The sequence below is a fragment of the Trichomycterus rosablanca genome, chromosome 6 (assembly GCF_030014385.1).
Source record: "Trichomycterus rosablanca isolate fTriRos1 chromosome 6, fTriRos1.hap1, whole genome shotgun sequence".
NCBI classification, from domain to species: Eukaryota; Metazoa; Chordata; class Actinopteri; order Siluriformes; family Trichomycteridae; genus Trichomycterus; species Trichomycterus rosablanca.
The window spans coordinates 37506487-37626136 of record NC_085993.1 but is presented as its reverse complement, the minus strand read 5'-3'; the positions used below and the strand labels follow the sequence as shown (position 1 = coordinate 37626136).

At 40.4% G+C, this 119650-nt stretch overlaps 1 protein-coding gene across 1 annotated transcript; it reads right to left on the bottom strand.

The window, feature by feature from the left end:
• Positions 1-12531: 12531 nt before the first annotated feature.
• cacng2a (calcium channel, voltage-dependent, gamma subunit 2a) lies at positions 12532-117297 on the bottom strand. The gene is made up of 4 exons (XM_062997788.1): positions 116990-117297; positions 38252-38335; positions 20292-20432; positions 12532-13841 (listed from the first exon to the last, which is right to left on the bottom strand). Exons 1-4 carry the CDS (start codon positions 117198-117200, stop codon positions 13279-13281), a joined length of 999 nt encoding a protein of 332 aa, XP_062853858.1. The 5' UTR covers positions 117201-117297; the 3' UTR covers positions 12532-13278.
• Positions 117298-119650: the final 2353 nt, after the last annotated feature.

Below are 119650 nucleotides of genomic sequence, written 5' to 3'. Positions count from 1 at the left end.
GAGTGTAGAAACAAGGAGGTGGTTTTAATGTTGATCGATTGATCAGTTGACGAGTGCAATGCGAATCAGCACTGTGTACGGAGAGACACACCCTGACAGCACTCTTTTCCCCGTCTCTGTGCAGGTGCCAACAATCAGCCAGCAGAGGTCATAATTGCATTAGTTATGAGAGAGTTCCTGTCCCGTTTTAATATCCCACCCCTATCTGAACAACAGTCCAATCATTGTTCACGTGGCTGTTTTGTTTGATTTATTTAATAAACTGTTAGGTGGCGCTCAGGTGGTGCAGAGGTAAGACACACTAGCACACCAGAGCTGACATTTCGGACTCGTCGTTTCGAATCTCAGCTCTGCTATCCGGCAGTTACAATTATGACCTCTGCTAGCTGATTGATGTTGCCTGCACAGAGACAAGGGATAATGAGGAACAGCGTGTGGCTCTCTGTACAAAAAGCTGATCCACATATGAACTTGCCTCTTGCAGGTGAAAAGATGCAGTCGGCTACTGCACACGTGTCAGAGGGGGCGTGTGTCAGTCTCAGCTCTCCTCAACCAGGGTGGAGATCAACATCAGTAGAAAGGAAGCATGATGCAATTGGGTAATTGGATACGCTGAAGTCGGGAGAAAAAAGGGGAGAACATGCATAAACGAAAAAGTAATAATAAAAAAAACCTATTTAACTAACTAAATTGTCATTTGTCAATTTGTCAATTGTCAGTTTATTTACCGTTGACTTCGGGTGGCGCAGTGGTTAAACACCAAGGCCTCTTGAACTCTTGATTGGCACATGTTGGTGCACAAGTACATTCACGTCATTTTCACATGACTTTCAGTACTGTGACACTATACAATCTAAGCAACTGAGGGTTAAAGATCTTGATGAGGGGCCCTACAGTGGCAACCTGGCAGCGGCAGTGCTTAAACCAGTGGCTTTTTCATTACTAGTCCAGTACATTAACCACCAGGCTACAACTGCCGTACTTAAATTGCCACTAAGTGTAAGTGAGTATTTGAGGGTGTGATTGGCACCCTGTGCAGGGTGTAATTCCTGTCATTTAGTCAAGTGGCATTAAACACACCACATCCTCAACCCAGAATTAAACAGTTGGTGCAAATAAACGAAATGATATTGTTTAAACATAGATGCTAGATCCTTATAAAACACACTTTGTGGTGTGGACCATCACTGCAGCACCTTCTCCTTCTTCTGTTTGCTAGAAGAGAATGGACTGCAGCAACGGTCTGCTATTACAAGAGCATTAATATTCCACACACACACTTGGCACACACAGACTTAATAGCCTTACTGCATATTTAGCTCCTCATGGCCAACAGAGGGGGCAAGAGTTTACCAATGAGTGCAGGCTTTGCTTCAGGAACATTGTGTCCACGTTTAGCATTGATCTCTAGTGTAAGGGCCAGAAAAGGTCTTTTTAAATCGTTTTTTCTGTCTAGTAGTAGTAATTCAAGCCTCCAGTTTACCAAAAACCTAAAAAAAAAAATCAAGTAGGTGACCAAAAGTATGTGGACAATCATGGTTTTACAATGAAGTTGCCTCTCCCCACTTTTTTTTTTTAGCTAGGAGAAAAGTGTAAACTGTTGCTGCAATGTTGGAAGCATATTGGTTTTAGACACCTGTTAGGGTGAAATAAAGAGGTGCATCCATACACTCACTGTCCATTTTATCAGCTCTACTTATCATATAGAAGCACTTTGTAGTTCTACAATTACTAACTGTAGTCCACTTTTTACCCCCCTTTTACCCTGTTCTTCAATGGTCAGAACCCCCACAGGACCACTACAGAGCAGGTATTATTTGGTTGGGGGATCATTCTCAGCACTGCAGTGACACTGACATGGTGGTGGTGTTTTAGTGTGTGTTGCGCTGATATGAGTGGATCAGACAGAGCAGTGCTGCTGGAGTTTTTAAACACCTCACTGTCACTGCTGGACTGAGAATAGTTCACCAATCAAAAATATCCAGCCAACAGCGCTCCATGGGCAGCGTCCTGTGACCACTGATGAAGGTCTAGAAGATGACCAACTCAAACAGCAGCAATAGATGAGCGATCGTCTCTGACTTTACATCTACAAGGTGGACCAACTAGGTAGGAGTGTCTAATAGAGTGGACAGTGAGTGGACACGGTATTTAAAAACTCCAGCTAATACAGATACATGTGGATGCTTTTAGAGTGGATTTGGCAGTCATTCCACACAAACGCATATTTGGCTCATATTCGCACTTTGATGACGTCTTACTGCACTGCTCAAGCCAAGCTCTGACAGCGCTGAGTTAAAGGAAAATGTTGAGATTAGGGAAATGACTTTTAAACTTGTGTTATAGCTAGGGGTGCTGAGAAATTGTAAGAATCAACTTTTGGTTATCATTAAAAAAAAAAAAAGCCTAATGTGACTTGGTGAAGGAATACAGTATTCCAAGATAAAGCATCTCCATGATAAAGAAGCATAAGAAAACAATAAAGAAGTAAAGCTAAAGTGCAGGTTTTATTTTTATTTATTTGTAACTAATTTCAGTTGTGTTTCAGTGTTTTTTATTATTATATTTGTGTTATTTTCAGTGTATATGTGTCAAACCAACCCCATTATTTTACATTAGCCTAAAATATATGCAGTTTCACTGGACCATGGAACGCATTAACAGGTTTCCCATACATCCTTATGGGAAAAAAACATTGAAACTCAACGCCTTTTAAACTCGACGGCACTCCCAGAACCAATAGATGTTGAGTTTCAAGGTACCACTGTATATTCATTCAGTCATTCATTCCTTCTGATCAGGGTGGCAACTTGGCTGCAAAAAAACACCCAGATCTTGAGTAGGGTGTAGCCACTTCTTTACACACTTATTTACATTTACTCACTTATATTAAGTTTTAGAAAAAATTTGAGCTGCCAATCCATCTTCTGCACGTTTTTGAAAGGTGAGAGAAACTAAGACCATTCAGTTCTTATCACTGCATCTTCATAACGTTTGAATAAGAACTTCAACCAGGCCACTACAACTTGTAATATGAGGATTCTTCAAAAAGTTAAGTCTTACCTAAAGATATTGCCTTAAAGGGCTGTTCTTAAGTCAAAATGTTCGTTAGTTAAACCTGTTTTTCCCATAAGAAATCATGTAAATAGAATTAATCCATGCCAGACCTCCCAAACCACCCCCTTACCTAACCTTTCTAATGTCTTAAATGGTCTTTTTTGTTATAAATACAAGTATTTTTTCCCTTAAATCTTAAATTATAGAATACACATTCCTGTAATAAACAATAATAATCAATAATACACAGTAGTACTGTACATAAAACACACACATTACCAGAAACAACAATAACTTTCATATTTCTCTATTATTTCCTTCTTTATTTCAACAGTGTTGTATTTTGTAGGTGTAATTGCATGAAAGAAAGACTACTCAGCTGACTTTCTCCTTCTCTCTCACTCACCATCCCCTTTGCCTGATACACAGTGACAGCTACTGGCAGGAGTAATTATACAACAACAAATGTAATGTTTCTCAGCTCTGTGCTCTCTCTGCACCTTATTTGGGGACATTTTAATATTGAAAACACCGGAAAAACACCACCCGCTGTGCGAATGTTCGCTCACTGTATGTATAAAAAGATTTAAGTTAAGATAAAAAGAGGTAAGTTGAAAAAGATTGTTCATAACCCGAAATGTTCGTATGGTAAACCATTCGTAACTCAAGGGTCGACTGTACTCCTGGGTAGATTCACTAATGTTTCAGGAAGGCAATTTGCTATAATGTCTTTTAACCCTTTGATGCACAACCTGGGTCAAAAGTGACCCAACTGAGTTTTTATTTTCTACATCTTTGCAATAAATTAATTTCGTCATTCAAGCTTCCATGAATACCTCAATGAACTTGTTTTTGATCATCACAAATCCTTATTTCAGTTTTATATTTTTAGTTTTTTTAATAAAAATCATGTTTGTATCACTACCCTTCTAATGCACAACATGGGTCAAAAATGACCCTTATGTATTTACTATGGAATTTGACAGAAACTACTGACATTTGTAAGTGTTTGTAGTCAAAAACATATTTACTGATCTTTTGAAAGACAACCAAAGATTAGGCCCTTGAATCTTGAATATATTCAATACTATTTGCTTGCTAGCTGTTTACATATTCTAGTATAGATAGCTTTTATTAGCTAAGACAGTAAATACATGAATAACTGACTAATGTGCATATGAAAATATTCTTGAATTGATGAATATGGGTCATTTTCCACCCATGTTGTGCATTCTTGTTCCTTGGCTCTCGTGGAAGGCGGTCGCACTTCTCCCTCCTCCGTTCCCTTATCTTTCCTGCTTGGCTTCTCCTGTATCGTCTTGTCTCGTCTACTCTACTCTACAGAGATTCTCTTAGCACTGCTCTTCAAAGAACAAATTATGGAATTGGTTAAATGGTCTCTGAATGCTATCGACACCATCTTCTCATCGAGAAGTTCCGGTTCGGGGGAACCCACATGCCCCGGTGGAACGCAGGTAGCGGGATACGCGATGGACTCGTGGGAGATGTGGAGGGTCGTGTGCCTGGCACCTCTTTCGTTAGAGGACATCGAGGATGTTTACCTATTCGGAACTTTTGATCGTGGGGTTTTTGCTGATTGGATTAGGCTTTACCCTGCTGTATCGGGAAATTAAAAGAGTTGGGTCAGTTGTCAAAGGTCCCCAGGAACTGCCCAATTTGATTTGATTGATATGATGGGCAGAGCCGTTGGAACTCAGACTGTGACTATAAATTGCAATATGGAATCCATCTTGGAGAAACTAACGGATATGCAAAACGGTTCGAACCAAAAATTTTTTTACTCATGCTCATATTAAAAAACAAGTTATTTCTGCTCTTTGGCTTCCCCCGTTATCAGCATCGGCCTTGCTGATAAGGAAATTCCTCCAGAGGATCTGTTGCTATGGGTCATCTCGTCCCTACCCTTCCCTGCTTTCCTGATATTGCTGGCTGTTTTTCATTCTGGGTAGCAACTGCTGTAACCGCCATCTTATCGCGAACTTTGTACAGACTTTTTGCTTACAGGAATGAAGGACTGACAGAACTTTTTCCTAACCCCTCACCCAACGTCTCCACTCTTAGCTTAATTCCACCAATACGGCAGGACGGGTCTGCAGCGCGCACCGGATGGTGGAAACCGACATATGGCTGCGAACCGCGGGATGGCTGCTTGCCGTAATTGGTTACTTTTCATCGATCCCCACATCCCTAACCCATGGCTGGTTGTGTGACTATGTTATGTTTTATGTTTACATGTGCTTGTGTGCTGTAAGGGGCTTTTTTTTCGTGTTACCATAGTGTGCTCCTTAATGGAGCACAATCTGGTTGCTGGTTTTTTTTTTTATCTCCTACTCTCCCAATGTGTTTATTATTTCTTGTTTCTTATCCTGTCTTCCTGTCCTGTCTCCCCCCTTGTCATATTGAATGTTCTGGACGGGTTGATGGCTAATTTCGCTGTAATTGTACCTGTTGCAATTTATAGTGACAATAAAGTTCTACTACTATTAGAAGGGGTTTGCTTAGCTTGTGCATCAAAGGGTTAATGTCTTTACTTGTCGTATTTGATCTTCGTTGATGAATGCCGAACTTAAAAAAGCGACACGTCAGAGCCTAAAAATATCCTCATTCTCTAAAAACAGTTCATAGTCGTTTTTTGTTTCTGCTAGCGGCGTGCCAGACATAATGAGTAAATGTTTTCTAATTTTACACTTCCCATTTACCCCTTCCTGATCCTAGACCACAGGGAAGCAGAAACAATCTGAGCGTGCTTAAACTCTCTCTTTCTTACACACACACACACACACACAAACTCACTCATTCACACACAATCTTTCTCATGCCTGCTCTCTTTTACACACACTATCATACACACACTCAATAAGCGTGTTCTCACACACACTTGATCTCATTTTTCCACACACGCTTTCCTGCTCTCACACATTCTCACCTACCCTCTCTCATTCTCTTTCTCTGATACGCTCTCTCTTAGACACGCTTACAGTACATCGTAATCTTTCTCATACTCTCACGCACAATCGTACTCTCTCACAGCCTCATTCTCTGTCTCTCACTGGCTCTCACACTTTTTCTCTTCCTCTGTTTTACTCACACACACCACACACACTCTCTCTCTCCCGTCGTGCGGATCAGAAGTTCCTGATGTGTCGCCCTGCAGGGCGGTGTGATCAACCACGAAGGCACACACACACACACACACGCTCACTGCCTAACAGCCCATATGGTGAATCTATGTAAATAATAGGTGGCTTTCAAGAATGACTCTACCTGACGAGCTGTGACATGGCTCTACTACAGCACGGCAACGACCCGAGTCTGACCTCATCTCCATTACGCCACACAGACTCACATCCGGACCTGACATTTTCACTGTACAATTTACTGGGCTCTGGTCTTTGGCACAGCTTAGTGACGTTTATCTAATGTATTCTATTGTATAAGGTTTAGAGTCAGTTCAATCTGTTTAATACAACCTTAAATCAGAAACAGTTTCTTACATTTACTTTTATTTTTTTATTTGATTGCAGAGATATTTCATGTTTTATCTGCTCAACTTAATTTCATTCATTAATAAACATCCATTCCTGCATTTTAGGTCTGCAACACATTCCAAAAAAAGTTGGGACAGTAAAGCATTTGCCCCTTTGTAATGTTGCCATTCCTTTTTAACACTTTTGGCACCACTTTTGGTTTCAGGTTTTATTTTGTCCCATTCTTCCTGCAAACACGTCTTAAGATGTGCAACAGTACGGGGTCATCGTTGTCGCATTTTTCCTTTCAAAATTCTCCACACATTCTCTATTGGGGACAGGTCAGGACTGCAGGCAGGCCAGTCCAGTACCCGTACCCTCTTCTTCTGCAGCCATGTCCTTGTAATGTGTGCAGCATGTGGTTTTGCATTGTCATGTTAAAAAATGTGTAAGATCTTAATGTACTTTTCTGCATTAATGCTGCCATCACGGAAGTGTAAATGACCTTTGCCAAGGGCACTGACACAGCCCCATACCATGACAGACCCTGACTTTTGGACTTGTTGCTGATAACAGTCTGGATGGTCCTTTTCATCTTTGGTCCAGAGCACACGGCGTCCATTTTCCCCCAAAAAGACCTGGAATGCTGATTTGTCTGACCACAACACACGTTTCCACTGTGTGATGGTCCATCCTAGATGCCTCTGAGCCCAAAGAAGTTGACACAGATTCTGGACATGGTTAACATAAGGCTTCTTTTTTGCACAGTAAAGTTTTAAGTGGCATTTGTGCATGTAACTCTGTATTGTAGTGCTTGACAAAGGTTTGCCAAAGTAATCCCTCACCCATGTGGTTATATCAGCTATTGTTGAGTGGCGGTTCTTGATGCAGTGCCATCTGAGGGATCGAAGATCACAGGTGTTAGGATTAAGCTTGCACCCTTGGCCTTTATGCACTGAAATTCCTCCCGATTTCTTGAATGGTTTAATGATATTATACACTGTAGAGGGAGAAATATCCAAAACCTCTTTCTTTGAGGTGCATTGTTTTTAAACATTTCAATCATTTTCTCACACATTTGTTGACAAACTGGAGATCCTCTGATCATCTTTGCTCATCAAAGACTCAGCCTTTCCTGGATGCTGCTTTTGTACCAAACCATGATTACAATCACCTGTTCACATCACCTGTTTGAAATCGCATCATTATTTAGTTTTTTCACCTCATTACTAACCCTAAATTTCCCCTGTCCCAACTTTTTTTTTAAATGTGTTGCAGGCCTGAGATGCAGGAATGGATGTTTATTAATAAAGGAAATGAAGTTGAGCAGACAAAACATGACATATCTCAGGTTCATCCTGTCTGCAATCAAATATAAGTCAAAGTAAATAACACTGTGGAACCCTGTTATTATTTTATTTGCATTTTCCATACTGTCTTAACTTTTTCTGATTTGGGTTTTTTCTAAAAACCTTTGGAGTCAAAAACATAACGTCTTTATAAACCTATTTTTTGCAGAGGGCCACAGTCTAGAGCACATGCTAGAACAGGGAAATATCTTCCCTAAGCTGTTGCCACAAAGGTGAAAGCATATAACTTATTTCTATGATTTACTTTATTTTGTTATATAAATGTGGCTAAGACACCTAAACTTTATAAATCAAAAAAGGTGCCCACAAAGTCGACCATATGGTGTAAATAAGGTTAGTTCGACTGCACTCATTAAAATGTACATGAAACAGAGATCTATTGTCAATCCCAGCTCTCACCATATGCTGAGAGGAGCTTCATCCAGATGGTTAGATTTAATCTAAGAACCAACATAACACAGGTCTGTCTTAAATTACAAGCTCCCCTGTTTTCTTTTATCTGTTTTAACTTAAGTTAAACATTAATGATGCAATGTAAATGTGGCTTGACTATGGATAATGTTATCTATGTTTCAGTCATCTCTTAAATTTCGTGCAGTGAAATTAGAACTTTAATTAAATTAGCGCAAAGACGTCAGCAGCTGTAGTCAATCATAATCACCAACAAATAACTAGAAGGCCATAGCACTAATGTTAATAATATAACAGAATTATATAATACACAATAGAATTAATACTCTAATAGTTGCTGTCTGTATATTTGTAAACCAATCTGTAGTTTTTTCATTGAATCCACAATAAACTTGATTTGGTAAAAGAAGTATGTTTCAAATATTCATTCAGATTTGTGAAAATCATTGGAATACCAATGCCATAACATGTCCCTTTCTATTGTGTAATTTTTTTTATATTGAAATGTACACAGATCAGGCATAACATTATGACCACCTTCCTAATATTGTGGTCCCCCTTTTGCTGCCCCGTACACAACAAACTGTGATGCACTGTGTATTCTGACACCTTTCTATCAGAACCAGCATTAACTTCTTCAGCAATTTGAGCTACAGTAGCTCGTCTGTTGGATCGGATCACACGGGCCAGCCTTCGCCCCCCACGTGCATCAATGAGCCTTGGCCGCCCATGACCCTGTCGTCGGTTTACCGCTGTTCCTTGCTTGGACCACTTTTGATTGATACTGACCACTGCAGACTGGGAACACCCCACAAGAGCTGCAGTTTTGGAGATGCTCTGACTGATTTTTCCTGCTTCTAACACATCACATCAACTTTGAGGATAAAATGTTCACTTGCTGCCTAATATATCCCACCTACTAACAGGTGCCGTGATGAAGAGATAATCAGTGTTATTCACTTCACCTGTCAGTGGTCATAATGTTATGCCTGATCGGTGTATATACACATATATGGTTTTGTCACCACAGGAAATATAACGATTGGCTTATAATGATTTTTTTTACCGGGGTTTTGTGCATGTGCACTCCCTTACAGAAGCAGTAAAAACAATTACCTGCTACTTTTATACCTGTTATTTTTTAAACACATTTAAAATGCTGGTCAGATAAAGTGCAGTTTGCTGCCGGTGTCTTTGTACAATTATTACAAAGAAAAGTTGGGACTGGATTTAAACTGCAAATAAAAACAGAAAACAGTGGTTTGTAAATGAACTTTGATCTACTTTGAGCAAATGTTTCTTTCTTCTTAGAGTGTGGGTGCTAGACTGGCCTACCTGCAGTCCAGATTGGCCTGCTATTAAAATGTTGTGACACATTATGAAGCACAAAATAGGTCACGCTAAAATTTCTGCTTTCAAAACTGGATAAACTGGTGTGTTATGTGTCCATATAATGTGGCCAGTAAAGGCTCGGGTAATACTGGTCTGCTCTGGCTCTCTACAGACACAATTTTGTAAGAATCCACCACTTCCCAGTAAAAAAGCTGCATTTGAGGTTTTTGCAAGTGCCATTCTCAGCCAAAATTTTTTGTACTTATTAAATAAAATACAGGTCAAGAGGCGCCCAGGTGGCACAGCGTAATATTCCGATATTCCGACACAGTGGCCAATTTTTGTCTGCTGCAGGCACTGCCGATTATGCCTGCTAGATGCTGCCCTGCTGACTGGTAGCAGAGCCGAGATTCAAACCGGGGTGTTCAGAATCTCCGCTCTTCTACCGGTCGGCTGGGCGTCATCTAGCGGGCACAATTGGCAGTGCCTGCGGCAGACAAAAACTGGGGAAATGACCGGACTAACTGGGTGGGGTCTTTATTTTTTATTTATTGATTTTTTTTTAATGCATTTTCCTCCCGATTTAGCGTAGTCAATTTGTCTTCCGCTGCTGAAGGATACCAGATTGCATTAAAGGAGAGCATGTCACTGTACACGCCTCTTCAGACACTTGTACAGCCCTTTTCTTCTCGCCCGTGCATTCTGCACATGTGTCTCTCCGGCCAATCAGGGTCCTTACAGAGCGTATGAAGATCCCACACACACATAGTCCGACCCCCACCCTGCAGATACGGTGGCCAATTAGTATCTGTTGCAGGCACTGCCAATTATGACCGACCGGTGGCAATGGCGAGTTTCGAACCAAGGAGTTCAGAATCTCGGTGCTGGCGTACTAGCGGAATATCCCACTGAGCCACCTGGGCGCCCGTGTGGGGTCTTTAAACGCTGTGCAAGGACCCTGGTTAGCAGACTAAGCGCCTGTGCAGAAAGTGGATGAGCCTCATGTGCGAATTTACCGAAGCATGGATGTTAAAGAAGGGGTTCTCTTCTCGAATCGGGGATCCACAGCAGCGGAGGACAAATTGACTTTGCTAAATCGAGAGAAAAAGGGAGAAAATGCATAAAAAAATACAGGTAAAAGAGGATTTACAAATGACTGCTTTGTGTTTTTGCTTCGTGCCTACAGTCACAACAGCTTTTTAAATTGTGGGTAGTGGAGACATTTGAAATCCTTTAGGCTGGATATCTGACTACTGTGTACAATAGAATACAGTATTACAGAAGTATATGAGTAGGTCTTAATATACTAGTGTCACTTCTGCTGTCTAAACTGCATCTTACATGTGCTTGTCATGTTATATAATTGTCAGCCATTATGTAAGAGTGGCTGCTTCGGCTTTTACACTACGTAACCCTTCCACATTTTTTGCTTTAAAGCGTGTACCGTTCATGGAGAACAGTACTTTAATCTTTAGACTCGCATAAAAAAAATGACCAATATGTACACCGATCAGCCATAACATTAAAACCACCTCCTTGTTTCTACACACATTGTCCATTTTATCAGCTTCACTTACCATATAGAAGCACTTTGTAGTTCTACAATTACTGCCTGTAGTCCATCTGTTTCTCTGCATGCTTTGTTACCCCCCTTTCATGTTGTTCTTCAATGGCCAGGACCCCCACAGGACCACTACAGAGCAGGTATTATTTAGGTGGTGGATCAATCTCAGCACTGCAGTGACACTGACATGGTGGTGGTGTGTTAGTGTGTGTTGTGCTGGTATGAGTGGATCAGACAAAGCGATGCTGGTGGAGTTTTTAAACACCTCACTGTCACTGCTGGACTGAGAATAGTCCACCAACCAAAATATATCCAGCCAACAGTGCCCCATAGGCAGTGCCCTGTGACTACTGATGAAGGTCTCGAAGATGACCAACTCAAACAGCAGCAATAGATGAGCGATCGTCTCTTGACTTTACATCTACAAGGTGGACCAACTAGGTAGTAGTGTCTAATAGAGTGGACAGTGAGTGGACACGGTATTTAAAAACTCCAGCAGCGCTGCTGTGTCTGATCCACTCATACCAGCACAACACACACTAACACACCACCACCATGTCAGTGTCACTGCAGTGCTGAGAATGATCCACCACCTAAATAATACCTGCTCTGTGGTGGTCCTGTGGTGGTCCTGACCATTGAAGAACAGGGTGAAAGCAGGCTATAAAGGTATGTAGAGAAACAGATGGACTACAGTCAGTAATTGTAGAACTACAAAGTGCTCCTATATGGTAAGTGGAGCTGATAAAATGGACAGTGAGTGTAGAAACAAGGAGGTGGTTTTAATGTTATGGCTGATCAGTGTATAACCATATTTCCAAAAAAGTTGGGACATTTTATAAAATGCATTAAAAACAAGGATCTGTGATTTGTTAATTTGCTTGAACCTGTATTTAACTGACTCAAGTACAAAGAAACAACTTTGATTAGATTTGATGCCTGCTACACACTTTTGGGATGGGGCAGAATCAGAGTGACAAATCTGTAGAATATTTAAGTTTCATAGTTTTTCACATTACGCAGATAGGGTGGTGGTGCAGTGGGTAGCACTGTTGCCTCACAGCAAGAGGGGCCCGGCTGTGCGCCCAGGTTCCTTTCTCTGTGGAGTTTCTCCAAGTGAGGTGAATCGGAGACACTAAATTGTCTCGATATAACCTTGTGAACTGATGAACATTGCGTATTGAGTAACTACCGGTCCTGTCATGAATGTATCCAAAGTGTAAAACATGACGTTAAAATCCTAATAAACATGTTTGGGTGCTGAATTTGTGAATATGTGAACACAGGACACAAACAAAACCCTTCCCGATTTCTGTTTCCATGACGACTTTATTGACTGTTGTTCAATTTCTAATTTTTTTTGTCCTTCTTCTCACGTCAGGGAAGTCTATCTGTTGGTTTATTAACATATATATTTATATATTCATATATAATTAATACATATATTAACTTAATAAGTTGTGGCCGGGACGCATGTTTTGTCTTTTTTGCCCTGGGTGCACCTCGGCCACAACGCTTCACAGTATTAATGCGCAAAAAGAATGAGATGGGATACATACAGGAAGTAAAGAGAGGTGGGCGGGGAGGTGGGGCGGGTTCACAGGTCGCCCTGGAGACCGAGAAGAGAGTTGAAAAAAATAAAAAACCTCGAGCCTTTAAACTCACAATGATTTTTACGCCCTCTCGCCCACCGTCACTATCTGTCTATGTCTCTCTGTCTGTCTCTCTCTCTCTGGGTTTTCTCCCCATTTCTCACTTCTCTTCATTAGAAACATGGTTTAAAACTCGTTAAATTACTGTAGATGGGAAAATCATGCATTTTCTTGATCTCTTTTTTTAGGCATTTTTCACTTTTTCACTTTTTTTTCAACATGGAAACTCATCGTAAGTCATCTTCATTGTTGTAAATAGCTCACAACTCAGAGAGCACTTTCATTTGTCCGTTTTCCCCCCGGCGTTTATCCTCGTTCAGTTTCTCTCACTCATTCATTCATTCACTCTCTTATTCATGGCCTGTGTTACTTAGTCCGTTTCCCTCCCTGCCAGTAGAGGTTGCTCATACAGGTGTGGTGCGGCGGTTGGCAGCGTTGCTGTGAGAGTCCTTGGCATCCTTCGGGATGCAGTTGTGGACCTGCAGAAAGTTATGGTCCCTCTCTGAGTTGTAGGTGGTCGGAGGCGTGGCTTTCAGCGTGTCTCCTCCGCCACGGCTCAGCGTGTACATGGAGATGTCGGTGGAGGGCAGAGCCCCGAAGCCCTTCAGACCTAGCGGAGAGGTGTCGCGCGACTGTGACGGCTCCGTCGAGCGACTGGAGGAGCGCGAGCGGCGCCGGTAGCGGTAACGGTAGCTGGGGATGCGCGTGATCGCGGAGCCGTGCAGGTAGTCCGCGTTTCCCGTGGCCATGCCCCTGCCAGCCCGGGCGTTGACAGCTCGGAGTTCACGGTGCCGGTCGATAAACATGTGCACGGCCAGGACGCCCACCATTTCGGCCATGATGAAGGACAGGGCGCCGAAGTAGAAACTCCAGCCGTAGGAGTAGCTGTTCTTTTTCGAGTCACTCTTGGTGGGGTCTCCGGCGTTTGCTGATATGTACACGATCATGCCGATTATGTTGCTCAGGCCTGAAAAGAAATAAATGGATACAATTTAAAGTGAGTCGTTTTACAGATTAGAGCAGAGTGCAGATGTGTATCCCATATGTATGCCTGGAAGAATACGATTTCAGCCACCCCTAAAGTGGACCATACCATTTCTCCTCTCATCTGCCTGCCTTCACTTCTATTATTGGTTGCGTCTTTTTTAAGGTTGGCAGTTGTGCAAGCTGGAGAAGGCACTATACACTGATCAGTCATAACATTAAAACCACCTCCTTGTTTCTACACTCACTGTCCATTTTATCAGCTCCACTTACCATATAGGAGCACTTTGTAGTTCTACAATTACTGACTGTAGTCCATCTGTTTCTCTACATACTTTGTTAGCCTGCTTTTACCCTGTTCTTTAATGGTCAGGACCCCCACAGGACCACCACAGAGCAGGTATTATTTAGGTGGTGGATCATTCTCAGCACTGCAGTGACAATGACATGGTGGTGGTGTGTTAGTGTGTGTTGTGCTGGTATGAGTGAATCAGACACAGCAGCGCTGCTGGAGTTTTTAAATACAGTGTCCACTCACTGACCACTCTATTAGACACTCCTATCCAGCTGGTCCATCTTGTAGATGTAAAGTCAGAGACGATCGCTCATCTATTGCTGCTGTTTGAGTTGGTCATCTTCTAGACCTTCATCAGTGGTCACAGGATATTTTGGTTGGTGGACTATTCTCAGTCCAGCAGTGACAGTGAGGTGTTTAAATACTCCATCAGCGCTGCTGTGTCTGATCCACTCATACCAGCACAACACACACTAACATACCACCACCATGTCAATGTCACTGCAGTGCTGAGAATGATCCACCACCCAAATAATACCTACTCTGTAGTGGTCCTGAGAAAGTCCTGACCATTGAAGAACAGCATGAAAGGGGGCTAACAAAGCATGCAGAGAAACAAATGGACTACAGTCAGTAATTGTAGAACTACAAAGTGCTTCTATATGGTAAGTGGAGCTGATAAAATGGACAGTGAGTGTAGAAACAAGGAGGTGGTTTTAATGTTATGGCTGATCGGTGAATATTAACATCAGCTAGTTTCTAAGTTTGCCTAAAGTTACAGTTTAGCTACCTAATGGCATTTTTGGACGTATAATGTTTAATCCCCTATCGCTCATCAGTCGTGTAGTGTGAAATACACAACGACTTAAAAGGCTCCCGACTGCAAGAGATCCAGTTGTGTAGTGTGAAGTGTACAGCGATGTGACGACTTGGAAAATCGTGTAGTGTGAACTTGTCTGGCACTGCAGGACTCTCTTATGGTTTACGCAGTAAAAATACAAATTTAACAACACTAGTCCCATTACACTCACTTACTTACAAGTCACAAAGCAATGATTTGATAAATGGTGCCAAACGTCAAATCTCCAACACCGTTCTTTTGTATGGCATGCACAAGAGCTGGTTTTGTGTTCTATTGTACTCTTATGGAACGTTGACGGCCTGGTGATGAAGTCTGTTTATTTTCTGCTAGGCTCAGAGATTCCCACTGGAATTCAGCAAAAAAATAAGCTGTCTCTCTGAGCTGTTTATACAGCAGGTGGCATTAAAAAAACAGATGATTTCAGTCCTGCTGAGAGACAGGGTGCACTGAGACTAGGTGAAGATGGCTTGATCAGAGAATGTTCTGTTAAAAAAAATGTCTTCCCTCTAGTCATGTATTTTCACCGAAAGTGGGAACAAAACAAAACCAAGCATATCATCTCACACTATGCTGTGGGCTGCGAAAGGAATGGTTTGGTAATAGATTTTTTATGCTTTGCAATGGACCTATGAGGCCTAACAAATAATAAAAGTGTAAAACCTACACTTAACCCTTTAATGGTCGGCTTAACCATTTGGTTGAGCTTACTTTGATTCTAAATACTTGGGTAAAAAAAAGCTGTACTCTTTGGTTGACCTGTGTTAAACTCAAGAACATTGGTAGATGGTTTTAAGAAAACAGCCTTTCTAATCAACACTGATCAGCCATAACATTAAAACCACCTCCTTGGTTCTACAGACATTGTCCATTTTATCAGCTCAACTTACCACATAGAAGCACTTTGTAGTTCTATAATTACTGACTGTAGTCCATGTTTCTCTGCATTCTTTGTTAGCCCCCTTTCATGCTGTTCTTCAATGGTCAGGACCACCACAGAGTAGGTGCTATTTGGGTGGTGGATCATTCTCAGCATTGCAGGGACACTGACATGGTGGTGGTGTGTTACTGTGTGTTGTGCTGGTATGAGTGGATCAGATACAGCAATGCTGATGGAGTTTAAACACCTCACTGTTACTGCTGGACTGAGAATAGTCCACAAACCAAAATTACCCACTGATGAAGGTCTAGAAGATGACCAACTCAAACAGCAGCAATAGATGAGCAACCATCTCTGGACCAACTAGGTAGGAGTGTCTAATAGTGAGTGGACACGGTATTTAAAAACTCCAGCAGCGCTGCTGTGTCTGATCCACTCATACCAGCACAACTCACACTAACACACCACCACCATGTCAGTGTCACTGCAGTGCTGAAAATGATCCACCATCTAAGTAATACCTGCTTTGTGGTGGTCCTGTGGGGGTCCTGACCATTGAAGAACAGGGTGAAAGCAGGTTAAAAAAGTATGCAGAGAAACAGATGGACTACAATCAGTAATTGTAGAACTACAAAGTGCTTCTATATGGTAAGTGGAGCTGATAAAATGGACAATGTGTATAGAAACTAGGAGGTGGTTTTAATGTTATGGCCAATCAGTGTATGTCAACTAAAAGCTCACTAAAGAATCATCCACAAAAGTACCAACTGTTTGGTAGAGGCTCATTTAAAAAATACTGTGTACACTATTAAAAATATTTATTGTTTGAGGCTGGTATAATCCCGAGAAACTAAAAAATGCAAAGAAATAATTTTAAAACATTATTTTCTTGGTGAGACCATTAAAGAGTTTGTGATATATTTGCTTTATATGACATTTTAAACAAAGTGATCCCAATTATTAAACCAGCAGGGCAGTCTAGTGTTTTAATCAGCACCAAGCCAAGCTGCTTGTCATCTTGTGAGGATTTGGTACATCATTGGAGTGATCCATTGTCGATCGAGACCAACATATAACTGGACTGTCTTTCATTTAATAAAAGAAAATTGGTTCTTAGCACAAAATCCTTGCTTTTGGAACTTAGACGTCAAGTGGATGTCAAGTTCAGTTTGGGCATTGAAGTCTGTTCTACACTGAGGGTTGTTTCGATTCTTGGGTACAGTCCACACAATGCATGAGTGATGCTCACGTTTATTAATGTGATTGGTAAAATGTGTCACATTACTCTTTCTTTTGAGAATGCTAAGAGTGGCAGATAAAATAGAAGTGCTCAGTAAATACAGTCTGAAAGAAGCCAGTACAACTACAAATAGCTACAACTTAAAAGCATTGACTTTATTTTGTCTCTAGGCAAGCGTTTTTTTTAAACTAAGCCGGGTTGATTAAGTAAGGTTTTCACCTTAAATACATCTGTAAAGATTGTATTCTTAATATCCTCTGTGACAGTTATTCTAGAGTTCAGGGGCAATATAAGGAATGAACAGAAGTCCCGCATCAGCTGGATAAGTGATTGGGATGGGCTATATGGCTTTAGGAGATCAGCAAGAAGCTAAACCATTCAGGGGGTTTAAAGGTTATAGCAGGAATTTGTACTCAATGTTAAATGTAACCAGCAGCCAGAGTAAACCAAAGTAATATGAGTAATTATTCTATTGCTGGTAAGAAAACAAGCCTTAGCATTCTAAATGAGCTAAAATACAAACAAAGTAAATATGCAATACACCTAAAAACAATTATTAGATAAGAAGGATTCACCTCTTATTTTCAATTATGCAAATATTTCCTGCACAGCTGACAATGGCGCTGAGCATTAACTCTCTAAGCGCATACAAACCTGCAGTGGTTATCTTTGCTTTGAATGAGCCCAGAACTAATACCGAGTACAGACTGAGTACCTTAAGCTCATCCATGATGCTTTACTGTGTTACTTTATAATGTAAGTAATTCATTTCACACCATGAGCCAACATCACATCCTAATAAACTCTCACATCTGTCTACCAAGAATCTGATGGTAAGTTTAGTGTGCTCTTAAGTGCAAGTGGTTGTTGAAACAAGTCCAAATTCTATACAGTAAAATTAAAAATGTAACATATACAGTGGTACCTTGTAACTCAACGTCCCCTAAACTTAAAATCTTTGAAACTCAAATTTGTATCCTAAAACTCAACTTTTCCCTTAAACTCAATGTGTGTGCGACTGCTGCTTTGTTCAGCGCTCAGGTAAAACGGCATTAAAGTGCGAATACGAGACGAATCTGCATTTGTGTGAAAAAACAGTCAAACTCACTCTGAAAGCTGCACATGTATCTGTGTTTATCTGAATTTTCCTCACTGTTTCACTTTTAAACTTGTGTTATAGTTCGGTGTTCTGAGAAATTGTAAGAATCAGCTTTTCCGAGAGAGTCTTAAACGCTTAGCGTTAAAAAAAGCTTAATATTACTTCATTACTGCTCATAAGTTCGCTCCACTAATTAAGAAGCATAAGAAAACAATAAAGAAGTAAAGCTAAAGTGCAGGTTTATTGTATATTTTATTGATTTTTACTGTTTTCAATTGTATTTCAGTGTTTTTATATTATATTTGTGTTATTTTCAGTGTATAAGTATCAAAAACAACCCCATTATTTTACATTAGCCTAAAATATATGCAGTTCCACGGGACCATTGAACGCATTAACAGGTTTTCCATACATCCTTATGGAAAAAAAATACCTAAAAACTCAACACCTTTTAAACTCAACGCCACTCCCAGAACCAACTGACGTTGAGTTTCAAGGTACCACTGTACGTCTAAGTAACTGTTCAATTTCTTTGACTTAATGAGTAAAATATATCTTTGTTTGTTAAAAACAATAATAAAAATACAATATTTTGAATAATATTACAATAATTTGTAATAGTATTAATAATTTAGTGGTGGACATAGTTTTGTGTCATGTAACACTGTGGGACGTCTTTCTAATTCCTTGTTAGTGATTTTTATTACAGCTAGGGACTTTATTGTGTTTATTTGTTTAAACAGAGTTAGCCGGCACCCACAAAAACATGAACCATGAAACACCATAAAACTACTATTATTTTTTTATGAATAAGAATCTGCTGAAACACGGGTTTTACTATCCAAGGTCAAGTGAGCTTTACAATAATATGGGGTGGTAAAGTTCGCTGTGAATTACATGCTGTGGTTTGATAAAACAAAGATTTGTATGGCCACAATGACCAGAGTTTTATCTGATGGATTTATCGTGATGTACTTAAACCCAATAACAGTGTACCTACTCTGAGGCATAGTAACGCTAGTATTATTCTCTAAAACTGCCAGTAGAACTTGCAGTACAAGTGGATGGATAGAATGGAATGCCTTTATTTGTCATATATTTATATACACGTGTACAATACAACAAAATCCCATATCCCAGCTTGTTTGGAAGCTGGAGTCACAACGCAGGTTGGGATTCAAACTCTCAACCTTTCAATTGATAGCCCAAAGGTCTACCCACTAGGCTACCACTGTCCCTTATGAAATGGTAAATTGTGGGCATCTAGTAATGAATCTAGTCAGCAACATTACCCTGGAAGGCTGTAACAATACTCAAATGGTATTATGGGACCTAGAGTATGGCAAGATACACCAACATGAGCAATCTAAAATCTAAAAACAGTAGGTATGTTAGGTCAATGGATTTATGCTGTTCAAGCCAAAATTTGACCATACTTTGAGGCATTGTTGACCAGGCAATGGTTTTCTACAACTGTCCTGTTTTGGTAAGCCTGTGCCTACTGATGCTGACAAGGGTGGAATCCATTATGGCCCATTTGCCCTTAATGCTTGGTTTATTTTGCATTTTAAGATGCTTTTTTGCTTACTTTGGTTGTAAAGGGTGGTTATTTAAGTTACTGCAGTCTTTCAATCTGGCTATCATCCAGCAATGGTGCGAGGCTTTGTCTCACACCCCCTTCTGCGTTCATGAAATCAGTTGGGAGTTTTTCTAACTCAGTTACCCAAGTAGTGTTTTTAGCTGCTTTAGACTGCAATATTGGACATTCGACTAAGAAATTGCTAACTTAATTGCCATAGGATTGCTAGGGCCGCCTCATAGTGCAAATTAACCATCCATGGTACATGGATGAAAAATGTCAAATCGCTAAACACAAACCTTACATTTTGAATTTCACAGCAAATTGTATATTACATGGGAAAAGGTTCAATTAGGTAAGGCCTTACATATACCTTATACCCATCCTACTACTTTTTTCATTAACAAGGCTGTTCTGCATGCAAAACTTTGTACATTGTGTACATTTTATTTTTGACAAGTAATTGTTACATTCGACTTACCTGCAGACACAAAGAGGATCCCTGCACTGAGGATGATGTTGTGACGGGATTTGTAGAACTCACTGGCGGCAATACACAGACCTCCCATGAAGAGCAGGATCACGCTAAGGATAGGGAATATACTGGATGCTCTCACCGCTCCTACACACAGTAAAATGTAAAAAAAAAAAGGTTAATCAAAGAGCTGCCAAGAAACTTTAGAGGAAATAAAAAGTTCTGCACACTCATATGTGGACAAGTAAACAGTGTAGAGGTAACATACAGCAACAATGCTGGTAATTAAATAAAAAAAGGTCTTAATGTGTTAATGTGTAAGTTGATATACTATAGATATACTGTAGTGTCTGTGAAATGACCCTGGAGCTGAGATATAAAATAATACATTTTGTGGAACATTTTGCAACACTTTTGCAAATGAGACACATTTTGAATGTTTATTTTTAATAACCGTTGGTCGGAAGCCACTTAAAAACACAATGCAGAAATTGAAATCGCTCACTTGATGGACCAGAGGAAACACAGAGGAACACTGATAGACCAGAGGAAAGTTGTTGTTTGTCGTTTATTAGGATTTTAACATCATGTTTTACACTTTGGTTACATTCATGACAGAAACAGTAGTTCACAAGTTTAATGTTAAACATAGTCATGGACAATTTAGTGTTTCCAATTCACCTCACTGCATGTCTTTGGACTGTGGGAGAAAACCAGAGCTCACGGAGGAAACCCACGCAGACACAGAGAGAACATGCAAACTGTGTTTTTTGGACATTTTGACTAAGCGGTTGCTAACTAAATTGCTGTAGGACTGCTAGAACTGCCTCATAGTGCAACAATTACACGGGAAAAGGCTCATTTTACATTCAGCGATGCAGTTTTTACGGCCGTGAATCAGGTAAGTCCTTATTTACGGGCCTTGATTAGGATTAGGAGTTGCCATTTACACTGCATGTCTGGACTTATGGACCGGTTTAATACATAGCGCGCAAGATTTTTCATGCAGAATGTGAACAAATTGTGCTTGAAACTAGATGCACAAGGCTTAGTGCATCTAGTCTTTTATCTCCTTGTTGGCGGTAATGTCATTTTCTCCTTCCCTGCTGGTTAACAAGCTCACTTAAACCTTCATCCGTGCCTGCATAATAATTTCACCTACATGCCTCACTTCTACGCACATACACACACAGGCACACCCGTACACAACTCCTCAGCACTTTTGAAGACTTGTAAAGTGCTGACGATGAAATGAACATAACTTCGGAGAACGCCTCCCTCCCCCTCACTCACTCCGTCAAAGGCTTCTCTACCTACCACTTCTCGTCCTAAATGCAGCAGCACTCCATTACGTTCTTTTTCTACTATCAGTCTACGGAATCTCTGTCTTTAACTCCCTGACTTTATCTCTCCTTCCTTTTAGTCAAGACGTGCATGGCCACCCCTCCCTCGCTCTATTAGTCTTTTTTCTCTGTCTTTCGTATCTGTCCATCAATCAGCTGTTTGTCTTATCAGTCACTGGGCAGGTGCTGTGTTCTTTCCCAATGACATTGTCTTCAAATAAGCCAGCTCTGTGTGTGAGTACATACACTTGATTCAGAATGATTCAGACCCCTTGACTTTTTGCATATTTTATTGAGTTGTGGAATTGATTTTGCATTTATATAATATGCATTTTCTCCCCGTTTCTTTCAATTTAGCGTAGTCAGTTTGTCTTGCGCTGCTGAGGATCCCATATGCGTACGAGGACTGTGCATTTGACGCATGCGCAGTCTATGCGGACCCCGTCTGTGCTTCGGTGGATTCGCACATGAGGCTCATCCACTTCTGCACAGGCACCTTGGTCTGCTAACCAGGGTACTTACACCCACTTAGTCCGGTCATTTCCCCACCCAGCAGACACGATGGCCAATTTTGCTCTGCTGCGGGCACTGCCAACTGTGCCCGCTAGATGCCGCCCAGCCGACCGGTAGCAGAGCCAAGATTCGAACCGGGGTCTTCAGAATCTCAGCGCTGGTGTATTAGCAGAATATCCAGCTGTGCCATCTGGGTGCCCTTATAATTGCCATTTTTACCCATCAAACTACACATAATCAGCCATGATGAAGTGAAGACATGCATTTAGACCCTTTGCTTTGCCGGTCCAAATTGTAGCCAGCTGGATATAGTTTGGAAACACACACACCTGGGACTATGAAGGTGTACAGTTCACTCTACACCGTCAGGACAAAAAATAAAGCCCTAAAGTCCAAGGAACTGTCTGTGGCAATCAAATTGTGTCAGTGCATAGATCAGAGAAGGAATAAAAACAATATCCAAGGCTACAAAGTGTTCTTAACAATGCTTTGTAGTTGTTTAGGACCTGAGAACACCAGTTGTTGTAGTTGTGTATGAGATTTTTTATTCTTGCTTAACACTTTAAGGTCTCCATTGTTGTATATTGTGCTTCATTATATGTCACACATTTTAAATGGCAGACAGGTATGGACTAAAGGCAGGCCAGTTCAGCACCTGCTGTCTCTTACTATGAAGCCATACAGTTGCAACACATGCAGAATGTGGCTTAGCATTATCTTGCAGAAACAAGCAGGAATGTCCCAAAAAAGAATAGTGGCCATATCTGCTTTACCTGGACTGACATTTACATAGATTGGAAAGTCACAAACCTGGGACTATAAAGAAGCACAATTCACTCTACACTGTCGGGACTACCAAAGTCAAGACTTAGGTAACAGTCAAAATCATGACAAAAGTATCTACCAACCTCCTAACCAGAGTAACATCTAAAATAGCCTCTGCTGAATGAGGCACCACCAGTCCTTAAATACCGTGGCATTCATTCTATAATGAGGTTTAGCTGTGGATCATTAGCGTCACCAATCAGTCATAAGGAGACGTTGGCTTGACAATACACACTCTAACCACGTGCTCCTGGAAACAGGGGCGTGGCATATACACAAGGAACATGAGCTCTGGGAGCACAGAAAGGCTGGATTTGTGACAACATACTCAATTTGGCACTTTTACACTGGATGCGTCAGGAAGGGCAACGCTTATTTATCCAGATTTGGAACCAGCACTAAGGTGGACTAATATGTGTCCCCAATTGCTAGTTTCATGCCATGCACCTTCTTTATCTTTAAGCCAGCTCTTAAACAGCTCTATGGCACCCATAGTGTATTAGCAAAAACTCTGGGTTCCTGGGTTAAAACCCTGCGTCTGGTGAATGTCTGTGAGTTTGAGGGTATGTTTCACCCATGTTTATACAGGTATCCTCTGGGTACTCCTCACACGATCCAGAAAGTGGACTGGCTACTTAACTTTTTTTATTCTGTGTAAATGAATGGGCGAGTGTGTGGTGTTTCATGATGGGCTGGTACCAGACCCATCACGATCCCAATAAGATTTAAGCAGATTTTGGAGAAAAATGAGAGAATTCATTCAACAGAAGACACATTTGTTATTATTATAAGTTAAAAGGCTTTTTTCCAGTTAATGAGATGAAAGAACTTTTGATCCTCCTTTCACAACTTTTAAATATTCCTAAGTCAGCATCATTTTACCTTGAATTCCATAACCTTGCCACCCGCCTTCTGTTTCCTTCTCTTCCTCTCTCTCTTTCTGCATCTCACGTGTCAAAACTCCAGGTGGTGGGCTTAATTAAATATTAAGGTGACCTCAACCCCAATCCCATACCCCCGCTCTCTCTTTCTCTCTCTCTCATCACTGATGTGGTCAGGCTGCATTTTCTGTAAGATGCAAAGCATCCCATCAACGTTTTATTAAACTCGGTGCAAATCAGGCTTACACACACACACCTTACTCTGACAGTAAAGTCACCACAGTTTCTTTAGTGGAACAGACTGATACAAAAGCCACACTTTCACCACCACTTCACACTTAACAAATAGAAAATAAACAATGTATGTATTCATTATTATTAACAAAGTTTTTAGGGACAAAATTATCATATTATCAACACATGAATGAAATCTATATAATCTATAGTGCCATAGCAAACCCGCTGTCACTGTAATTGGGTTGATAATCTGCAAATTCATGGACTTATCATCACTGGACAGGTGTGCAAAATAAAATCTTACAACAGGTTCCGAGACTAATGAAAAAAGTAGTTCATATAGAAGTTAGAGGTCTAGCAAAAAAATTGAAGGATGGTCTGAAACATAAAAAACAACAATAACTCACTGAACAATTAGCAAAAAAAATGCTACAAACATCCCTGTTCTGACACTTAAACTTTTCTGACCCATTTAAAATTGTGAATTACCAATTTAATTTGCTAAAAAATGTTCTTGAAGAGGGCGGCTCGGTGGGTAGCACCTCACAGCAAGAAGGTCCTGGGTGCGATCCTCAGATGGGGTGGTCTGGGTCCTTTCTGTGCAGAGTTGCATGTTCTCCCCATGTCTGCGTGGGTTTCCTCCAGGAGCTCCGGTTTCCTCCCACAGTCCAAAAACATGCAGTCAGGTTAATTGGAGAAACTGAATTGCCCTATTGGTGAATGGGTGTGTTTATGTGTGTCTTCCCTGCGATGGACTGGCGCCCCATCCAGGGTATTACTGTGTGCCTCGTGCCCATTGAAAAGATGGGATAGGCTCCAGCAACCCCCCCTCCCTGCGACCCTAATTGGATAAGCGGTTAAGAAAATGAGTGAGAGTGTTCTTGAAGCTGTAACTGCAAATCATTACTTGATAACAAAGTACTGATGTAATTAATTTGTAATGTCTGAATACTTTCCCCTCATCAATTTATTTTAAACGTAACCTCTTTATATAGACCAGTCGGAAAATGTTAATATCTCTGCAAATTGTTAAAATTAAAACCTCTCTTCTATATATACAGTGTATCACAAAAGTGAGTACACCCCTCACATTTCTGCAGATATTTAAGTATATCTTTTCATGGGACAACACTGACAAAATGACACTTTGACACAATGAAAAGTAGTCTGTGTGCAGCTTATATAACAGTGTAAATTTATTCTTCCCTCAAAATAACTCAATATACAGCCATTAATGTCTAAACCACCGGCAACAAAAGTGAGTACACCCCTTAGTGAAAGTTCCTGAAGTGTCAATATTTTGTGTGGCCACCATTATTTCCCAGAACTGCCTTAACTCTCCTGGGCATGGAGTTTACCAGAGCTTCACAGGTTGCCACTGGAATGCTTTTCCACTCCTCCATGACGACATCATGGAGCTGGTGGATATTCGAGACTTTGCGCTCCTCCACCTTCCGCTTGAGGATGCCCCAAAGATGTTCTATTGGGTTTAGGTCTGGAGACATGCTTGGCCAGTCCACCACCTTTACCCTCAGCCTCTTCAATAAAGCAGTGGTCATCTTAGAGGTGTGTTTGGGGTCATTATCATGCTGGAACACTGCCCTGCGACCCAGTTTCCGGAGGGAGGGGATCATGCTCTGCTTTAGTATTTCACAGTACATATTGGAGTTCATGTGTCCCTCAATGAAATGTAACTCCCCAACACCTGCTGCACTCATGCAGCCCCAGACCATGGCATTCCCACCACCATGCTTGACTGTAGGCATGACACACTTATCTTTGTACTCCTCACCTGATTGCCGCCACACATGCTTGAGACCATCTGAACCAAACAAATTAATCTTGGTCTCATCAGACCATAGGACATGGTTCCAGTAATCCATGTCATTTGTTGACATGTCTTCAGCAAACTGTTTGCGGGCTTTCTTGTGTAGAGACTTCAGAAGAGGCTTCCTTCTGGGGTGACAGCCATGCAGACCAATTTGATGTAGTGTGTGGCGTATGGTCTGAGCACTGACAGGCTGACCCCCCACCTTTTCAATCTCTGCAGCAATGCTGACAGCACTCCTGCGCCTATCTTTCAAAGACAGCGGTTGGATGTGACGCTGAGCACGTGCACTCAGCTTCTTTGGACGACCAACACGAGGTCTGTTCTGAGTGGACCCTGCTCTTTTAAAACGCTGGATGATCTTGGCCACTGTGCTGCAGCTCAGTTTCAGGGTGTTGGCAATCTTCTTGTAGCCTTGGCCATCTTCATGTAGCGCAACAATTCGTCTTTTAAGATCCTCAGAGAGTTCTTTGCCATGAGGTGCCATGTTGGAACTTTCAGTGACCAGTATGAGAGAGTGTGAGAGCTGTACTACTAAATTGAACACACCTGCTCCCTATGCACACCTGAGACCTAGTAACACTAACGAGTCACATGACATTTTGGAGGGAAAATGACAAGCAGTGCTCAATTTGGACATTTAGGGGTGTAGTCTCTTAGGGGTGTACTCACTTTTGTTGCCGGTGGTTTAGACATTAATGGCTGTATATTGAGTTATTTTGAGGGAAGAATAAATTTACACTGTTATATAAGCTGCACACAGACTACTTTTCATTGTGTCAAAGTGTCATTTTGTCAGTGTTGTCCCATGAAAAGATATACTTAAATATCTGCAGAAATGTGAGGGGTGTACTCACTTTTGTGATACACTGTATATATATTTAAAAAAAAACACACACAAAAAGGCAAAATTGGACTTTGCCACAATGCATGTTGACAGACCACAGTGGCTCTGGGAGAACATGCATCGTACAGAGGAAACTATTTTCGAGCTTTTTGGTAAGTTACATTAACTCTATAATATTTTGGGGTTGCTTTGCTGCCTTAAGTAATGGATGCACAATGTAAGACTATCAATGCATTTCAGAGAGGCTCATGCAGCTTTCTGGGAAAGATCTAACAATGATCTGTAATTGTTTAGGAACTGAGGACACCATTGGTTGTAGTTGTGTAGGGGATATTTCAAATTCTTGCTTAACACTTCAGCTGCTTTTAAGGTCTTCATTGATGTTTATTGTAATTTATTATATGTAACACATTTTAAATGGTAGACTGCAGTCTCTTAGCCATACAGTTGAAACACATGCAAAATCTGGCTTAGCATTGCCTTGCAGAAACAAGCAGGGATGTCCCTTAAAAGGTATACTGGCCATATCTTCTTTATCTGGACTGACAGGTACAGGTACCTCCTTTACTGAGATGACATTTACAGAGACCACACCCCCTTCACAGGCAATAATCTGCCCACTACTCCTTTAGAGAGACTAAAGGTAGAGGCCACAAATCCTTCACTAAAACTGACAAATATAGAGGCTGTGTCTTCTTTACTTGAACTAACATGTACAAAGACCATGTATTCTTTGTCAAGACTGACAGGTCCAGAAGCCCCTTCGACTTCACTAAGGTTGACAGACACAAAGGCCACAAGTCTTTCACTGGGACTGACATGTACAGATAAGACACCCCCTACACTGAAACTGACAGGTAGAGATGCTGGGATTGTAGGTACAGAGGCCACACCTCTTACAATAACACTGACACTTACAGGGGCCATGCCACCTTCACTGGGACTGACAGGTTACATTTCCTGTTTTCATTGACGACCAATCCAAGACACAAAAGAGCCCAGACAAACATCTTGAGAACTGCAAGCCTCACTTGCTTCAGTAAAGGTCAATGTACACAATTATCTGGTCTCTATCAGAAAATCCTGAAGTCTGTCCACCCATCAGTTCGTGACCTAAAGCTCAAGTGCAGATGAGTTATGAAGCAGGACAATAATCAGAAGCACACAAGCAAGTCCACCTCTGAATTAGGGCTGGGTGGTATATCGCAAACATCGATATATTCAATATTACGTTTTACACAATACTGTTAAATTGAGTATGCCTAGGATACACAGGTTACCATTTGAGAATGTTAGCACAAAAGCGCTGTGCTGCACACGCTCTTTCACACATGAGCGATAAAAACAATTCAGAGAACGACTCTTTTCAAACGAATTATTCATTGGAATTGAATCAGGAAGCTGTGCTCTTATCTATGGTAAAGATTCATTCGTTTTGCTCACTCTATTTTATTACGGTGTCGTACATAAACAACTCTATAAATCAGTGCGCATGTGTTTCAAGCTGCGTTTGAAATCGCATACTTCCATACTAAAGCAGTATGCAAGAGCGGTTAGTATGTCCGAATATGTAGTATACATTAAAGAGTATGCGAAAAGTACCCGGATGACCTATCAGTGAATCAGTCATGGTTCAGTTATGGTTCGGACCTTGAAAAACAGCTGTATAAACCAATCAAAGCCTCCAAATTCAGATTTTGAGTGGAATCTTAGTTGTTCCTCTAATCCAAAGCAATATATGCTAATTTTTTTGGGATTTCTTCAATGTTTGTGATTAAGGTGAGCTGGTAATGGAAAACTCTCTCTTTATTGGTTGTAGAGGTATAAGTGACAGCTTAGTTAACGAATGACCAGTTTCATCTTTTGGATATGGATATACAAATTGTGGAAATATTCTGGAAACATAAAGGAAAACATTTACAAAAAAGTGAATTATATCCCTAATGGAACAACACACGGATATAGATTTGTCTCAATTTGAAGAAGAGAAGCTCAGGTAAGCAGTGGTTATGATTTTATGATTTATGATGCTGCGTGGTTGATCTGGTTCAGTGGCCTGCTATTGTACTTTAAGTTTACATTATATCGTATCGTATAGTATATTGCTACTTCTCCAAAGCATATCGAGATATGAGTTTTTTAGTCTTTGAATGTCTTAAAAGAAACAAAATTAAGGTAACTAAGTAAGTCAAATTCTTAATGTAAATCTTGTTAAGATACTGTTGCAAGACTTAAAACTGGCAGTTCATGCTTGAAAATCCTCCAGTGTAGCTTAAATAAAATAATTCTGCAAAGAAGAGACTAATAGCAAGTCAGTGCAGTTGGTTTCATAATCCACAAATTCATAGAATCATAAATTGTCCCTATATAAGGATGTCACAAAATTGTATAATATGGTTGGGGTCAGGTAGGTAAGATTAAAGCCAACAGGCACAAAAAAACAACAGTTACACACCAAACAATACACAACAAACTCTAAAAAAAAACTCAACACCTGTGACCCTTATAAAACTGAGGAATTAATAATCCAGTTTGCCAAGAGGAATGAGTCCAAGTCCAAGACAATTAATGCAAATAGGAAGCACCTGACCACAATTTGGACTGCAATAGCAAGAGATCTTTAGTACTTCAATGCATCCATCACTATGGGGAAAATGTATATTGATGGCAATTATATCAATTATATCCATATAAATTCAAATCCACATAGCAAAAAAATCAAGGGGTTTGTATACATTCTGAATCCACTGTATATGTTAAACATAGTTCTGGATGGCACAGTGGTCTATAATCCAGGTTTAAAGGTTATTGGCTCATAGCTGTTCATCAACACAGACATGATTGGCTATGTCTGAGGAGTAGGATAGTTGAAGCTCTGAGAGAAATTGTCGCTCTTTCCAAGGCATTCCCATCTTGCCAGACCCGGACCTGCTGCGGCCCTGACCAGGATGGACCGGTTGAAAGAAATTGAAAAAATAAGTGGTTGAGTACTTGTCTCTCCACACCATAAGGCACTAGATCCTTTCCAACCTCACACATACACCCAGATCCAAAATAAAGCATTCATTAAGGTCTCTGGATGGTTCGCAGTTACCATGGCAACCAGTTCAAAACACATTCATCTCCGTCCTGACACAGTTATTGAACTAATAAATCATCCCTGACAGTCCCTGTTTTTACTGTATTCAATACTGACACCATCTGTTCACCTCATTACATCAGAGTGCAGTGAAAACAACACGAACACGTATGACATCACTTGACCAAATTCAAGTCTGACCTCTAGTAATGACATCAGGTTGTATAACATCATCACTCCTGACATCAGCTGAACCTGAGCTATTATTTACTCTCATACAGAGAAGGCATGAGTGGAACCACACCAAATTCACCGAATGTAGTGCCATATTCCAAACAATGTGCTCATGAAATCATACCATTCCCTGCTAAACAGAGTCTGTTATTTTTTCCAGTGTAGGAAATAGTGAGTATGACACATTTTTTAATATTTTATTCTATATTAGCAGGAGCGCCATCTATATGTATAGATTTTATAAAAACAAATTAAAAAAGGAGCCCAATCTATGTCTATAGATACAAAACAAATACAAAACAAAAAGCAGGAGCACTATCTTTGTCCATAAATTATATATAAAAAACCCCAATAACACAGGAGCACAATTTATGTCTAAAGATTATATAAAAACAAAATAAAAAACAGAAGCACTATCCATGTCAATAGATTACTGTATATAAAAAAACAAAATAAAAACAGTGCCCAACTTTTTTCTACATTGAAATATCAGGACATCTAAGCGAATAAATAAAAACAACTTACTTTAAATGCCTCTAAATCATACAATGACTTGCTAATAATGTCCTTTTTTTTTTTACATTTAATACCAGTTCCATTCTGGTCTGGGGTGTGGCAGGTCTGACGGCACCCAGAAACACATTGTTTGTTAAATTATAACATTCTAATTTTAAATCTAATATTGACTATTTAAGTATTTTAAAATATAGAAGTCTGGTCGCAGTCTCTTTTTTCAGTTCAGAACAGCCAAAAATAATGTGTTCTAATAAAGGTGTTCATTAAACAAGATGGTATACACTGCCTGGCCAAAAAAAAGGTCACCACCTGGATTTAACTAAGCAAATAGGTAAGAGCCTCCCATTGGATAATTACTGCATGGATGATTATGTTTCAGTTATTTAACCCTAACTGATGCAGTGAGTAGCTTCTCATTTGTTAAACAACCATGTGGAAAGACACATCCTGTGGTCGTGGAAAAGATGTTAATCTGTTTCAGAAGGGTCAAATTATTGGCATGTATCAAGCAGAGAAAACATCTAAGGAGATTGCTGAAACTAAAATCGGGTTAAGAACTGTCCAACACATCATCTTCGAGGAAGGAATGTGGTCAGAAAAAAATCTTGAATGATCGTGATCGGTGATCACTTAAACGTTTGGTGAAATCAAATGGTAGAAAAACTACAGTAGAACTCAGGGATATGTTTAACAGTGAAAGTAAGAGCATTTCCACACGCACAATGCGAAGGGAACTCAAGGGATTGGGACTAAACAGCTGTGTAGCCTTAAGAAAACCACTTGTCAGTGAGGCTAACCGGCAAAAACGGCTTCAATTTGCTAGGGAGCATAAAGATTGGACTCTGAAGCAATGGAAGAAGGTCATGTGGTCTGGTGAGTCCAGATTTACCCTGTTCCAGAGTGACGGGCGCATCAGGGTAAGAAGAGAGGCTGCTGAAGTGATGCACCCATCATGCCTAGTGCCTATCAGACAAGCCTGTGGGGGCAGTGCTATGTTCTGGGGTTGCTGCAGTTGGTCAGGTCTAGGTTCAGCAACGTTATGTGCCCAAAGAATGAGGTCAGCTGACTACCTGAATATACTGAACTACCAGGTTATTCCATCAATGGATTATTTCTTCCCTGATGGCACGGGCACGTCCAAGATGACAATGCCAGGATTTATCGGGCTCAAATTGTGAAAGAGTGCTTCATGGAGCATGAGACATCATTTTCACACATGGATTGGCCACCACAGAGTCCAGACCTGAACCCCATTGAGAATCTTTGGGATGTGCTGGAGAAGACTTTGCGCAGTGGTCCAAATCTCCCATCATCAATACAAGATCTTGGGAAAAATTAATGCAACTCTGGACAGAAATAAATGTTGTGACATTGCAGAAGCTTGTGGAAACGATGCCACAGTGAATGTGTGCCGTAATTAAAGCTAACGGCGGTCCAACCAAATATTAGAGTGTGTGACTTTTTTTGGCCAGGCAGTGTATACTATCGATTACTAGTAAAAGGTTTAGCATGGGTTAATGTACGGAAAACTACCAGGGTTCATTTAAGAAAAGAAATCTCAACATGAAATGTCATTTATATTTAGCTTATGTTATTTTTGACAGTATACAGTAGTTTTAATAATCAGAGTGTTCTAGGTTTGCTTTCTTAAAGTTAAACTGACTTAAATAAAAGCTTGTAAGCTCAGGCACTGATACACACACACACACAAAAACACACATACATAAGAACAGACTACTTTGTTGTCTGATCAATACGCCTCATCCAAGCCTATATATCAGGTTCCACAAGTACCATAGCGATATCTTTGCTATTATGATGTCATTGCATGAGTTATGTCATCGTATTTGGGTGATAATATGTCCTAGCACAATGACCTCATAGACATTGTAATGTATCTAACGGCACACTTACACACACATAAACACGCCAATGGATGGCACCTTGGAGTTACAGTGAATTTATTAGGTACAAACCCCATTTCCAGAAAAGTTGGAACATGGAAGAATCTGTGATTTGTTAAAATGTATGATTTAACTGACAAAAGTGGAAAGAAAAGATTTCCAATGTTTTACTGATGAACTTCATTGTGCTTACTCTGCTACTCTGTTTTAAATGGTCTGTGATCTCAGACTGTAGTCTGATATAGATCAGGGTGAGCATATAACACAATAAGGCTTTGTGTGTACTCAGGACTTTGGTAGCTTTAATATTTGCAAAATGTAAGAACAATGGACCTTCCTAGATTTGGCCATCTGTCTCAATTGGTCATCTAGGCAAATAAGTCATGGAGGTAAGAAAGAACCTACTCTAAACGAGCTCCAAAAGCAAAAAACAGACACACCCTTGAAGAAAGCTTCCGCCAATGTGCACATAAAATCATACTGGGGAAATAGTTTAGCTTTCAGTACAACAGTGTCAAGAATGTTTGAGGGCAAGTCTCTGAATGTCCTAATCAAAGCCCAGACGTAAACCCAATTCACTTCACAAATTCTCGCCATCCAGATCTGCCGCATCACCCCACTGCTGCGTTCTCTTCACTGGCATCCTGTAGCTGCACGAATTCAGTTTAAAACACTGATGCTCGTCTACAAAGCAAATGGACCAGTCCCAAGTTACCTTCGAGGTCTAATAAAACCCCACTCTATACCATGTACCTCCAAGCCACTACCCAGAACTCAAGGAAGACAAGCATCAAAGCTCTTCTCTGTACTTGCACCCAGATGGTGGAACAAGCTTCCCTTGTCTGTCCGAAGTCTCTCGCTGTCTTCAAAAGACGATTAAAGACCGCCATCAGCTCTTTACTAAACACTTGAGCTGACATGTACTTACTAATGCTCTTTATTTATTGCATTTAAATAATAATAATAATAAAAAAACTTTGGTTCTAACAGGGTTTTTAGCAGATTTGTATTCCTGGACTGTTGTCTACTTAAACTAGAGTAAGGTAATGTTTACTATGGAAGTCACTCTGGATAAATCGTCTGCTAAATGCCGAAAATGCAAATGTAAATCTGCTTTGAAGAAAGGGATAAACAGCCAAAATCCAGTTGTGCAAAGCTTATAGTGATATATTCAAGAAGTTGTAATTGCTGCCGAAAGGCGCTTTCTACAAAAAATGAATAAAGGGTTATACTTTACGTGTTAATAAGAGATTTTAGTTTTTTATTATTTTTTATTTATTAATTGATGTAATTCTGGGAAATTAGGTGCAAATTAATGGATAAAAATGGCAATAATATATGTTTAAAAAAATCCATACACAATCTGACCAAAAAGTCAAAGGGTCTCAATATTTTTTGAATCCACTAAATGAACCTGTATTTACCACTGTGGCAGTGACACCACTTTGTTTATTTAAATCTGGTAATGACTAAATGGTTTTGCATAGCTAAGATTTAAATTGTACCAATAAGGTTTTTGAATTCTAAGTTTAGTCTTATGGTTCTTAGCATGCTTCAAGAATAATTCTGTTTGTCCTACCATTTGTAGAATGGTTCTAGAATTTTTAGTGGGTTCTAAAATTTTGAGCAATTAAATTGAAAAAACCCACTTTAAATGCCTCTAAGTTTGATATTACACCAAACCAAAAAAAATAAAAATCATGCCATGCTAACTTACATTCAATACACACTCCATCCTGGCTAGAGGCGTGGCAGGTTTGACAGCATCCAAACATACATTGATTGTCAAATTCTAACATTAATTTAAATCTAATATTAAATATTTTCTTAACATTTTAAGAGACAGAAGCCTGATCAGAGTCTCTTCTTTTAATTCACAACATCCAAAAATAATGGGTTCTAAGTTGTTCATTAAACAAGATGATATAATCTATCAGTTACTAGTAAAAGTCCTTGTAAGAGAACCTTGTGAGACATTTTAAACACTGTCATGTAAAAAGGCTTAGCATGGGTTAATACACCGATCAGCCATAACATTAAAACCACCTCCTTGTTTCTACACTCACTGTCCATTTTATCAGCTCCACTTACCATATAGAAGCACTTTGTAGTTCTACAATTACTGACTTTAATCCATCTATTTACCATGTTCTTCAATGGTCAGGACCCCCACAGGACCATCACAGAGCAGGTATTATTTAGGTGGTGGATCATTCTCAGCACTGCAGTTACAATGACATGGTGGTGGTGTGCTAGTGTGTGTTGTGCTGGTATGAGTGGATCAGACACAGCAGCGCTGCTGGAGTTTATAAATACCGTGTCCACACACTGTCCACTCTATTAGACACTCCTACCTAGTTGGTTCACCTTGTAGATGTAAAGTCAGAGACGATCGCTCATCTATTGCTGCTGTTTGTCAGTGGTCACAGGACGATGCCCACGGGGCGCTGTTGGCTGGATATTTTTGGTTGGTGGACTATTCTCAGTCCAGCAGTGACAGTGAGGTGTTTAAAAAACTCCATCAGCATTGATGTGTCTGATCCACTCATACCAGCACAACACAACACCCACTAACACACCACCACCATGTCAGTGTCACTGCAGTGCTGAGAATGATCCACCACCCAAATAATACCTGCTCTGTTGTGGTCCTGGGAGAGTTCTGACCATTGAAGAACAGCATGAAAGGGGACTAACAAAGCATGCAGAGAAACAGATAAACTACAGTCAGTAATTGTAGAACTACAAAGTGCTTCTATATGGTAAGTGGAGCTGATAAAATGGACAGTGAGTGTAGAAACAAGGAGGTGGTTATAATGTTATGTCTGATCGGTGTATACGAAAACCTACAAGGGTTCATATAAGGAAAGAAGTTTTAATAATCAAAGTGTGATAGAAATCTAAAGCTAAACTGCAAAACTGATCTAAATAAGGGTTTGTAGTACTTATTTTTTGTGAGGTTGTAGAATTCTCAATGTGGTTCCCAATTTTTGAGTGTAGCTCTAAAACCTTGGGGTGGTCTGACCTAGTTGTATGAATAATCTTTTACTAAATTAATCTTTAATTTATGACATTTAAGAGATTATTTTATCTAAATCAGCTTTTAATTGCAACTGACAATGCAAGCAACTGAAGGTTAAGAGCTTTGCTCTCTACTTTCACCCTACTGGTCTAGGGTTTCTTGGTATCCAATTTAGGGAATCATGAGGGGGTGCCAATTTATTTTATTCCTTACATTGGCATGCAAGTTCTCTAGATTTTTCAGTGTTTTAATCAAAGCTGTACATTTTGTCTTTTTTCATGCATCTCATTACGTCTTCTTTCTTTCTCTCTCTGTGACCTTGTCTCTCTTCTCATCTTACTCTTCGGGGACGTACACTCGTACATTTTTACTTAATATCTCTCGCCCTCCCTCACCCTTCCTCTCTTTTTGCATTTTTCCCTATCTGTCACATCATGTTTCTCTCTCTCTTTTCCCATGCATGAACTGATCCATGTGTGTGTGTCTAGTATGTGTGTGTGTGTACATGTGAGTGGAGGCTGGGATGGGGGTGAAGAAGAGCTTTGACCTATATAGGCACAAAGTAAAATATTTATAGCAATGACTGGCCTAATTGGGGAGCAGCCGGCCGGCCCTCTCACATTTCTCTGTCCTCCATCCCATGTTCCTGAGTACACTGAGGACGCTTTCCTACCTCTTATTTCTCTAAGGTTTCTTCTTCTTTATTTTGCATATTATTGTATCTATAATTACTTAATAATAATAATACAAACACCATGTCGGAAAAAATGGGGCATTTTGTAAAATGCTTGATACAAGACTCAACAGTCACTGTTGTCTGATTCCTCTTTTCATGATGCATTATTTTCAACTGGAGAAGGATCGGACTGCAGGCCAGCCAGTCAAGCACACACACTCTTTTCTACACATCCATGCTGTTATAGTATGTGCAGAATGAAACCTAGCATTATCTTGCTGAAATTACCATGGACTTCCCAAGAAAAGCTTATAGTTGTCTAAAATCACAATATACACAGATCAGCCATAACATTAAAACCACCTCCATGTTTCTACACTCACTGTCCATGTTATCAGCTCCACTTACCATACAGGAGCACTTTGTAGTTCTACAAATACTGACTGTAGTTTATCTGTTTCTCTGCATGCTTTGTTAGCCCCCTTTCATGCTGTTCTTCAATGGTCAGGACCCCCACAGGACCACAACAGAGTAGGTATTATTTGGGTGGTGGGTCATTTTCAGCACTGCAGTGACAGTGACATGGTGGTGGTGTGTTAGTGTGCGTTGTGCTAGTATGAGTGGGTAAGACACAGCAGTGCTGATGGAGTTTATAAACACCTCACTGTCACTGCTGGACTGAGAATAGTCCACCAACCAAAAACATCCAGCCAACAGCGCCCCGTGGGCAGCATCCTGTGACCACTGATGAAGGTCTAGAAGATGACCAACTCAAACAGCAGCAATAGATGAGCGATTGTCTCTGACTTTACATCTACAAGGTGGACCAACTAGGTAGGAGTGTCTAATAGAGTGGACAGTGAGTGGACATGGTATTTAAAAACTCCAGCAGTGCTGCTGTGTCTGATCCACTCATACCAGCACAACATTGTTGAACATTCAATCCTGACCATTGAAGAACAGGGTGAAAGCAGGCTATAAACGCATGCAGAAAAAATAGATGGACTAAAGTCAGTAATCGTAGAACTACAAAGTGCTTCTATATGGTAAGTGGAGCTGATAAAATGGACAGTGAGTGTAGAAACAAGGAGGTGGTTTTAATGTTATGGCTGATCAGTGTACACCTCTGTATCATTGGTACCTTCAAACATAATATGTGGTGATAGTATCCTTTAGACTGCTCATGATTGGTGGTCTACTCAGACAGCTCTCTTGTCTATGCCGTTGTGAACAAGGACCAGGGAATAAAACAGGCCTTTTTAAGCACTGAAGCCACCATTCATAGGCTAATTAAATTTATGTGAGCACTGACAAGGTTGGGACAGGCCTAATTTCTAGTTAATCACAGGTTAGTCTGATTTTGTCCTTTATTTCAGACTGAACAATAGCTGCCATTAATCGTGTCCTTGCATTGTCTTTCCTTACAAGTTTTATTTTGTTATTTTTCTGTCTTCTGCTTTTGTGTGTGTGTGTATATATACACCGATCAGTCATAACATTAAAACCACCTCCTTGTTTCTACACTCACTGTTCATTTTATCGGCTTTACTTACCATATAGAAGCACTTTGTAGTTGTACAATAACTGACTGTAGTCCATCTGTTTCTCTGCATGCTTTGTTAGCCCCCTTTCATGCGGTTCCTTAATGGTCAGGACTCCACAGAGCAGGTATTATTTAGGTGGTGTAGTATTCTCAGCACTGCAGTGACACTAACACAGCACTGCTTTTATTTCTATCTGGGCTTGGGACCTGCACTGACAGCACACATGTAAGTGCACCTTCCAATAGCTAGGCTGTTTCGGCTGCCCACCCCCCTTGAACATTAGTCAATTAGCAGACGCCCAACTGGCTGATAGCACCACTAAGAATCGAACCCTGGATTCCAAGATCTCAGCAGCAATCTCAGCTTTCATTTAAAAGTAAATATAGTAAATCTCTATTTTTTGGTATTTACTAAGTAAATGTATGAATGTTTCTGGTGGAATAGTATCATAATATTTAAGGTGATCATGCAGTCATATACCAATACAACACACTTAAGTCCTATATGCAAAACTTACGAAGGAAATACTCTCCTGCGTCTGCTTCATAGTCTGCATCCTCAGGAAAGTGATCAATCTGTTTACACAGCCCTTTAAAATTCCCTGCGGAGAGAGAAAATGAGAGTGTAACTTATTCAACGCATTCTCTGAACTGACACAAATGCATTAAGTATTAAAGAGAGGAAATGAAAAAATAACAATCAGTATGATTTTTTAAACATAGTACAGAGATTCCAAGAAAATAAAAATAGACACCTAGTCTAATAAACTAGTCAATTAAGGATCTTTTGTTACATTTATTGTTAGGGGGTTCAGGAAATCAAGCATACAGCCATGCAATCTACATAGACGAACACTGGCAGTAAAATAAATCATGGTGAATAGGCCAGTGACCCTCAAGGTGACACTGTCATATGATGCCAACACATCTAGTCATTTGATTTAGTCAAATGTAACCTCTAGGAGTAAAACCAGCTCAATAGTCAAGCATGGAAAAATGAAGGCTTATGTAAAATGCTATAAAACATAAATCTGTGATTTGTTCATTCTCTTGACTCTTGATTCCTTTAATGTTTTGGCTGACCAATTCTATTAAATTTCGTAAATCAAAGAAAAGAAGAAATACATTTTAAAATTTATAGAAGTGCCACATACTCAAAAAGGACAGACAAAATAAAAGTGAAAATAAAAATTCATCAAATGTTTAAGTTACACAGTGAGCAGGTGAATTCGTAAAAGGAGAGGATATAAAAAGAGGACTAATCAAAGGCCCAGTCTTTGCAATCATAATGGGTCATGGCTCACCACTATGGACCAAACTTAATGATAGAATTGCAAATAATGTAGGTCTTTCACCATCTACCGTACATGATACTGAAAAAATATTCAGGGAATCTGCAGTCCATGTAGGGCAAGACTACATAAGCACAGTCTGCTGCTGCATCAAGAGATGCAAATTGGTAGCCGCTCAGGTGGCGCAGCGGTAAAAGACACGCGCTGCAACCAGAGCTGGATTTCGAAGGAGTGTCGTTTCGAATCCAGCTCTGCCTTCACGGTCGAGGCTGGGCGGCTATGGACAACGATTGGCCTGTTGTCCGGGTGGGGGGCGGGACTTAAGACCGTAAGGGGATGCTCTCTCAGGGACGGGGCGGTTGCGCCCTCTGCTGGCTGGTTGGTGGCGCCTGTATGGAGACGGGAGGGGGTGTGGCGGAGTTGTGTGATCCTCCGTGCACAGTACTCTGCCACGCTACACTCGTCAAGTGTGGGTGATAAGACGGTCGATTGGCTGTGCACGTTTCGGAGGAGGCGTGGAATGGCCTCGTCAGCCCCCAATCAGGAGCAGGAATCCGCACTAATGAGAGGATGATAGATGGGACGAAATTGGACGTGCTAAATTTAAAAAAAAAAAAAAAAAAAAAAAAAAAAGAAATGCAAATTGAAACTCTTTGTATTAATTAAAGAGAAAGCCATTAACACAGTCTGGGCCCAAGCTTATTACAGATCAACCAAAAGACAGTGAAAACATGCTATGGTTATATAAATCCAGTAAATCTAGCTTATTTTCAGAATAAATCCAGCTTAAATTCTCTTAGAGATAGATATATATATACGTATATATATATATGTGAAAGTACCATTTATGTGTATTATGTAATACCGTATATTATGATTTTAGGGAGACATATGCTGCTATCAAAGCTTTTACCCCAGTTCTCAAATGATAAAATGATAATAGTATAGATGATGATTTATCACAGTGATGAACATGCCTCTGTCCCAGTTTTGGAGTGTGCTGCAGGCATCAAATTCTATTTAAATTGACAAAATTGAGAAAAAGTTGATCTGTACAATAAATGGAAATCTGTTTTGGTACATTTATCAGTTAAATAAAGGTTCAAGAGAATTAACAAATCACTGATTCATGTTTTTATTGCGTTTCCATCTGTTTTTAACCGTAAAATTATCAGCCTTCAGTTGAAACTCTCATCTGGAAGCAACATAAGCACAAGAACTCATCATCAGGCTATGTATTGAGATTTAGTTCACCATCTGCAATGCCAAGCAATGACTGGAGTGGTGTAAAGCACCCAACCACTGGACCTTAGAACAGTGTAAACCCATTCTCTAAAATAATGAACAATTCCTTACAGTCTGACCAACAAATTTAGGTTTAGTGGATGCTAGGACAATACTACATTTCTAAATGTACTGTTAAGTGTAAAGTTTAGTGGAAAACACATGTTCTGCAGCTGTTTTTAATGGTTTAGGCCTAGTGGTTAAGGCACTGGACTAGTAATTGAAAGGTCCCTGGTTGCCACTGTTGGGCCCTTGAGCAAGACCCTCAACTCTCAATTGCTTATACAGTCTACTGTCACAGTACTCTAAGTCGTTTTGGATAAAAGCGTCTGCTAAGTGCTAAAAATGTAAATGTAAAGTAAAGTGAAGTGCTACAGCATACAGTGAAATTCCACAGAACTGTGTGCTTTCAGCCTAGTAACAGTATTAGAATCAGTATGGCAATGGCTCTGTGCATAAAGCAATCTAAAAAAAAAAGAAATGGCTTGTTAAAAGTTGGCCAAGCTTAATGTGAAAGACCTTGAGCTAAAAGTTTGCTGAGTTTGGTGTGGAAGACCTTGACCAGCTTTACAGAGCTTTTGCCTAGTGCCCAATTTTAGCCTGAATTGCAACTAGACTCAGTGAGTGCCTGTGATGAGTGCTTATGTAATGTGAATTAGCAACTTGATTTTTTTAGGCTGTGATCACATACTGAGCCTTTGATATTTGATATTTTTCCAAAAATGTTTGATACCACAGATGTTTTGAGCTTTGTTACGTGCAGTCAGAGCCATGCACTTTATTACACCGTCACACTGTTCTAGTCACTGCATCGCCACAGTCCATCTCTCATCAATCATTCGCATTAGTACTGTTGCATAGTACAAGCACCATGATAAATTACTGATAGCATAGTGTTTCTTTTTGATCTTTTGATTTCAAAATGACTATTGTAAAAGACTGAGCTGAGACTGTTCATGTGGCGCAGCAGTAAAACACACTAGCACACCAGAGCTGACATATCGAACTTATCGGTTCGAATCTCATAGTACAAGCAGCATGATTAATTACTAATAGCATAGTGGTCTCTTTTTTGATCTCAAAATGACTATTGTAAAAGACCGAGCTGAAGCTGTTCATGTGGCGCAGCAGTAAAACACACTAGCACACCAGAGCTGACATTTTGAACTCGTCAGTTCGAATCTCAGCTCTGCTACTGGCAAGCTGGGCACCTTCATGAACAATTATTGGCTCATTCGCAGGAAGAATCCAGGAGGAGATTCCTCATAACTGATGCAATTACGACCTCTGCTGGCAAATCAGTAGAGCTTGCACAGAGACGGGGGATAATGTAGTAGTCAGGGTGTGACTCTCCGTACACAAAGCTGATTCACATATGAACTCGCCTTGCGCAGGTGAAAAGATGCAGTCGGCTACTGCACACGTGTTGGAGGGGGCGTGTGTTAGTAACGGCTCTCCTCAATTAGGGTGGAGGTCAAAGTCAGTAGAGTGGAAGCGAAATGCAATCAGGTAATTGGATACGACTAGATTGGGAGGGCACTTCGGGGAAAAAACAGGGCTATCATATGTTTATCAGGTTAGTCAAAATTTATGTTAATTAAAATGTAAATAAAATTATGTACTGTGATTTCAACATCTTTATCTGTGAATTGGAACTTTTATCCTAATGCTCTTGTTGCTAAATTAAAGTGAATTCCTGTAGTTATATTCCCAAATACTGTGGAAAGCTTTCCTAGAGAGGCACAAGCTGTTACAGCACCAGTAAAAACCAACTTTATACTAATGCCTCTGGATTTGAAATGAAATGCTAAACAAGCACAAATAGATGTTCGAGCGTCCACACATTTTACTTAATCCTGTTCAGAGAAAAAAAAAACGTAGTGACTGATTTACACCGCTCTCACTGATACTCTGTGTGTGTGCCTTTTTGATTAGCTCGTTTGCTAATTATGTGCACTCCCAAAGCACTGCTGTTAAACAGACCCTTGTTAATTGCTGAATAAAGGATGAAAGACCAGCGGCTGTCCTTCAAATGTGCACAGGGTATACTCTCTCTCTCTCGCACACACACACACACACACACACTATAATAAATAAAAGGCATAGGTTCAGGATAAAGCATTCTTAGCATTGCTTAATTAAAATGTGTGGTTGTTAAATTGTTCTACAATTTGCAGACCCAAGCATTATTTATGCACTTTATTTAAACAGTATTGTATTCTGTATTGTATGGTTGTAGAGTTCTTAGTGTGATTCTAGAATGTGTGCTTTTTAGTACAGTTCTAGAACACCTAAGTATAGGTTGATACTGTGGTTCTACAATTTGCAGTTCTATGGGCTTTTAGTACTAGAGTTTTTGCAATATCTTGAAAAGAATCTTTGTTTAGATAATGTATTGGAACAATATTAGCACAGCTCTAGGTTAAATTAACTGTATAATTATATGTAAAGTTTATATGCAAGGTTATAATAAAGCTTGTAATGACAGATATATAGATAGACAGATACATAGACAGACACAGATAGATAGATAGGTAGACAGACAGATAGACAGATATATAAATAGACAAGACACAAATAGATAGATAGATAGATAGATAGATAGATAGATAGATAGATAGATAGATAGATAGATAGATAGATAGATATGTAAAGATAGACAGACAGAGAGATAGATAGATAGATAGACAGACAGACAGACAGACAGACAGACAGACAGACAGACAGAGAGAGAGAGAGAGAGAGATAGATAGATAGACATACATACAGACAGTCAGATAGATACACAGATAGACATACAGACAGACATACAGACAGACAGACAGACAGATAGATAGACAGATAGATAGTTATATAGATAGATAGATAGATAGATAGATAGATAGATAGACAGACAGACAGACAGACAGACAGACAGACAGACAGACAGACAGACAGACAGATAGAGAGATAGAGGTTCTTAAATGTGTGGTTGCAGAATTCTAAGCCTGGTTAAAACATGTGATTAGTATTTTAGTATGATCTCAGAATCTGTGATTAAACAATTTTAGCATGGGGTTTACAACAGAATGCATGTGCAGCAACTGTCTTGATTATTCCAAAATGCATGGTTCGTTAGTAATGGTAACTTGAGAATGCTATGTCTGGATTTAGAACTGTTAGTGTTATTCTATAATTTGTGGTTGTACTATCCTTGGTGTGGATTTGAAATATCTGGTGTCATTTTTGTTTGTTTCTTCAAGAAGAAGGTCATAGAGTTAAGTTGGATGTTTGTCTTAAATTGTAGTAGTTTAGGAATTCTTGCCATTGTCTTATCAATTACTATCATCACTAATTTAATGTTGTTGTGACATCATAAAGAAAACTCTATGATACAGTGTATTGACATTATAAACCCATAATGCTATTGTCTGATATGTAATATTCTAGTTGTTCCACAATGCTCTTTGAATGGAAAAACAAGACCACTTTCCCTTACACAAAGTACATTATACCAAACATAATACTATACACATGAATGTACTATCATGAATCTCTCTCTCTCTCTTTCTGAGTGGAAGGGTGTAAGTGATGGTGTGTGAGCTTGCTGTGTGTGTAAGCTATTTCACCGGTGTTGTAGTAGAAGTGCAAAAATAAGTCTGAAATGCAACAAAACAAGCCTGTTCATTTTTCTGTAAAAGATTGTAGCCTTGCTGTCAGTAGGTTGTAGGTTGCTTTCTAGATAATATGGAAAAAGTAAACATGCTGGTTCAAAATGGAATTGTTATCCAAGACACATTAAATCCTGTAATGCCTCCAGTCCGACTTGCACAAAAATGACTCTTTCCAAAGTACCACCCTTCATAAAAGATGGAATATTAGTTTTTTCCCCTTTTTCTCCCTTTTTAGAGCGTCCAATTGCCCGATTCCGTCATGCTTCCTCTCCACCAATGCCGATCCCTGGTCTGATTGAGGAGAACAAAGCTAACCCACGCCCGCTCCGACACTTGGGCAGCATGCCGTATGCATCTTATCACCTACACTTTGACGAGTGCAGTGCAGATCATCACTGTGTATGAAGGGACACACCCTGAGAGCACTCTTTTCTCATCTCTGTGCAGGCGCCATCAATCAGCCAGCAGAGGTCATAATTGCACCAGTCATGAGAGAGAAACCCCATCTGAACAACAGGCCAATCGTTGTTAATGTGGCTGCTCAGCCTAGCCGGCAGGCAGAGCTGACATTTGATACGATGTATTCGAGATCCCAGCTCTGGTACCAGTGTGTGTTTTTACCGCTGCTCCACCTGAGCACCTGCCCAGACGGAATATTAGTAACTGGACTAATATGCTATGGGCAAATTAAAATATGTTTCCATTGAATTGCAAGTTGACATTATTGAAGTCTGTTTTAGCTGACAGGTATATATAATTTCAATTAAGGTATGCGCACAGGGTAACTATTTGGTTTATGCTTCTGATGAACCAATAACATTTAAAGCAAATCCAGGCAAATTTATTGCAGGAGGTGGTGGATCTCCTCGGTCAGGGCAGGGTTCGGTTTTGGTCTAATCTCAATGGATCAAGAGATCACTTTTGATAGGCTTGGACATGCATTTCTTTGGAAGAACCCTAGAGGTTTTTGGTTTTATTCTAGTTTTTATTTCAATAATAAAAGTGTTATGCCAGGTTATACCCAGCTGGCTGTGATTTTAGACAGAAATGCCTGGATTATTGTAATTTCTGGCAATATAACCATTGTTGACCAAGCTTTCAGCCTATGCAAATGCCATTATGATTCTAATCAGTAGTCAAACAGACCTTAATAATCTAGTGCCGATTGTTACAGACTGAGTCTGCTGTAGATATTAAATGGCAAAAGAGTGAAGCACTCACAGTTGGGATATAGGTTACCTGTTTTACCTGCAGGTCTGTTGTGGAAAGTGGAGGTATCAAATACCATCTTGGGGATGAAAATGCACAACAGAATAATTGGACCACTGGACTACTGAAACATACTATTCAATCCTACCTGGCCTTATGTGAAAAAGTAATTGCCCCCATTTGCTGCTTATTCAACCAGTTAACCAAATTCAATTGACAGTTGGGTTCAAATTTACTAGCCACACTCAGGCATGATTACTGCCAGACCTGGTAATTTTAAACATCACTTAAATAGAACCTGTCTGGCAGTGTGAAGAAGGCTAGAATGTCTCAAAAAGCAGCACATGATGCAACATCATCATCATCATCATCATCTGTTCCGCTTATCCATTCACGGTCGCGGTGGCAACAGTGCAAGCAAAGAGTCCCGAGGCATCTCTCTTCTCTGCCACTTCTACCAGCTCCTCTGGTGGGATCCTCAGGCGTTCCTATGCCAGCTGGGAGATGTAATCCCTCCAGCGGGTCCTGGGTCGACCCCGGGGCCTGCGCCCAGTTGGCCGTGCCTGGTATACCTCCAAAAGGGAGGCGTCCAGGAGGCATCCTTATCAGATGCAACATTCTGAAGAGATTCAAATACAGGTGTGAATTAAAGTCATTGAAATCTGCCAGTCTGGAAGGGGTTACAAAACTATTGCTAAGGATCTAAGACTCCAGTGAACCACAGTGAAAGCAATTATTCACAAATAGAGGAAACTCTGAATCGTGGTGAGACTTCCCAGGAGTAACTGCCTTACCAAAATGTAACCAATAACACATCAATAACTCATTCAGGAGGTCACAAAAGAAACCAGATGAACATCTAATGAACTGAAGGTCTCATCTGCCTCCGTTAAGGTCAATGTACATAATTCCACAATAAGAACCCTGGGAAAAATGGCATCTATGGGAGAGTTGCAAGGCACCCACCACTAGCTCAAAGAATATAAAGACTTGCTTTGCATTTGCCAAAAAAAATAATGTAAATGGATTGTCTGGTTTTTAAATTACTGTTCAATGTGGCACAACATGTACAATTAAGTACATTTGTAGAATTAAGAATTAATTTAGCATTTCTTTCCAAGCATCTTCGATTCTTAGGTACACTGTGCATTCACACAGTAAAATGGTTCATGACATTAACATTTGCAGGTGATAATCATGTAGTTGTAAAACCGTCAGGATTATGCCCCACATGTCAAATCGCAGGCATTAAATGTACTGTCATAACTCAGCTCTCTCTCTCTCTGCATTTTTTCTCTCTTTATATGCCTTTTGCCATTCCTCTCACCCCCATCCCCCTCATTTGCATAAAGCCTGAGGTATTGAATCATTTATGACCACGCTGGCAGACCCTCATACCATCCATTAATGTGCAAATCTCACACATACACCAATGAAGCATAACATTATGACCACCTCCTTGTTTTTACACTCACTGTCCATTTTATCAGCTCCACTTACCATATAGAAGCACTTTGTATTTCTACAATGGCTGACTGTAGTCCATCTGTTTCTCTACATATCCTTTTTAGCCTGCTTTCACCCTGTTCTTCAATGGTCAGGACCCCCACAGGACCACCACAGAGCAGGTATTATTTGGGTGGTAGATCATTCTCATTACTGCAATGACACTGACATAGTGCTGGTGTGTTAGTGTGTGTTGTGCTGTATGAGTGGCTTAGACACAGCAGCGCTGATGGAGTTTATAAACACCTCACTGTCACTGCTGGACTGAGAACAGTCCACCAACCAAAAATATATCCAGCCAACAGCGCCCCGTGGGCAGCGTCCTGTGACCACTGATGAAGATCTCGAAGATGACCAACTCAAACAGCAGCAATAGATGAGCGATCGTCTCTGACTTCACATCTACAAGGTGGACCAACTAGGTAGGAGTGTCTAATAGAGTGGACAGTGAGTGGACACGGTATTTAAAAACTCCAGCAGTGCTGCTGTGTCTGATCCACTCATACCAGCACAACACACACTAACACACCACCACCATGTCATTGTCACTGCAGTGCTGAGAATCATCCAGCACCTAAATAATACCTGCCCTGTGGTGGTCCTAAAAAAGTATGTAGAGAAATAAACGGACTACAGTCAGTTATTGTAGAACTACAAAGTGCTTCTATATGGTAAGTGGAGCTGATAAAATGGACAGTGAGTGTAGAAACAGGGAGGTGGTCATAATGTTACGCCTGATCGGTGAATATGGATATGTGCACACAGTCCAACGGAGCTGCAGATAATAAATTGCATAAACATTGCCATCAACAAAAGCTGCATTATTATTATTATTATTATGTACATGTCAAAAAATCTAAATGATTTCTGTTCTTATATGTATCACTACGTACAGTTGCAAGAAAAAGTGACTTTTTTATCATGCACAAAGCTGGAGAAGCTACAAAGCATTTTTTACATCTACAAGAAGATAACCACTGCTGCTCTTTCTATAAGTAAACATTCTGCCAATATTATACCTAGAGAAAACATATGCTAAATTAGGACTAAAATGAACCACTACAAAACAGAATTGCATTAATGATAGAACTAGTATGGTTGTCACACAGCATCAGGATCCTGGGAACCTGTTAACAAGTCAGAGTTGGTCACAACATTCCCAAAATCTTTATTTCTTAGTTCCCTTGGTTTCATTAGTATACCGTAGCCATTCATCAAGAATATGGTTGAGTAAAAGGCTCCTGTAGGTGTCTATAACATGACTAACAGAAGGAACATAAAAAGTCTGCCCTGAGTTTTTCTGATGCTGTCCTATCTGCTTTTTATTTGCATTGTTTCCCAATTTTCCTCTCCATCTAGTCGTATACAATTACCCGATTGCATTATGCTTCCTCAGTACTGATGTTGATCTCCACTGCTGATTGAGGAGTGCAAGACTGACACCCCCCTCCGACATGTGTGCGGTGGCCGACTGCATCTTTTCACCTTCCTGAGGTGAGTTCACACCTTGATCAATGCATTATTCCTCAACTCGGGCGCCATCAATCAGCCAGCAGAGGTCGTAATTGCATCAGTTATGAGGTCCCTCTGTGGCTTCCCACCCTGTATGAACAACAGGCCAATCGTTGTTCATGTAGCCGCCCAGCCTGCCGGATGGCAGAGCTGAGTTTTGAACCGATGAGTTCAAAATGTCAGCTCTGGTGTGCTAGTGTGTTTTACTGCTGTGCCACCTGAGCAGAGTCCTATCTGCGTCCTATCTTAGTTTCCAGACACTTTCAGTTTTTTAGCGGCAATATTATAATAATACAATATTGACCAATGCAACTTTAATGCAGTAATCCAGGTAATTCTCATCTGTCTTAGAAATAAATAAATAGAAAATAAAACACCCTTCAAATTTAGTGCACTTAATTTGTCTTCCGCTGATGAGGGATACCCAATTGCATCCGAGGAGAGCACGTCGCTGTACATACCTCTTCTGACACGTGTACAGCCCTCCTCTTCTCGCCACTGCATTCTGCACAGACATCTCTTATGCCAATCAGGGTCCTTACACAGCATATGAAGACCCACCGACCCACACATAGTCCGGCCCCCACCCTGCAGATACGGTGGCCAATTAGTATCTGCTGCAGGCACTGCCGATTATGCCCGCTAAATGGTGCCCAGCCGAAAGGAGGCAATGTTGAGTTTCAAACCGAGGAGTTCAGAATCTCTGAATTATGATTCAGTTTACAATCAGTTTAACAGAGAAGTACTAATTTAGTCTTTGACCATTAAGTGTATGTAACAAGGCATAATTGACAGTGTGCTTTACATAGACATACAAGTGGCTAAGTGGGTAGCACTGTCACCTCAGAGCAAGAAGGTCCTGGGTTCGATCCCGAGGTGGGGCGGTCCGGGTCCTTTCTGTGTGGACTTTGCATGTTCACCCCGTGTCTGTGTGGGTTTCTTCCGGGTGCTTCGGTTTCCTCCCACAGTCCAAAGACATGCAAGTGAGGTGAATTGGAGACACTAAATTGTCCATGACTGTGTTTGATATAACCTTGTGAACTGATGAATCTTGTGTCATGAGAAACTACCGTTCCTGTCATGAATGTAACCAAAGTGTAAAAACATGATGTTAAAATCCTAATAAACAAACAAACAAACAAACAAACATAGACATACAGTGTATCACAAAAGTGAGTACACCCCTCACATTTCTGCAGATATTTAAGTATATCTTTTCATGGGACAACACTGACAAAATGACACTTTGACACAATGAAAAGTAGTCTGTGTGCAGCTTATATAACAGTGTAAATTTATTCTTCCCTCAAAATAACTCAATATACAGCCATTAATGTCTAAACCACCAGCAACAAAAGTGAGTACACCCCTTAGTGAAAGTTCCTGAAGTGTCAATATTTTGTGTGGCCACCATTATTTCCCAGAACTGCCTTAACTCTCCTGGGCATGGAGTTTACCAGAGCTTCACAGGTTGCCACTGGAATGCTTTTCCACTCCTCCATGACGACATCACGGAGCTGGCGGATATTCGAGACTTTGCGCTCCTCCACCTTCCGCTTGAGGATGCCCCAAAGATGTTCTATTGGGTTTAGGTCTGGAGACATGCTTGGCCAGTCCATCACCTTTACCCTCAGCCTCTTCAATAAAGCAGTGGTCGTCTTAGAGGTGTGTTTGGGGTCATTATCATGCTGGAACACTGCCCTGCGACCCAGTTTCCGGAGGGAGGGGATCATGCTCTGCTTCAGTATTTCACAGTACATATTGGAGTTCATGTGTCCCTCAATGAAATGTAACTCCCCAACACCTGCTGCACTCATGCAGCCCCAGACCATGGCATTCCCACCACCATGCTTGACTGTAGGCATGACACACTTATCTTTGTACTCCTCACCTGATTGCTGCCACACATGCTTGAGACCATCTGAACCAAACAAATTAATCTTGGTCTCATCAGACCATAGGACATGGTTCCAGTAATCCATGTCCTTTGTTGACATGTCTTCAGCAAACTGTTTGCGGGCTTTCTTGTGTAGAGACTTCAGAAGAAGCTTCCTTCTGGGGTGACAGCCATGCAGACCAATTTGATGTAGTGTGCGGCGTATGGTCTGAGCACTGACAGGCTGACCCCCCACCTTTTCAATCTCTGCAGCAATGCTGACAGCACTCCTGCGCCTATCTTTCAAAGACAGCAGTTGGATGTGACGCTGAGCACGTGCACTCAGCTTCTTTGGACGACCAACGCGAGGTCTGTTCTGAGTGGACCCTGCTCTTTTAAAACGCTGGATGATCTTGGCCACTGTGCTTCAGCTCAGTTTCAGGGTGTTGGCAATCTTCTTGTAGCCTTGGCCATCTTCATGTAGCGCAACAATTCGTCTTTTAAGATCCTAGAGAGTTCTTTGCCATGAGGTGCCATGTTGGAACTTTCAGTGACCAGTATGAGAGAGTGTGAGAGCTGTACTACTAAATTGAACACACCTGCTCCCTATGCACACCTGAGACCTAGTAACACTAGGTCACATGACATTTTGGAGGGAAAATGACAAGCAGTGCTCAATTTGGACATTTAGGGGTGTAGTCTCTTAGGGGTGTACTCACTTTTGTTGCCGGTGGTTTAGACATTAATGGCTGTATATTGAGTTATTTTGAGGGAAGAATAAATTTACACTGTTATATAAGCTGCACACAGACTACTTTTCATTGTGTCAAAGTGTCATTTTGTCAGTGTTGTCCCATGAAAAGATATACTTAAATATCTGCAGAAATGTGAGGGGTGTACTCACTTTTGTGATACACTGTACATGGCTTTACAGACTCATAACACGGTTAAAACACTTAAAATTATTAAATGTGAATATTTGGTTATGGGGAGACTATGAAAATGTAACAAAGAGAAAAAATGCTAATTATATTCAAGACAAAAAGAAAAAAAAACATAATTTAAATGAAATTGTATGAATAAATATAGTAAAAAATATAAATAAATTGTCATCATGATCATATTTTAAGTAAAACGCTGTCGTACCAAATAGATCATTTTTGGTTCTATTCATCAGATTTTTATTTTTTTTTCCACTATCTGTTTCACTCTGGTTAGGTTCACAGTAGGTCTAACTCCACTTGAAAACATTAAGCACAAGGCAGAAAAACAACCTGAGTGAGACACCAATCTATTGCAGGGGAAAACTCATTTATTTACTCCCTGTCTTACACCTAGGGGCCAATTACAGCAGCTTATCCAACATCTGGATGTTTTGGGGAGATACCTGGAGGAAATTCACACAGACACAGGAAAAACATGGCAAATGTAGTGACCAGAGGCAACGATTAAACCTCAAAGATTTAAGTCTCAGGACTGTTGTTACAATGCAGCACTCACTCTCTCTGCTGCGCCATCATATCACTAATTATTGTGATACAAATATATCAGCACATACACCGATCAGCCATAACATTAAAACCACCTCCTTGTTTTTACACTCACTGTCCATTTTATCAGCTCCACTTACCATATAGGAGCACTTTGTAGTTCTACAATTACTGACTGTAGTCCATCTATTTCTCTACATACTGTTTTAACCTGCTTTCACCCTGTTCTTCAATGGTCAGGACCGCCACAGGACCACTACAGAGCAGATATTATTTAGGTGATGGATCATTCTCAGCACTGCAGTGACAATGACATGGTGGTGGTGTGTTAGTGTGTGTTGTGCTGGTATGAGTGGATCAGAAACAGCAGCACTGCTGGAGTTTTTAAATACTGTGTCCACTCACTGTCCACTCTATTAGACACTCCTACCTGTTTGGTCCACCTTGTAGATGTAAAGTCAGAGACGATCGCTCATCTATTGCTGCTGTTTGAGTTGGTCATCTTCTAGACCTTCATCAGTGGTCACAGGACGCTGCCCACGGGGCGCTGTTGGCTGGATATTTTTGGTTGGTGGACTATTCTCAGTCCAGCAGTGACAGTGAGGTGTTTAAAAACTCCATCAGCATTGCTGTGTCTTATCCACTCATACCAGCACAACACACACTAACACACCACCACCATGTCAGTGTCACTGCAGTGCTGAGAATCATCCACCACCCAAGTAATACCTGCTCTGTAGTGGTCCTGGGAGAGTCCTGACCATTGAAGAACAGCAGGAAAGGGGGCTAACAAAGCATTCAGAGAAACAGATGGACTACATTCAGTAATTGTAGAACTACAAAGTGCTTCTGTATGGTAAGTGGAGCTGATAAAATGGACAGTGAGTGTAGAAACAAGAAGGTGGTCATAATGTTATGGCTGATCGGTGTATTTTTCAATAAATGTTAGGTATGTACTGTGATTGAACCTTAAAGGTACAGTAGTTTTAATACTGAAGGTGGGTTGGCGCAGCTATAAAACACGCCAGCCCACTCCTGCTCTTAAGTTCTTGAGTTTGATTCGTAGCTATGCTATCAGCCGGCCAGGTGCCTACACAGACATAATCGTGTCTGAGGGAGGGCTCAAGTGATTCCTCAATGATGCTGCAACTGTAACGTCTTTTGGAAAACCAATGGTGCCTGTTTAGAGACGGGGAATGGAAATCAGTGTGTGACTCTCCGTATGCAATACTGATCTCTGTTTAAACTCGCCTCATGCAGGTGAAGAGAAGTGGTTGGCCACTACACGTATATTAGAGAGGGAATGTGTTAGGTACGGCCCTCATCGGTCAGAGTAGCGGTCTGCAGCTGTAGAGGATACTACCTGAAACCATAAAGAACTGATAAAGGCAGGTAACTTCAGGTTAGTGCTGTGTTTAGCATGTTCTCTTATGTCAGTGTGTTTTTTTTTAAAGGTATTTCACTTTCCTCCAACCTTCCATAACATGCAGTAGGTGAACTGGCTGCTCTGAAAAGCTTATTGTATTAGAGAGTGAATGATTCCCTGAAACAGACTGACACCCCGACCGGTTTTGCTCTCTGTACCCGGGTGGCGCCCAACCCAGAGTGAAACGGACCAGAATAAAGTTGTTAGTAAAAATGAACAAATGAACAGATGAATAAAAAAGCGATGTGATATCTGTGAATGCCTTTCATATGGGTCATTGTCTAACGAGCACTTGAATTAAAGTACCTTATTTGAGGATTCAATGAGCCAGAATAGTGGTCATTAAAGTCTGAAGGTGTTTCATTTCACTTTATTTCTCCGGTGCTCCATGTTCCGAATAGGAAGATCTGACCTTGAGGTATTGTGCAAGATTTTAAGTGCACCGCTACCCCAGATCACACGCCAAACTGAGGTATTGAAAGATTAGGGAAGTACAAGGGACTGGACTGACGTTAACCCATCCCAAGTATCATGAATCTGTATAAAAAGAGGGTCTTTATTTTGAAAACATTAGCAGCACTGGTCGACAGTTGTCTTTAGACTGGCAGTCTAGTTGGTATAAAACCCCTCAGAAGGGCCACGCTACTCATCCACCTTGTGTGCCTGAAGGAAACCTATGCAGACATGGACAGACCACAACCCTGGTGTTGTCTAGAACCCACACTTTAGAATGGTTACCCCTCCTCTTCATGGCTAACATTGTATGCGGTGTGAACTGTCTGTCATTTTCAAACACATATACATGAATCATTGATTCATTAGCACCTCAATTATATTGACTATTTAAAGTAAGGCAATCTACCCTCTGCATGTTTGTAGGAAATGAAAGCAAATAAAAGTAAACAAATATTGACATGAAGAGACCATTCAAGACTACTCACAAACAGTATCAAGAGGAATTAATCAAACCCAGGTCTTTGAGACATGTGTTGCTGTTCCAATTCACCTCACTTGCATGTTTCTGGACTGTGGAAGAAAACCAGACCTCCCAGAGGAAACTCTCACAGACACAGGGAGAACATGCAAACTCCACACAGAAAGCACCTGGACAACCTCACCTGGGGATCAAACCCAGGACCTTCTTGCTGTGAGGCAAAGGGCTACCAAAGCATTCAAAACTCACAAATGGTAACGGGAGGAATGAATCAAACCCAGGTCTTTGAGACCCATATTGCTGTTGGCCCAGTATAATCACAACCAACCCAACCGCCTAGACAGTCAAAATGCAGTGCTGTTGAATACTAGGGTTGACGTTCGGTTTGTTTCCAAATCAAATCCACCAACCCATAATGTGATAATAATACTTTTTATTTTATTCTCATGTTTTACCACTGCTTTATCCTGGCCAGGGTTGCGGTGGGTCAGATTTTCCTGGAATCACTGGGCATAATGCAGCAACACACCCCGTGCAGAATGCCAATCCATTGCAGGGTCTCGGCCTGTGGACTCCTGTCAATTAATCTCATTAAGCTGGAAGTAAACATTTCCAGATGCTGTAATAATAGAACCACCAAAAAAGAGGAATGCCTTGAATTAAAAGCTGCTAGAACGCAAGTATCACTGTCTACAGTCAAACAAGCTTAACATCACTAAGAACCTAGAGAAGAAGAAAGAAAGAAGTCTCTGCTTCCAAGCTGTCCAGGTGGGGCAGTCCGGGTCCTTTCTGTGTGGAGTTTGCATGTTCTCCCCATGTCTGTGTGGGTTTCCTCCGGGAGCTCCGGTTTCCTCCCACTGTCCAAAGACATGCAAGTGAGGTGACTTGGAGACACTAAATTGTACAAGACTGTGTTTGATATAACCTTGTGAACTGATGAATCTTGTGTAATGAGTAACCACCGTTTCTGTCATGAATGTAACCAAAGTGTAAAACATGACATTAAAATCCTAATAAACAAACAAACAATCCAAGCTGTCCCATGCAAGCCTAAATGAAGATTCTTGCTGATCACATGAACAAACCAGTAACCTACGAGTGGAAAGTGTTGCTATCAGAAGACATAGATTGTGTTATCTGGCCACAACGACCACTACCGTGAAGCATGGTGGTGGTAGTATTACATTTTGTTTCCAATGGAAAGTGTGCATTGAAGAAAGTGGACATAATAATGAGAATTTTGGAGTTTTGGAGTGGTTAAATAAAAAATGGGGCTTTTGGAATGACTTTCCTAAGGTTCTGACCTCAACTCTCAATTGAGACTTTGTACTGAAGTCATATCTGCCAACAAATTTGGTAAACTCGATTGTACCTACTAGATTGGTTAAAGATCCAGCCAGAAGTTTGTTACTGGTTATTAAAAGCAGTAGCTGTAGGTGAAAAAACCCAATGGACATTAATCCATAATGAATGTTGTTTGTGTGGGTGGTGGATTACTATGTATTATAATCAGTCACAGTATAGAACATTCGCCAAAATCATTACATTCCCGAGATGCCATGACATAGATATGCCCCTAACTTGAGGATGTCAAGTTAGACACATTGCACTCTTATTAGTATTTGCTTAGATTGTACCAGTAGCACTCATTACCACTTTGTTTTACTGCAGCTTTTACACTGTCCCTATATTAGTCTCTCTCTCTCCACACACACCATCACAACCAACAACAACTCCCCAGGTCTCAGTTCAATAGCTGGTGTGTATGAAGTGTACAAGTGTTACACTGCTTTTTAAAGCACTCGAGTGGAGATCTGAAGTATCGGACTGCAGGGAAAACAAAGGTACACAATCAAGATGTGTGTGCTGCTTCAGGATACACTGACTAGATTCATACAGAGTGGTGTGAAAAAGTAAATGTCGTCCTTCCTTTTAGGGTTGTCTCTGTTTCTGCATGTTTTACTGGTTTCTCCTTAAGAATTACACACAGTTACTTTAGTTCTAGTAACAGATGCTGTGAAGAACTTTAATATCTGATCTTTAATAAAGAATAAATGTTTATGCATGTATTTATTCATTTATTGTCTGTTTTACCACTGCTTAATCCTATTTAGGGTCACGGTGGGTCTAGTTTACGGGGCGAAAGGCAGAAAACACCCTGGACAGATCCCCAGCCCATTACCCCCCCCCACACACACACACACACACACTTTAGGGGGACTTTAGCATCTCCATTTAACCTGACTGCATGTCTTTGGACTGTAGGAGGAAACCCACATAGACATGGAGAGAACACACAAACTCCACACAGAAAGGACCCAGACCACTACACCTGGGAATCAAACCTAGGATCTCCTTGCTATGACACAATAGTGCTAATCACTGAGCCATCGTGCCACCCATATATGTATTACACACACACACACACACACACACACACACACACACACACACACACATATATATATATATATATATATATATATATATATATATATATATATATATATACTGTATATACTGTATATATATATATATATATATATATATTTTTTTTTTTTTTTTTAATGCTTAATAAATTAAATTAATCTTATTATGAAAATTAACATTTTCATAATATAATTAAGAAAATGTATTTTTGATGTATTATACATTTATATATTTTAAGTTAATTTAAAAAATGTATTTTTAAGGTAACTATTTTAGTGGTCTTAATTTCCTTATGTAATTTCCTTATAAAAATAGAAAAATATTCTTTAGTATAGTTAGTTCATTTTTATTTATTTATTTTATTTTTTTTAAGGCAGAGTCAGTCCAATGTACTCTTTTTTCTTTTGTTATAGTTTCTAAAGAGCAGATACTGTACTTTTCTTTAAGCAAGCAAAAAAAATTTTTTTATTTGGTATTTATGTGACTATTTAATTTGCTTCTATTTCAAATTTCTGAAATCCAGAAAGAGCTTTAGCCAAAGTTCATAGTGTCCTTCTGTGATTGCACCTTAATGTATTTTGCTGTGTTTTTATTTTTAAACAGAGATGTACTGAATCCACATACCACCAACAAGGCAATAAATAATAACCTTGAATGTTTGAAGTTTTTAGTCTTTAGTTTTTATTTTGGCCTCCCCCACCATTCGTGCCTCACTTCCAAACCTCCATTCTGTCATTTCAGCAGCTTGAAACATTTTTGAATTACAGTATAATTTGCCTACAGTTGGCTGAGAGTATTAAAATGATGTGCATAGTTTGTGTAAGTATAATGATCATGATGATGGTAGTTTATTTATGACAGCATTTGAAAATAAAAACACATTAAATTGTTCACATTGCTGTAAAAAAGTAATTGCCCCCTTGCATCTGTCATTGCATATTCATATTTTGCCCAATAAGTCACGTTTTAGAAAAATACAGTTGCTGGCTTTACATGTATCAGAGGAAGCATGTCATGTTGGGTTAGGCGGTATGACCAAAACATTTGGTCATGGTATTTTTTAAGATTCTGACGGGTTCTGATTGTTTTTTTTTTTTTTTGTATGACTGGAACTTTTTATATGTCTGTGGCTTATTCTACTGTCATAAGTACATAGAATATAAAAAGTTTATGTATATGTATATAATGAAGGTTTTGAGTACTATAAGGTTTGTTTGGCCTACCAAATTAACACAATATATGATGGAATCAGTACGCGTGAAACAGTTGCAATAAATACAATTTTTATTGTTTATTTAATATTTAAGTATTGTAAGTAATTACCCTTAGCTCTCCCTTTAACGAATAAAACAACGTTTGAAAAGTGGACGACTTTAAATATCTCAGATTCCAGTTCACTTATAACGTTGGTTTAGCAACTGACCTGAAGTATTTTAGCCCCGTAAGACAAACCTGGAATCCACTGTTTTTATTTTTTTAACCATATTGAGAAATCTGATGTCATGTTATATGAAGGACACTGTTTTGCAGTCACATTTTGTTATTGTCATTATACCTACCTACCTACCTACCTACCTACCTACCTACCTACCTACCTACCTAATGGGTGGGAATTCATCTAAACTGGGAAGAAAAATTAGATTAAAAATAAATAATCAGACACTACATAAAATACTTCTTTTCTCAAAACAGAACGTATAGCTAGTAGTGAAAATGCAACAGATAAAAAACAAATCTTCACAAATTCAAACATATTTGCACACACACACACACACACACACACCTGGAGCACTTTTCATGTCAGTATTCAGAGCTGTTAAAACTGTGCAATAAAAAAATGGACACAGGACTAGGCTCTAGGGAATATATGTGCAGCTATAATAATCTACAATCAATCTGCACTTAACATTCCTTTTAGTTTGTTCGCAGCCGTGAGGCAGCAGTGAGCTATGGCCTCTCTGAATTCACCTCATAAATGAAGCATACCCCCTTAGTGCTGAACACATTATTATTTTTCTTATATCAGAGCCAGAGGAAGACTGAAGGGTCGATCTTGGTGCAGTGACCCAGTGTGGAGGGAGCAGCAGGGCCGGGATGGACGAATGGGCAGGAGAAAAACAGCACACCCCGCACCTGATATAAAGAGAGGATTTATAGACTTTACAGCTATAAATCTATTTAACTGTAGAAGGAAACGTATTTAAGTATTATTCTAGGTGAGATCAGGGTGATCTGTAATCTAGGAGTCAGCAATATGTAATATTATCCATTTTATTACATTCATCAATTTTTTACTAGCTATTTTATCATTTCGGAGGCGTCGTGTCTCCGCCGCCACCTGGACACGAAGCAGGAATACACCCTGGACAGGACACCAAACTGTTGCAGGGCAACACAGACTTACATTTTCACCTTCTCACTCACACTTAAGGCAAAACCACCTTCCGCATGTTTTTAGGTTGTTTATCAACTGTGTTACCTTGCTGACCTGCTGGTAACATCCTGTATAAATAATAAAAAAACAAAAAAACATGTGGCCACAACTTGATGAGGCATTGGTACAATATCCTAATATGTGATAAGGAGTAATTAATGCATGGTGAAGAGATAATGTAGTCATAGCCACAACGTAGTAACGCGAAATATTTATTTATATATATATACTGTATATATATATATATATATATATATATATATATATATATATATATATATATTTATATATAAATATATATATATATATATATATATATATATATATATATACTGTATATACAGGGGTTGGACAAAATAACTGAAACACCTGTCATTTTAGTGTGGGAGGTTTCATGGCTAAATTGGACCAGTCTGGTGGCCAATCTTCATTAATTGCACATTGCACCAGTAAGAGCAGAGTGTGAAGGTTCAATTAGCATGCTCAAAATATTGCAATGCACACAACATTATGGGTGACATACCAGAGTTCAAAAGAGGACAAATTGTTGGTGCACGTCTTGCTGGCGCATCTGTGACCAAGACAGCAAGTCTTTTTGATGTATCAAGAGCCACGGTATCCAGGGTAATGTCAGCATACCACCAAGAAGGACAAACCACATCCAACAGGATTAACTGTGGACGCAAGAGGAAGCTGTCTGAAAGGGATGTTCGGGTGCTAACCCGGATTGTATCCAAAAAACATAAAACCACGGCTGCCCAAATCACGGCAGAATTAAATGTGCACCTCAACTCTCCTGTTTCCACCAGAACTGTCCGTCGGGAGCTCCACAGGGTCGATATACACGGCCGGGCTGCTATAGCCAAACCTTTGGTCACTCGTGCCAATGCCAAACGTCGGTTTCAATGGTGCAAGGAGCGCAAATCTTGGGCTGTGGACAATGTGAAACATGTATTGTTCTCTGATGAGTCCACCTTTACTGTTTTCCCCACATCCGGGAGAGTTACGGTGTGGAGAAGCCCCAAAGAAGCGTACCACCCAGACTGTTGCATGCCCAGAGTGAAGCATGGGGGTGGATCAGTGATGGTTTGGGCTGCCATATCATGGCATTCCCTTGGCCCAATACTTGTGCTAGATGGGCGCGTCACTGCCAAGGACTACCGAACCATTCTGGAGGACCATGTGCATCCAATGGCGGTGCCGTGTATCAGGATGACAATGCACCAATACACACAGCAAGACTGGTGAAAGATTGGTTTGATGAACATGAAAGTGAAGTTGAACATCTCCCATGACCTGCACAGTCACCAGATCTAAATATTATTGAGCCACTTTGGGGTGTTTTGGAGAAGCGAGTCAGGAAACGTTTTCCTCCACCAGCATCACGTAGTGACCTGGCCACTATCCTGCAAGAAGAATGGCTTAAAATCCCTCTGACCACTGTGCAGGACTTGTATATGTCATTTCCAAGACGAATTGACGCTGTATTGGCCGCAAAAGGAGGCCCTACACCATACTAATAAATTATTGTGGTCTAAAACCAGGTGTTTCAGTTATTTTGTCCAACCCCTGTATATATACAAACCGATCAACCATAACATTAAAACCACCTCCTTGTTTCTACACTGTCCATTTTATCAGCTCCACTTACCAAATAGAAGCACTTCGAAGCTCCACAATTATTGACTGTAGTCCATCTGTCTCTCTGCATGCTTTGTTAGCCCCCTTTCATGCTGTTCTTCAATGGTCAGGACTCTCCTAGGACCACCAGAGAGTATTTATTATTTGGGTGGTGGATCATTCTCAGCATTGCAGTGACACTGACATGGTGGTGATGTGTTAGTGTGTGTTGTGCTGGTATGAGTGAATAAGACACAGCAGTGCTGCTGGAGTTTTTAAACACCTCACTGTCACTGCTGGACTGAGAATAGTCCACCAACCGAAATATATCCAGCCAACAGCGCCCTGTGACCACTGATGAAGATCTCAAAGATGACCAACTCAAACAGCAGCAATAGATGAGCGATCGTCTCTGACTTTACATCTACAAGGTGGACAACTAGGTAGGAGTGTCTAATAGAGTGGACAGTGAGTGGACACAGTATTTAAAACTTCCAGCAACGCTGCTGTGTCTGATCCACTCATACCAGCACAACACACACTAACACACCACCACCATGTCAGTGTCCGCATGAAAGGGGGCTAACAAAGCATGGAGAGAAACAGATGGACTACAGTCAGTAATTGTAGAACTAAAAAGTGCTTCTATATGGTAAGTGGAGCTGATAAAATGGACAGTGAGTGAAGAAACAAGGAGGTGGTTTTAATGTTATGGCTGATCGGTGTATATACACTTCTGTATGACTTCTGTTAGTTATATCTCGTTGCCACACCTTATCTTACTAAATTGTAGCCACCACGTAATTCTCTCGTTTTCATGCCTTAAGAAATTGTGGACGCACACGGTTATTATCAGCTGGGCTTCATACATATGGGCATCACACCTGAACTTAATAATTAAATGCGGAGTCTGTATAGTCTTGTCCATATAGTGTAATAAACAAAAATGCCAGTAATGCCATTTAAAATATCTTTATGTGTCGTACAGCAGTGCTGGATGTTTGGATGTGTCTGTACTACAGTCCTGGTGAATATGTACCACCCTTTACGTGTGTAATATGCCTGCACTTTCCCACCAGAACCACAAAACTCATGTAATATGAATCAGCTAGAGGAGAAAGGTCTGAATATTTTAATCACATGTAAAAAACAGCAACTACTGCATGGAGTCAGACATAAAAGCACCTCGATTTACTCAGCTCACAATCATGAATAAATGCATTGTCGACTCACCGAGCACAACGACATGCTTTAACGGCGCGGTTACATTAATTTTTCAACCGTTCTCGCTGAACTTTCACAGAACACGGTCACGCTTGTCAAAATCTGCTTACATAAACCTGATGTTTTGATAGTAGAGTGAATATGTGAGCAGCACAATCCTTTTACTACCTTACAGAGCTCTGTGTCCTATAGATGTCCCCAGTCGGCTTCAGACATGAGAAATCTGCTTCACACATCTTACTGACACCTATGATTTTGAGTATTACGTCTGGAGAAACTTGGCAGTAACTTTGGAATAAATGTGGGAATAAAGTCTTACTATACTTTTAAAAGCCAACGTAATGAGATTCAAGACCACACCATTAATTCATTCATTGTCTGTTTTATCATGGCTTTGTCCTATTCAGGGTCGCAGTGGGTACAGTGCACTAGGCATCTATGACAGAGCAAACACACACACACCTAGGGCAATTTTAGTATCATCAGTTAACCTGACTGCATGTCTTTGGACTCTTGTGGACCCAGGCAGCTCCACCTGGGTTCAATTCCCATATTAAGGCCCATGGGTTTTTAAATTGGATGTTCAACAAGCTCAAGGCCAAACAGTCTATATGTTCCTTACATTCATTTATTCATTGTCTGTTTTACCACCACTTTATCCTGGTCACGGTCGCAATGGATCTGATTCATTGGGGCAAAAGGTAGAAAACAGGACACACACACACACACACCTAGGGCAGTTATCCTGACTGCATGTCTTTGGACTGTGGGAGGAAACCGGAGCACCCAGAAGAAAACCCAAACGGACTTGGAGAGAACATGCAAACTCCACAGAAACAGGACCCTGTCTGCCCAGCCTGTGACTCAAACCCTTCTTGCTGTGAGGCGACAGCGCTACCCATTGCGCCACTTTGCAGCCCATGTTCCTTACATACCGATGAGGCATAACATTATGACCACCTTCCTAACTGACTGGTCTGCGGCTATGTAGCCCCATACGCAACAAACTGTGACGCTCTGTGTATTCTGACACCTTTCTATCAGAACCAGCATTAACTTCTTCAACAGTTTGAGCTACAGTAGCTCGTCTGTTGGATCGGACCACACGGCCAGCCTTCGCTCCCCACGTGCATCAGTGAGCCTTGGCCACCCATGACCCTGTCGCCGGTTTACCACATTTCCTTCCTTGGACCACTTTTGATAGATACTGACCACTGCAGACCGGGAACACCCCACAAGAGCTGCAGTTTTGGAGATGCTCTGACCCAGTCGTCTAGACATCACATTTTGGCCCTTGTAAAACTCGCTCAAATCCCTACGCTTGTCCATTTTTCCTGCTTCTAACACATCAACTTTGCGGATAAAACGTTCACTTGCTGCCTAATATATCCCACCTACTAACAGGTGCCCTAATGAAGAGATAATCAGTGTTATTCACTTCAGCTGTCAGTGGTCATAATGTTATGCCTCGTCGGTGTGTGTCTGTAAACAATGGGCTTCAAACGTTGCATGATCTAAAAACAAGTTTTAGTCTTTTCATACTGAAATGAAAGTGTTAATCAAGTCCAGTGTAAAAATAGTGTGTGAAACTTTTAGTGTGTGTCTTTCTTTTAGCAGTAAAGTAGGCTATCAGGTCAAACTAAACTTTCTGGAGCAACCCAGCACTCCACTGCAGAATACTGTGAAGTTCCTGAGTCACAGATGAAACTTCCAACTGTTATCTGCTGGAACATCTAACAGATGTGATATCATTAGCCCCACCTGAACATCTAACAGATGCGATGAAAACATTTTTTGATGCACATTAACTTTTTTAAAACAGACAACATTAATAGCAACTACTACACAGAGACCGTGCCCTGAGGAGGGAAATATATTTTTTAGGGGGTGATGTCATAACGTCACTTCGTCACTGCAGCCAGAGACAGAGGAGTGTGCAGGAGCATGCGAGCGTGTGCAACGGCTAGCGTTAGTGTGTGTGCACTTGCACTGGTCAGTTATATAAGATCACAGAACTTGTGCTTGGCTGATCAAGGACAGATAGATGGATTATGAGTACTGACCCAGACACAGGGCGAGGGAGGAAGAGAGAGAGGGATGAAGTGGGGTGGCAGGAGGCTAATTTATGTTATTTGAACCTGAATTTTAATGAGTGAATTAATTACAGGGAAGTGGAAAGGAGAGTGAAGATGGGAGGCTTGAGGTGAAAAGAAAAGCTTATAAAGCTACTAAGAGATACATACATGCACATGTTTTTTACAATATGCACATGTGTACATTTATGGTTCAGTGGTCCAAGGAAGGAACAGTGATAAACCGGCCACATGGTCATGGGCGGCCAAGGCTCATTGATGCACGTAGGGGGCGAAGCCTGGCATGTGTGGTCTGATCCAAGAGATGAGCTACTGTAGCTCAAATTGCTGAAGAAGTTAATGCTGGTTCTGATAGAAAGGTGTCAGAATACACAGTGCATTGCACTGTCCATTTTATTAGCTCCACTTACCATTTAGAAGCACTTAGTTCTACAATTACTGACTGTAGTCCATCTGTTTCTCTACATACTTTTTTAGCCTGCTTTTACCCTGTTCTTCAATGACCAGGACCCCCACAGAGTGGGTATTATTTAGGTAGTGGATCATTCTCAGCACTGCAGTGACACTGACATGGTGGTGGTGTGTTAGCGTGTGTTGTGCTGGTATGAGTGGATCAGACACAGCAATGCTGCTGGAGTTTTTAAACACCTCACTGTCACTGCTGGACTGAGAATAGTCCACCAACCAAAAATATATCCAGCCAACAGCGCCCTGTGGGCAGCGTCCTGTGCCAACTGATGAAGATCTCAAAGATGAGCAACTCAAACAGCAGCAATAGATGAGCAATCGTCAACTAGGTAGGAGTGTCTAATAGAGTGGACAGTGAGTGGACACGGTATTTAAAAACTCCAGCAGTGCTGCTGTTTCTGATCCACTCATACCAGCACAACACACACTAACACACCACCACCATGTCAGTGTCACTGCAGTGCTGAGAATGATCCACCAACTAAATAATACCTGCTCTGTGGTCGTCCTGTGGGGGTCCTGACCATTGAAGAACAGGGTAAAAGCAGACCAAAAAAGTATTTAAAGAAATAGATGGACTACAGTCAGTAATTGTAGAACTACAAAGTGTTTCTATATGGTAAGTGGAACTGATAAAATGGACAGTGAGTGTAGAAACAAGGAGGTAGTTTTAATGTTATGGCTGATTGTTGTATGTCAAATAAAGGCATTTTATCCAAATAAATACATATGTTAACATAGTTGAAATGCATTCACAAATTAAGCTCCAATTATGTGTCTATTTATTAAATTATTTATGCCTAATAAAGATCCTACATTCACAAACTTTTTTTCTACCCCAGTAGTTCAGTCATTATACAGTATAATTGACAGCATGCTGATAATCAGACAGAATCACATGCTGTTTCTATAGTGATTACATACCACACAATACGACAGAAACAAAGAAAAATCAAACCCAAACAACCTCTTACTGTCTATATTAGATATTTTCTCTCTGTCGTGTCTCATAAACCCCGTTCTAAGCCCCTTAGGTGTGCTGAACCACACAGTTGTGACGTCAGATGCTCGGCTATTTAGGGAACCGGGTGTCATACGATAACTCGCCCTGGAGAAAAGGGTGTTGCGTGAAATGCTGAATGTCTTTTCTGTCCACGCTACGTCAACCAAAGATGCCATGTGTCACTTCTTATGGCTTTCACTCAAAGATAGTAGGGCATTGTGTTATTCACAGTATTGTTAACAGGTTTCAGTGGCAAATTAGAATAACAGCCACAATTACACAGGAAGCCGGACAGAGTAATAGGTGGGAAAGGTGGGACCCAGACAGAGGGGCTTTTACAATAGTAGACCATTTAAACTATTCTATACTATGCTCAAACTGAGAGATTTAATTACCTAAACCTCTTTAATTTTTGTTTTACCGCTACTGTATCCTGGTTAGTGTCAAAGTGGGTCTGACTTCCCTGGAATCACTGGAGAAATCCCAACAAACACCCCAGACAGGATGCCAGTATGTTTCTACACTCACTGTCCGTTTTATCAGTTCCACTTACCATATAGAAGCACTTTGTAGTTCTACATTTACTGACTGTAGTCTATCTGTTTCTCTGCATGCTTTGTTAGCCCCCTTTGATGCTGTTCTTCAATGGTCAGGACCCCCACAGGACCACCACAGAGCAGGTATTATTTACGTGGTGGATAATTCTCAGCACTGCAGTGACACTGACATGGTGGTGGTGTGTTAGTGTGTGTTGTGCTGGTATGAGTGGATCAGGCACAGCAGCGCTGCTGGAGTTTTTAAATACTGTGTCCACTCACTGTCCACTCTATTAGACACTCCTACCTAATTGGTCCACCTTGTAGATGTAAAGTCAGAGACGATCACTCATCTATTGCTGCTGTTTGAGTTGGTCATCTTCTAGACCTTCATCGGTGGTCACAGGATGCTGCCCACGGGGCTCTGTTGGCTGGATATTGTTGGTTTGGTGGACTATTCTCAGTCCAGCAGTGACAGTGAGGTGTTTAAAAACTCCATCAGCAGCGCTGCTGTGTCTTATCCACTCATACCAGCAGTGCAGAGAATGATCCACCACCCAAATAATACCTACTGTGTAGTGGTCCTGTGACCATTGAAGAACAGCATGAATGGGGGCTAACAAAGCATGCAGAGAAACAGATAGACTACAGTCAGTAATTGTAGAACTACAAAGTGCTTCTATATGGTAAGTGGAGCAGATAAAATGGACAGTGAGAGTAGAAACAAGGAGGTGGTTTTAATGTTATGGCTTATAAGGTATTTCCTTTTCAATTTTATTTTGTTCTTCTATCACATGTTTTATCAGGATAAAACCAGTCATCCATATGAAATGGTCCATCACTTGAATGTTCTGCTCAAATGAATGTTCCACAGGGAACGTTTTTATGCACAATTACTATTAATTTGCTGTATTTACCATGAGAAAAATAAAACATGTGGTATATGCAAATATATTTGTTCATTTTTATTCTATTTTTTGACTCCTAAACTAGTCCCAACTGGATTCAACTAACAGACCCCCACCCTGACCAAAGAGAGCCGCAGACTACCACTTGCCTCTTCTAACATATTAACGTATAGTCTCAAAGAGCTGGTATTGATAATGCAGTCATACACTACTATCCGTGAATCTACAATCTCTCCGGCCGGCGCATTGACCAGCCAGAAGAGGCCACAATAGCAGTAGCTATGAGACACCAATTAGACTCTTCTACCCTCAGACAGCCAATCATGTTTGTAAGCTTTTGGATTTCATACCTTTGTTTAATGCTGCATTCAGGCAAATGTGTAAGTGAGTCCAATCTTAAATCTCAATGCATGAACATGGTTTCAAAATATCATTATATTTATTAATTTAGCTTTACTAACAGATTAATTCTGGTAAAGAACTGGAATATCTTTAATTTATCACATACAGTGACCAGAAACAAGCCCTTAGGACCCATATTGCTCTTCAGCTGCCACTCTATCCCATTTATATAATGGTGTGAGAAAAAATAAAACCTTCTGTAAAACCTTATTTCTTTTATTAATAGAATAACAGTGTTTTTAAAATTTTTCTCCCCTAATCTAGTCGTACCCTGATTGCGTCCTCTATACTGATTCAACCCTTCACCACTGACAGAGGACACCTCTCAACTGACATGTCAGTACAGACTGCATTTTTCATTCATACACTTGACGGGAACTGTGTATGGAGGGCCACACCCCCATCAGCATTATTCCTCAGCCCTGTGCAGGTGTCATCAGTCAGCCAGCAGGGGCCACAGTCGCACCAGTTATGAGGACCTATGATCCGACTTTTTTACCCTCCAACCCTGAACAAAAGCCAATCGTTGTTCATGCTGCCGCCCAGCCCAGTCGGAAAGGCAGAGCTGAGATTCGATACGATGTAGCGGCAATAGAATGACAGTATTTAACATTTAGCAAAAGTTACTACACAAGTTTATTTTTTAGCAACATTACGACAGCTCACTTTTTAATATTTGATATTGGTGTTCAAGGCGGCACAGTGGCTTAGTGGGTAGCACTGTCACCTCACAGCAAGAAGGTCCTGGGTTCGATCCCCGGCAGTCCGGATCCTTCCTGTGTGGAGTTTGCATGTTCTCCCCATGTCTGTGTGGGTTTCCTCCGGGAGCTCCGGTTTCCTCCCACAGTCCAAAAACAAGTTAAACAGTCAGGTTAATTGGATACACTAAATTGCACTATAAGTGAATGGGTGTGTGTGTGTGTGTGTATGTGTGTCTGCCCTGCGATGGACTGGCGTCCCGTCCAGGGTGTTACTGTGTGCCTTGTGCCCATTGAAATGCTGGAATAGGCTCCCCCGTGACCCTAATTGGATAAGCGGATAAGAAAATGAATGAATGAATGAATATTGGTGTTCCACATAACTGAGCAAGAATTGAAACCCAGCAAAACTGCTTCAAATCAGTCACACTGCTTGTTTTAAATCTCTCAACTGCATTTCATCTGGCTTTAGTATTTTCTTTCATTGTCCTGCTACACCTTATTACACCTCAGCTTCATCTTACAGACAGATAACCTTACATTCTTCCTAAAGAATTTATGAATAGTGAAGGAAATTCATTGTTCTTTCAATATCAACAAGCCATTTAGTGACAAATATGCAACACAACAGTCAATTGGAATGTGTGTGTGTGTGTGTGTGTGGGGGGGGTATTTACTTGTTGCACCTCTGAATACATCAGGATAGATATAACACCTTACATGTTTGGACTTTAAGTGGCTAAAATGTGGTTAAAAATAATTTTATAGCGGTGGTCAGTCAGGAGTCTAGATCCAGACATGATTGGCTATGTCTGGGCGGAAGGGGAGGAGGGGTGATGACAGGCCTTGTGATGGATTGATCCCTATTGATTCTATTGATTACTAAACTTCAAATAATTACATTTTATGAAGTAGCAGTTCATACATTTACTCACATTATTTAAAGCTGCCAATCTTTATCTCATTCATTCTTTGGAATGTGGGAGGAAACCGGAGCACCCACACGGACACGAAGAGAACATGCAAGCTCCACCTGAGAATTAAACCCAGGACCTTCTTGCTGTGAGGTGACAATACTACCAACCAAGCTACCATGCCACCCAAAGCTGCCAGTCTACACAATATATAGGTTGAATGTGCAAAACTAACAGTGTAATAAAACAGACAGTGACCAAAGATGACTGAGATCCCCAGGAATGTGGGGCACCATGCTGTGACACCGTGCTGCCCTGAGGTGCTGCCATCCAATTGATCTCTCACTCACTCACTCACTCACTCACTCAAACACACACACTCATAAACACAGGGAGTAAATGAAACACCAGTGTACTGTAGGGCCATTTCACACACAGCAGTGTTAACATTGAGTATCACGCTGATCTGCTGCATTATGTACTTGTGTGTGTGTGTGTGTGTGTGTGTGTGTGATTACAATGCTTGGCTGAGAGTCATGTTCACACACAGCTCTATTGAGTTATAATTTAAAAAGATTAAACCCAACAAGGGATATAAAAAAATCAATAACAGCTCCCCAGCAATGCCTTCAATCAAAACACCGCTCACTTACAAACACCTGGTACACACTGAGAGACAGAATAAGAATGAAGACATTCATTTGATTGTTTATCTTCAGTAACCACTTCATCCTGATTAGGGTTGTGGCTGGTCCAGAACCTACCCACTGCACAGATCATACAGTCACCCATTCATTGGGAGCAGTCTACCCTCTGCATGTTTTTGTGAGGTGACTGAAAACTGGACTAAAAGAAACCTATGCAAAGACAGGAAGAACATGTCCTTCCAAACAGTGACCAGAAGTAAGGAATAATTGCAACTATTTATTTATTTACACTTAATCTTGATCGGGGTACAGTAGCTGATTCATTTATATGTACGGCATTTAGTAGACGCTTGTATCCAAATTGACTTACATATGTGACAGTATACAATCTAATCAATTGATTTTTAAGGGCCTTGCTTAGGGGCCCAACAGTGGCAACCTGGCAGTGGTGAGGCTTGAACCAGCAACCTTCTGATTACTGGACCAGTGCCTTAAGCACTAGGCTATAAATGCCTTAAACGTTCCGATTCATTTACATTTTCTGCATTTAGCAGACGCTTACAGTACTGCAACAGTATATAATCTAAGCAATTGATGGTTAAGGGCCTTGCTCAAGGGCCCAACAGTGACAACCTGGCGCGAACCGGCAACCTTCTGATTACTGGACCAGTACCTTAACCACTAAGCTACAGCTGCCCTCACATTTACATTTAGAGTAGCCAATCTATCTTCTAAATATTTTTTTTCTTTTGGGGGGAATGACAGGTAACCAAAGTACACCAAAGGAGACCTAGCAGACATGGAAAGAACATACCAAACTCCTCCATAGAGAGTGACAGGGGGCAAAGATTAAGCCCACATTCAAGGTCAAATAATTACACACCTGTGTAAAGTCCATATTGTATATTCCACGGTATATTTAATGGCTTTTGCAACTTTAGTTTTCTGTGACTAAATTAGATATTTTTGTAACTCTCCTGGGTCAAAAATAAACATACAGAGACCTAAATTATTATTAAGACTAAGACTTAATTATCATTGTTATAGACCTAACTATTATTGTTATTGTAGAATGTTCTACAATGTGATTTAACTATGTTAGGGCCTTTTAATTTCTCATTAATAATTAGGATTAACTACAGCTGGTAATAAATCGGTCTGTCTGGTCTGATAAACCAAGAACCACCAAAAAAACAGCTGCCAAGAATTACAAGCTACTGAAACATGGTTGACTTGGTGAATTTGGTGGCTGCCATGGAAGAAAGATGTTCCAACCTCAGCAATTGATCCTTAGATAATGGAGATCAGTGCATGACTCTCTGTAGACAATACAGATCTCAATATGACCCACCATGGTGCAGGTTAGACAGAAGTGATGGGTTAGGTAGTGAACCTCCTTGGTCAGGAGTAACGGTCTGCATCAGCAGAGGAAGCAAAAAGTGAACAGGTAATCGGACACGACTAGATTCTATTTCCTCGGCTGCTCTCGTTAGGGGTCGCCGGCGAACCGTGATCCGCATTATTGATTTGGCACTGTTTTTTTTACGCCGGATGCCCTTCCTGACACAACCCTCCCTATTTATCCAGGGCTTGGGACCGGCACTACAATGCACTGGTTTATGCATCCTAGTGTCTAAGTACCTATAGGACAATTCAGTGTCCCCAATTAGCCTGGCTGCATGTTTTTGGACTGTGGGAGTAAACCGGAGCACCCGGAGTAAACCCACGCAGACACGGGGAGAACATGCAAACTCTTAGCCACCGTGCCGCCCTGGATACGACTAGATTGCAGGACAAAAATTTGACAGTTTTTTTAAAACATGCAGACTAATAAAACAACTACAATTTATTTGTCTTTCAATTTTTCAGCCATAAGAGAGTTGCAGAAATGATTGAAATATTTAGGCTGTCATGAAATACATGTCTCTAACAAGTGTATGTACATTTTTCTTTAACTAAACTGTAAACTACAGTACTATTGTGCATGTTACAGTGTATAAAATCCTAATTGCTGATTTAGTGAGAAAAAATAATCATATAAATAATTTACATCTGCAATAATTAGCTGATCACATACATATATAAAAAAGCATGATAATGAGTAACACAGTCTGCACATTTGCTGCTGATACACTGTTAAACAGGATTAATACACATCAGTGTGTTTCTGAATTCAATGATTGAATTTACAGCTGAGCACAGAGTGTAATTATTTGCTGACCAGCGATCTTCCCTCCTCAACTCAAAACACTGATTAAAAACCTAATCTAAATCACTACAATTACATTCATCTCTCAGCAGAATGCTCTCCCTCTCTCTCTCTGTAATGCCATTAATCTTTTATGCTATATTGCATTTTATTTTTCTAGTGGTCAACTGGGAGTTAACTATATACTGTATGTCCACACATACACTGATCAGCCATAACATTAAAACCACCTTCTTGTTTCTACACTCACTGTCTATTTTATCAGCTCCACTTACCATATAGAAGCACTGTGCAGTTCTACAATTACTGACTGTAGTCCATCTGTTTCTCTTCATACCTTTTTAGCCTGCTTTCACCCTGTTCTTCAATGGTCAGAACTCTCACATGACTACTACAGAGTAGGTATTATTTGGGTGGTGGATCATTCTCAGCACTGCAGTAACAATGACATGGTGGTGGTGTGTTAGTGTGTGTTGTGCTGATATGAGTGGATCAGAGTGTCCACTCACTGTCCACTCTATTAGACACTCCTACCTAGTTGGTCCACCTTGTAGATGTAAAGTCAGAGACGATCGCTCATCTATTGCTGCTGTTTGAGTTGGTCATCTTTGAGACCTTCATCAGTGGTCCCAGTACGCTGCCCACGGGGCGCTGTTGGCTGGATATATTTTTGGTTGGTGGACTATTCTCAGTCCATCAGTGACAGTGATGTGTTTAAAAACTCCATCAGCGCTACTGTGTCTTATCCACTCATACCAGCACAACACACACTAACACACCACCACCATGTCAGTGTTACTGCAGTGCTGAGAATGATCCACCACCCAAATAATACCTGCTTTGTAGTGGCCCTGTAGGGGTCCTGACCATTGAAGAACAGGGTGAAAGCAGGCTAAAAAGGCATACAGATGGACTACAGTCTATATGTAGAAACAAGAAGGTGATTTGAATGTTTTGGCTGATCAGTGTATAATATATATTTCAAACTCCAGCAGTACTGCTGTCTTATCCACCCTTACCAGCACAACACACACTAACACACCACCACTATATATATATATATATATATATATATATACATACAGTATATATATATATATATATACAGTGTATCACAAAAGTGAATACACCCCTCACATTTCTGCAAATATTTCATTATATCTTTTCATGGGACAACACTATAGACATGAAACTTGGATATAACTTAAGAGTAGTCAGTGTACAGCTTGTATAGCAGTGTAGATTTACTGTCTTCTGAAAATAACTCAACACACAGCCATTAATGTCTAAATAGCTGGCAACATAAGTGAGTACACCCCACAGTGAACATGTCCAAATTGTGCCCAAATGTGTCGTTGTCCCTCCCTGGTGTCATGTGTCAAGGTCCCAGGTGTAAATGGGGAGCAGGGCTGTTAAATTTGGTGTTTTGGGTACAATTCTCTCATACTGGCCACTGGATATTCAACATGGCACCTCATGGCATAGAACTCTCTGAGGATGTGAGAAATAGAATTGTTGCTCTCCACAAAGATGGCCTGGGCTATAAGAAGATTGCTAACACCCTGAAACTGAGCTACAGCATGGTGGCCAAGGTCATACAGCGGTTTTCCAGGACAGGTTCCACTCGGAACAGGCTTCGCCAGGGTCGACCAAAGAAGTTGAGTCCACGTGTTCGGCGTCATATCCAGAGGTTGGCTTTAAAAAATAGACACATGAGTGCTGCCAGCATTGCTGCAGAGGTTGAAGACGTGGGAGGTCAGCCTGTCAGTGCTCAGACCATACGCGGCACACTGCATCAACTCGGTCTGCATGGTCGTCATCCCAGAAGGAAGCTGACGCACAAGAAAGCCCGCAAACAGTTTGCTGAAGACAAGCAGTCCAAGAACATGGATTACTGGAATGCCCTGTGGTCTGACGAGACCAAGATAAACTTGTTTGGCTCAGATGGTGTCCAGCATGTGTGGCGGCGCCCTGGTGAGAAGTACCAAGACAACTGTATCTTGCCTACAGTCAAGCATGGTGGTGGTAGCATCATGGTCTTGGGCTGCATGAGTGTTGCTGGCACTGGGGAGCTGCGGTTCATTGAGGGAAACATGAATTCCAACATGAACTGTGACATTCTGAAACAGAGCATGATCCCCTCCCTTCGAAAACTGGGCCTCATGGCAGTTTTCCAACAGGATAACGACCCCAAACACAACCTCCAAGATGACAACTGCCTTGCTGAGGAAGCTGAAGGTAAAGGTGATGGACTAAACCCAATTGAGCACCTGTGGCGCATCCTCAAGTGGAAGGTGGAGGAGTTCAAGGTGTCTAACATCCACCAGCTCCGTGATGTCATCATAGAGGAGTGGAAGAGGATTCCAGTAGCAACCTGTGCAGCTCTGGTGAATTCCATGCCCAGGAGGGTTAAGGCAGTGCTGGATAATAATGGTGGTCACACAAAATATTGACACTTTGGGCACAATTTGGACATGTTCACTGTGGGGTGTACTCACTTATGTTGCCAGCTATTTAGACATTAATGGCTGTGTGTTGAGTTATTTTCAAAAGACATTAAATCTACACTGCTATACAAGTTGTACACTGACTACTCTAACTTATATCCAAGTTTTATTTCTATAGTGTTGTCCCATGAAAAGATATAATAAAATATTTGCAGAAATGTGAGGGGTGTACTCACTTTTGTGATACACTGTATATTGGACTGTGTTAACTATAATGATGTAGATAGCGTGCTAAGCTTCACAGCCTGTAAATGCCACTATGGTCAGTGTTACTAGACTTGTGATCCAAAAACAGGCTCAGCCGTCTAGCAGATTTATTTTTTAACCACAGCCTTTACTAAAACCATTTTAAAATGCAATTTCCCAAATGTGACATAGCATGTAATATGTGCATTAAAACTCACCCACCCATATTCACCAGGAAGTTTCTGACATACATTTAAAATGTGCTGATTTCATTGGTTTTGTATTAACAGACTATATGCACCAATGCATTGCCATGTGTACTGTCTGTTTATTAGGATTTTAACGTCATGTGTTACACTTTAGTTACATTCATGACAGGACAGGTAATTAATTTACACAAGTTACACAAAGTTCATTAGTTCAAGTCTTTAATGTCAAACACAGTCATGGGTAATTCTGTATAGCCAATTCACCTCATTTGCATGTCTTTGTACTGTGGGAGGAAACCGGAGCTCCCGGTGGAAACCCATGCAGACACGGGGAGAACATGCAAACTCCACACAGAAAGGACCAACCATTAACCGTCACACCTGGGGATCGAACCCAGGACCTTCTTGCTGAGAGGCGACAGTGCAACCCACTGAGCCACCATGCCGCCCGGCCATGTGTATAAAAAAATGTTCTGTCAGGCAATTATAACCTTAATCACCTTAAGTTACCAAAAACTTGTAATAAAATTCACTTTAATGTAATTAAGCTTTAGCCAATCCGAGAAGGAGCTACATTTATTCACAACTATGACACTTAGCAGACATTTTTATCCAAAGCGACTTTTGTGACAATTGTGACAGTATAAAATCTAGGCGAGTGTTAAGGGTTTTGCTCAAGGGTCCAACAGTGGCAACCTGGCAGTGATAGGGCTTGATCCAGCAACCTACGATTTATTAGCTTAGTACCTTACCACTGAGCATCTTTCTCCCGTTAACTCGGGACGCTGAAAATAATGTTTTGAAATTCAGCATACAGAAAAGTTTCCAAGCATCTTTGGCTGTGTCCCAATTCAATGGCAGATTAGTATAGCATCATTTTATTTAAATAGTGCATGGTTTCAGTAGCAAGTTTTCCAGGAAAGTGTGAAAACGAACTCCCTCCACAAAAACACATCAATGTAGTTTGTTACAGATGCCAATAATGTTCAATTAAATGCAGCCTTATACTCACGGACCAGTTTATGCAGGATTTTTTACACAGAATGTACTCTGTACATCTTGCCCACTGTCTCTCTCATTCTTGCTCTCTCTCGCTCTCCTCTCTCATGCTTTTTAATTGCCTCGGGCGGAATGATTAATTTGCGCTATTGATTTCTCCTTCTCAACCGAAACAATGAGAGAGGGAGTGGGAAAGAGCTCAAGAGAGAAAGAGAGGGATGAGTGTTTGGGGGTGGTGGGTGATTCAGTATTTAAATGGAATCCACTGCAATGCTTCTGTTTTAATACTTAAGATACAAGAGTTAAATTGGCATGTGGGGCCTCTGTGATTTCTCACTCGCCCACGTCCTTCACATCTCCCCGGCATATGTACAGCACGTGTGTGCATGTTATTCTAAAGCTACACAAGTATCTATCTGGGTTCAATGATGTCTTGCTGGAAATAAAGAAATGAAAAATAAAGCTGAACTGGAACATGCAATAGAAATGCAATTGCATGGGTGAATTATGCCTTGAAAATAAATAAATAAATAAAAAATAGAAACAGACAACATTATAAATGGGTGTTATAATAGTGAGATTTATGGTAAAAAAATAAATAAATGAAAATAAAAAATAAAATAATAAAAACAAAAAACATTAATCACGATTATAGCAGGTACATAGTGGTTGATATTAAAATAAACAGATCAATATAATACATTATAATATGCTAAACAATGCAACCAGATTACAAATAATATATATACACATTTTTGTGACTGGATCAAATCCGGTGTGAGCACAGCAAAGCTAATCCCAGTACTGCTTGAAAGACTAGCTAACATGCTATTCCCGTGCAGCTAGTGCTAATATTGCTACTCTGTGCAGCGAAAACACACATGAGCATTGTTAATGGATGTCCACTAACACTGGACCCTTAGGGACCAAGGGTCTTGTTTTGATGATGTCAGTGGATTAATTATCAGTGATTAATTGTGTTAGTAAGAGAGTGTTCATTGGGGAAGTGGGAGCTGTAACAACTCTCTGTAGGGCCCTCTTATGGGATGAGTTACAGTCCATCAGAAACCACCTTGTGCACTTATTACCAGCTTTTAGCTTTATAAGCTTTTCACTGGATTAAATATTCCAGTGAATAAAAGCTGAGGTCAGTCCACCAAATCCCTGACCTATTGTCTTTTTCCCTGTTCTATCTCTACTACACTTCAGAATCTGGGTTTCATAAGAAAGCTAATTGATTTAGGAAGCTGGAGTTAACACAAATACAGCCATGCAAACCAGGTAGAAAATTGCATCAGTGTAAACTGGGCAAGACAGAGGTAGAATTGGTGTGGCACATCATTACGGCCCTATGGAAACAATGTCAAACCTTGCATCTATGCATTGTCTATGTGGATTTTGGCGTGTTCTATTCATATCCTTGTGGCTTTCTTATTGGTACTTTAGTTTCCTTTCACCTGCCAATGGTGGATCGGGTACTCAACATTGGCCCTTGGTGTTAGTGAGTGAATAGGTAAATGTGATGCCCTGCATTGGATTGGTGACCTGCTCAGGGATGTTTTCACTCTCCATCACTGTTTTAGAGTTTACAGTAGGCTCTGACACACTGTGATCCTGATCAAGATGAACTGGTTCATCTTAAAAAACTAGTGAATGAAGGCATTCATGCATTGACTGGACTTGATCTTGATCTATGCATTGATCTATTTGTCACATAGATATGTGTGATGAATTCTATAGGTGTTGTGTGTTTTTCTTGGATGTCTTAAGCTGGTGTGTGCATAATTGTGTGTGAGTGTATAATTTTTATTTATGTGTAGTGTGTATGTGGATTAACTGCACACATACATATGCATATATGCATGATTCCATGTTTTGTTGATTTCTGAGTAAAAATAGGTTGGAAAATCTAAACACTTTTTAAATACATAATTATTCTTTACTGGTAAAATTTAACACACACACACACACACACACACACACACACATAAATGCATAAAATGTGGCACGTGCAAAAGCTATGCTGTTATTTTGCCCCCTGTATAATTTAACTGTATCATTTAACTAGGGGTGTCTAAACTTTTTGTATAAGACTGTATGTAACTGCACCCAGGTGGTGCAGCGGAATATTTTGCTAGTACATCTGCACTGGGATTCTCAGCTCAGCTAACGGTGAGCTGGGTGACCCCTACTGCCATAATTGCCAGTGCCTGCAGCAGGCAAACTTGGCCACTAGTCTGCTGGGTGGAAAAAGAACAGACTAAAAAAGGGGTGGGGTCTTCAACGCTGTGTAAGGACCCTCGTAGCCTGAGGTGCCTATACAGAAGTGGAGAAACATTGGGGACCAGCGTGTGACTCTTCATGTGCAAGACTGGCCTCACGCGTGAATCCACTGAAGTGGGGGCGAATAAGGAGGGCTGTGGATTGTAAATGCATCAGAGGGAGTGTGTTTTGAGTAAATATACCCTCCTCGGATGCAATTGGGGTCCCAGCAGCGGAATTGGCTATGCTAAATTAGGGGAAAACGTGAGAAAATGCATAAATAAAATAGTAAAAAAGACTGTATGTAACATGTTTGAGTGTCTTAATGCTAAAACTAGGTGGCAAAAATCATTGTAAAGCAACACAATGATACATTTACTCAGTCACTCAAACCTGGAGTTGCATTCCTGTCAGTCCATGTGTTGGGATGTAGAAGGAAACCAAAGGAAACCAAAGTACCCAGATGATGTCCATGTGGAAACATACAAAACTATTCACAGGCATTGAAGCAAGGATCAAACCCATGTCCTCGAGACCTTGAATTTCCACCAGCTGCACAAATGTGCTGCCCCACTCGCTTTCTTACACACACATATGCGCTTTACACTTAAAACACACTTCCTCACATCAGTGCCCTTTGTTCCAGTGGCCAGACAATTGATCCTAGCTGTAGGCAAAAGTTATTGTGCCCTCAGGCAGGGCTCTTTACCCCTAAGCTGCCCTGAAGGAAACTGGCCCAGCACTGTGCTAATATTTGTCCCACTTTGGGACAAAAATGCAGCTTTGAGGTAAAATTGCTGCCAGATGAATGAAAGTATGGTCAACAGCCCCACCAGACTCTGTAGCTCTGCCAGGTTTAATTACAAATACAGACATAAAGAGAGAAAAATTAGAACAACCAGTTCTTACAAAGCAGCTTCATTTATTATGAGGAGAGCTGATTCTGGATCAGTCTAATGTGACTAATAGCTGTAGGAACTGGATAGGAACAGATCCTTGGTCTATTGATCATGGATGGCTGTGTCAATACATTCATGGGTCATTATCTGTTTAGAAGTAAATACATTTATGAATCATATTAATTGTTGCAGTTGTTGAGGATGGCTCTTTCATTTTCCAGCATAACTGTGGTTCTGTGCACAAAGCAAGACCCACGAGTTTGGTGTAGAGGAACTATGCTGCACATTTTTGGGATATATTTGAACATGATTATGTTTATGAGCTTCCGTTGTTCTATTCCAACATCAATGCCTGACTTTACAAATGTTTTATTATTATTATTACTATTATTATTGTAATTATTATTACTATTCATTAATTGTCTGTTTTACCAGTGGGAGCAATCTGAAACACCCGGAGGAAACCCATTCAGACACAGGGAGAACATGCAAACTCTACACAGACAGGACCTGGACCACTCAACCTTGGAAATGAACCCAGGACTTTCTTGCAGTTGGTCTACACACACACTTAGTTGACTGTCTCAATTTATGGAATGACTTTAAGAAGCTTCTGTTTGGCCAGCTTCCATACAGGGAGTTAATTGTTGCATATGTGACAACATTTTAAGAGCCTAGCTTACAGCCAGAACATTTCTGGCCTTTGATACAAGGTGCACATTCAAGCAACTCAACTAAGACCAAAAAAAAATGTGGGCCTCCATAATTCTGGTTCCTCTTTAGGAGCAATTTATAAACAACTAAAGGTACCATGACCCCAGAAATCTTCTACACTGACCAGGCATAACATTATGACCACTGACAGGTGAAGTGGATAACACTGATTATCTCTGGCATTTGTTAGTGGGTGGTACATATTAGGCAGCAAGTGAACATTTTATTCTCAAAGTTGATGTGTTAAAAGCAGGAAAAATGGGCAAGCGTAAGGATTTGAGCCAGTTTGTGATGGCTAGATGACTGGGTCAGAGCATCTCCAAAACTGCAGCTCTTGTGGGGTGTTCCCGGTCTGTAGTGGTCAGTATCTATCAAAAGTGATCCAAGGAAGGAACAGTGGTAAACCAGCGATAGGGTCATGGGCGGCCAAGGCTCAATGATGCACGTGGGGAGCGAAGGCTGGCCCATGTGGGGCTGGCCCGATCCAACAGACGAGCTACTGTAGCTCAGATTGCTGAAGAAGTTAATGCTAGTTCTGATAGAAAGGTGTCAGAATACACAGTGCATCACAGTTGCAGGGCTGTTTTGGCAGCAAAAGGGGGACCAACACAATATTAGGAAGGTGGTCATAATGTTATGCCTAATCTGTGTATGAAACACAAACAACACAAACACTACATAATTCAGGAAGAGGGTGCAAATTATGTCCAAGAACTGAACAAATTTGGTCCAAAGGTTCAAATGAACCTAAAGACAACAACACAGAAACTAGTAAACAAGCAGGAGAATTCTTTAGCCTTAATTGTATATATACAGAAGGAACCAAAAGCCTGAGCCCACTAGTTTGCAAGGTTTTCATTACAAATTATACAATCAGCATACAATGTTAAATGTTGGGTGGAGGGTTAAAATCTTAGTATTCAGCACTACTGACAAGCAAGTAAGCACATTTGTAAAATAGACCATATTAACTACTTTGTAGAAAAGGTTATGTTTCCTTGAGCAGGTGAATTCATCAGTACTTATCAGTAGAATTACAGTATTACAGTTACAGTAGATAGATTAAACCAAAATATTTGCATGGAATCATTATTATCCATGGTGGTAGAACATATTACTTACATGCCAGAAATCCACATTAATTAAGCAATAGAACACGAGAGAGAGTGTGTTATCGCGAATAACATCACGGCTGTGATGATCTACGGCACTCGCCTTTGGCTCGTGCCTGTGACCGAATCACAGCCGTGATGTTATTCGCGATAACACACGACCTCAAGTGTTCTATTGCTTTAACAGTTTTTACAAAATAAAGAAAGAAAATAAATCAAAGAAGCCCTGAATTTCATAATAAATATACTTTAATATTGACAATACCTTCCACCAAAAAGTAGTTCCACAACGAATATAAAGTTTAACACTACAAAGCAAACATCCCAAGTTGCAAAAACTCATTTCAGGGAGGTAAGAACAACAAGAAGAAAAAGTCAAGAACCTCCGAAGAGAAAAAAAAGAAATAAAAAACATCTTGCACACACCAAAGGATATGGGTGAGAACAGAACTTTTAGGAGCTGCTAACTGGGCTATTAAGCTAACTGTTCGCATTACAAACACATTAATGTTCCCTACATAGTGCACTAGATTGTGTATCGGATAACGCATTCATGTTCACTACATAGTGCACTAGACAATATATTAGACAATTGATTTATGTTCCCTACACAGTGCGCTAGATTGTATATCAGACAACGCATTCATGTTCACTACATAGTGCACTAGACAATATATTAGACAATTGATTTATGTTCCCTACACAGTGCGCTAGATTGTACAGTATATCAGATAACGGATTTAAAACGCGATCGGGAAAAAAAGTCTGTGCCCTGCGTGCGCGTTTGTGTGCATGAAGCTTGTCGTTACTGGCAACGCGTCAGCGGAGTAATACAGTTGTGGTGTGAAAAGGCCGTGCTGTTATCACGAATATCAGCACAGTTAGAACGCTTCTCAACCAATCAGATTGTAAGGTCGGAACTACCTGTTGTATAAGTATAAGTATACCACCATACTATAAAAACCCCTTTATACAAGCATTTTTTTAAATCATTTTTCAGCAGCAGAAGCGTCAATCACACTCCGTCTTCGGCTTCTCACCCCTCCTCTTGTCTATAGTGTAAAGATTAGCTCTTTACTTTAGGCTGTAGTCTGCATGGCAACCCAGATGCTGCCTGCCCTTTAGTGATGATGAAATGTACTAATACCAACACAGTGCAGTAACACCATGATAATACAGGGCTAATAATACACTCAAAACACTGCATACTTACTAAATAACCTCTGCTAACACCTAGTACACTAGGAGCATGTTAACACAGGGCTAATAGTACTCCAGAACACCACACCTACTAAATACCCTGTACTAACCCTTAGTACACTAACACCATGACAACACAGTATTAATGCTACAGTAAAACACCACACACTTACTAAATATCCTGTACTAACACTCAGTACACTAACATCATGATAACACAGGATTAATGCTACAGTAAAACACCACACACTTACTAAATACCCTGTACTAACACTCAGTACACTTAAAATCATGACAACACAGTGCTAATTGTACAGTAAAACTTACTAACTTACTTACTAACTACATGAGTATCATTTAGTACACATACAGCATTACAATACAGTGCTAATTATGCTACAGGAAAACAACACACACTTATTTAATACCCTGTACTAACCCGCAGTACACTACCATCGTGATAACACAGTGTTAATGCTACACTCAAAGCATACTTACTAATTACTCTATACTAACAAACAGTACACTAACATCATGATAACACAGTGTTAATGCTACACTCAAAGCATACTTACTAATTACTCTATACTAACAAACAGTACACTAACATCATGATAACACAGTGTTAATGCTACACTCAAAGCATACTTACTAATTACTCTATACTAACAAACAGTACACTAACATCATGATAACACAGTGTTAATGCTACACTCAAAGCATACTTACTAATTACTCTATACTAACAAACAGTACACTAACATCATGATAACACAGTGTTAATGCTACACTCAAAGCATACTTACTAATTACTCTATACTAACAAACAGTACACTAACATCATGATAACACAGTGTTAATGCTACACTCAAAGCATACTTACTAATTACTCTATACTAACAAACAGTACACTAACATCATGATAACACAGTGTTAATGCTACACTCAAAGCATACTTACTAATTACTCTATACTAACAAACAGTACACTAACATCATGATAACACAGTGTTAATGCTACACTCAAAGCATACTTACTAATTACTCTATACTAACAAACAGTACACTAACATCATGATAACACAGTGTTAATGCTACACTCAAAGCATACTTACTAATTACTCTATACTAACAAACAGTACACTAACATCATGATAACACAGTGTTAATGCTACACTCAAAGCATACTTACTAATTACTCTATACTAACAAACAGTACACTAACATCATGATAACACAGTGTTAATGCTACACTCAAAGCATACTTACTAATTACTCTATACTAACAAACAGTACACTAACATCATGATAACACAGTGTTAATGCTACACTCAAAGCATACTTACTAATTACTCTATACTAACAAACAGTACACTAACATCATGATAACACAGTGCTAATGCTACACTCAAAGCATACTTACTAATTACTCTATACTAACAAACAGTACACTAACATCATGATAACACAGTGCTAATGCTACAGTAAAACCCCACACACTTACTAAATACTATGTACTAACCCTCAGTACATTAACATCATGATAACACAGTGCTAATGCTACAGTAAAACCCCACACACTTACTAAATACTATGTACTAACCCTCAGTACACTAACATCATGATAACACAGTGCTAATGCTACACTCAAAGCATACTTACTAATTAACCTATACTAACACACAGTACACTAACATCATGATAACACAGTGCTAATGCTACACAAATCCCCACACTCTTACTAAATACTCTGTACACACTATTAGCATGATAACCCAAACACACTGAATTAATCTTTCTAAATACCCTGCACTAACAACTCAGTACACTTAACATCATGATAGCACAGTGTTAATGCTACAGTAAAACTCCACACACTTCACTTACTAAATACACTGTAGTAAAATTTAAAACACATACAGCATGATTACAGTGCTAATGCTACAGAAAAACCACACACACACACACACACACACACACACACACACACTTGCTATATACCCTGTACTCAGAACACTATTAGCATGATAACGCAGTGCTAATGCTACAGTAACACATTGCACAATTACTAGAGTTTCAGTACTAACACCAGCTAAATTAAAACATACTGTACTCATAACCTCACACTTATCACCCCATACTAGCACTAACACCTTAATAATACAGGGCTAATACTACACTCAAAGCACATTTACTAAATACCCTGTACTAACACTCTGCACACTTACATTATGATAACACAGTGCTAATGCTACAGTAAAACCCCACACACTTAATAAATCTTAATAAATAACTTGTACTAACACTCAGTACAATATCAGCATGATAACACAGTGCTAATGTTAGACAAAAAAACCCACACACTTACTAAATACCCTGCACACGAAAACCCCACACACTGAGTAAATCCTACTAAATACCCTGCACTAACACTCAGTACACTTAACATCATGATAACAGTGTTAATGCTAACGAAAACCCCACACACTTACTAAATACCCTGTACACACTATTAGCATGATAACACAGTGCTAATGCTACAGTAAAACCCCACACACTTACTAAATGCCATGTACACACTACTAGCATGATAGCAGTGTTAATGCTACAGTAAAACCCCACACACTTACTAAATACCCTGCACTAACTCTCAGTACATATACCATCATGATAACACAGTGCTAATGCTACACATAAACCCCACGCACATACTAAATACCCTGTACACACTGAATTAATCTTTCTAAATACCCTGCACTAACACTTAGTACACTTAACAGCATGATAACACAGTGCTAATGCTACACATAAACCCCACGCACAAGAGTCGCAAAACTGGGCAAATACAATTAAGTAAAATTAAGCTCTGCATTTCACAATTTTACTGTCCTTTTTAACTAAAGCAACGCACTACACGTTCACTTTAGTTTAGTTTTTTTAATTCCCAAACTGGACAGTTGGTTGCAAGGTGATAATATAATAACGTAATTGGAACCAGGTACATATTTTTTTATTTTTTTACTTTTTTTTATTATCTATTTTTCCCCACTTTTCCCCGCAATTTTTCTCCCTTATTCTAGTCGTCTCCAATTACCCTGAATGCGTCCTCTATACTGGTTCGACCCTTCACCGCTGACTGAGGACGCCTCTCAACTGACTTGCACCCACTCCGGTACGCAATCAGTACAGACTGAATTTTTCACCTGCACGAGTCGAGTTCATACACTAATGGACGCTGTGTACGGAGGGCCACACCCCCATCAGCATAATTCCTCAGCCCTGTGCAGGCGCCATCAGTCAGCCAGCAGGGGCCGCAGTTGTACCAGTTATGAGGACCTATGATCCGACTCTCTACCCTCTAACCTTGAACAACAGTCAATCGTTGATCATGCTGCCGCCCAACCCTGTCGGAGAGGTAGAGTCGAGATTCGATGCGATGCGTACTTTACCGCTGCGCCACCTGAGCGGCTATATTTATTTATTCTTAATTAATTGTATTAGCATCACTGGCTTTTAAAAATGAGATCGTGTATGTGATTCTAATTATTACAAACTAGAGCTGGTGCTACAGCCAGCTGCCATTACACTCACACACACATAAAGTGCTTTACTGTGTTCTTTCATTACATTAAAAATCTATAACAATAATCTAAACATCTACTTAAAGCTTCAAATCCATTAAGTTATTTTATTGACTTAATTTTATTATCTTGATCAGGGTCAGCATGGGTCCGGCCAGGGGTGCTGCCAGGGATACTGGGTCCCATTAAAAATGATCACATTGGACCCCACCACCCCAGGCCACCCCAAGACAGTGCAGGAATGCTTGTAACATGTGCATGTAATGGAATTCACTACTTGATGCAAGACTGATACAATAAAGGCCATATTTAACTATTTAAATTTAAATGTGATTTTGAAAGGCTTCAAAATTAGCTATCAATAGCATGCTAATCTCTCAAGGGAAAGATACCGAAAGCTGTAAAATAGACGTGGACTAATCTAAAATAGCTCAATATGGCAAATGGTAAATATGCCATATGTGTTCTAAACCATTCTCAACCAGCATATGTTGTGTTGTGAATGCTGTCTGTGCTGATTTATCAGCAGGGTGTGGAAAAATATGAACAGTTTTGGAAATCTTATCATTGTTAAAAATCTTTTAAATAAAAAAAGAACATTTTCACAGACCCCCTGCAATTATGGCAACTGACAGGGTTTTAGCACAATGCTAATGCTGCTCACCTCATTCAGTTGGGAGTAGGGCTGGATCATTGGTGTAGGGAAATCTAATCCATGACAGGGCAACCCTCACATACCCATTCAGACTCTTTCTCATAACTAGAAGCAGTTTTGTGTAGCCAATCCACTTGCATGTCTTAGGAAGGTGGAGGGAACTAGTGTACTGTAATGAACTCTGACAAACACATAGACGTGCTTGTCTCCTCACAAATAACTACCAGTGGTGGGGATCCAGCCTAGGTCCCCAGGACCAGTCCTTTTTTAAGGAAACTATTTACCATCCATGCCTCCATGCTGTCCTCTGGTATAATACAAGGGTTCTTTAAAAAGTGTCCGCACTTTTTTAACTCACCTATTTTTTTAATAGTCACCTTCTGATGCATTTTTCCCAGTGTCGTACCAACTTTTTATTGCCATCAGCAAAAAAATTGTTTTGGTTGAGCGCGTAGCCACTAATGCACTGCTGCTTTCACATCATCATTACATTATGAAACTCTTCTTCCCCGTAAAGCTTACTTGAGTAAGCCAAAAATGTGGAAATCAGATGGCACTAAACCCAGACTACAGTAGACCCTTGAGTTATGAACGGTTTACCAGACGAACATTTTGGGTTACGAACGATCTTTTTCAACTTAACGTACGGACAGATTTCGGATTACGAACCGAAATTCGCAAAACACGTGACGTCACAAACAAGTTGACTCTGACCGCCTCTCTCTCTCTCTCTCTGTCTCTCTCTCTCTCTCTCTCTGTCGCGCTCTCTCTCTCTCTCTCTCTCTCTCTCTCTCTCTCTCTCTCTATATACAGTGTATCACAAAAGTGAGTACACCCCTCACATTTCTGCAAATATTTCATTATATCTTTTCATGGGACAACACTATAGACATGAAACTTGGATATAACTTAGAGTAGTCAGTGTACAGCTTGTATAGCAGTGTAGATTTACTGTCTTCTGAAAATAACTCAACACACAGCCATTAATGTCTAAATAGCTGGCAACATAAGTGAGTACACCCCACAGTGAACATGTCCAAATTGTGCCCAAAGTGTCAATATTTTGTGTGACCACCATTATTATCACTGCCTTAACCCTCCTGGGCATGGAATTCACCAGAGCTGCACAGGTTGCTACTGGAATCCTCTTCCACTCCTCCATGATGACATCACGGAGCTGGTGGATGTTAGACACCTTGAACTCCTCCACTTTCCACTTGAGGATGCGCCACAGGTGCTCAATTGGGTTTAGTCCATCACCTTTACCTTCAGCTTCCTCAGCAAGGCAGTTGTCATATTGGAGGTTGTGTTTGGGGTCGTTATCCTGTTGGAAAACTGCCATGAGGCCCAGTTTTCGAAGGGAGGGGATCATGCTCTGTTTCAGAATGTCACAGTACATGTTGGAATTCATGTTTCCCTCAATGAACTGCAGCTCCCCAGTGCCAGCAACACTCATGCAGCCCAAGACCATGATGCTACCACCACCATGCTTGACTGTAGGCAAGATACAGTTGTCTTGGTACTTCTCACCAGGGCGCCGCCACACATGCTGGACACAATCTGAGCCAAACGAGTTTATCTTGGTCTCGTCAGACCACAGGGCATTCCAGTAATCCATGTTCTTGGACTGCTTGTCTTCAGCAAACTGTTTGCTGGCTTTCTTGTGCGTCAGCTTCCTTCTGGGATGACGACCATGCAGACCGTGTTGATGCAGTGAGCGGCGTATGGTCTGAGCACTGACAGGCTGACCTCCCACGTCTTCAACCTCTGCAGCAATGCTGGCAGCACTCATGTGTCTATTTTTTAAAGCCAACCTCTGGATATGACACCGAACACGTGGACTCAACTTCTTTGGTCGACCCTGGCGAAGCCTGTTCCGAGTGGAACCTGTCCTGGAAAACCGCTGTATGACCTTGGCCACCATGCTGTAGCTCAGTTTCAGGGTGTTAGCAATCTTCTTATAGCCCAGGCCATCTTTGTGGAGAGCAACAATTTTATTTCTCACATCCTCAGAGAGTTCTTTGCCATGAGGTGCCATGTTGAATATCCAGTGGCCAGTATGAGAGAATTGTTCCCAAAACACCAAATTTAACAGCCCTGCTCCCCATTTACACCTGGGACCTTGACACATGACACCAGGGAGGGACAACGACACATTTGGGCACAATTTGGACATGTTCACTGTGGGGTGTACTCACTTATGTTGCCAGCTATTTAGACATTAATGGCTGTGTGTTGAGTTATTTTCAGAAGACAGTAAATCTACACTGCTATACAAGCTGTACACTGACTACTCTAAGTTATATCCAAGTTTCATGTCTATAGTGTTGTCCCATGAAAAGATATAATGAAATATTTGCAGAAATGTGAGGGGTGTACTCACTTTTGTGATACACTGTATATATATATACTGTATCTTCTTCTCCTGGGCCTTTGTCCCGCTCGGTTGCGGGGTCAGCTCTTCGGCGGATCGTGATCCGCGCATCGATTTGGCACAATTTTTACGCCGGATGCCCTTCCTGACACGACCCTCCCTATTTTATCCGGGCTTGGGACCGGCACTACAATGCACTGGTTTGTACATCTAGCGGCTAGGTATCTATAGGACAATTCAGTGTTTCCAATTAGCCTGGTGGCATGTCTTTGGACTGTGGGAGGAAACCGGAGCACCCGGAGGAAACCCACGCGGACACGGGGAGAACATGCAAACTCCGCACAGAAAGGACCCGGACCGCACCACCTGGGGATCGAACCCAGGACCCTCTTGCTGTGAGACGACAGTGCTACCCACTAAGCCACCGTGCCGCCCTTCTCTCTCTCTCTCTCTCTCTCTCTCTCTCTCTCTCTCTCTCTCTCTCTATATATATATGATATTTGAGAATTGAGCTCTTCCTCTCTTCTGTTTGCTGTCTGTTAGAAGTTTTGCTTGCTCTTCTCATGTATACCAAACTTGGGTTTTCTTCAGATACTACTTTATACCTTACAGTGAATGTGTGATGTTTTACACTGGATTATCACCCTAATCAGGTTGTACTCCTGTCTTGTGACCAGCATTTAAGGACTCATTACAACTATGAGTAGGATGAAACAGTATCTGCAACAATAAATAACCTGCGTTAACTTTCAGTCTGAAATTAATTTTTGGTTTATATATATATATATATATATATATATATACAGTGAGCAAACATTCGGACAGCGGACAGTGTTTTTCCAGTGTTTTCTTTATATTTTGTAAAATTCTATATTAATATGTCCCCAGAGAAGGTGCAGAGAAAGCGCAGTTTTTTGTTGTTGTATAATTACTCCTGCCAGTAGCTGTCACTGTGTATCAGACAGAGGGGATAGTGAGTAAGAGAGAAGAAGGAAGTTATTCTTTCAGGAAATTACACCAATATGATAGTTATTGTTGTTTCTTGTAGATACAATGCATTATGGTGTATGGTACAGCACACGTACTGTACTGAAATGTGATGTGTGTTTATGTACAGTACAGTACTACTGTGTATTGTTTATTATTGTTTATTACAGGAATGTCTATTCTATAATTTAAGATTTAAGGGAAAATATACTTGTATTTATAACAAAAAAGACCATTTAAGACATTAGAAAGGTTAGGTAAGGGGTTGGTTTGGGAGGTCTGGCACGGATTAATTCTATTTACATTATTTCTTATGGGAAAAATAGGTTTAACTAATGAACACTTTGATTTAAGAACAGCCCTTCGGAACCAATTAAATTCCTAAGTCAAGGGTCCACTGTATAAGCTCTCTCTCAGTCTCTCAGACACGACCAATTACCACTCCTCCCACCCTCACCGTTTCCAACAAAATATAAAAGTGTGTTTTTATACTTTTTGAAGATCCTTTGTATATATACATTATTTTACACCTTCTTTGTCTTGATATGTCTATAACGCATAGACATATCCTGTTTACATATCCATGACACACAGTCACATTTGGCATTATAATGTATTGGTAAAACTTTACTTTAACTGAATAAAATCATAAATCTTATCAGTAATCACTTCAGTCATATCCACCCTGCTGGCTCATGTCTCATAGTTAGAGTAACCTACGGCAGAGCTGAGCGCCCACACTGCTTCCGCTGTCCCATTCGAGTGTCCCGCAATCATTGGTTTTATTGATCGGTGGGATCGATGCTAGCCACATCGTGCACGTGGACAGACACTGAGGGCCCTGCTATTAGCCCTTTGACCAACCAAAGCTTAGCCTGTGACCTTCTGTCCTTTTGGTGACCCCAATACACGGCTCATTTCCTCTTAAAGATAGAGCAAGTGAAGGTTAAGAGGAAAAGTATCCAGGGGTTATTTCAATATTATTTCGAGTTTTTTTTCAAGTCTCAGTGCGATTGGGATTCATACTGGGGGAACCCAGCTCCATGCAGCTACTGTATGGATGCATGTTGCATAACTGAGTTACATAATGTACTTGCTGCCCATGCATGAGTTTGTGTATGTAAGATCCTCCTACGGGGAGTGTGTGTGTGTGTGTGTGTGTGTGTGTGTGATCCTCCTACAGGGACTGACTGGTGTACTGTAAGTGTTTAGCAGATCTTTCTGAGTCAACCTCTTTTGGAGGCAGCGAGAACACACAACCCAACACACAAACTTTCATCTTCAGTTAAAGCTTTCTTGCAGTGGCTTCAAAGCTACCCAGAAACACGGGGCGCAAGACAAAAACACACATAGGACAGAATGCCAGTTCATTGCAGGACATCACACACACTCATATACACCGATCAGCCATAACATTAAAACCATCTCCTTGTTTCTACACTCACTGTCCATTTTATCAGCTCCACTTACCATATAGAAGCACTTTGTACAGTGTATCACAAAAGTGAGTACACCCCTCACATTTCTGCAGATATTTAAGTATATCTTTTCATGGGACAACACTGACAAAATGACACTTTGACACAATGAAAAGTAGTCTGTGTGCAGCTTATATAACAGTGTAAATTTATTCTTCCCTTAAAATAACTCAATATACAGCCATTAATGTCTAAACCACCGGCAACAAAAGTGAGTACACCCCTTAGTGAAAGTTCCTGAAGTGTCAATATTTTGTGTGGCCACCATTATTTCCCAGAACTGCCTTAACTCTCCTGGGCATGGAGTTTACCAGAGCTTCACAGGTTGCCACTGGAATGCTTTTCCACTCCTCCATGACGACATCACGGAGCTGGCGGATATTCGAGACTTTGCGCTCCTCCACCTTCCGCTTGAGGATGCCCCAAAGATGTTCTATTGGGTTTAGGTCTGGAGACATGCTTGGCCAGTCCATCACCTTTACCCTCAGCCTCTTCAATAAAGCAGTGGTCGTCTTAGAGGTGTGTTTGGGGTCATTATCATGCTGGAACACTGCCCTGCGACCCAGTTTCCGGAGGGAGGGGATCATGCTCTGCTTCAATATTTCACAGTACATATTGGAGTTCATGTGTCCCTCAATGAAATGTAACTCCCCAACACCTGCTGCACTCATGCAGCCCCAGACCATGGCATTCCCACCACCATGCTTGACTGTAGGCATGACACACTTATCTTTGTACTCCTCACCTGATTGCCGCCACACATGCTTGAGACCATCTGAACCAAACAAATTAATATTGGTCTCATCAGACCATAGGACATGGTTCCAGTAATCCATGTCCTTTGTTGACATGTCTTCTGCAAACTGTTTGCGGGCTTTCTTGTGTAGAGACTTCAGAAGAGGCTTCCTTCTGGGGTGACAGCCATGCAGACCAATTTGATGTAGTGTGCGGCGTATGGTCTGAGCACTGACAGGCTGACCCCCCACCTTTTCAATCTCTGCAGCAATGCTGACAGCACTCCTGCGCCTATCTTTCAAAGACAGCAGTTGGATGTGACGCTGAGCACGTGCACTCGGCTTCTTTGGACGACCAACGCGAGGTCTGTTCTGAGTGGACCCTGCTCTTTTAAAACGCTGGATGATCTTGGCCACTGTGCTGCAGCTCAGTTTCAGGGTGTTGGCAATCTTCTTGTAGCCTTGGCCATCTTCATGTAGCGCAACAATTCGTCTTTTAAGATCCTCAGAGAGTTCTTTGCCATGAGGTGCCATGTTGGAACTTTCAGTGACCAGTATGAGAGAGTGTGAGAGCTGTACTACTAAATTGAACACACCTGCTCCCTATGCACACCTGAGACCTAGTAACACTAACAAATCACATGACATTTTGGAGGGAAAATGACAAGCAGTGCTCAATTTGGACATTTAGGGGTGTAGTCTCTTAGGGGTGTACTCACTTTTGTTGCCGGTGGTTTAGACATTAATGGCTGTATATTGAGTTATTTTGAGGGAAGAATAAATTTACACTGTTATATAAGCTGCACACAGACTACTTTTCATTGTGTCAAAGTGTCATTTTGTCAGTGTTGTCCCATGAAAAGATATACTTAAATATCTGCAGAAATGTGAGGGGTGTACTCACTTTTGTGATACACTGTAGTTCTACAATTACTGACTGTAGTCCATCTGTTTCTCTACATACTTTTTAAACCTTCTTTTACTCTGTTCTTCAATGGTCAGGACCCCCACTTTTCTAGATAATACACATAAGATGACCAACTCAAACAGCAGCAATAGATGAGCGATCGTCTCTGACTTTACATCTACAAGGTGAACCAACTAGGAGTGTCTAATAGAGTTGACAGTGAGTGGACACGGTACTTAAAAACTCCAGCAGCGCTGCTGTATCTGATTCACGCATACCAGCACAACACACACTAACACACCACCACCATGTCAGTGTCACTGCAGTGCTAAGAATGATCCACCACCTAAAAAATACCTGCTCTGTGGTGGTCCTGACCATTGAAGAACAGAGTGAAAGGAGGTTAAAAAAGTAATTGTATAACTACAAAGTGCTTCTATATGGTAAGCGGAGCTGATAAAATGGACAGTGTGTGTAGAAATAAGGAGGTGGTTTTAATGTTATGGCTGATCAGTGTATTTACTCCCAGGGATAATTATAAATGCCCACACAGACACAAGGTCTCCAAGGTATGGTGTTGTGTGTACTGCCCTGTAATAACAGTGGCGCACTTGGCTCAAGCCAGTATGTTAAAATACATTTTTACCTATTTCAGGATGTAAATCATGCACACACACACACGTATTGCTTGGCTTTGGATGGCCTGTGGATCATGGGGGGGGGGGGGGGGGGGGGGATGACAGCACCTTTCAGCAGGCGTAAAGTGGCCTCGACAGAGCCGCCAACATCTTTCTCTCTTACTCTCCTCTATCCTACACACTCATTCATTCTGTACCAATTGTAACTTGCTGTGTATAGGTTCTTGGGTGACAAATAAGAGAAGTCTCTAAGTAAGGTGTTTGACCTTCATGATCAGTCAGAATACAATTCAGTACACCTTGGTATTAATTTGGTAAGTCACAGGAACTATACTAAAGTAATGGAATGGAATGGAATGGAATGCTCCCAAATGATCTTTACTTAGATGGTGTTTCGGTGATGGAAAGCAGTCTAGCACATTGGTTCAAGCTGCCCATAGATGTTTAGTTGGGTTAAGATCCAGTGACTGTAAATGTTGTAGCATCATTGTGATGCTTCTCTCATTCTCTGTGTGTCGGGGTGTAATCATTTTAGAAGAGAACATGCCCATCAGATTGGAAATATTCCATATTGATCATGTGATTGGTAAAAATAACTTTGTATTGATTTTTAGGCAAGTGGACCCAAACCATACTAGCGAAATGCCCCTTACAACATTAGTAACAGATATGACCCACCAGACTCCCTTAATAAAAGATCATGCATTTAGTACTGAATTCAACAGTCCACTCTTGTGTATAATGCACGTGTCTTCACATATTTGTTATGTCGCCTTTTTTCAGGTTCCCATTTGCCATTTGTCTTGAAAGCCTTGCATTCTATGTATAAAACTGGCATACAAGCTAGGTGGGTTGTAAACCAGGTCTTTTTTTCTCCTGCAACCCTCAATGCCATTTATGCAGACTCTCTTTGTAATAGCAAAATTGATGACACTGACCCTATCTGAGGCAAGTAAGGCCTGGAGTTCCTTAGATGTTCATCTGGGTTTTGTTTTCCACAACTTTATTCATTCATTGTCTATTTGGCCTTTCAGGGTTGCAGTGGGTCTAATTCACAAAGCGAGAGGTAGCGGTTTTTCATTTTGAAAGCTAACCGGATCCTTATAATGATCATAATTAATTTCCTTGTCAGTGGCTTACGAACATCTCAAAAGAAATGACTTGTATTTTACTGGTTTAAAGCCACCACTTTATTGCAGAACGTCTAACCCTGTACTGCTAGAGCGGTCGGCTCACCACCCCTTTCATTTCTAAGAATAGGAAAGATGAATTTCATGCTTTTTGTATTAAAGTATCTCAAGTAGACTTTAAATGTGGTGAGCAGAACATTGATTAATATGGCAATTTTCTAGTTCATTTGGTTGCATCACAATTATATCAGTTTAGGTTTTAACTTTGTGTGCTGTACACACTATCCTGACTATCAACTGTCATGCCTTCATCTTGGGGGTCTGGTATCCTCTTTTTGGGGTTATGGAAGTGGCCACCCTAAGTAACGTATTTCGAGATAAAACCAGTAACTCTGCATGTATCGCCTTATTAGCTGTATAAATGCCCCCATATTATCCACTTATCTGCCATTTCAAGCATTGTCCAGGATCCATGGTTGACCATGTTCACAAGAACAATTAGCATTATGAGCTACACTGTAAGAAATTAAACCAAAAATTAATTTCAGACTGAAAGTTAACGCAGGTTATTTATTGTTGCAGATACTGTTTCATCCTACTCATAGTTGTAATGAGTCCTTAAATGCTGGTCACAAGACAGGAGTACAACCTGATTAGGGTGATAATCCAGTGTAAAACATCACACATTCACTGTAAGGTATAAAGTAGTATCTGAAGAAAACCCAAGTTTGGTATACATGAGAAGAGCAAGCAAAACTTCTAACAGACAGCAAACAGAAGAGAGGAAGAGCTCAATTCTCAAATATGTGGGTAAAAATTATATTTTCTTACAGACAGATTTAAGATTGACTAGACATTTTATGACCAGACTTTTCTTTTATTTAAACAAACCTTTATTTTATGGCTGATTGGTTAAGCTGGTATGTTAAGAATAAAAAACATTTCAGTTGCTTAACTTATGTTACTAGGAGATCTTCATAAACCAAATATAGCAGCACCCAGGAGTTTACTCCAACACTAAGAGAAACTGAGAGAAACTAACAAACAAACAAAATAAATAGAAAACCAGTCACTAACCAGTCACTTGAGTTATTAATACTCAGATGGCTACAGTGGTGTGGTCTCTGTTATCCCTGTATGTATTAATGTAATGTAACTGATTGCTATCCTGTCCCTATAGAGCATGCCAGTCGGAGGTGTTGGTCATGCTGATGTAAACATAAGCTTTGATTGAATCTCTGCAATGACCGTTTGACAGACTGCCCTCTGAGTGCATGAAACACACACACATACACACAAATCGATATTGATTTCATTGCCTCTCTCTGTTGTTTGGGATGGGATGGGAGGTAAAGACAAATTGTAACATTTGCTAAAAATAAAAATGAAGCCGTTAGATTACTGTATGCAGCAATTCTACACTGGGTGTGTTTTATTAAGGGATACAGCATATTGGCCCTTCTGGTATAGTGAGTGCAACACAGCAACATGGCTCCTGAGGATTGGGTTCGATCCCCACCCTCAGATGCTAGTGTTTTGAAGTGGTGAAAATGAATGAATATTTGATAATGCTTTGCTATCATTGCAAAATGAAAGCACATGGTAAACAGCAGCACCATGACCCAGATCAATCAAACAGCAGCATAAAATCATAACCGCTGCTTACCTGAGCTTCTTTTCTTCAAATTGAGACCAAATCTATACGTGTGTCGTTTCATTAGGGATAAATCCACTTGTTTCCTTATTGGTAACCATCTTGTATGTTTCCAGAATATAAAAATCCATATCCAACTGTGTTTGTCCACCTAACTAACAAATACTGTCTTAGTCAAATCATTCATTCTCTCAGCTTTCGCGGTTAAAAACTAAAACTGGTAATTCGTCAAACTAAAACTAAGCTGTCACGTATATCACTACAACCAATAAAGAGAGAGTTTTTCATTACCAGCTCACCTAAAATGAAATATATGCAGTACCACGGGACCATGAAACACATTAACAGGTTTCCCATACATCCTTATGGGAAAAATATCTTATAACTCAACACATTTTAAACCCAACGTGACTTCAAGAACCAATTGACGCTGAGTTTCAAGGTACCACTGGATTTTTATGGGTGGCATGGTGGCTTAGTGGATAGCAAGAAGGTCCTGGATCTGGGTCCTATCTGAGTGGAGTTTGCATGTTTTCCCTGTGTCTGTGTGGGTTTCCTACAGCTACTCCGGTTTCCTTCTACAATCCAAAGACTTGCAGTCAGGTTAACTGGAGATACAAAATTGCCCTGTGTGAGTGTGTGTGTGTTGGCCCTGTGATAGAGTGGTGACCTGTTCAAGGTGTTTCCTACTTTTCATTTAGTAAATTGCACCCACCGCGACCCTGACCAGGACAAAGCAGTGGTAAAACAGGCAATAAATAAATTAACTGTATTTTGATTCGAATTTGATCACTGAGTTAACACATTAATTAAAATTCACAATAAATCTAATCTGGCAGTTCAGACTGGGGGCGCCTTGCAAATGATGTAAATTTTATACGGATTTTCATCCCACATAATAAAGTGACGCAGATTTAAATTGAAAATGTCAGATTCCATGTGGTTTTAGCTGTTTACACTGTCACATGCAAAAAGTGGATTGGCTGCTCTAATGCCCCTAGGCGAAAGAGTGAATGTGTGAGTGTGTGATGGTTTGTGATGGCAGGACTGCATAATCTAGTATGCCAGACCATGACCCTGAACAAGATGAACTCATCAATTAAAATAAATAAATACTACGGCTGGCTCGATACCACTTTTTTATGTCCGATACCGATACCAATCCGATACCGTCATTTCTCCTCTCGAACAACTAAGCAGTAATAATACATGTCTCAATGCACCATGGTTAAACTAGCGATCTAAATAACACTGCTCAGACTGTGAAACAAATATTCTAAAGGAATAAATACAGAACCTACATCACACTTATGCAAAACTGCTGTTGAAAATTTTACTATTTTTACTATTACTATTTGAAATTTTACACACAGAACATTTAGCAGCATTTTTGGTTTCACTTACGTTCGAGCTGTTGTTCACGTGACATATCTCGCTTTACGGCGTGTCATCCAAAGTGTCTACAATTTCAAGATGTGAATGTCAATCAAACCCGATTGACCAATTAGAATTGACGCAGAGTTGAGATTTTCCATTAAAGTTCTGTCACATTTTTAGATTATTAAACCCTGCTGGATTTTGAAGAGGACATCTGTGGCTAAACGGGAAACGGTATAGTTTGTTTTATTTTATAACACTAATGGATTAATCGTTGAGGATGTGAGAGATCTCCAAGTTGGGACAAGATAGGTTTTCTTTATCTCGGGTGAGTGATTTATCATTTTTAAAGCAATTTTTATTTTGTTTAAACAGTGTTTTTAGATGTGGCAGTAGTAGATGATTTTTATTGTGTTTAAACAGTGTTTTTAGATGTGGCAGTAGTAGCTGATTTTTATTGTGTTTAAACAGTGTTTTTAGATGTGGCAGTAGTAGCTGATTTTTATTGTGTTTAAACAGTGTTTTTAGATGTGGCAGTAGTAGCTGATTTTTATTGTGTTTAAACAGTGTTTTTAGATGTGGCAGTAGTAGATGATTTTTATTGTGTTTAAACAGTGTTTTTAGATGTGGCAGTAGTAGATGATTTTTATTGTGTTTAAACAGTGTTTTTAGATGTGGCAGTAGTAGCTGATTTTTATTGTGTTTAAACAGTGTTTTTAGATGTGGCAGTAGTAGATGATTTTTATTGTGTTTAAACAGTGTTTTTAGATGTGGCAGTAGTAGATGATTTTTATTGTGTTTAAACAGTGTTTTTAGATGTGGCAGTAGTAGCTGATTTTTATTGTGTTTAAACAGTGTTTTTAGATGTGGCAGTAGTAGCTGATTTTTATTGTGTTTAAACAGTGTTTTTAGATGTGGCAGTAGTAGCTGATTTTTATTGTGTTTAAACAGTGTTTTTAGATGTGGCAGTAGTAGATGATTTTTATTGTGTTTACACAGTGTTTTTAGATGTGGCAGTAGTAGCTGATTTTTATTGTGTTTAAACAGTGTTTTTAGATCTGGCAGTAGTAGATGATTTTTATTGTGTTTAAACAGTTTTTTAGATGTGGCAGTAGTAGATGATTTTTTAAAATGCTAAAAGTTTAAGTAGATCAGTGTGTTTTAATTTCTGAATGGCTGTTGCAGATGAGTTGTAGATCAGTGGCACATGTTAATGATGTCATCAAGATGCACCTTGTTACGGCAGTTGCAGAGTGAGCTGGCAGTAAACGGCGCTCTGTTGGAACGTATCTTTGTGTGTTATTTGGCCTTATTTACATTGCATGTTATTTACATTAAGCAACGGTATCGGATCGGATTATGCGGTTTTTTTTCTTTTGATATCCGATCCAGTGATTTGGGCCAATATCGGACCGATACTGATACAGAGTATTGGATCGGTGCCAGCCCTAATAAATACAATTATTTTTTAGACAAGTGTAGATGGAAAATAGAAAATAAGAATGTATAATATTAAATATGTTATAATTATGCAGTGTTTTTTTAAATAAAGAATTGAACAAAAAATGTGGTGCAGTGGTAACATGGGTGGATACACACACACTCATACACACACACAGTGACAGTATGTGTGTGAGCACTTTGACTTTGTGCTGACAAATTATACCTCACCCAACCACACACGTTTTATCCAATTAGCAGGTCAAAAAGCCAACCGCTACAAAGACTTTATCAGCGAGCTGCATTTAAATGAAAAGCAAGGTTAAGAGATCAAGTGCAGAGGTGTGTCTCTTCACCTCAGATAAAAAGGTTCAGCAAATGCTAAATGCTAACGTTGTGTTTAAACATATAGTCAGCACTATTGTAATATGCTGTGTGTGTGTGCGTGCAGTTCAAGGGGTCGGAAGCATGTGTGATTATCTCTTTATCTGTGTGTGTGTGTGTGTTTACAGTAAAGCTGTATTATAATAACAAGCTGAAGCCAGATTTGGTTTGGGTTATTAGCTAGACTGCCACATTGGATAATCCTCATCAAATCTGTGTACTATCCTAATTCCACTCCCGGGTGCACACACACACACACACACACACTCAATCACACAATTTACAGATACGTGATATGCACCAAAGTATTGGGACACCCCTTCTAATTTTTAAATTCATGGTTTCAGCCATAACACTTGCTATGAGGTGTAATGAATAAATTATATAAAGGTAATACATGCTTCCAAGTTTGCAGCAACAGTCCAGGGAAGGCCTTTGTTGTACCCTGTGCATGAAGCAAGATCTATACAGACATGAAGAAAAGCTCAGTTTAAAGAAACTCCAGTAGCTTGCACAAAGCCCTGATCTCAGCTCCACTGAACAGCTTTGGTATGAACTAGCACATTATTTGGGACTTTCTTGACCAACATCAGTGCCCAGCCATACAAATGCTCTTTTGACTAAGTCCTGTGAGAAGCCTTCTTAGAAGAGTGGCTGTTGTTATAACAACTTTTTTAATTCCATTTGGTTTTGAAATGGCATGTCCAACAAGCTCATGGTCAGGTGTCCAAATACTTTTTGCCTTATAATGTATAAATAGTGACACATCCTGCATTCATTTTGGAACCACTGATCCTCCTCTATGCTGCATACAATGATAATCTCACCTGAAGATCCTAAAAAACACTTATAAACTCTTAGGGTTGGTTTCCCAGACAGGGATTAAGGTTAGTCCAGGACTACATTTTGCTTTAAATGGAGAATCTCCATTCAAAATGCTGTGTAGTCTAGGACTAGGCTTAATCCCTGTCTGTAAAACCAACCCTTACTGTTTAACAAAGCTAATCCAAGCCCCACGGAAACAGGTGTATTTTAGATTAGAAGCTATTTAAAAATGGTTGACAATGCCAAAGTCAAACAAGCTTTCTATTACCAAGAAGCTTTTGTGGGTGCCATCACAGCCCCCTGTCTTAAACCTGTGAAGAGAAAATAGGAATCTGTATGTGTACTGGTATAACCAAATGGAACCCTCTCAAATACAGTATAATTACTATGTATGACAGTGATCCTTCAAAAACACACAAGAAAGACTTAAGCAACAAAGTCCAATTAGCCATCGTTCCCAGCTCATGTTGTTCACCTGACAGGATCATACACTACAGCTTTTTAATGATTCGACTCTTCCCATGGCAGGCAGTCAGGTGATGTTTAGTCTTATATCATCCTAGGACTGGACTATTGCAATTCACTTCTGTACGGCCATCCTATAAGTCCTATTACTCATTCTGCAAAAAGTTTAGAAGACAGCTGCATACATGTTTTTTAATCAACCCAATTATCTATACACACCAACAATACATTATCTTTAGGAGCTTCCTTTAACTGGTCATTTCAGATCAATTATACGCTGTTTCTGTCCCATTTCCTATATGTGCTGGTACAAGAACATACACCGATCAGCCATAACATTAAAACCACCTCCTTGTTTCTGCACTCACTGTCCATTTTATCAGCTCCACTTGCCCTACAGAAGCACTTTGTAGTTCTACAATTACTGACTGTAGTCCAGCTGTTTCTCTACATACTTTTTAGCCTGCTTTCACCCTGTTCTTCAATGGTCAGGACCCCCATAGAGTAGGTATTATTTAGGTGGTGGATCATTCTCAGCACTGCAGTGACAATGACATGGTGGTGGTCTGTTAGTGTGTATTGTGCTGGTATGAGTGGATCAGACACAGCAGCGCTGCTGGAGTTTTTAAATACCGTGTCCACTCACTGTCCACTCTTTTAGACACTCCTACCAAGTTGGTCCACCTTGTAGATGTAAAGTCAGAGATGATCGCTCATCTATTGCTGCTGTTTGAGTTGGTCATCTTCTAGACCTTCATCAGTATTCTCAGTCCAGCTGTGACAGTGAGGTGTTTAAAAACTCCATCAGCATTGCTGTGTCTGATCCACTCATACCAGCACAACACACACTAACACACCACCACCTTGTCAGTGTCACTGCAGTGCTGAGAATAATCCACCACCCAAATAATACCTACTCTGTAGTGGCCCTGGGAGAGTCCTGACCATTGAACAGCATGAAAGGGGACTACAGTCAGTAATTGTAGAACTACCAAGTGCTTCTATATGGCAAGTGGAGCGTGGAGCTGATAAAATGGACAGTGAGTGTAGAAACGAGGTAGTTTTAATGTTATGGCTGATCAGTGTATATACAGATGAGATAACAGCACTTCTGCTTGTCGTCCGGGATATGCTAAAGGATTAAATGTATATGTAATGTAAGACTAATCAATTACAAATCCCTGCTGTAAAAAGTACTTTCTTACCTTTCTCAAGTTTCCCTGGACAAATTCTGTTCTCTCACTTGCTATTTATTAAGTATCAATCCGCAGGAGTATCAGATTGAATTACAAACAAAACTGAACCGGACTGAACAGAACTGTCACAATAACAATACACACAATAACACCGTGCTGATTATGTATCAACTCACAGATTGTGACACAACCTAAGTCTGCAGATTTGTTCCCAATGGAGAACACACTGTATTACTAGCCTGATTTACTATGTTTTTGCTCCCAGGCTATAAACCGCCGAAGGTAACAGCCCGTCTGTACACCTTATCACAACATAACCAGCTCATACATCTGTCTTGATTGATAGAGCCAAATGGTGGGCCCAGCTGTGAAGTCCAGCCTATATCGCCTGCACTATCATGCACACTGCAACTCGAATCCTGGGTGCTGTGTAAAACCATCTGGAATTCACCCTAAGTAGGAATCCTATCTAGCTTTGGTTTGTTTTGAATTAGGCATCCATCCAGGATTATCTCAACTATGAATCCCAGATTCGGTCTCATTTACTCAACTAGACCTTTTACTTTTATGCCACCTACATTAACCCTGTACACCAGGCTAATTTTCAACATGAGGTCAGTGCCATTTGTGGCCATTATCCATGAGATACAATAAGGTATCCTATCTAGCTTTGTTTCTTTTTGAATCAAGTCCCCTTCATCTTCCAGGTGTACCTCAACCAACCAAGTGTATCTTTACTGTTAGTCCCATTTACTTAACTTACTTTAACTTTTATGTCACCTACATTCATCTTGGACACCAGGCTGATCTCCAACATGATGTCAGTGCAATTTGTGGCCATTATCCACAAGACACTAGTAGGAGTCTTGTTCTGCTTTGGTTCCTCCTGAATCAGGCCTCCCTCATCTTCCAGGTGTACCTCAAGCATGAATCCTAGATTCATCTAGGTGTATCTTTATTATTAGTCCCATTTACCCAACTTATTTTTACTTTTATGCCGCTTACATTTATCTTGCACACCAGGCTAATTTCCAACATGAGGTCAGTGCCATTTGTGGCCATTATCCATGAGATACAAGTAGGTATCCTATCTAGCTTTGGTTCCTTTGGAATTAAGCCTCCCTCATCTTCCATGCTTACCTCAACCATGAATCTCAGATTCAGCTAGGTGTATCTTTATTGTTAGTCCCATTTACTTCATTAAACCTATTACTTTTATGCCACCTACATTCACCTTGGACACCAGGCTAATTTCCAACATGAGGTCAGTCCCATTTGTGGTCATTAACCACAATATACAAGTAGGTATCCTTGCTTTCTAGCTTTGGTTCCTACTACATCAAGCCTCCCTCATCTTTTTGGTGTACCTCAACTATAAATCCCAGATTTAACAAGCTGTATCCTTTGTTCCATTTACTCAACTTACTTTTACTTTTATGTCACCTACATTCATCTTGGACACCAGGCTGATCTCCAACATGATGTCAGTGGCCATTATCCACAAGATACAAGTAGGAATCCCTGCTTTCTAGCATTGGTTCCTTTTGAATCAAGTCTCCTTCATCTTCAAGGCGTACCTCAACCATGAATCACAGATTCAACTAGGTGTATCTCTATAGTTAGTCCAATTTACTAAACTAGACCTTTTACTTTTATGCCACCTACATCTATCTTGGACCCCAGGCTAATCTCCGACATGAGGTCAGTACCATTTGTGGCCATTATCCATGAGATGCAAGAAGGTATCCTATCTAGCTTTGGTTCTTTTTGAATCAGGCCTCCCTCATCTTCCAGGTGTACCTCAAGCATGAATCCTAGATTCATCTAGGTGTATCTTTATTACTAGTCCCATTTACTCAATGTATTTTTTACTTTTATGCCACTTACATTCATCTTGTACACCAAGCTAATCTCCAACTTGAGGTCAGGGACATTTGTGGTTATTATCTACGAGATACAAGTATGAATCCTATCTAGCTTTGGTTCTTTTTTAATCAAGCCTCCCTCATCTTCCAGACATACATCAAGCATGAATCCCAGATTCAACACAGTGTACATAATCTCTAATAATAGGTCAGTACCAATGTTTTACCATTACCCACAAGATTATCAGGCCCCATCATCCAGAAGGTCTATTCCCACAGCAAGATAGTACTTCAACTATTCTTTGGGATACCTTTTAAACCTGCTCAGTCTGCTCATGAACTGTGCATCCTATCTAACAGTCTGCAGGCCCTAATACACCCTGACCAAATATTACTACTTCTTATACAATACGTCCAGTGCTAATTCTTTCTAGAGGCTATTGTCATTCTCACACCCGTCTTGTCCTCCCCCAGCTAAACCTTCACTCTGTCTTTTGTCTTTACCCGGCTACAGCTGCAGTGCCATGCGCTACAGCTTCTTCATGCCCAACACATCTGTCAGGCCCATCTCCACCACGAGGCCCATCTCTTCCACTAGGCCCTCTCCATCTGGCTAGTGTACTCACGATGCCCTCTCTCTGCAGGGAAATAGCGAGCACCGTGCCCTAGCCAGGTGCACGCCAGCAGGATGCTAATCACCTCCATTCATCTCCATCAATGCCACAGCCACAGACTTCCCCGTGGCTGTCAGGAAGTAGCTGGGCATGATGGAGGGATGCCGTTGGCAAAAAAGAGAGAGAGACTCTGGACAAAATGGAGGGGAGCAAATGAAGTTGTACCATCTGTGTGGTTCAGCAGAGGCTTGAGTTTGTTTTGTTTGTTGGCTCCTTGAACTTTTAAAGTGCATTTGCAGACAGCCAGCAGCTGGTGAATAATAGATCGTCTTTATGTGTCTTTGTTTGCTGTGTGAAAGGCGGCAGTACAGGAGTGAAGATCTGATGGCACGTAAAACATAAAAGTGAAAGTGTTGTTTTTATGAAGACTGTTAAACATGTTAGAATACTCACACAAAACAGGTAGACAAAGGCAGACACAATGTAGCTGTAAATGAATAAATATATTTATGAATTCCAACCAACCTCTATTCTTAGGCTGAAAATGTACAGTCACCAGTCTAGACAGGTCGCCAGTCCATCACAGGGCAAACACACACACATATTCACACACACTTATACCTAACAGGAATTTAGTATCTCCAATTAACCTGACTGCACGTCTTTAGATTGTGGGAGGAAACCCATTCAGACACGGGGAGAACATACAAACTCAACACAGAAAGGACCCATACCACTCCACCTGGGAATCAAACCCAGGACCTTCTTGCTGTGAGGCAACAGTGCTACCCACCAAGCCACTGTGCCACCCCAGTCAGCAAACAGCTTTCTAAAACAAGGTAATATGAGTCTTCAATGGTTTAGACATACACACACACTATCAGGGACACAGCGTGACCTGACAGCTATTCAGAATGATGCACAAATCATACATTTCAAACACACACACATGCACACACACTAAAAATCTATGAATCAATACAGATGACATCCACATGTTGTGTCCTGCTATGAGGCTGATGTGAAACGTGAGGATGTGGCTGTCGCTCTAAGATTCAGACAACAGCAGAACCCAGGCACATCCTCTCATCACCAACTGTTTCCGACAGCCACCGCAGGCTCCTCACTGGGCGCCATCTTCCTGTCTATCACATGTACATATACACACATGAACAGCAGTGGTTTCACTGCTGTGCATTATTTCCATTTCATTAAAAAACAGAGTACTTAAAACTAGCTGAGATTTGGATTACATCCCAGATTGTACCACTGACAAAGCCAAGTTTAACTGAGGACATCGACTCTGTCCTTTGATTCCATCCAGAGATACTGGCAATTGGGATTTGAGGGTCAGAGGTCAACTTCAGTTGAATTCAGAGATGGAAATTGTACTGGTATAAATCCATGGCCACATAGAAGACTTGCAACAACAAAGTACAAACACCATTTCCAAAAGAACATTGGAATATTTTGTATAATGCAATAACATTTGTTAATTGTCTTGAAAACTGAAAAGTACAAAGTTTTAATGTAGTTTGTAAACAGATACACAGTTTAAATTTGATGTTTGAAACACACTCCAAAAAACTTGGGACAGAGGCAAAATAAGTGAAAAATTCATAGAATATTTAAGTTACAACCTATCACAATAATCAGGTGAATTGGTAACAGGGAATTCTGATTGGGGATGAAAGGAGGATCCACCAAAGACTCAGTCTTTACAAGCAATGATGGGTCACCAATTTGTACCAAATTTTAGAAAAGAATTGGCAATCAGTTCAAAACAAAATATTTCTCTTTAGTCTTTTACCATCTACTGATCATAATATTGTGAAAAGATTCTGGGAATCTGGAGAGATCTCAGTCAGTGTAGAGAAAAGCCAGAAAACTTTGATCTTTTAGAAAATGTCATGCTACAGTGATAAATCTAACCATGTGTGTTTGGGAGTACTTCAGAAACCCATTGTCACTTAACACAGTCCACCGCTGCATCAAAAATGCAACCTGAAACTCCATTACACAAAGAGAAAGCTGTACATCAAACCATTGCCAAAATGTTTAATAAAAGTAACCTGTTTTGTCACTTGCGTTAAAACTGTAAATAAGTCTGTTGCTTAGAAGTAACCTATTTCAGTCAGTTGCACAAAAACAGCCTATCCTGGTTTGTTAGTTGTACTAAAATAACAAATCTGAATAAGTTGCGTAAAAGTAACCGTATATTTGTCTGTTGCAATAAAATTGTAACTTAAAATTGAAACTGAACACAGTCCATTGGTTAAAGATAACCTATTTGAGTCAGTTACATAAAAGGTAAGGTATCCAAGCACAGAAGTGACCCTTTCCTCCCCAATTTTCCTCCTAATCTAGTCATAATTACCCATTACATTATGCTTCCTCTCTACTGATGCTGATCTCCACTGCTGATTAAGGAGAGCGAGACTGACACATGCCCCCTCCGACACGTGCCGTAGCCGACTACATCTTTTCACCTGCACGAGTTCATATGCGGATCAGCTTTGTGTATGGAGAGCCACACCTTGATCAACGCATTATTCCTCAACTCTGTGCAGGAGCCATCAATCAGCCAGCAGAGGTCTTAATTGCATCAGTTATGAGGTCCCTATCTGGCTTCCCACCCTGTATGAACAACAAGCCAATCGTTGTTCATGTAGCCGCCCAGCCCAGCCAGATGGCAGAGCTGAGTTTCGAACCGACAAGTTCAAAATGTCAGCTCTGGTGCGCTCGCGTGTTTTACCACTGTTGCGAAAAGTATCTTATTGAAGTCAGTTGTACAAAAGTAAACAGCTGGCTGGAATGCACTCATCAACAGTAAATGCTTCATTCTCATCAGGGTCACGGTTGGTTTGGAGTCTGCCCAGAAACAGTGCAATGTGGGAACACACATGCCTGTCCAACTCAGAGCATCAAACACTATTTATTCACACACACATTTTAAAGCAGAAGATTTACTTACTGGCATGTTTTAGAGGTAAGAGGAAACTAAAATAAAAAAAAGTGATTTGAGGCTAGGATCAAACTTAGGTTTCAAGGACCCTGGGACTATGCAGCATCCACACTATCTTCTGTATCACTGTGCTGCTCATGGACAATTATTAAAAAGGAATGTTACTTTCAAATAACCCACCCAGATTTGACAGAAGTGGACATTTATTATTAATTTATTTATATTTTCTAACTCATCCCATTCAGTTTAGCATCACCTACAGACAGAATCTTAGATTTAAAACATTTGGGAGTAATTCAAACCATGTACTGTATATGTGTTATGCTTTTACTGAGCTTCCTTTGAGTTGGTCAGGGTTGTACAAAAATACAGTCATTTACTCATTCATAAGCTGACTCGATATAAAGTAAATAGGGTACTAGAACAGGATCAAAGAGACATTCAAGATGCACATAGATAGATAGATAGATAGATAGATAGATAGATAGATAGATAGATAGATAGATAGATAGATAGATAGATAGATAGATAGATAGATAGATAGATAGATAGATAGATCCCGAAGGAAATTAAAGCCCCAGTAGCATAATACAACAAGCCCCAGGAGCATAATACAACAATTGAATTGCCTCTACACAAATACACATTAGCGTTTTAGCATTCTTATTTTGCGTTAATGGTAAAATATTTAATGTTGTCTTTTGTACTTGCTTTTGTGCACCATGTCCTTCACTCTGTAAATGTGTTAATATGAGTAGTCTGTAAAGGGATAAATACAGTTCATCCATCTATCTGTCTGTCTGTCTGTCTGTCTGTCTACCTACCTACCTACCTACCTACCTACCTACCTACCTACCTACCTATTATAGCACAGCCTCTCTACACACATGCTCATTACAGCTCAGCCTTCATACACACATAAGCATTACAGCCAGCACAGGTGGTTTAGTAAAACTGAAGGTTAGTGACATAAAACCAAAATTAATTTAAAGTGTTTATCAATTTTTTTTAAGCTCAAAACTTAAAAATCACAGATCCAGGCTGATTTTATTACTTCATATTTGCCATTCACTCTATAAACACAACCCCCCCATGTTTCTTTATTCCATGTCTGACTCAGACATATATTTAACCTAAACTAAACTATTGACACTGGTATCTTTATATGCCTTTATATGCAATCATTGTGTAATATGTTTTCTTTTTCATGTTAATGTTTTGCCATTGCTTTGTCCTGCTCAGGGTCACAGTGGGTCTGGTTTCTCCAGAATCACTGGGCGCAATGCAAACACACCCTGGACAAGATGCCAATCCATCATGATCCCTCAATTCCCAAACATAGTCAATTATGCCTGTATGTAGATGCCTGACTGGACAATAGCACTGCTGGGGATTCGAACCCTGGATTCCAGCATTATTGGGCTATTACATTTTTACCACCCAAGCGCCAGTGTAATATCATGTTTTGTTTCCTGATCTAAAATCAAACAGTATGTGAGCAAAATGCCAAAAAGTCAATCAGAAATGAAGTAAAACAGTTCAATGAGTCACAAGTTAAAATAAAAAGCCAAAGACAAAGCAGTAATTTATTAATACATGGACAGTTTCATTGTTATGCACCTGTGAAGAGAATCTTGGCTTCTGTAATTCTGGACTGTGTATATTTGGTGTGGTTTCCTCTGTATTTTCTCTCTTGTTACTATGAACTGCTCTGAGATGCAGTGGTTGATGAGGCGTGTGATGATTTGCTCAAAGTGCCGAGTGTGTGAACATTGGTTACCTCCTTTCCAGCCCAAGAGCACCGACCAGACCCCAGTGTTTAACCACAGGCATAATACTGGGTTTTCTCTCGGTTTATGTATTATAGTTCAGTAAATGTCATGCTGAGTTTGTGCGCCTGATGCATAATTGTATGCTCTACAGAACATACGTGAATCAAGAGACTATTTTGGGAGACAGTAGGGGGTAGGAGCACAATTCTGTCCTTTTAGCCCTGTTATATGGTTTAATTCCTTCTTTTTAGAGGGCTGTTTGTTTGTTGTTTGTCATGTGTGTGTAAAATGCGAAGTCTAAGGCATTGTATTATTAACCTGCCTACGCATAAGGCAATGTAAAGGATTTAATCCACCTACAAGCATTTCGCATTTGGAAAAAAAAAAACACTCCAGCCAATTCAGACCTGTTGCCAGCTTCAATCAGCCCTTCAAACCTGTCGCTGGCCTCAGCCGGCTCTCCAAACCAGTTAACAGTCTTAGCCGGATCTCCAGACCTGTAACTGATCCCAGCCAGCTCTCCAGACCAGTCAGTACTCCAGACTTGGTCCCTGTTTTGCTGCTTAAACAGCCTCTAACCAGCAAAAGCACTAAAAAATGTGTCCTCCATGGCATTCTTCAGGTTAATGGGAGGGGGTTAGGGATATCTGTAATGGTTTCATGGTTCCTACACATGGACTTCATGTTGTCATTTTCTAGCACACGCCCAGTCTTGCCTCTTTTCATTGATGTCTTTTGTCTATTGTTTTCACCTGTTTCCCATGTTTCCTTTGATTAGTTTGTGTAATACTATCCCCAACTGCTCTGCTGTTTCTTTGTCTTGCATTGTTTGAGGTTTGAGTGTTTGATCACTGTTTCAATGTTTCATTATTTCCTGTTTGGATGTTAGCATATGATCTGTTCCGTGCTGCTGTTATCCTGCTGGATTCTCCTCAGTTTTCTGGTTTGCTGGAGCCTATCCCAGCTTGTCAATGGGTGCAAGGCACACCTAGAGCATTGTGGACAGGAACATTGTGGAGTTATTCCACACAAATGCAGTTTTGTCTCATATGCACACTTCGATAACGTATTACAGCACCGCTCAAGCCGAGCACTGAACAAAGTGACTGTTCATTGTTAATTTAAAATTAAATATACATTAAAAAAAAAAAAAACTGAACACATTGAGTTTAAGGGAAATGTTGAGTTTAAGGGTACAAATTTCTTGACGAAGGGGCGTTGAGTTTCAAAGATTTTGAGTTTAGGGGACGTTAAGTTACAAGGTACTACTGGAGTTGTAATATAGGACAATATTTAAAACGCTTCATCATTCATTCATTTTCACTACCCACTTCAGCCTAGTCAGGGTCACTGTGGGTCAGGTCTCCCCTGGAAATACTGGGCTCAAGACAGGTAAATGTCTAGGATGGGGTGCCAAACATTTACACCTAGGGTCATTAAAGAGCAGCCAGTTTACCTTCTAGATGTTTTTGAGATGAGGGACAAAGCTGGGGTACCCAGAGGAAAACCAGCACAGATACAGGGGGTCTACAAGGTGTACCATGTGCCACCCAACACCATACCCAATACTACATTTATGCTTATTCTATAATTAGCAGCACCAATGTGATTAGGACCAGAATATTGTTTTGTACAAATCTTGTTCATTCAGGTTTTATGAGCCCATATCGGGCAGCACAGTGACACTGTCGCCTCACAGCAAGAAGGTCCTGGGTTCCTGGGAGTTTGCATGTTCTCCGCGTGTCTGCTTGGGTTTCCTCCGGGAGCTCCGGTTTCCTCCCACAGTCCAAAGACATGCAAGTGAGGTGAATTAGAGATACAAAACTGTCCATGACTGTGTTTGACATTAAACTTGTGAACTAATGAATCTTGTGTAACGAGTAACTACCGTTTCTGTCAAGAATGTAACCAAAGTGTGTAAAACATGATGTTAAAATCCTAATAAATAAATAAATGAGCCCATATCAACTCTGACCATCAGACCCGCCTTCCTGTTTAATGCCAATCCTATCTATAAAACCATCAAAAATTTTAATATGATCAAGCTAGCTGCCATTTAACTCATTAGTAATTCATCTCAGCATGGTTTAACAATAATATTATTTGCATCATAAATGTAAATAGACATGCATAACTCCAGATTGGCAAACAGCCTTTGAAACAGACGTGTAAGAAATAAATTATTGGTTCTAATAATGCCATACTCAGCAGAGCAAATGTTTAGGCTGAGGCTTAACTGCAGGTTGGGCTTTATTGATTCGGGTCCAGCCATAAGTTAATGCAGGACAGGCCATTACCAATGGAAATGATTGAGCAGGGACATGGTGGATGCAAAGTGCTGACTGAGATGTATAGGGAATCTCTGGTATGCATGGTAAATAGAGCATTATGGGTATTCAGGTCGGTGAGGGAAATGTGATGTGAAAGGATTTAGCAGAATAAAGATAATTACATGTATTATTATTCTGATACGTGTTACTCAGGGTCGCATTTAACCTTTATAGTGGCACCTGATGTGTTCAGGTAATGTATACAGGACTCATGAATTAATGCCTAAAAAATGTATAAGCATGATTTCTAGTTTTTTGACCAGAATCTGATTCGATTACCTTGCTATACACCGATCAGCTATAACATTAAAACCACCTGCTTGTTTCTACACTCACTGTCTATTTTATTAGCTCCACTTACCATACAGAAGCACCTTGTAGTTCTACAATTACTGACTGTAGTCCATCTGTTTCTCTGCATACTTTGTTAGCCCCCTTTCATGCTGTTCTTCAATGCTCAAGACTCTCCCAGGACCACTATAGAGTAGGTATTACTTGGGTGGTGGATGATTCTCAGCACTGCAGTGACACTGACATGGTGGTGGTGTGTTAGTGTGTGTTGTGCTGGTATGAGTGGATCAGACACAGCAGCACTGATGGAGTTTTTAAACACCTCACTGTCACTGCTGGACTGAGAATAGTTCACCAACCAAAAACATCCAGCCAACAGCATCCTGTGACCACTGATGAAGGTCTAGAAGATGACCAACTCAAACAGCAGCAATAGATGAGCGATCGTCTCTGATTTTACATCTACAAGGTGGACCAACTAGGTAGGAGTGTCTAATAGAGTGGACTGTAAGTGGACATGGTATTTTAAGCAGCAGCGCTGCTGTGTCTGATCCACTCATACCAGCACAACTCACACTAACACACCACCACCATGTCAGTGTCACTGCAGTGCTGAGAATAATACCTGCTTTGTGGTGGTCCTGACCATTGAAGAACAAAGTAAAAGCAGGCTAAAAAGGTATGTAGAGAAGCAGATGGACTACAGTCAGTAATTGTAGAACTACAAAGTGCTTCTATATGGTAAGTGGAGCTGATAAATGGACACTGAGTTTAGAAACAAGGAGGTGGTTTATGGCTGATCAGTGTATACAGTATTACATGCCATACTTGTTAAACGTCAACAGTCAGGTTTGGCTATTTTTTAAAATAGGTAACACAATACTTATTGTTTTATTGAACTTTATTGCATAGGGAGTTGTAGCCTAGCGGTTAAGGTACAGAACAAGTAATCAAAAGGTTGCTGGTTCAAGCCCCACCGCTGCCAGGTTGTTACTATTGGGCCCTTAAACAAGGCCCCTAACCCTCAATTGCTCGGACAGTAAACTGTCACAGTACTGTAAGTCGTTTTGCATAAAAGCGTCTGCTAAATGCTGAAAATGTAAAATGTAATTTTTATATATGCTCATTCCAATATGTAATGTCTATCAGAGATTATAAAAGAGTTGGAACAGAAGCATGTTTACCACTGTGTTTTAGCACAATTTCTGCCAACAACATCATTTGGGGACTAAAGACACCAACTGATCCAGTTTTTTTAAAGTATGTTGTTCTGTTCATTTGTTATGCAAGTTTTCAGCTGTGCAACTGTACAAAGCCTTAGCTGACATAATTTGCACTTAATAAAGTGTCAGGTTTTAACAGGAACAGAACTGTACTACAGGCTCTTTAATTATGCAGCCATACTGTTTTAAATTTTTGTCATCTTGTTAAAACAAGCATAAAAGTCCACGATTAAGAATTCTTCCAAAAAGGATTATATGTTGCCGTACCTGAAACGTGTACGCATCAATTAGAATGCATGGAATGATCCACCACCTAAATAATACCTGCTCTGTGGGGGTCCTGGGAGAGTCCTGACCATTGAATAACATCATGAAAGGGGGCTAACAAAGCATGCAGAGAAACAGATGGACTACAGTCAGTAATTGTAGAACTACAAAGTGCTCCTATATGGTAAGTGGAGCTAATAAAATGGACAGTGAGTTTAGAAACTAGAAGGTGGTTTTAATGTTATGGCTGATCGGTATGCGTTTTTCTCCCATTTTCTCCAAATTAAGTGTAGTCAATTTGTCTTCCACTGCTGGGGATCCTTCATTTTTTGCAGTTGAGGTGGGTATATTGCTGCTCACGCCTCCTCTGACCTGCGTGCGGCCCTTAAATGGAACGCTTTTCCACCCATGCACCCAGGCGCCTCTATCCATCGATCAGGGTCCTAACAGAGCGTTTGAAGACCCCACCCACATATTCCGGTCTTCCCACCCACGTATTCCGGTCAACCCACCCTGCAGGCACTGCCAATTATGCCCGTTAGAAGCCGCTCAGCCGACCGGTGGCAGCGCCGAGTTTTGAACCGAGGAGTTCTAAATCTCGACGCTGGTGTGCTAGCGGAATATCTCTCTGCGTCACCTGGGCGCTAGATCATGACTTTTCAAATTGGTAACATTTGAATTCTTATTTTTTGGCATTTAGAACACACCGTGTTGTTTTTATTATTATTATTATTAATAATAATAATAATAATAATAAGGTACATATACAACAAAAATACATTGAGGTGTGCTCAGGGCTATTTCAGGATTTTGTTGCCATGTGGTTTTCACTGTGCAATGTACAGTATTAACTTGCTTTTGTTTGTCAAAGTAGTAATTTGCCCATGTGGTGAATTCTATCACAAAATCAGTAACAGAGTAAGCCTATGTATTCACAAAAATTTATATATTTTGTAAAGTTTTACAATAACTTACAATAATTAAATGTTATTATTATTATTGCCCGGTTGTCTTCTCAAATATAAATGGATTTAAAATAGTCTGTTATATCTTTAAAAACTCTGAAAAAGAGCTTTTCCCACCCTTAAAAAGCCAAATTTGACTTTAATTCGACAGCTCAAAAATGTTGAAATAGCGACCAATTCCATTTTGGCTTGGAACGGCTTAAAAACTTGGCAACTGGTATTAATTACACAGAATACTTTATATCAGTGAGCTTTACAGTGCACTTGGCTTGCTATTTACTGTGAAATACTACCAGTGGTTTTAGTGGCGTACAGTGAAAAAAGCTGCTACTTCTATTGTTTTATGGTGGACAGCCATACTTTTGAAATGCATTTTATTAAAACGGGAGCCGTAACATCGATGAAAAACCTGAACAATGAAGATATGTACTTCCATAATGATTAAAACATGCTACCTCACACTTTTTATACTTTATTTTATTTGAAGCAGATCAGTGCTGAATGACCTAGCATGGGTTAAAAGTTTGGTGTTGGATAATGTCATGAAGTAAACAAACTGTCTGAGTTAATACAATAGGACAGGGGGCACTCCGCACTTGGCACCAAGATGATACTTAAATCTTTTTAAATAATGTTTAATAAACAACAAGGCTGTTATCATGACTGTTATGAAGTCAAAAAAAGAACCAGCATGAAAGCTTATCAGAAAACTGTTAAAGGAAAGATCACCTGTTTGTGAGCTGAAGCTGAAGTGAATTGACCATAATTAAAAATACAAAAACAAGCTCTGAACAACTACCCATGATCGGAATCAAAGTTTTGAAGAAGCCCAGTCCAACCTGAGAGATTCTGTGGTGGGAAATCAAAGCCATGTGTCAAAAATAGGGACTAAAATTAGATTACAAACTGGGCACCCAAGTGGCACAGTGAGAAATTCCGCAAGCGCAAGTTTGAATCTCAGTTGTGCTACCAGGCAGCTGGTCGCCAATTGTGCTGCAGTTCCTGCAGCAGACGAAATTGGCCCATAGTCTGCTGGGTGGGAAAAGACTGGACTAAAAAAGAAGGCAGGGTCTTTGATGCTGTGTAGGTAGCCTGGTTAGTAGGCCGTGGCACCTATACAGAGGTGGAGAAGTGCGGGGATCAGTGTGTGACTCTTTGCGCATGAGACTGGCATTACATGTGAATCCACCAATGTGTGGGAGAATAAGGAGGGTATATTTGCCTGACACATGCTCCCTTCAGTGCGAGTGTCAGGCACATATAGTCTCCTTGGATGCAACTAGGGTCCCAAGCAGTGGAGGACTAAATGGCTATGCTAAATTGGGAGAAAAGAGAGGCAATGCATGAATAAAATAATTAAAAAATAATAATAAAAAGATAAATAAGTAAAATTTGATTTAAAAAATGTTTCATTGCAGTAATTTCTGCGGGTGACCGATATGGTATTGGACAAATGTGTTTCTTTAATATGTTTAAGGTGTTATTACGGCTCCAAAACCTTTCCCATTCAAGTTTTGTTTGAGCTATTTCACCTTCAATCAATAAAACCAGGTGCAGCAGCAGCATTTATATTCAGAAATTAAATGAATACAATACATGTTTCTTCTTACTGAATAGCTTTACTGTCTATAAAAATAAAAGCCAGGATCTATTCAGTAAGTGGCCAAATTTTATTCTTTCAATAACCAATACTGCCCATATTATACTGCCTATCAGGACCAACCTGGTCGAAGAAGATGAGATAACCATAAGCACCAGGTGCAGAAATGGCCCAGGTGCCTGGCAAAAGCTGAAACATCTGAACATCTGGTAACATTTTGTCCCGATTTTCCCCTCCCTGCCTATCCCTCTCACTCTGGCTGTGTAAGCGCCAGGTATCAGATGGTCTGACAGCCGAGCTTCAGCCCGTGTCACTCGCTCTCGATGATATGAAGAGCACGCGCCTCCAGTTCCCTGATTGAATCTGATGTCAGACATCCTTAATTGAACCCCGAGAACAGAGAAAACAGGCTGTTCCACCGAGAAAATTAAACAGTAATCTGCATACAAATCAGCCAGCCGAGCGCCAAGCCTGAGGAGAAGCCATGTTAGTGGAGGCAGATGTGGGATCTACGGGGCATATGTACAGGATTCTGAACATTATGCCATTCTAGATGTCAGATGAGTTGACATTAAAAATCTATGGATCTGTTAGGTTTATGGAAGAAAATTGCAGTTTCCCCTTCCCAAGTTTGGGCTAAATAGTTTGAAAAAGTATTTATGGTTAATATCACATGCACTGTCCTAAATATACACGATATAACCATAAACATTAGGATGGAATATAGTGGGACAAAGTTATTGTTTGTTAACATGTACCAACAAACTTCTTTCCAAAAATAAGACAAAAATGATGAATAATAAATAAAAATAAACTTCAAGCATAGTACGTTTGGAGATTTGCCCTCAGGAAAGTGGCAGGGAACCTCAGTCCCAGGAGAAAAACCAAGAAAAATGCAGAAATTCTCATAGTCAGTGATTAAAAGTGAGATTCAAACTCAAGTCTTTAGGACCTGTGCTGCTATGCAGCGTCCACTCTCCCAGATGCACCACTGTCAGACGAAAATTGGGCCCACTGTCAGGCTACTCAGAGCATGTCACAATCAGATTTGTCATCATCATTGGTCGGTTCTGATCACGATCTGTTACTCTGATCCTTTGCAAACCATCAACTGATTATATTCAAGCTACTTATACAAAAACCTTCACTGAATGATGATGTCTTGTTTATGGTAAGCTGTATTTCATTTATTAATTAACTGATTGATTCATTTATTTATTTTTAGTAACAACTTCATTTTGTTAAGGTTGCAGTGGGCCCTGCACCACCTGGAAACAGAAACGTACCCGAACGAACTAGTTTATGGCAGAGCACCACACGCTTACAGATGCTCACTCCTAGAGGCAGCAGTCTTTTCACTTTTAACATCTTCTGTGGATATGGGGAGAAAACCTGAGTACCCAGAGGAAACCTGTAGGCACTGACCAGGGGTTTAGAAACACAGACTGCCATCATGCCATCTATTTGTGTGATGTGTTTCTCAATAAGCTGTTTCGTTTCAGCCAACATCAAATTTCATTAAAGATTGGAGAGGCTCCAAGAACATGTCCAATCTGATCCAGTACCAATGCATTTTAGACCAGTAATGACCCCACGTTGACCGATACACAATATACACAGGATTGGTTTATTAAAATGTCAAAGCACCAGCCGTTAAATAAAAAAAAATGATAAGAAAACCTACCTTCTAAACAGCAGGTTCTCCACAGCCCGGAGTGCGTCATCACTTCTTCATTTTTCTTACTGGTTTCATTCTCGTTGTTAGTCTTTATTTTGCACACTCCTCTTGAATAGAGCCAGTAGTCCGTGCCGACCGCGATGGTCATGAGACTGAAGGCAGCGAAGGCGCCCACAGTGGTCAGCAACATCTGAACTCCGCGGTCAAAGAGACCCATGTTGCCGCATTCTATGAAAGGGGGGCCCCCTTTCCTCTTGACGTATAGGAAATAAATATTTGTAAATTTCAGGGACCACAGCAAGACGAAAAATGGGACACCTCAGCAAAGGTGGCTTTGGTGGATGATGAATTTAAGATGGCCAACCAAGATGGGAAGACAATTTTTTAAGCTTTGGGCCTGTTTTACAAAATTTGAGCCTAGCAGGATCTTAGTATGAAAAAATAACACTGATTTCTAAAAATAAATGGAAGATGAAATCCGAAGATGATGAAAAAATAGCAAAAATCGATGAATCAATCAATCAGCCAATGAATCAAAGGTTATGGAAGATCAAATGATATCAATCCTGAAGCTTAACACGTGTTTCCCAGCTGACACCCTCCACTGTTTGGGTTGGCATGACAGTCTCTCAGTCTGACTTGGGAAATAAGGAGGTTTTAGGTTTGTTTAACTAATTAACTAATTTAACTAATGGTGCCAAATTCTAAAATTTTTAAAGTTGATTGATTATCTGTTATTTGGAATACATCAAGCTGTCCCAAATAACAACAATCCTTCTCATTATTGGCACATATAATAGTAGAAGAGTATAAGAGTAGAAATAGTGCAAAAAACACTAAACAGAACACTAAATATCTAAAATAGCAGGATGGATTTATATGACTAAGGTTTGAGGATTTAGAGAACAATAGCTAGCTTGATTTTAGGATGGATTTACAGCCTGACAGGCTCTCTCAAAATTAAGAATTCCAAAAATTCCCGGTTCTTACAGGCTTTTTGATGATCTGTTGTAATGATGTGTTCCAAATGCAGTGGTGGCAAATCAGCCTGTTTCTCTGTTGGCTTTAAATATCTAGTCTGTCTAAACACAGAGAGGATGGATTACTGAATGAATCAAGGTAAGAATGCAAAATATAGAAACAACAGCAATTTAATATATTAAAATATCAGGATAGACTTACGGCCTGATTGGTAACAGAAGGGTTTAAGGTTTGAGAGGGAAATAACCTACTATTAATTAGGATAAATGTTAAGATCGAAATTTTAATCTTTCCAGTATTTATAGTTGATTGATGATCTAGTATTTGATAGAGCTAAATCTTTTAGTTTCCTATTGCATCTGACTATCTATTTATATAAAGAGAATTTGTGTAGATGGGTGGAAGATAAAGAAAAGGAACAAAGCTAAATACACACACCAAGCAGAAATAAATTAAAAGGTTTTAGATAGATGTACAGCCTAACTAAATAAATTAGACAAATCAGGATAGCAGAAGAGCCATGATGATACAATCCAAGCAAAATCAAAACCAACTAAAGCAGGTTGCAAAAACCAAGAAGCCAATAAATACAAAACGGTTAATTCTGATTTTTTTCCTAAAATTCTGGTCCCCTGTTTCCATAAGTGGCCGTTAATCCGTCGAGCATCTCGATGGAAAAGCTTGTACCGTGCTGTTGAACTGAAGAGCAGGAGCAGGAGGAATCCGAGCCGCGCATCAGGCGCACCGGAGCCGCCGGGCCGATGAGCGCAACCCGCCGCGCGTCGCTCCAGCCGCCGCTTTACCCCGCTCAGCCTGATCCTCCACTACCGCCGCTACCACCGAACCGTGACCGACAAACCCGCGCAATCCCCGCGCCATCTACATGGATAACAGCAGATTATAACGACATATAATAAAGCGACAGATCTAATCGAGACGGATAAAAAAAAAATGTAAAAAAAAAAATTCCAGCGATTCCCTTTGCGGTTGCTTTGCGCGTCTCGCCTCCTCTCGGTACACCGTGATACAAATGCAAGCGAGATGGGAGGAGGAAGACGAGGAGGAGGAGGAGGAGGAGAGGGCAACAAAAAAAGAAAAACGACAGAACAGAGAGAAAGATGCACACTGCGCGTGCACGAAAAACCAAAGCGCACTCCCGAGAGAGAGAGAGAGAGAGAGAAAGAGAGAGAGAGAGAGAGAGAGAGCTAAAACGAAAGGAAGGGAAGCTGTGGTGCGCTTGATGACAACCGAAGTGGGGGTTGGGCTGTTTAGGAGGTTTGTTCTTGGGGGTATGAGGCCAGCGTCTCAGTGCCCCTGGACAGTGCAACACTCACCCATTCATTTATTACTGACATCAAGCAATTTAAAGCCAGTTTACCTTCTGCATGTTTTTGAGAAGTGGGAGGACACCAGATGTCCTAGACAAACGCCCACATAAATAGGGGAGAAGAACTGAACCCATGTCCTTAGATCCCATGTCACTGTGCAGCCATAACATTAAAACCACCCTCTTGTTTCTACACTCACTGTTCATTTATCAGCCCCACTTACCAAATAGAAGCATTTCGTAGTACAATTACTGACTGTAGCCCATCTGTTTCTCTGCATACTTTTTCAGGACCGCCACAGAGCAGGTATTATTTAGGTGGTGGATCATTCTCAGCACTGTAGTGACACTGACATGGT

What these genes read in the sequence shown, in the direction of transcription:
- cacng2a (XM_062997788.1), bottom strand. Translation starts at nt 117,200, where the DNA reads ATGGGTCTCTTTGACCGCGGAGTTCAGATGTTGCTGACCACTGTGGGC. An exon ending in GAGAACCTGCTGTTTAGAAG is followed by an intron (nt 38,336 to 116,989) that starts GTAGGTTTTCTT and finishes CTCTCTCCGCAG; the next exon opens with GGAATTTTAAAGGGCTGTGT. An exon ending in CGCAGGAGAGTATTTCCTTC is followed by an intron (nt 20,433 to 38,251) that starts GTAAGTTTTGCA and finishes TACTGTGTGTAG; the next exon opens with GAGCGGTGAGAGCATCCAGT.